The sequence below is a fragment of the Rana temporaria genome, chromosome 2 (assembly GCF_905171775.1).
Source record: "Rana temporaria chromosome 2, aRanTem1.1, whole genome shotgun sequence".
Lineage (NCBI taxonomy): Eukaryota > Metazoa > Chordata > Amphibia > Anura > Ranidae > Rana > Rana temporaria.
The window spans coordinates 317,769,752-317,913,930 of NC_053490.1; the positions used below are offsets into that span (position 1 = coordinate 317,769,752).

At 44.4% G+C, this 144,179-nt stretch overlaps 2 protein-coding genes and 1 non-coding gene across 5 annotated transcripts; 1 reads left to right on the forward strand and 2 right to left on the reverse strand.

The window, feature by feature from the left end:
- Positions 1–14,522: 14,522 nt before the first annotated feature.
- On the reverse strand, positions 14,523–31,285 carry DCLRE1B (DNA cross-link repair 1B). Its single transcript, XM_040337463.1, has 5 exons — positions 31,075–31,285; positions 28,960–29,174; positions 24,307–24,472; positions 20,291–20,470; positions 14,523–16,893 (listed from the first exon to the last, which is right to left on the reverse strand). The coding sequence occupies exons 2-5, from the start codon at positions 29,146–29,148 to the stop codon at positions 15,866–15,868; spliced, it is 1,563 nt and encodes a 520-aa protein (XP_040193397.1). The 5' UTR covers positions 29,149–29,174; positions 31,075–31,285; the 3' UTR covers positions 14,523–15,865.
- Positions 31,045–103,610, forward strand: AP4B1 (adaptor related protein complex 4 subunit beta 1). 3 transcript variants are annotated; one of them, XM_040337460.1, is made up of 12 exons: positions 31,046–31,147; positions 42,009–42,110; positions 50,003–50,154; positions 52,501–52,725; positions 54,620–54,750; positions 78,139–78,286; positions 78,521–79,017; positions 81,030–81,113; positions 82,061–82,164; positions 91,692–91,899; positions 99,820–100,086; positions 102,798–103,610. In XM_040337460.1, exons 3-12 carry the CDS (start codon positions 50,042–50,044, stop codon positions 103,220–103,222), a joined length of 2,202 nt encoding a protein of 733 aa, XP_040193394.1. In that variant the 5' UTR covers positions 31,046–31,147; positions 42,009–42,110; positions 50,003–50,041; the 3' UTR covers positions 103,223–103,610. The 3 variants fall into 3 exon arrangements, with proteins under 3 accessions (XP_040193395.1, XP_040193394.1, XP_040193396.1); XM_040337462.1 differs by having other exon boundaries at positions 102,804–103,610; XM_040337461.1 differs by lacking the exon at positions 42,009–42,110 and having other exon boundaries at positions 31,045–31,147.
- TRNAD-AUC lies at positions 41,539–41,610 on the reverse strand. Its single transcript has one exon. It is a non-coding gene; the product is annotated as a tRNA-Asp (tRNA).
- Positions 103,611–144,179: the final 40,569 nt, after the last annotated feature.

Below are 144,179 nucleotides of genomic sequence, written 5' to 3' on the forward strand. Positions count from 1 at the left end.
CTTTAAAACAGTCCGCTGGAAACCTGTCCCCCCGACATGTACGGTCGTCTGTACAGACCTACCGTACATGTCCGGCCGCCCGCCATCCCTCGCATGCGTCGAATGACTTCGACGCATGCGTGGAAGCATTTTAAAGGCAGGCCGCCCACGTCACCGCATCATTGTTGCGGCGACACCGCGTCATTGACGCGGCGACACCACGGACACGCCCCGCGTATTGTTTACGCGCGGACCTCTGTTCGATGGTGTGTACAGCCATCGAACAGAAGTCCCCGGGCAGACATGTCCGATGAAAACGGTCCGCGGACCGGTTTCATCGGACATGTCTGCTCGTGAGTACTCGGCCTTAAAAGCGTTGTAAAGGAAAAAATTTGTTTTGCTCAAATGATTGTTTACAGGGTATAGAGACATAGGCCCGCATTCTTAAAGCACTTACGCCGACGTATCTACTGATGCGCCGCATAAGTGCACGGATGAGCCGTCGTATCTATGCGCCTGGTTCTTAATACAAGATACGCCTGAAATTTGGCTTCATCCGACCGACGTAAGTTTCCTACGCTGTCGGAGCCTGGACGCATATTTACGCTATTTTACGCCGCTTACGTAAGTCGTACGTGAATGGGGCTGGGCGTAGGTTAAGTTCACGTCATAGGCATTGCGCCGTTGTATCTTAGGGAGTATGTTCGACGTGATTCTGAGCAGGCGCGCTCATGCACCGTTCGTTCGGACCATCATTTGCATGGGGTCACGGTTCATTTAAATGAATCACGCCCACCTACTTTGAATTAGGCGGGCTTACGCCAAAAGATTTACGTCACGCTGGCGCAACATAGGGAGCGAGTGCTTTGTGAATACTCAGCCTGCCTCTCTGGGATACGTCAGCGTAGCGCATATGAGATGTGCTACGCCGGAACAATGATGCGCCGATCTACCTGAATCCGGGCCATAATAGTTAACTGATTCCTTTTAAAAATGATTAAAAACAGATAAAAATCAATCGTATAATGTACCTACAGTTTCAGTTTCGTTTTTGCATGTTTCCTGCTTCTCTGCTGCACAGAGTCAATACAGGGCAGTGATGGTTTGGAAAACGAAACTGATTGGTGTTGAGGGGTTTTAGACACACAGTAATCACACCTCCTTGATTAGTGACCACAGAGAGAAAGCTCCTATGACTTTTTTCATCAGGAAACAGACAACAAGGAAGTGTTCAGAACAAAGAAGGATTACAGCAAAAACGAACAATGAGGACACAAAACCAGGACAACAGTAAGGTAAAGGAAGCTATTTAGCTAAAAAAAAAAAAATTCCTTTAGTGTCCCTTTAAGTCTACTTTATGTCTGGCCTAACAACTATGCATTGTGGTAATGCTTAATACGGCAACACAATATTGTTTTTAGTTGCCAATCATTTTAAATGGCACCCCAATTCAATCCACAATATACAGATGGGAAACATCTGATTTATAGTGCACTGCACTGAAAACAGGTCCCTGTCTGATATTTTTTGGCAGCCCATTTAAAATGAATATAAATGTTAATGCACCACAATGGAAAAGCATGAAAGGGGCCTTAAGGCATTCAAGCCAATTACTGACAAAGAAAGGTTGTTTAAGACCTAAATTGCTGACATTCAAAGGATCTGCACACACTATAGGTCTCCATGGATGAATCGACATTCAGCAAGGATTGGCCAAATTTTGATCCATCTATGGCCATTCATGTTCGTGAAAAATCGATCTAATGAAAAGTTGTGTTTAATTAGCACTGCAACCCCGATCCGTGAATTCTGACAGTGGAGGAGTCCCCTCTTTCAGAATATAATGGGGAGGATTCCCTGCTGGTGTGGATGAGGGAATATGATAATTTTCTTTTTTTTTTGTGATCGGTCGGCCAGCTGATTAGAAAAAAAACACCCACCCGTCTATAGCTTGCTTAATTACAGAAACATTTATATTCCTCCTAAATCAACACATTGGGGGTTATTTATAAAAGGGAAATCCACTTTGCACTACAAGTGCACTGCAAGTGCACTTGTAAGTGCAGTCGCTGTAGATCCGAGGGGGAAATGCAAGGAAAAAAAAACCACAACATTTTAGCATTTGAAAAGCACATGAGCAATTAAAGCGGTGGTTCACCCTAAAAACTACATTTTCTTATTCCACTGCCCCCCCACATTACAATCCGATTAAGGCTCTTATTATTTTTTCCATGCTGTACATACCTTAGTACAGCATATTCACCCGTGCATCCGGGTTGCGAGTCCCGCGGGAGTGGGCGTTCCTCACATGTGTGTGATTGACATTTTGCCCAAAAACGAGCCCCCCCCCGTCGCGTAAGCTGCGCCACGATTAGCGAAAGGAGCCGAACGGCGATGCGCATGCACAGTATAGCGCCGACCCGCCGTTCGGCTCCTTTCGCCAACCGTGATGCGGCTTACGCGACGGGGGGGGGAGCTCGTTTTTGGGCAAAACGTCAATCACCGGCATGTGAGGAACGCCCACTCCCGCGGGACTCGCAACCCGGATGCACGGGTGAATATGCTGTACTAAGGTATGTACAGCATGGAAAAAATAATAAGAGCCTTAATCGAATTGTAATGTGGGGGAGCAGTGGAATAAGAAAATGTAGTTTTTAGGGTGAACCACCCCTTTAATGAGCATTGATCGAATACTGGGGGTTATTTACGAAAGACAAATCCACTTTGAACTACAAGTGCACTTCAATTGCACATGGAACTGCAGTTGCTGTAAATCTGAGGGGTAGATCTGAAATGAGGGGAAGCACTGCAGATTTTATCATCCAATCATGTGCAAGCTAAAATGTTGTTTTTTATTTTCCTTGCATGTCCCCCTCAGATTTACAGCGACTGCACTTCCAAGTGCACTTTCAGTGCAATTTCAAGTACATTTTGCACTTGTAGTGCAAAGTGGATTTAGCTTTAGTAAATAACCCCCACTGTTTTTCCAGCATGACCGTTCGATAGAAGCTGGCCGACCAGCTTCTGCTGAACAGACAATGGTACACACTGACCAAAATTCAGCAGGCCCCTGCTTAACCAGCCAAACTTTGTTATATATGTGTACCGGGCTTTAGATGCACTAGCAAATTTAGCTGGGCAAATAAAAGCCGAACTCCAGCTAACACTTTATAAGCAGTTACGGCAATAGTTTTGTTTTGATTTTGGGATAAAGTTTTCCCATACTGCAAATTAATAAAAGCTGACCATTGGAGGCATCCCATCAGTGGTAAATGGTCTCAACCATCTAACCGCTACTTTTGCTGAACAGCTTGGTCTGTTGAAAAATATCAAGACTTACTGGCAGAATCGCCAGGTGAAAAAAAAGCCTAAAAAAAAAATAACGCAGGGCATACAGTACAATAGTAGATTTTCAAATGTACATTTGTAATAAAATATTAATCAGTATATGTAATAATGTACCGTATTTATTCGAGTATAACGCGCAAAATTTTATACCCAAAAAAAAGATCAAAGTTTGGGTGCGCGTTATACTCGAGGCTTTTTTCCCCCCCCCGCCGCTACCGCCGCCGCACACGCCGCTGCTACCGCCGCCGCACACGCCGCTGCTACCGCCGCCGCCACCGAAGCCACCAACGCCGCTACAACGTTAATCACGCGGCGCGGGGGAACATTAGACAGCTTTCGTTTGAATAGCTGTTTTCCCTGTCGCGCGTAGACACTCCCCCTTGGACGGATCTGTCCAATTGCGAGCAAGGGGGAGTGTCTATGCGTGGCAGGGAAAACAGCTGTTCAAACGAACGCTGTCTGTAATGTTCCCGCGCGCCGCATGATTAAAGGTAAGGGGACATGGCTGGACATACGGGGGCATGGCTGGACATACAGGGGGCATGGCTGGACATACAGGGGGCATGGCTGGACATACAGGGGGCATGGCTGGACATACAGGGGGCATGGCTGGACATAAATGATTTTTAGCAATTACAATGATTTTATACCGATTTTTAATTGAAAATTAGGGGTGCGCGTTATACACGGGTGCGCGTTATACTCAAATAAATACGGTATTTATTTATTACATGGGCAGCACAGTTCCTAGTATCTACACCTGGCACTAGAGTCATCGGTTTGAATTCCAACCACGTCACTACTGGATGGAGTTTGCAAGTTCTCTCTGTGTTTTGTGTGGGTTTCCTCAAACACTCCAAAGACAGGTAAATTGGCCTTAGTATGGGTATGAATGTGAGTTAGGGACCTTAGATTGTAAGCTCCTTGAGGGCAGGGACTGATGTGAATGTACAATATATTTGTAAAGGGCTGCGTAAATTGTTGGCGCCATATAAGTACCTTTAACCACTTGGAGACCGGCCCATGTAGATATAGGTCGGCAGAATAGCATGGACAGGCATAATCACGTATCTGTACGTGGTCCTTTAAATGCCTGCTGTGTGGTCACAAGCTTGCCTTCCCCGTGAGTCGGACCGCGGGTTCTGCGGACTTGATCGCTGCAGGGATCCCCGCGATCGTCTCACGGAGGTATAGAGCTGAGAGAGCTTGTGTAAACAAGCATCTCCCCGCTCTGACTAGTGACAATGACACTGATCTTGGGTCTGTGTACTTGGAGCAGAGATCAGGGTAATGTGACACAGAGCCCATCCCCCTACAGTAAGAAACACTATGCAGGGAACACTTAACCCCTACAGCGCCACCTAGTGGTTAACACCATTCACTGCCAGTGGCATTTTCACAGCATTTTTATAGCACTGATCTCTGTAAAAAAATGACAATGGTCCCAAAAATGTGTCAAAAGTGTCCGCCATAATGTCGCAGTCACAAAAAAAAAAAAAAAAATGCTGATCGCCGCCATTACTAGTAAAACATATTTTTTTATAAAAATGCCATAAAACTATCCCCTATTTTGTAAACGCTATAACTTTTGCGCAAACCAATCAATAAAACACTTATTGCGATTTTTATTACCAAAAATATGTAGAAGAATACGTAGCGGCCTAAACTAAGGAAAACAATATATATATTTTTTGGGGTTATTTATTATAGCAAAAAAAAATGTTTTAAATGTCGCTCTATTTTTGATAAAAGCGCAAAAAATAAAAACCACAGAGGTGATCAAATACCACCAATAGAAAGCTCTCTTTGTGGGAAAAAAAAAAGAACGTCAAATTTTGTTTGGGAGCCACGTCGCACGACCGTGCAAATGTCAGTTAAAGCGACGCAGTGCCGAATCGCACAAAAAGTGGCCTGGTCTTTGACCACCCAAATGGTCCGGGGCTCAAGTGGTTAATAAACAATATGAAGAATTTTGTTTGAAAGTACTTCAAAAAACATTTGCTTTTAACATTTGATTGTGTAGTGATCTTCGCGACTTCCCGAACGAAAACCACATTTATTGTTAGAAATTCATTAGTTTGGGAAATGTTTCATCCTTCTTAATTTTTTTGTCATCACGGTCCAAAACTAACAACAATTTGACTGCGCTATTAGAAATTCAAACAAACGTTCCTAAAACAATTTTTTTTTTTTTTAAAAAGTCTACTAGCGTATGGTCAGCTTATGCCTCGTTTCCACTGAGCGGATCGCTTCGGTACGGTACGCTATTTTGGGTGTTTCCATTATGAAAGTGTGCCATTAAACCGAACCGTACCGGACCATTCTGGGTCCTTCTTCAGATGTGGGGCCATAGAAAATAGAACGGTTCCATTAGGGCGGAGATACTATACATTCCACTGATTGGTGGACGCGCTAGGCATTTTTTCTAAACCCTGAATGGTCCCCGACGGTACGATTTGCAGTGGAAACGCTCACGAGAATAGACCGGTCCCATTCTAACCGCTCCTAATTTACTGACCTGAACCGTTCCGTTCAGTGGAAACAAGGCCTTAGTGGAGTCACCCCATCTAACAATTGCTAAGCTGCAGTATATAATTCATTTCTTGTTTACCGCTTTAACATGGAGCCTAAGTTTGGACAAATATAGGTAGATTCACAAAGAGTTAGGCCGGCTTATCTACAGATAAGCCAACCTAACTCTGACTCTAAGCTGGCCTATGTTTAAGTGTATTCTCAAACAGAGATACACTTAAACATATCTAAGATAGGCTGGCTTGCGCCATTCTATCTTAGGTTGCAATGTTTCTTTTGGCCGCTAGGTGGCGCTTACATTGTGGCCGGCCTGGATTATGGAAATGAGGGGATACGACGATTCACAAGCGTAAGCCGGGCCTACACGTCGCATTACGTCGTTTCCGTACGCGATAGGCCGCCTAAAGTTATTCCACCTATGAGGTGAAATAACAATGTTAAGTATGGCCGCCGTTCCCGCCGCGAGGTTCGAATTTTTTACGTCGTTTGCGCAAGTCGTCCGCGAATCGGGATTTACGTAGTTTACGTACGCATCGAAATCAATAGGCCCGTACGGCCTACTTAGCCGCAATGCGCACTGGGAAATGTAGTCGCCCGGCGCATGCGCAGTGTAAAAAACGTCAAAAAAATTGGTGTCAAGCCTCATTTCCATACTACACGCCCCCCTCCCAGTCATTTGAATTAGGCGCGCTTACGCCCGCTCGTTTTAGGCTACGCTGCCGAAAATTTGAAGGTAAGTGGTTTGAGAATCACTTCTAACCTAAATAATTTAAGGCGGTGTAGCCTAAAAAGAGTAGGCTAGGCCGTCCTAATTTTAGGCGCCCCTACGTGAATCTACCCAGTGGTCTCATCTTTTGATGTATGACCATCATTATAGGAAACAGATTGTGAAATGGGATTATGGGAAAATAGGCTTTAATTGGCATTCTAAACCATACAGGGAACTCATGTGTTATATATAGAGGGTGTTTTATTATTATTAAACTTTTATAGCAAATCTCCAACTGGAATTTCCTACTCTCTGACGCACTCGGTGTTACTAGACTAGACCCTTTTATCTGTAACACAATGGCAATGATTGCTTAGTGATCTTTTGTGGCTTCAGGTGATCCTTTGTTTGCTCTTTGCTTCAGTAGCCGGAAACAACACACAGCTCCTAAACACATCAGGAGGGGAAGGGGGTGATATGGGATCTTCAGAAGAGCATTCCTATATACAAAAGTGTTTGTTAATCTCAGGTATCACACAGAGAAGTGCCCGCAGGGAAATCCAGCACTGTTCATTGCGTTTATTTCATCAGCAACTTAATTCCATCCTGCTTAAGAAATTAAATCAGCCAGTAAGGATAATGATATATTAACTGTATACTTGTTACTTTGCGTTTCTTTTAAGTTTGGGAACATTTTATCTAACAATCTGATGTTAGCATAGACTTCCCTGAATCTGACTGTCTGAATGTTGGCTACAATTTACAGTTCCCAGTAACTGACTACAGAGTAAAAAACTAGGGACAAAACTTTACGAGGCACAAATGATGCCTAACAACAATGGGGTAGATTCAGGTACAGCTGCGCGCTCCTTAAGGAGGCGCAGTGTACCCTTTTTACCCTGTGCCTACGCAAATTTTTGGCGCTACGCTTCATTCATGAAGCAGTAGCCACGTAATTTGCGTGGGCGCTCTTCAAAAATGCCCTGCGTAAGGGCGCCTAATGTAAATGATCCCGTAGGGGGCGGGAATCATTTAAATTAGGCGCATTCCCGCGCGGAGCGTAGAGCGCATGCTCCGTTGGGAAACTTTCCCGACGTGCAATGCGGTAAATGACGTCGCAAGGACGTCATTTGCTTCAAAGTGAACGTGAATTGCGTCCAGCGCCATTCACGATTCACTTACGCAAACTACGTAAATTTCAAACCTCGCGACGCGGGAACGACGGGTATCCTTAGCATTGGCTGCCCCTGCTTTTAGCATGTGCAGCCTTACGCGAAACCCGACGTACGTAAACTGCGTACGCAGGGCTCGCATAACGTTGTGAATCGGCGTTAGTATGCAATTTGCATACTATACGCTGACCACAACGGGAACGCCACCTAGCGGCCGACGTAAGAATGCAGCCTAAGATATGAGGGCATAAGAGCCTTATGCCACACATATCTTAGGCTGCAGTCGGCGTAACAAGCTCTCTGAATCAGGAGAACTCGTTACGCCGGGGCAAGTAAGCAATTGCGCTGCGTAACTATGGTTACGCAGACGCAATTGCTCTCTGAATCTGGGCCACTATTCTTTATCTATTCAATATAGTTTGATCGACTTCTGTCCAACGCACACGCTGCAAAACTTCTGTCTATCCGCGTCTGCAGTCACGGATTGGTGTGTTCTGATGGTGGAAGGTCCCCTATCAAAATAAAATGTCCCAGCAGGGACCATTCCTCCATCTACCTCACGTATGTGAATGAATGAATCTGCTCCATTTTTTTCCCCTTCATTCAGTCGGCTGGCTATGGCCAAAAAGCCAAAGCTAGATTTATGTAACCATTTAATGGGACACTAAGTATTGTGTGATGTAATTAATACATTTGGATATGATTTTTATACATCATCAGTGCCTCACCCAGCCAGGAAGTGGAAAACAGTAGCTGTAAGTAAATGCAACAAAAATGTTTAACAAATGAATGAACAATGATTTTATAGTTTTAGTAATAACCCTAAATAGTTTTGCACAGAGCAGCCCCAATCGTCCTCTTCTTAGGTCTCCCACTGGCACTCCTGGCTCCTCCTCTCTCTTGAGTGCACCCATAGCAAGCCACTTCCTTATGGGGGGCACTCCTACATGCTCAATCCTGAGCCAGCTCTGTGCTCCTATTGACACACAAAGTGCAGCTCTGCCCCCCCCCTCCTGACTGGCTGTGATTGAAAGTAGCAGGAGCCAATAATTTTCACTGCTGTGGAAGCCAGTGAGCAGGGAGAGAGCTGAGAAAGCCACTGTTCTCATGCACATTGCTGGATTGAGATTGGCTCAGGTAAGTACAAGGGGGAGTGGGGGTGGAGGGGGCAAGGGAGCAGACAATTTAAGTTTTTTTTTTACCTCAACTACTTGCCAACCAGCTGCTGTCGTTATACGACCGCATCTTGCCTCCCCTGAGTCAATCTCAGTTTAGCTGTATGGCGGCCGCGCACAAGCACCTCCGGCGGCCACCGTGTCCACCGACGACCCACGCTAGCTCCTCAGAGCCAGAACAATGATCTGTCAATGTAAACAGACAGATCCTAGTTCTGTCATGGAAGTAGAGATAGATCTGCTGTCCCTAGTGATCAGGAACAGTGATCTCTCTCTACTCCCAGTCAGTACACTCCTCGGCCCAGTTAGAATCACTCCATAGGACACATTTAACCCCTTGATCACCACCTAGTGTTAACCCCTTCCCTGCCAGGGACATTTATACAGTAATCAGTGGCTATTTTTAGCTCTAATTGCTGTATAAAAGTCAATGGTCCCAAAAGTGTCCCATCTGTCTGCCACAATGTTGCAATCCCACGAAAAATCGCAGATCACCACTATTACTAGTAAAAAATAAAAAAAAAATGTATAATAAAAATGACACAAATATATATACCCTATTTTGCAGACGCTATAACTTTTGTGCAAACCAATCAATACATGCTTATTGCGATTTTTTTATTTTTTTTTGCCAAAAATATGTAGAATACATATTGGCCTAAACTGATGAAAATGTTTTTGTATTTTTTTTGGCTATTTATTATAGCAAAAAGGGAAAAACATTATTTTTTTCAAAATTGACACTCTCACCAAAAGAAAGCTCCATTTGTGGAAAAGAAAGGACTTCCATTTTGTTTGGTTACAGCGTCACACACGTAAAAAATTGCCAGGTCATTAAGGGGGCAAATCTTCCGATCCTTAAAGGAGTTGTAAAGGAAAAAAATTATTTTGCCTAAAATTAATGTCTGCAAGGTAGACAGACAGAATATTGTAATGATTCTGTTAAAAAACGAGTAAATGCCTATTAAATTCCTTCATCTATATCACCTCCGGCGTTCTAGTTTCTGTTCTCTCATTCACTTCCTGGTTTGCATCGCTCGTTTGTGTAAGCCTTGACAACCACTTTAAAATAATTCTAAACCTAACATTGTTTTCCTAAATTAAAACACATGTTATACTTACCTGCTCTATGCAATGGTTCTTCGTGGGTCCCTTGCTGGCACTCTCCACTCCTTTTTTCCAAACATGCCCATAGCAAGCCGCTTGCTATGATGGCACTCGTGTGGGCACATTCCCAAGCTGGGCTCTGTGCGTCTATAGACACACACGGCGTGACGCAGCCCCAAACTCTGCATCCTCTTCGCAGGATTTGATTGATAGCAGTCAGAGCCAAGGAGCAGGCAGAGGGGAGAATAACTACTGCACCTGGGATAGTGCTGGATTGCGAATGAGCCTAAGTGTGCAGGCAATACATTAAGGTTAAAAAAAATGTTGCTTTTAGAAACACTTTAATATATACAAATGAGTGTATATATTACAGGCTTGATGCTACCCTCCTATTAGGTATAGGCACTACAGCAAATCATTTTTTCCCCCCACAATTACTATGTGCTTTTGCCATTTAAGCAGCCACTTTGTTTACTAATCAGCGGGCAAGTGTGCTTCACATTACTAGAGAGAAGCTGAGCAAGTCTTTTTTTTAAAAAAGCTGTACATTCAAAGTATTTCATATATTTTTTTTTTAGTTTGTATATATAAATTAATTCTGAAAATGTTATACAAAAAAAAAAAAAAAAATTATATATATATTTTTTTATTTTTGTATAACATTTTCAGAATTAATTTATATATACAAACTAAAAAAAAATATATATGAAATACGTTGAATGTACAGCTTTTTTTTATATATATATATATATATATATATATATATATATATATATATATATATATATATATATATATATATATATATACACATATATACACACATATACACACAGAATGGAAATGGGAAGCAGATCTACTTCTGCACGTAAAATGTACAGAGTAATGTTTTTTTTCAATGCTAATGCCATGTTGTCCTAAAAAAAAAAAAAAAAAAGAAGATTGAAATCCATTCTACAGTAAATTTTAAGTTAGAATGAAGAAAAACAATTCTAAATGAGAGGGATTTTAGGCACACCCTGCCAAGCTACTCGGAATATGGATAATCCTGACATCTGTCACTTCTCATGTATCTTTTACAAGCTGTAATAGGACTTTAAATGCTGGCATCTTCTCTCTTTTCTGAGTCATTCCTTGCCCTAAGACTAGCAAACATGTTCCCACAATGCAAGATCACTCCCTTCCCAGGAATATAAACCATACACTGTGACTAGCCTAAAGTAAAATGAGAGAAATACTAAAAGGGTCAGTGCAAATCTGTGAGATGTATTTATTTAGCACCAATATTAGCCATAGGACTTGCAGAAGACATTCCCATCAGTCCCTACCCCTATGTATTTATTCATTGGACTCAAACCCAAAGCAAAATATGTGAATCATATAGGTATGGTAATGTTCACCTATGCTTGTTCAATGTCACCAAACTTTTACTTTTTTTTTTTTAAGTTTAGGTGATACTGTTTATTGGCTAAAGCATTAAAGTTGCAAGCTTGCGGGATGCCTTCAATCCCTTCTTCAGGTTTTATACAATTCCTGTATAAAGCCTTACGAAGGGATCTAAAGCATCCCAAAAAAATATTGAAAACACTAATCTATATACATTATGCTAGCAGGCATTTACAATCCAGGGGTCAATTGAAATGTATGATAAATGGTATAAGCCACTCGAACAGGTAGCACCAGTAAAGTTGTTTCACATTAAACAAAACAAAGTTCAAAACTAACATATTAGCAAATAAATGTGAAGTCACCTCTTTGCTTATGCATTTTTGACAATATTGTATCCCATAATGAAAGGCCTAATCGGGCAGTAAGCACCCAATTTGTTTTAAAGAACAGCTCCACCTTGTGGTACGTTTTAGTTTTTCAGATCAGATTTCCTGTAATAGAAAAGTAAAGGCAGTTTACAAATTACCATAAATGGTCCCTGAAATGACAGCTGTACTGTAAAAAGACAGACTGTCAGACTAAGGGGACCCCCAGGCACTATATTTAAAGAAACATGGGGGATGCCTTGGGATGGGGGGTCTCTGTCCCCTTATCCCACCTCAAAGCACCTTGTCCCCTGGCCTGTGGTCGTGGGGTCAGGTTTGTTTCCGATTGCAGCAATGAAATTCAAACTGTAAATGTGGTTTAGGCTCAGGAAAAATCACGTAATATATTTTTTCAACAGGTAAAGATCATTTAATATATTTTATGATTACATCCAAATAGCAGATCTGGTTGAGATTTCGAACCAAATTATTTTTGACTCAATGCTGGCAAGAAAGAGCAAAGAAGGTTCCGATAAGAATTTTCATACAAACATTTGTTCAAAATTCTACTAGCCAGCTTTAAAATTGCTTTTTACTAGCTCACTTTTAACTTCCCGAGTGAAGAAAGATTTAACAAAAGAGAACTGTAAGGCCGCTACATGTTAGGCTCCATACCATTACAAAGCATTACCATTTGGACCTACTGAACAACAAAAAACTGGTCCTTTAAAGAAAAGTTTTCTCTTCTGTGTCTCTGTATGTCTTGGTGGGCCATGGGGAGGAAATGGAAGTGTCATTACTCATAACTAATAGCATCATTTCTGTTACTCCTTCACAGCAGGCCACAATATTATTCCCAGTAATGTTTCTTTTTTTCATGTCCTCTAAGCAAAATGATTTCCATCTTTTCTTCACTTCAATAAATAACACAAGACGGTTCTTTAAACACAGCCCCGACCTGATTATGTGGCAGCCTACTAATGGAAAAAAAAACTACAAAAGATAAAACAGTGAGAGGAATGCTTAAGCAATTTAACTACAAGAAGATACAGAAATAAGATTTGCATGAGCAAAGTTTAGATGTATGCAAGGGGGGCTTAGCAGCTTTGGAGATCCCAAGACAAGGATACTTTTAAAAGGGGTTGTAAACCCTCATGTTTTAAGGTGAAAAAACTTCTGCCAGTGACCGGCCCCCCAGTTTTACTCACCTGAGCCCTTTGATTCTTCGGCGGAGACGCGCTATACCTCTCTGCCCAGGGGTTCTCGGCTCTTGATTGGATAGATTGATAGCAACACAGCCATTGGCTCCCGCTGCTGTTAATCAGATCCAATGATGCGGCCGACTCGGGAGCGTGCCCGCAAGGTAACCCCCCAGGAGGGCGCTTTTCCTAGGGGGCTATAGGATGCAGGGGAGGAGCTGATAGTGCCAGGGGACCCCAGAAAAGGATGATCGGGCCACTCTGTGCAAAATGAACTGCACAGTATGACATGGTTGTTATTTAAAAAAACAAACAAAAAAAAACGAAGCTTTACAATCACTTTAAAACGTAGAAGCAAAATTATCCTTGAAAATAATAATATTTTTAGCCCAGAAAGTCTGAAAAATAATTGTCACAATTCAGGCAAGTGAGGAATTGGATCCTGCCTTTTGTAAAGTATTTTTTTTTCTTTTAAATATAACAAGCATGTTATACTTACCTGCTATGTGCAATTGCATTGCAAAAGGAGGCCCCAATCCTCCACTTTTTGGGTCCCTCGCCAGCGCTCCTGGATTTTCCTCTTCTCAATGTGCCTCGTTAGGAAGCCGTTTCCTATTGTAGCACACCTATAGACGCAGACAGCAAGGTTTTGCCCCGCCTCCTCATCAACGAGAGCTAATGGCTTCCGGTGCTCTCAGCAAAGTCTGTATGATCAAAGAGAACAGGAAGGAACTGCTGCAGATGGGCACACAACTGGTTCGAGATTGCGCTCAGGGGGCGATACACATACCAAAAAATGTTTTACCTTAAAGCAGTAGTAAACTCTGCTTTATATCTATAAGTAAGTCTATAATTAGGCTTGCCTGTAGGTACAGTGAATATCTTTTAGAAGATATATACATGTGAAGCAGCTGGTGACGTTACCGGTACCGTTATGGTATGCCGGTGCATACCTGCACATTATGACATGAGCCTGCGGGGGGGGGTTCATATACAATGTTTACTACCTCTTTAAAGCAGCGAATGCATTAGGGTAAAAAATATTTAGGCTTTACAACCACTTTGGTTGCCCCAGTTGGGAAATCAGGGTTGTTATAGCCAACATGTGAGCACAGGTAATACAGGCACATTTTTAAACTTGAGACTGACCTATAAAAAAAAAAATCTGAATATTAGTGAAAGTGAGAGAAAAGTCCATGCCTAGCTTCACACCACTGTGCAACTTTACATGTGTTTTTGTGCTGCAGTGCCATTTATTAATAATGGCACTCAATGCACCAGTAGTTGCAAAGCTGTATAACAAGTACAGTGTATGGCACTATTATTTAAGGTGTGTGTTTAACTGTACTAAGCTTTCCCTGTGTTGGCAGCATGCTGGAGAGCTGTCACAGTCTGGCAGGGCAGCACAGTGGTGGGGAAGAGTAGAAAGCTTAGTGTCATCATAAATTCATTGACCTTCCAAAATAATTACAACATTTTGCCCTTAATTTATAAAAAAGAAGACCAAATAAAAACGGCGTAAAAGCAAAGAATAAATAAATAAAATCGGTTTTGAAATTTAAAAGTTTATTTTATAAATATCTTCTCCCATAAGCAGTTAGAGAAATACAAATATGTGCAAAGAGATTACACAAAGTGGCATATTCTTTGTGCAAAGGAAAAAAAAGAATGAAAAGAATGCAATGATCGCAAAAACCCAACTGTTTAAACTAAAGACATGATAAGGCAATTTATCACAAGAACTGTGCTCTGTTGCACTTGCACAATTTGTTACTTTTTACATTTTGTTTATTTGGAAAATAAAAAGTGCACAAACATACAAACTGCTGGCAGAAAGACTTGAAAATTAAAGAAGAGTTCCACAAATGTTTGTGTTTATTAGGAGTCAATAGCTACAAAAAGTGTAGCTGCTGAATTTTAACACACACTCGCCCGTCCCTCAATCCAGTGATGTGGCCGCCTGAACCCTCGGTTCTCTCCCTGGCATTACAACTGTGGGCACCTAGCTTCACAGCTGTGTGCGCACTGTGCCTCCTGAATGACGTGTCCCAGAAGATTGCAGGGAGGGAGGGGGATAGGAGAACTTCCACTCGGATCACCTAGGCAGTCCAAGTGGGAGAGAGTACCTATAAAAACTAGGTACCCGCCCCCCCCCCCCCCCCAAAAATAAAAAAAATAATGACATGCCAAAATGTGGCATATGAGGAGGGAGGAGTGCTTAAAGCGGAACTTCCCATTTGGGCAGAGCCCAGCTTTAAACACACCAAAGATCATTCAAATCAGTAACAGATACTGCAATCAGACATTACCACTGGAAGCACTGAAAACAGCTTTTCAAATAACACATTCTGGGGGATATTTTCTAAGATTGGAGCATGCAAAATTTGGTGCTGCTCTGCATAGAAAATCAATCAGCTTCCAGACTTCAGCCTAGGTTCAAACTGCTGTGGTTTAGATATTGTGAATGTTCAGCTGAACACGCACAATTTCAACCCGGCAATGCAGGGGGCGATTTGACAGACAAATGTGGGGGTTCCTGCACAGATGTCTATACAAATCTCCCCCAAAATCGTCAAAAGTAGTACAGGAACTACTTTTGGGAATTGGTGCGGCGATTCGATTTTAGTATCCGAGCATTTGCACGAATTCAAATGCGCTAAGAAAAAAAAAAGGGGGCCTTTCAAAATTAGGCACCAGCCGCTATAATTTAGATGCATTGTCTACCTTGATCGTTTTGCCTACCCATATATAGCAACTATAGCTGAAGGGGACTTTAAGCAGTGTCAACATTCGATCCAAATGTTATGGCGGTGAACACTTCCAACATTGAACAAATAACAATGAAACACAAGTTTGTACCCTCTCTCACAATGGATTTATCAGCATTCCTTCAGTGGATATAGTTCCTAATACATTTCTCAACTTGATCATGAAAGTGCTTTGAACCAAAAAGTTCTCTTTTACTGCAAGGCAACAAGGAAAGCCTATCTGCCCTTGTAAAGGAAGAAGGCACACATGGAGCAGAGGAAGGAGAAGTAATGATGTTACTTGTTTCTGCATACAACACAGATGTGTCAGACAGAACTGTCCCATTCATGTTTTGAGATGACCAGATTGCAGAAGGCATCTCGGTTTCATTCTCAAGAGTCTGTGAAGTGTTCTTAAACCATGGAGAGGTAACTGTGGAAGAGCTCACGCTTGACACAAGCACGGTAGACTCACTGAGAGGTGTTGGAATTGGGCATTGTTCTGAAATCGGTGAAGACTCATCAGAAGTAGCTAGTTGCTGACCGTTAATATTTTCTTCTGTTGAAACAGTGGTCTTTTTTTCTTCTCTGCCACCATCAAGTTCTGCATCGCTTTGTATTTTTTCAGGAGTTTCAAACTCAACTCCTCGAGGTAAATTTTTATTTACAGGAACCTTGAGCATTTTAGCTTTCAATTTACTTGATAGGCCTTGACTTCTCATATAGGCCTTTACGGAATTTGGAATTACTACATAATTTTTTATAGCCTCAGAATTTAAATATCTATTAAAGTGAAGCCAGCATTCTTTTGTCTTCACCACAGGAACAATGGAACAAGGCCTTATTTGAGATACAAACTCAATGAGCTCATCGAATGAAGAATGATCAGAGTATGGTACAACATAGATATTCTTATGACAGACCTTCACTTTTCGACTGGTGGGGAGAATTGCTATTGTTGGATAAACAGAATTCCATTTAACCATGTTAGCATAAATGACCTCGCTCTGCTCTACAACGCGGATTCTTCCTCCTCCCTCCTGTGCTGTAAAAACATCTTCAATATCAAATAGCTTGAGCAATTCCATTCTCTGAGGGCTTACAACAACCCAAGTCTCAAAGATCTTAGCCAAGTCAACAAGAAGAGACTCTTTTCCAATGCTGTAGAGACCTGCGGAATAAAAAAAACAAAAAAACAATCTGATGAAAGCTTAATATACTGTATATTCACAGTCTATTACACTCTAAAATCATAAAAATCCCCTCACGAATTTACTATAGCTAACTAAGCTGTCAGGGTTACCTAACCAGGGAGGTAAACAACCCATTTACAGACAATATAATGTTTTTACTGTATAAAGAGAGATACAATAATATGACCATACACATTAAAAACAACAAGTATGTTGAATTTCTCCTAATGCAAAAGTTCATTTTGGATAGAGTAGAGGATGGTTAAAATCCCTCTCAGTTCCCAGCAGCCTTTAGACAAAAGACGGATGGCTCGGAGTATTCATTGTTCCGGATGGATGTCATACGAGTTCCTCACGGAACGGGCCATGCTGCAGCGCGATCTGTCACCGGCTGTGTTGCCTGGACACAGCCGATGACAGATTACTGTACCGGGCCGCTGCCAGTACCATTTGATTTTTGTGACCAATCACAGCAGATCACATGACAATTGTAAACAATGGATAGCTTCCATTCATTTTTACTCTGTTAAATGTAGCCAATCACAACAATAAACACAAAATTAATCAATTGAGTAAAAATAGTTGCTTATGTGAAATTCACAAAAAAATAAATACAATTATAATATAGAATTGAAAAGAGTAAATAAAAATACTTTTTTTTTCCAGTGTCTCTGATCACCGCCACAGAAAAAGGTTATATGATGATGCTGTACTGCGCTGGTGAAAGGATCGTGACAAACATAAAACTTCAAAAAAACTTGCCATGCCTCTTACTATATACCTTGGACTGGGTCATTTGGGGGTATTTGTACTGTCCTGGCATTTTTTCCCTCAAAAAATGAGATAGGCCGTCTATACATCAGGATTGATCAATTTTCAGATATATACCATAGTTTGTGGACAATATAAAACTTTCCTATAGTCTAAATAAACACAGATTTGGGTTATTTTCACCAAAGAAATGTAGCAGAATATAGTTTGGCCTAAATTTATGCAGAAAGATTATTTATTTGCAAATTTTATAACAGAAACTAAGAAAAACACTTTTTGTTTATTTAGTAAAAAATTAAAAACCCAGTGGTGATTAAATACCACTGTAGTGGTCTCCCTGACTTCCAAGGGCCTGATGTGACCCCCGGAGCCAGGGAGAACTGACATTCCTCCTCAGGGTGCAGGTTACTAGGCATAGTAGGTGTGGTGCAAAGGGAAAGGAGTGGGCGCTAGTCACTTTTTGTAAAAATGAACAAAAAAATGTTTTAATTTCTCTTAACAGGAATGGTGGGAGAGAGGGTTAGGGCTCAGGACACCCTAAGGCAAATGCAATAGCAATTAGGCAAACTCCATAAACAAAAACAGTATCCTACTGTAGATCTTCCAGTTTAAGATCACAGTATCCTACTGTAGATCTTCCAGTTTAACTCACAGTATCCCACTGTAGATCCTTAAGCTCAGATCGCCGTCTCTCACTAGACTTCTTGGACTCTGATACCTGTTGGATCCCTCTAACTTCACACACAGCTAACCACTGTACTTAGCTTCAAGCTTTACTCAAAGCTACCCGCTGTTATTCCTGGATGAGTTTCCACTGAAGCTTTCCCACTTACTTCACTGTCCCAAGCATCTGCTCTGGTACTCCTTCAAAACTTCATCCCTTCCAAACTTGCTCATGGTAGCAGGAGTAGTCGTCCCTCCGGCAACTGCTTCTATTTTACCTCCGGCAACAAACAGGCTCCCCTTGGGCTGAGCCTCTAACACACGGGATTCCGCCCAAGGCTTCAGGCTTAACCTTTGCTGCTCCTCCTTTGGTAAACCCTGAACTACTGGATAGGCCTCACGTAGACCTAGCAACCAGTAGGACTCCTGGATAGGCCTCAGGTTTCAGGCCTAGCAGTCAGGAGCTGTTTGACACACATTCACCCAGGCCGCAACCCCGGGCAGGAAGAAACCCCCGATCACCTGACTCCTCCTGAATAGCCTATCCCAGCATGCACAACAGACAAAAAAAACTCCTGCTTATTGGCTGAGACAACTTATTTACCCGTCACCTGAAGTCACTGTAATCCATCATCCTAATGCCAAAGGCAACAGTGCCACCTATTGACAGAAGAGAGACTATCAATTAAACTAAGACTTAGGACAGAAACCAGTGGATCAAACTATCAATTAGCCAGGCTAGTTACCACCTAGCACAACTAGATTTATTAGCAGCCCTGTTTAGAACCATGGTGCTACATCAGCAAAAATAAAGCTCTATTTTTGTGGAGAAAAAAACACTGAAAGCTGAAAATTGGCCTGGGCAAGAAGGGGTAAAAAAGTGCAGGTGTGGAAGTGGTTAAATCAACAAGTATGTTAAATTTCACTTAGGACCAAAACTTTTACGCAGGGATATGCAATTAGCGGACCTTCAGCTGTTGCAGAACTACACTTCCCAGGAGGCTTAGCAATACTATGACAGCCACAAGCATGACACCCAGAGGCAGAGGCATGACGGGACTTGTAGTTTTGCAACAGCTGGAGGTCCGCTAATTGCATATCCCTGGAGTAGAGGATGGTTAAAACTGCTTTCATTTTTGTTTTGGGTTTTTTCACCTGTGGTGCCATTGGGGAGATTTCTCTTCACTTCCTGTCAGGTACACACATTGGAAAGTGAGGGAAATGCCTTAGATAGTTATCAGAGGAACAAATGTTCTAATAGGTAGAATTTCTCCTCTTTTGTTCCGGTTAGGACAAAAAAAATAAAAAATTCCAACACTTTTAGCCCCAGTGAAAGTGGTCACCAGGACAAAGAGAGAGTAAATCTCTCCAACAATGATAAAATAAAAACATGACAAGGGTATTTTTTTTTACAAATCAGGAGTGCTTTTTTGAAAAAGCAAAACAATACAGCATAGTCTCATAAACAGAGTACAGTGCCATACACAATTAACATCTAAATGCAAGTCAGCAAGACCCAACCATACAATGCCACGGTACATATACCACATACACAAAGGGGGTAATGGGGGCGAGAGGCAGGGATAGTCAGAAGAATCTCAATTTGAGGTCCAAGGAGACCAAAAACTCTGTCATACTTTTAGGGGCAGCCTCGATTGACATACATAAGACTATACATATGTAGAACAGCATCCACCATTGCTTCCCAGGAGGACACCACAGGGGGGAGTTGAAAAGGTCCACTTAAGGAGGATTTCTTTTTTTGCATAGTATACATGATATGAGATTAGTAATTTAGTGTGAAGATGAGATACATTTAAAACTCCTTGCCAATTGTCAAGTTTCCAGTTTTGACTTCCATAAAAAGGTGGACGGGACAAATGTGTACAAGGATCTAAAATTATAGAACATCATTTAGCCTATTTTTATACACCTACTTACCAATTACTATGTCATGCTCTGGATGTTTTTCAATTATATCTTCTATTTCTTTTGTGGCTTCCTGTCGAGAAGGCAGGTTGCTATCAGGATCACAGTTTGTATTATCCAAGTACAGAACATCAATCTTCTTGTTCTTTAGAGGAGGATATTTTAGCATCAGAGGGCTGTAGCGGAAATCACCTGTGTAAAATAATGCAAACAATTTAGATTAAGAACATCATACAGAAGTTAAAGTTTAGTTAAATAGCTTTTTTTATTAATATTTATTTAGTTTAATTTATTGATTAAAATATAATATTTGATTGCACTTTGCTGAGTGATCGACTTTGCCACGAAAGAACAAATGCTTCTTCCGGAACTGGGATAGGAAGCACAGAAATGTGTAAACTTTACCAAGCTCCACAAACTCCTGTTCCGTGACCAATTACTGCCAAGGTGGGATAGCTGGCATGTCATGGAGGCATTAGTTTTGTTTGAAGAGTTCTCCTAATTTTCCCTCTTCTCCATGAATGCCATTCTGAAATATGAAGATATTTCCTTCAGAATGGGACCACTTTTGATAGTGGCTTGAGATTAAGGAAACAATTTATTGTGTGTTGGTACAGCCAAACTCAATCAGGTAAAAGCTTTACAATTTATTTTTCCCCCAAACTTTTTCACTGTCAAGATAAGAATGCACAATCCCAACGCATGGCTGTGTATGTAAGCAGGTGCTGTAGCGACCATGAGCTCGAACCGAAGATAGTCAAAGCAGAAGAATCCACATTGGAGATCCACGGTGTGCTGGCGATGTTCTACTGTTTTCACTGCCAAGGATGTGTCCCACTAATTACATAGCAGCCATTAGTTTGTTTAAAAGTGGCGTTCCACCCAAAAATGGAACTTCCCCTCCGGTGTCATAATTGGCACCTATCAGGGGGAGGGAGGTGCAGATACCTGTCTAAGACAGGTATTTGCACCCACTTCCGGGCATAGACTCCCGTGGGAGTCACACCCCTCCCCCTGCTGTCTCCTGGGAAATACACTGGTCGCAGAAGTGAGCAAGAACCAGTGAGGGCCGCCGCGCTACTCGCGCATCCGCAGTAGGGATACCTGCCAGTGAAGCCGCAACGCCGGGCACCAGGCAGTGAAGCCGATTCCCTCACCGATAATGGCAGCGAGGGCAGCCAAGAGACGAGCAATTGCTTGGCCTTGGCTGTCGACATCTCAAAGTGCGCTGGACAGGTAAGTGTCCATTTTTTAAAAGTCAGCAGCTGCAGTATTTGTAGCTGCTGGCTTTTAAAATAAAAAAAATTTGGGTGGACCTCCGCTTTAAACAGCCACCTGACAAATTCTATCTATTGCTTCCTTATTTTAAATTCTCTGAAACTTGGAAGCAGATAAGCCCTGCCAAACAAACATTTTGAATTCTCAGGTTTGCCCACCTGCCACAGCCTTTAAAAACCCAGGCAGTAATAGAGGAACACACATTATTGCAGTTAAATCTTGCAACTGTAAATATGGGATATATTACAATGTTATAAATATGCAATGCTGAATTTGGTTCGGTATTTTTACTATTTACGGTATATTGCTATTACAGTCTCAAAAAAAGAAAGTGCCACACAAACCAGCAAATCACAACACAGAGAACAGTTTGGTAACAAAGAAAATAGTAAGACTCTTGCGCTATCGATACTGAACGCTAGGGGGCACTGCTGCGATCACCTGGTAGTCTGTCCTCGCCAGAAAAATGGAATTGTGAATGGGTGAAGTAATACAAAACCCACCGGCTGGGTAAATGAACCCTTGGTGCAATATTACATATAGATAAATAGGGGTGAGGGTAAATAAAAATATAAAGATATATAGCAACAATGTGAACTGGTGCAATGGTGTAAATATACAAACAAGCATATAAATGAGTAGAATGCAATGAGAAATCCACTGAGAACACAGAAACGTGAAAAAGCAACACACGTGTGAATAAAGTACAAAAAAGTCTATTTAAATGATTCCAAGAGAAACCCAAAAATCCAGTGTTAGGGAGGGCAAACTTCAGTGCAGACACCTCTTGTGGTACTAAATGCTCACCTCAGAGCTATAGCACGGATAGCCCAAAGTACCACAGGTGTATCCTCAAAGCTGCATCAAGACTGGTATATAGCTGGGAAGGAACTCCACGTAAAATTGGCATAGAACAAGGAAAAAAATAAAGGAATAATAGCGTGATCCTGTAGGGGTGCTTGGAAGAAAAAATTATAGATCACATATACATGCACTCACATGGAGGCCATGGATAGTGGGCCTATCTCCACGAACACCGAGTTCGTTCACTGGTCCTGTCTGTATTCTTAGGAGTCCCTGGATGTGTATAGGGTGTCACTCTTCTAATTCTTCCACCTCTTATCTTGTCCCGTGGTATCCGGTGTAGTACTCAGAGGGTATGGGTGGAAGAAAGGAGAGGGAGACCCATAGTGCAGTACCGCATATAAAATTTATTACAGGATAGGTATAAAATTAAACTCACATTTAAAACCGAAGGGGCAATACCAAAACCAACGAGCTTGTCTCTCCGCCGTCAGAGCGTGTCGGATCTGGTGCTCCTGTTCCCTACGCGTGTCGTCACACCATGTGACTTCTTCAGTCTTTCCCCGACTTGTTCATTCTCCAACTTAGTTGGGGTAGGCGGTACACTTTGGTGGGGGTGGGTCAGCCACGCCCTGTGACCTTTGACCTCTGGGAACCCGCCTTCTGAACTTTGACCTTTGGGGGAGGTCCCTGTTCCAATTCCTGAGTCCTAGCCATAGTTTTCAATGGGAAACCCTAACCCTGACAAAGTCACGTGGTGTGACGACACGCTCTGACGGCGGAAAGACGAGCTCGCTGCTCGTTGCTTTTGGTATTGCCCCTTCGGTTTTAAGTGCGAGTTTAATTTTATACCTATGCTGTAATAAATTTTATATGCGGTACTGCACTATGGGTCTCCCTCTCTTTTCTTCCACCCATACCCTCTGAGTACTACACTGGATACCACGGGACAAAATAAGAGGTGGAAGAATTAGAAAAGTGACACCCGATACACATCCAGGGACTCCTAAGAATACAGACAGGACTAGTGAACGAACTTGGTGTTTGTGGAGATAGGCCCACCATCCATGGCCTCCATGTGAGTGCATGTATATGTGATCTATAATTTTTTTCTTCCAAGCACCCCTACAGGATCAGGCTATTATTCCTTTATTTTTTTCCTTGTTCTATGCCAATTTGACATGGAGTTCCCTCCCAGCTATATACCAGTCTTGCTGCAGCTTTGAGGATACACCTGTGGTACTTTGGGCTATCCGTGCTATAGGTGAGCATTTAGTACCACAAGAGGTGTCTGCACTGAAGTTTGCCCTCCCTAACACTGGATTTGTTGGTTTCTCTTGGAATCACCATTTAAATAGACTTTATTGTACTTTATTCACAGTGTTGCTTTTTCACATTTCTGTGTTCTCAGTGGATTTCTCATTGCATTCTACTAATTTATATGCTTGTTTGTATATTTACACCATTGCACCAGTTCACATTGTTGCTATATATTTTGCTATATATCTTTATATTTTGATTCACCCTCACCCCTATTTATCTATATGTAATATTGCACCAAGGGTTCATTTACCCAGCCGGTGGGTTTTGTATTACTCCCTTGTTTTACTTTTAGCCACACAGCGCGTCACCATCACCCATTCACAGTTTGGTAACATAATTTGTTGTGAAGGAGACACCCACATTATTAGAGTTTTAAGCAACAGTGCAATTACAACAATTAATTTTATAGCTCAAATGCAACTTAAATATAAAGCTCTGTATCTAGTTTAATTAGCTATTTCAAGTTTGAAAGCACTCATAAAGAGAAAAGATACAGAAACAGAGGAGGTCGTAAAACCACTCAGCTTTTTGGGAGGTTGACTGAAAGGAACCAAAAATAGTCCTTTGTTAATTGTCCTGTCTATAGGGCTGTAGGAGGGGAGATCATGTCACACGAGGTTTACCTGTATATAAGATCGCACCGAAGTATCCTTCAAACAGGAACATAACAGAACCAGGGCAATGGTTGGCATCTATTAAAGTGACAGACACTGTTTCAATTCCGCAGTCATCCAATGGCAGCATATGGCACACATCAACTTCTAATGGATTGATCCACTTACTGTTAACCTGGGAGAGAAAGGTTAGGTAGGATGTTAGATGAAAAAATCTCCCCCTTATTCTTGGATCTGGTACCAATTACTCACAGTAATCTTCTGTTCCCAAAGTAGTAACATTTCATTTGTTTTAGTTTCACTTTCATTATGAACAATAAGGCTGCTTTCACATTGAGGCGCGCAGCCGCGGTGACGGTATAGCCGCGCTATTTGTAGCGCGGCTATACCGTCGTATTTACCGCGATATTCGGGCGCTAGTGGTGAGGTTTTAACCCCCGCTAGCGGCCGAAAAAGGGCGGTATTACCGCAGTATTGCCGCGCTTTCCCATTGATTTCAATGGGAAGGCGCAGTATAGGAGCGGTGAACACACCTCTCCTATACTGCAGTAAAGATGCGGCTAGCCGGACTTTTGGAGCGCTCCTGCTAGCGCACCGCTTCAGTGTGAAAGCCTTCGGGCTTTCACATTGAACACTACAGGGCATGATTTTTCATGCGGTATAGCAGCGCTATTTTTAGTGCTGTACCGCATGAAAAACGCCTCAATGTGAAAGGGGCCTAAAACAAAACTGATAAAAACGCTAAGGCCTCTGTCACATGGGCGGTCCGTTTGTCCGTCTTTTAATCCATCCGTTGAAGGATAAAAAATGGACAGACAAAAGGACGTAATCGTATGATTATCCAGATCCCTTAAAATATTTTATTTCTCAAAAATAGATCATAACTCTATTTTTGATCTATTAAAAAAACATAAAGTGAACATAACGGATGTAAAATGGACAAACGATCAGTTTTTGCATTGGTTGTTAGGAGCCAGCACTCGTCTCTCTGTTGTCAGCAGGGATTCACCAGGTGACCCCTCGCCCCTTTCTCTACTTCAGCAATGGGGCCTAATGATGGCTCCTTCTCCGGCGCTAAAGAAAACAAAAAAGGAGCTGACAATTGTATTCAGAGCCTGTAAACTGCCCGCTCACTGTAAACACTGCTCCACTCCTTGCCATAAAGAGTACCTGTCCCCTACATGCTGTTACATAGGGAGATATTGGTCCCTATGTCATAGCAATAAAGTCATGTTAATTCTTTATTTTTTTTGGAGACACATAAAATAACCCCCCCCCCCCCCCAACAAAAAACAAAACAAATGTATGCCCCCACCCCATGTAGAGACATACAAAAATGGTGCTTGTGCTACATGTGTTATATATCACCATACACTCCAAAGTGAGATCAAACATTTTAGCAACAGAGTTTCTGGGTAGCTCTAAACTGATGACCTGTAGGGGCTTTTAAAGCATTGCCTATGGAAAATATACAATACTGAATGTTTTTTGCGGTTTACAGGCGCACACAATTTTAATGCTTGACATGTTGGCTATTTACTCTGTGCAACTTTATCTTTCATATTTAACCATACAATTGGGTAATTGATTGCCTTTGTGTGCCCCAAAAACTGACTTTAGTGAATTTTTTTACTGAAATTTTGCATTTCATAAACCATTGCACTAATATCATGTGACAAAAAAAATTGAAATTACTACAAATTTATTCTCTAGGGCAGGGGTCTTCAAACTATGGCCCTCCAGTTGTTCAGGAACTACAATTCCCATCATGCCTAGTCATGTCTGTGAATGTCAGTGTGTTACAATGCCTCATGGGACTTGTAGTTCCGCAACAGCTGGAGGGCCGTAGTTTGAGGATCCCTGCTCTAGGGTATCCGCTTCAGAAAATATATAATGCTTGGGGGTTTTAAGTAATCTTCAGACTTAAAATGATTTTTTAATCATGTAAACAGAAAAATGGAAAAAATGGCTCTGGTACTCAAGTGGTTAAAGGGTAATTAAGGTTTGTTTGTTTTTTATTTTAAACAAACATGTTATATTTACCTCCTCTGTGCAGGTGGTTTTGCACAGAGTGGCTCTGATCCTCCTCTTCTGGGGTCCCTCAGCAGTGCTCCTGGCTCCTCCTCTTCGCGAGTGCCCCATTGGAGAGCTGCTCTCCTTCGGGGCACGCTCCCATGCCCTGCTGCTGCGTCTATTGACACAGACAGCAGGACTCGGCCCGCCCCCGCGTAATTGGATTTGATTGACCGCAGCGGAAGCCAATGGCTGCGCTCTTATCAATCTGTCCAAACAGGACCCGAGACACTGGGTGAAGCTGGTGTGCTCGTCCCCGCCTCTGAAAAGACTGGGTTCATGTAAGTAAAAGGGGGGCAGCTGCAGCACAGGAGGTTTTTCACCTTGTATCAAGGTGAAAAACCATGAGGGTTTACAACCCCTTTAAGGACTTCACCTCGTGGATGTAAAAAAAAAAAAAAAAACCCTGATGTAAACTAAATAAATTTTTTCCTAAAAAAAAAAAAAAAAAAAACACAACATGACTAAACTGATGAAGCAGGCAGTCTGCCCGTGTGAAAGAGGCCTTACATTTTTCACATAATTTCCACCTAGCTGGTTAAGGCCCCAACCCCTAAATTCTATCTGCTTGCAGCATGATGGTATTTGTAATATTTTCTGTATTATTGTAACATTTAGGTAGCTAATTTTTATTATTAGGGCCGAAACAACTAATCGATTAATCGACAACTAATCGAATATGAAATGAATCGATTACAATTTTTATAATCGATTAATCGGCCAGTAACATAACGGGGTTAAAAAAACTAAAATGTATCCCTTTATAGTACAAAAAGAGTAAATCGCTCCTGTAAATATTACTTTCACTGTCCCACAGTAAAAAAATGAACCCCTTACAGTAGCGATTATTTGCTCTTTTTGTAATTATTTTAGTTTTTTTAACCCCATTATGTTACTAAACATCTCAGGCCGGGGTCACACCTCTGTTTTTTGCCGCTTTTTGCAGAAACACACTACAGTTCATTTACATGTTTTCCTATGGGACACGTTCACACCCATGATTTTTTTTCAGCTGCTGCGTATTTGGAAAGGGCAAGGACTTTTTAACGCAAAACGGTACCATTTTTTTTTTTTTTGTTCAATATACTTCAATAGAGAAGCTGCAGAAAAGCATGTAATGTGTTTTTGCCACAATTTGTGTTTTGTAATCTGCCCAACAACAACTTGCTATTTTTTTTTTTTTTTAAGGCTATTATCCGATTAATCGAAACAATAATCGGCCAACTAATCGATTATGAAAATAGTCGTTAGTTGAAGCCCTAATTATTATTATTATACAGGATTTATATAGCGCCAAGAGTTTACACAGCGCTTTACAATATACAAGGGAGACAATACAGTTATAATACAATGAAATACAAGAGGATTAAGAGGGCTCTGCTCAGAAGAGCTAACAATCTAATAGGGTGGGGCAGGTGGTACAAAAGGTTGCAACTGTGGGGAATGAGCTGATGGAAGCGAGTTGAGTTTTTTCTACCAAAGTCTCAAATAAAGAGCCTGGCTGCTATTTAACCTCCTGAGGCCCGCGCTATAGCCGAATGACGGCTACAGCGCAGACCTGAAAATCCAAGTGGACGTCAATTGACGTCCGCCCCTTTGCTCGTTCCCCGCGTGCGCTCCCGAGTGCGCAGCGGGGAAACTCTGTGCTGCCCGTGTCCCTTGGACACAGCCAATCACAGATCGCCGTGAACGGCCAATCGGAGTGGCCGTTCGGTAGGCGATCTGTGCGGCCAATGAGAGATGATCTCATATGTAAACATATGAGATAATTTCTCATTGCCGGCTCTCACAGACAGTGTGCTGTCAGGGAGAGAGGAGACCGATCTGTGTCTCTTGTACATAGAGACACAGATCGGTCACCTCCCCCAGTCACCCCCCTTCCCCCACAGTTAGAACACTATGCAGGGCACACATTTAACCCCTTCCTCACCCCCTAGTGTTAACCCCTTCAATGCCAGTCACATTTATATAGTAATTAGTGCATATTTATAGCACTGATCGCATGTGAATGGTGCCAAAAATGTGTCAAAAGTGTCCGATGTACCGCTATAATGTCGGCGTCCCAATAAAAATCGCAGATCACTGCCATTACTAGTAAAAAAATAAATAATAAAAAATAATAATTCTGTCCCCTATTTTGTAGGTGCTACAATTTTTCGCAAACCAGTCGCTTATTGCGTTTTTATTTTTTTTTTTTTACCAAAAATATGTAGAATACGTATCGGCCTAGACTGAAATTTTTTATTTTTTTTAAAATTGGGATATTTATTATAGCAACAAGTAAAAAAATATTGTATTTTTTTTCAAAATTGTCGTCCTTTTTTGTTTATAGCGCAAAAAATAAAAACCGCAGAGGTGATCAAATACCACCAAAAGAAAGCTCTACTTGTGGGGAAAAAAAGGACGTCAATTTTGTTTGGGGGGACACATCGCACGACCGTGCAATTGTCAGTTAAAGCGACGCAGTGCCGGAAGCTGAAATTTCACCTGGGCAGGAGGGGGGTATATGTGCCCAGTAAGCAAGTGGTTAATAATGGGTTTAGTTCTGCTATAACTGTAGATATACACACACAAAATGACATACTGTACCTGTAGCTTATGTTTCAGTATTTTGGCTGTGATGGGTGAACAGTACAATGGGCGATTCCATGTTGAAGATAAGCCTACTGTATGGTCACTGTGCATATGAGAAAGGAAAAAGAGGCGAATGTGGCTGCATCGCCGGATCTGCCAGAAATCCACAGCTATAGGGGTGTCTGGAAGTATAGTCCCATTCATCCTGTGTCCAGGAGGCAAACAAATATCTGAAAAAAAAAGGGGGGGACCTTCAACACAACATTTTTGTGACTTCCAGAACAAATAATACAAAGCACGATGATACAAAATGACTACATTATATAAAACAACCCTATGTTTCTAGATTTACATACTTGCTCTCCAAATAAAATTTCTTTACAACCTTCGGTATGGCACTGAAGACTACTACAGTGGTCAGTGTATGAAGACTGCAAGATGTTGGTACACAAGAGCCCAAATTTGAGAAACACTGTTAACACAAAAAAGTGCAATCATAACACCACCAGCAAGGCTCCGCCTACATGAAAAAAAAAAGTCAGAGACACTTTTATTGCATGTAGGCGGAGCCTTTCTATAATTAGGGGGCGGGGCATTTGTTTGTTGACGTGTCACACCGTAGGAGAAAAATTGGGCGTGCGAAGCGGAGAAAATGGGCGTGGCTTAAATGGGCGTGGCTCAATTAGGGTGTGGTTAGAGTCTGAGATGAATGAGGGATGGAGGGTGAAAAAGAAGGGAAGAAATATAGGGAGAAAGAAAGAGAGAGGGAAGGAAGGAGAGAGAAGGATGGATGGAGGGACAGCAGGCCCAGATCCTACACCACAATAGAAATATGTGTATTCCAGAGTTTAACAATCAGCAGATAAAGATACTCCAAACATCCCGGCACCAAGGTTGTTATGGTGTCAGGATGATTGAAGCGCATTATTTCTATTATTACATTGTAATATAGAATGAAATTATACAACTCACCATAATGCAGAATCAGTGTTAGCCCCGAGTGCGTCACCTGCCACCAGGTGTCCCCAGCGCAGTGCTTCCTTACATCAAGTGCCCCCAGCAGAGTCCGTCCTTACATAAGGTGCCCCCAGCGGAGTCTGTCCTTGCATCGTTATAAAATAGTGGTGTCTCCTGTCTCTAGTGCAATAGAAAATAAAGCTGCTGCAGCGCCGCCCACCCTGCCCCTTTCCATAACAAACGGACCTGCAGCGGGGCGGGGCCGCAGAAGCTTCATTTTCTATTGTATTAGATCGGCCGTGTTTTGGTCTTCTTAAAAATGGCGGCCGGCGGAGACATTGTCTCTGCCGGGCCGTGGACCTCTAGCGGCGGCGGCGGCAAAAAAATGGATTTCCCGGGACAAAATAAATCCGGGAAAAGGGTGTGAATCCCGGGAATTTCCCAGGCAATCCGGAGCAGTTGGCAAGTATGCACTAGCTTAAAGGAACCTACCTAAAAACAAACCTTTATAACCCCTTTAAGCCTCGTACAAACCCTTCGGACTTCCATTGGACAAATCCGTGGAATTTTGTGCGAAGGGCGTTGGCTGTGAACTTGTTCTGCATACAGACGGCAGAACTTTTTCAGCCAACATTCACATAACTATGTGTTTTTTCCTCCTCTTTAGCGCCACCCTTTGGGAAACTTCTGCTAATGTTTAGAATTGATTCCGAGCATGCGTGTTTGTACTTTGGATTTTAGTCCGAAGGAACATATTTGTTGTCGGACAATTTGAGAGCATGACCATCCAACATTTGTTGTTGGAAATTCTGACAACAATTGTCCGATGGAGCATAAAGGAGGTCGGATTATCCAACAAAACACGTCCATCACACAACTGTTGTCGGAATATCTGATTGTGTGTATGGGCCTTTATCCAGAAGGATAGGATTGCCTTTAGCTTTACTTAAAAAAAAAAAAGTGTCTTGTATAGCGCCTGCTGTTTGAAGCAACATTATTCATAACATAAAATGTTCTGAAGAACGAGCCAAGTCCTTTACACCGTCTATTCCTCAAATGATGATCACTTTTATTTCCTAGTCCTACATCACTTCTTTCTTCACCCCACTATGTACAAGAAGAGTATAGGCGCCATACATCAGTGTGTGCAGAGCTCGGCTACTCCTGTCTTACCATCCCGGAAGTGCCCCGTGCGCCGGTGGCTCGGCGATCCCCTCCAGTTCTCCGAGCTTTGGCCGATTTCAAGGTAAACACCGAACTCGTATTTGGTTGGATGGAGGGAGGGGGTGTACGGTAAAAATCTGGAGGAGGCGGCACGTCGGGATAGGGCGGAGCTTGTGTACTGCTTCTCCCGCCAGCAAGCTAACAGTTTCGTTAACCCAGGAAGTGTATGTGATGTGTAATGTGAAGGAGGGGTTCACTGTATGGGAAGGCTGAGGATTGATCTGTGAGATCCAACGCTGAGAACGCTTGCGTTTATTGGAACACACACATTACCCATAACCCAGGAATGTAAACACAGCACTGGAATCTCAGAAAAGCTAGTTAAGTCATTTAACCTGTTGTTGCCCGCGTCACACATATGTATAGGGACAAACACCCACTGTATGAATATGCTTTGATCTATTCCATTCTATCTCTGGCTGTATGTTTAGGGTCCTCCTGCTGGAAGGTAAACCTCCGCCCCAGAACATCTTTGGGATGAATTAGAGTAAGGTGACCAGATTTCTTAAATGAAATCCGGGGACATATTTTTTCTTTACTAGTAATGGCAACAATCAGCGACTCTCTGCCCGTCGCCGCCCGCCTCACAGCCTCTCAAGTCTTACTCTTCGGGCCACGGTGACTTGTCGGTATGGTTCCCCTATCGAGATGGTTCCTGTAAGGACTGCGCAGGCGCAATCCTTTGCCAAAGGAAATCTCCGAACCTCGGCCAGCATCCAGGCTCATTCCTTAACATCCCTGTGGATTGGAGGATGTTAAAAAAAAGAGCCAGGAGGCCGACTGGCCACTTACCTCAAATTCCACATCGCCTTGGAGGTTTGGTGATTTCCGTTGGCAAGGATTGCGCCTGCGCAGTCCTTACAGGAACCATCTCGATAGCCGGAACCATATCATCAGATCACCGGCTACTACTGGATGGGGAGCGGATGAAGATCACTCCGCCAGGGAAGGCAAGGAGATAGGCAGGTGGCTGGCCAGGATTTGAGCCAAGGCAGAAGAACATGCGAGTGGAGCTGAATGGGCATGCGCCCGAAACTGAAGAAATATTCCCTCCGCTCCGACCAGCACATGATCATCAGAAAGGGGCACAGATAATGGGAAAAATACAACCCCCCTATGCTAGTAGGCACGGCGGAGCGGGGGTGTGTAATTCTAATTTTTTTATTTTAATTTGGCACTGACTGTCTTTGAAATTGCCCCTGCCCCCTATTAAATCCAATCTGGGGACAAAACCAGGGACAGACTTGGTCTGGGGACAGTGTCCTCAATCAGGGGACTGTCCCCTGAAACTGGGGATGTCTGGTCACCCTAAATTAGAGTGGAGACTGAGAGCCAGGTCTTCTCGTCCAACATCAGTGCCTGACCTCACAAATGCGCTTCTGGAAGAATGGTCAAACATTCCCATAGACACACTCCTTAACCTTGTGGTCAGCCTTCCCAGAAGAGTTGAAGCTGTTATAGCTGCAAAGGGTGGGCCGACCTAAAGGAGAAGTCATTCAAGGAAAAGAGTTTATTCAGCTGGGCTTTGCACGCCTGTAAACCAATTTTTAGCGGAGATCCGTCTGAAGTAGGCTCTCCGCTGATGTCACTGCAATCAATCGAGGCAGCGCGTCATCGCGACAATAAAGTCTCGATCCGTCAGCTGCCTTGATTGATGGCGCTCTCAGCAAGCCGCTGAGATGGCTGCTCCCCGCCCCTCCACAGCTTGGCACTCTAGTGAGCGTGTAGGAGCAGAGCGGAGAAATGCTGACTGACGGGCAGCAGCTCTTCTCTCGGGAAGCCAAGAGAACCAAGCCATTGGCAGTGTTCGTGGCTCGGTTCTCAGTGCAGAGGCAGCGGGGGACAGATGCAGCACCGGTAAGTATGAGGCCCCGTTCACACCTATGCAAATTGGTTGTGGCTTACACTGCATCCAACTCGCATAACATTTTAAAATACATTGATTTTAATGAGGCTGGTTCACGTATGTGCGATGCAGTCGCACTGCGCATTTCCCCAAAAACGTGTGCACTTTCTAGGCATTGCGGTGCAAATTGTCTGCACATTATCTTCTATGGCAGGAATGGGCAAACTACGGCCCGCGGAGCGACATTCTGTGCCTCCTCCGAATTTTAATTTCCCGTGTCACCGATGTCTGACCGGTCATGTTTAGTGTCCGGCGCCCTGTGATTGGGCATATGGGGGTCATGTGAAGCGTGGGGCTGGAAGTCCCGCCTCCGCACATGACCATCATACGCCCAATCACAGCGCGCCGGGAAACTCTGAACATGGCAGCGGGAGACAGGCACTGGAAGTGTGAGCCGCCGTGGCCGCTGTCTTCCCCTCCGCTCTGGTACGGCGCTGTGTGGAGATGGGACCATGGAAGGAGTTGCAGCGTCGGAGGTCAGTGCCATTACCTGGTGTTTCATATATACACGATCGGCGGCTCTATAGCCTGCCAATTGTGCATATGTGCTGGCTGCGTGCCCCCCTACCCCCCTCCAGTACTGCCGCCGCCCCCCCTCCTGACCCCTCACCTTCAATCCCGGGATCCGCTGCCCCATCTGCGGCCTGGGACCGGCTCGGGAGGGTGTCGGGAGGTAACATGGGAGGGAGACCAGCATCTTCCTCCTTTTTGATCTCCCTCCAGGCTGTGAATGCAGAAGTGATGTGTATTACATCCCCATTCACCTGTCAGTCATCTGGCTGCTATAACCAGAGAGAAGAAGCAGATCTGTGCTTCATCAGCTTCTTTTGGGGTCCCCAGGTGACATTAGGAGTCCTAGAGACCCCTAATGTCTCCATAAAGAGGACATGTTAGTGTACCCTTGCTATTATATAGCAATGACATCAAGTGTAAAAAAACATAAAAAGAGTAAAAAAAAAAAAAAAAAGTAAATAAATATAAACAAAGTTTTAAAAACAAAGTTTTAAAATAAAGCTCCAAAATGTTTAAGTCCCCCACCCCCACGTTTACGCACATATAAATGTACATTTTTATATAAGGAGGGGGGGCGGGAAAAAAAAATCCGCCCCGGACACCCATAACTCTGGTTACGCCACTGCCTCGGGGCGGCAGTGGTACAGGGGCGGCACGGCCGGCGCCGCTCCTGCGGTGACTTCACGGCTTTCGCGGCCGCCCCCCGCATTTACAGAGCTAGGCGCGCGGTCCATTTACTCTTGGTCCGGCCCCCGGGTCCAATATATGAACCCATTGCGGCCCTCGAGTCAAAAAGTAATTTCTCTCCCTACTCACTACACCCCTCCCCTCTCCCAGGTCAGCAAATTTGCAGCTACAGGAACTGCTGAACAGCTCTGTTATGTCTTTTCAGAGATAACGGAGCTAAAATTCGCACTGCACAAGTGTGAATCCAACCTAAATCTTTAAAAACTAAAACTGGGATGCCATTAACTCTTTCATGCCTAAGCCCATTTCTGACATTTGTTGCTTACAAGTTAAAATCTGTATTTTTTGCTAGAAAATTACTTAGAATCCCAAACATATATACACAGTATCTCACAAAAGTGAGTACACCCCTTACATTTATGTAAATATTTTATTATATCTTTTCATGTGACAACACTGAAGAAATGACACTTTGCTACAATGTAGTGTAGTGAGTGTACAGCTTGTATATCAGTGTAAATTTGTTGTCCCCTCAAAATAACTCAACACACAGCTGGCAACAAAAGTAAGTACTCCCCTAAGCGAAAATGTCCAAATTGGGCCCAATTAGCCATTCTTTCCCTCCCCAGTGTCATGTGACTCTTTAGTGTTATAAGGGGAGCAAGGGTGTTAAATTTGGTGTTATCGCTCTCACTCTCTCATACTGGTCACTGGAAGTTCATCATGGCAAAGAATTGTTGCTCTACATAAAGATGGCCTAGGCTATAAGAAGGATGACAAGACCCTGAAACTGAGCTGCAGCATGGTGGCAAAGACCATACAGCGGTTTAACAGGCAAGTTCCACTCAGAACAGGCCTCGTCATGGTCGACCAAAAAAGTTGATCGCAGGTGCTCAGTGTCATATCCAAAGGTTGTCTTTGGGTAAAATAGATGTATGAGTGCTGCCAGCATTGCTGCAGAGGTTGAAGGGGTGGAGGGTCAGCCTGTCAGTGCTCAGACCATACACTGCATCAAATTGGAAGCCTCTTCTAAAGGTGATGCACAAAAAAGTCCACAAACAGTTTGCTAAAGACAAGCAGACTAAGGACATGGATTACTGGAACCATGTCCTTGACCAAGATAAACTTATTTGGTTCAGATAGTGTCAAGCCTGTGTGGCGACAGCCAGGTGAGGAGTACAAAGACAAGTGTGTCTTGCCTACAGTCAAGCATGGTGGTGGGAGTGTCATGGTCTGGGGCTGCATGAGTGCTGCTGGCACTGGGGAGCTACAGTTTATTGAGGGAACCATGAATGCCAATATATACTGTGACATACTGAAGCAGAGCATGATCCCCTCCCTTCGGAGACTGGGCCGCAGGGCAGTATTCCAACATAAGGACCCCAAACACTCCTCCAAGACGACCACTGCCTTGCTAAAGAAGCTGAGGGTAAAGGTGATGAACTGGCCAAGCATGTCTCCAGACCTAAACCCTATTGAGCATCTGCAGGGCATTCTCAAATGGAGGGCGGAGGAGCGCAAGGTCTGTAACATCCATCAGCTCGGTGATGTCATCATGGAAGAGTAGAGGACTCCAATTTGGACATTTTGACTTAGGGGTGTACTCACTTGTGTTGCCCCGCGGTTTAGACATTAATGGCTGTGTGTTGAGTTATTTTGAGGGGACAGCAAATTTACACTGTTATACGAGCTGTACACTCACTACTTTACATTGTAGCAAAGTGTCATTTCTTCAGTGTTTTTCACATGAAAAGATATAATAAAATATTTACACTGTCTCTTTTTTTTAAAAAAAATTCTGATAACTTTTATTGCTGCCACAACGTTCTCTTTATGGAGGGATGTCAATAAAATCCCTCGTTAAAATCCCTCCTTTTCACTTAAAAGTATCCAAACACCAAAATTTATGTTTTGGAATACTAGGAATTTTTTTAAATCAGCGCCATCCTCTCCCGCTCCTTGGGATAACAGCCAAGTGGCTTTTAACCGCACCGGTTGTTATATCCCAAGAAAGCCAACCGCCGGCTCTATGGAAAAGTAACGGGGTGATGCCTGCAGCTACAGTCATCACCCCTTCACTCCACATGGCGCACCCCACCTCACATGATACCACTGCACCCAGGGCAGCTTCCCCTCCTGCCCATCCCTTGTCCCAGCCCTTACTGGGTGTACAGATCTTTTTTGGGCAAGGAAGGGTTACAAAGTTACTATGTACAATCTATCTAATGGATTAGTCTACTTAGGGGCGCAGGTAGATAACAAACTGATGCTGTGAACAACAATAAACAATATATCCTCTATTTCTGTAGGCCAGGGGTCGACAACCTATGACCCGCGGGCCGCACCTGCCCGCCGCTAAATGTCCAGCCCATCACTGCACGTGATGAATTCACGTGCACCCGTCTCACGAACAAGTAAGAGCGGAGCAAGGAGCAGGAAGCTGAATGAGAACACGGGACAGACACACACAACAGTGCTGATAAAACAGCGGGAGCTTCCGAAGGTAACTTTCCAGGTGATTGGTTGCTAGGTGGTCCTAAAAACCAATCACCAGCTTTTTAATCTGAAAAATTAACTCCGGAAGCTCCTGCTGTCTTGTCAGCGCCACTGTGTGTCTCTCCCATGTTCTCATTCAGCTCCCTGCTCCGCTCTGCTCTGTCTCCCTCTCTGCATGGGGCAAGGTAGGAAAGGGCAGAGCAGCAAGAAGGCTGTGTGATGTGCAGGGGGGGCTGTCTAATGTAAAGATGTCCAGAGGTACAGGGGCTGTGTAATGTAAAGGGGTCAAGAAGTGTGGGGCTGTGTAATGTAAAGGGGTCCAGAGGTGCGGGGCTGTGTAATGTAAAGGGGTCCAGAGGGCTGTGTAATGTAAAGGGATCCAGAGATGCGGGGCTGTGTAATGTAAAGGGGTCCAGAGGGCTGTGTAATGTAAAGGGATCCAGAGGTGCGGGGGCTGTGTAATGTAAAGGGGTCCAGAGGTGCGGGGCTGTGTAATGTAAAGGGGTCCAGAGGGCTGTGAAATGTTTTGGGATCCAGAGGTGCGGGGGCTGTGTAATGTAAAGGGGTCCAGGGGTGCGGGGGCTGTGTAATGTAAAGGGGGCCAGGGATGCGAGAGGCAAAAGAACCCAACTGACTGTTGCCAAGTGATGTGTGTCTGCTCAATCCACCCCCCCCCCCCACTCTACCCAGCGGCATCCACTATGCCAGTCCTGAGCCTGCAAATGGGCAAGGGAAGCCTGGAATATATAGCTGGGGGTGCATGCAGGGTGTGGGGGAGAATTCAGGCAGCAGCCTAGGTACCAAGATGAAACTTCTTGTTGCCATGGTGACCTGACGTCTGGGGTTTGTTGAGCTCTGATGTATGTGTCATACCTGTGTGATCCTCCTGGAAGCTGAAATTGACTGTAGTAGTCAAAATACTAAAGTAAACTCCACTAGCTTCTAGGTCCCGTGCTGAGTGGCTGGCCGGCCCTGCTGGTTACTGAACACAGGAGGTTGATCACTTGGAACGGGCTTCATTCAGAAAACCCTGCTTTTTTTTTTAATGCATGCAAAGTGTTCTCTGATTGGATACGGTAGAGATTGTGACATCACCACCCTGCCTCTCCTTTTAGTCCAATGAGAAAATGCTTTGCATTCATTGAGCAAATGCATACTGCATAGTGTTCCTTAAAGTGGATGTAAACCCTCCATACACCCAGTGAATTGAACAGCCTCAGGTGATACACTGAGATGAACCAAATCTCCCTACATAGGTTTTATATTTATATCTGCTGTCTTCACCTTTATATGAAACATTCTTCCCACTGATACCAATGATGGGGCACTATTCCCCCCCACTGATACCAATGATGGGACACTATTCTTCCCACTGACACCAATGATGGAACACTATTACTCCCACTGACACCAATAATGGGGCACTATTCCCCCCCCCCACTGATACCAATTATGGGACACTATTCTTCCCACTGATACTAATGATGGGACACTATTTCCCCCCCCCCCCGATACCAATGATAGGATACTTTTCCTCCCACTGATACCAATGATGGGATACTTTTCCTTCCACTGATACCAATGATGGGACCGTTTTCCTCCCACTGATACCAATGATGGCACACTATTCCTCCCACTGACACCAATGATGGGACACTATTCCTCCCACTGATACCAATGATGGGGACACTATTCCTCCCACTGACACCAATGATGGGACACTATTCCTCCCACTGATCCAAATGACGGGGACACTATTCCTCCCACTGACACCAATGATGGGACACTATTCCTCCCACTGGTACCAATGATGGGGCACCCCCCCCCCCCATTGATACCTATGATGGGACACTATTCTTCCCACTGATACCAATGATGGGACACAATTCCCCCCACTGATACCAATGATGGGATACTTTTCCTCCCACTGATACCAATGATGGGATACATTTCCTCCCACTGATACCAATGATGGGACACTATTCCTCCCACTGACACCAATGATGGGACACTATTCCTCCCACTGATCCCAATGACGGGACACTATTCCTCCCACTGACACCAATGATGGGACACTATTCCTCCCACTGATACCAATGATGGGATACTTTTCCTCCCACTGATACCAATCATGGGATACTTTTCCTCCCACTGATACCAATGATGGGACCGTTTTCCTCCCACTGATACCAATGATGGGACCGTTTTCCTCCCACTGATTCCAATGATGGCACACTATTCCTCTCACTGACACCAATGATGGGACACTATTCCTCCCACTGATCCAAATGACGGGGACACTATTCCTCCCACTGACACCAATGATGGGACACTATTCCTCCCACTGATACCAATGATGGGGCACTCCCCCCCCCATTGATACCTATGATGGGACACTATTCTTCCCACTGATACCAATGATGGGACACAATTCCCCCCACTGATACCAATGATGGGATACTTTTCCTCCCACTGATACCAATGATGGGATACATTTCCTCCCACTGATACCAATGATGGGACACTATTCCTCCCACTGATACCAATGATGGGACGCTATTCCTCCCACTGATCCCAATGATGGAACACTATTCCTCCCACTGATCCCAATGATGGTGCACTATTCCTCCCACTGATTCCAATGATGGGACACTATTCCTCCCACTGATCCCAATGAAAATACCTGGCGCGCATGGACTCCCCTGTGTGTGCACCCCTGGGGGGGTGCGTGAGGATCGTGATTCTGTGGGGACGTCATTGTACGCCCTCCTAGAATTAGCTGACCACGCTGTAGCTGTCATTCGGCTATGGCCCGGTTGGCAAGTGGTTAAAGTTAATGTGTGTGTAAAGGCAGGTGTTCCAATACTTTTGGTAATATAGTGTTTGTGTGATTGGACAGAGGTGGGGAGAGAGGAACACGACTACCTAGGAAGACAGGATAAAGTACATTGTGCATTTTACACCCGGGGAGCTGGAGGCAGAAGAGAACACTGTGGTGGGAATCCTCCATATAGAGATGAGACAGTTTGAGCCACCGAACAGTGCTTTTCCACTTCATGATGTGACCATTGGTGTGTTTTAGGGGCTCCTGAGGCATTATAGATTCCAACATTACAGACCAGATTATTAAAGCTGAACTTTAGGCTCAACCCCCTTACTCACTTACCCCCTTACTCACTGGAGTCCCCCTTCCCCTAACTCTGGGTTCAGTTACATGGAGGGTTATTCTTGGGGATATAGGGAGGAATAGTATTGGGGTTACAGGGAGGGTTATTCTTGGGGATATAGGGAGGGATAGTATTGGGGTTACAGGGGGGTTTATTATTGGGGATATAGGGAGGGATAGTATTGGGGTTACAGGGAGGGTTATTTTTGGGGATATAGGGAGGGATAGTATTGGGGTTACAGGGGGGTTAGTGTTAGGATTACATGAATGGCTAGTGGTAGAGAAAGCTGTTGAGCTATATAGTAAACGGCTGGCTTTTTTTCATCCAAGTTGCTAAGGATAGCCTCGAAAATACCTGAAAAGGAGCTAAGTGGTCCACCTACTAGCTGAAAATAAGAATACAAAACAATATATTATTCAAAAGTGCTTAACAAAACACATACAAACACACAACATATTCTTTTTGATTTAAATTTTATTCCATCTACATTTTATTTGTACAGCAGATTTCTCTGTCCTGGGGAAACAAAGCAGTTAGAAGCCATCTTGGCAATTGCGTTGGCCGGGAATCGAACCCGGGTCAGCTGCAGGATAAGCAGCTATGCTCACCACTAACGCGAGGAATGTCTTTGGAGTGTGGGAGGAAAACCTATATGCAGCTACCCCCCCCCCCCCCCAATACTTATCGGAGCTCAATCTCGATCCAGCGCTGTGCCTGAGAGCAGTAGCTCTCTCGCTCTCTATCCTCACTGGACAGAGAGGCAGCAGTGGGAGCCAATCACAGCCAGTGAGCAGACAGCAGGGGGTGGGGTCGAGCCATGCTCCGTGCTTCAATAGACCACATAACAAGCGGCTTTCTATGGGGTGCATGAGGACAAACACTGCAGTTTTGGTTACGGAACCCCTCCGATTCCCTCGTGAAGACCAAGGAGAAGAATAAATTCAATACCTTCGCCAAGGTTACTCTTGGGGATATAGGGGGGGTTAGTATTGGGTTTACAGCGGGGTTATTCTTGGGGATATAGGAATTGTTGCTATTGGGGTTACGGGAGGGTTATTCTTGGGGATATAGGAAGGTAAAGTATTGATGTTACAGGGAGGGTTACTCTTGAGGATATAATTCCCAAGAATTTCTTGGGATTTTTTTAGATCTCCGCTATGTGTCTTTCATGTTCTATCTTAGCCGCCCTAATGGCACCCTTACATTTCTTTTTGCGTTCTTTAAAAGTCTGAATGCTGATGATGATCTGGGGAGGGTTAATATTGGGGTTACAGGAAGAGTTATTCTTGGGGATATAGAGAGGGTTAGTATTGGGGTTGCAGGGAGGTTTACTCTTGGGGCTATAGGGAGGATTAGTATTGGGGTTACAGAGATGGTTATTCTTGGGGATATAGGGATGGATAGTATTGAGGGTTATTCTTGGGGATATAGGGAAGGTTAGTATTGGGGTTACAGGGAGGGTTACTCTTGGGGATATAGGAAGGATTAATATTGGTGTTTTTCTTTGGGGGATATAGGGAGGGATATGATTGGGGTTACATGGAGGGTTATTCCTTTTGGTTTAAATTTTTTTCCATCAGCATTTAATTTACATAGCAGATTTCTTCCTGTGGACACAAAGCAGTTAGAAGCCAATTTGGCAAATGCGTTGGCCGGGAATCGAACCCGGATCAGCTGCTAGATATGCAGCTATGCTCACCACTGCACCACCAACACGAGGAATGTCTTTGTAGTGTGGGAGGAAAAAACCTGAGGATGGCGAGGTGAGGATGGCGCTGGATCCCACTTCTGCGGCTATGTCTGGTCTTGTCACAGTGGCAACATATAGCAGCTTACTAATTGCTCTGCTATACGTATCATTGTTTGGTAGCAAGTTTTCTCCTTCATTGCTCTTTTGATAGCCTGGTTCCATAGACATTTTCACTTCCTTTGCATATTGCCTATAGAATTGTTGCAAGATTTCAGAGATTTTCTGAGACGATAACTTTCATCTTTTTCTCTCTCTATTTCAATATCTATCCAGATAGTAACTAATGTTCCCAAGTTCTTTGATTTCAACATTTTCTTCCAGCTTGTGAACTATCTGATTGTAATACCTTTCTTGTTCAAAACAGGTAATAATGTCATCAAAATAGATAAGAGCGTATATCTATCTGTCTTCTTGATTCCTGGAGTAGAGACGGGGGTCTGCTTTACTTCTTGAGAATTCCTCTTTAGTAGGTACTTTGGGCCAGATTCACAGAAGAGATACGACGGCGTTTCTCTGAAACACCGTCGTATCTCTCAGAGTATCGATGCGACTGATTCATAGAATCAGTTACGCATAGATAGCCCTTAGATCCGACAGGTGTAATTGTCTTACACCGTCGGATCTTAGGATGCAGTACCTCGGCCGCCTCTGTGTGGAGTTCGCGTCGTATTCCAGCATCGGGTATGCAAATGAGGTTTAACGGCATTCCACAACGGTTTTTCGCGTTCGTTACGTCGTTGCTAGTCTAGTTTCCCGTCGCAAAGTTAGTCGTCGTTTTACCTGCCCTAACTTTACACAGCCCATGTTAAAGTATGGCCGTCGTTCCCGCGTCGAATTTAAAAAAAAAATGTTCTTGCGTAAGACGTCCGGGAATACGAAAGTACGCTACGCACGTCGCCGTTCAAAAAAATTACGTCACTTCGCGCAAAGCACGGCGGGAATTTCAAAACGGAGCATGCGCAGTAGGTCCGGCGTGGGAGCGCACCTAATTTAAATGGCACACGCCCCTTTGAATTACGCGGGCTTACGCCGGAGGCCGCCGGCGTAAGTTTTCATGTAAGTGCTTGGTGAATCAGGCACTTGCGATGAAAACTTGCGGCGGTGTAACGTATATACGATACGTTACGCCGCCGCGATTCTACGTGAATCTGGCCCTTTGTTCACTTTCGCATTCCACATCCTTGCAGATTGTTTAAGACCAAAGATGCTCTTCTGATGATTACACACAAGGTTGTCTCTTTCCTCAAACCCTGGTGGTTGCTCCATGTAGAGATCTTCCTTAATGTCTCCATTTAAGAAAGCAGTTTTTGAGCCCTTTCACATTGGAAACGCCTATAGCGGAGCGTTAAAATAGCGGTAAAACACAGTGATTTTACTGCGTTTTTACAGCGTTTTCAATTCATTTCAATGGTGGGGGCGTTTTATGCGTGTTTTAATAGCGCTATTTTTACCGCGAAAACGCAGCAAAACGCCGCAAAAATGCACCAGTGTGAAAGGGCTTTTAACGTCTAGGTGTTTCACCTGCATGCCCTTCCTGGCTGCGCTTGTAAGACTGCTGCGCAAATACGGTGTGACAAAAAGTATTGCAATGATCAGCATTTTATTCTCTCGGATGTTAGAAAAAAAAAACAATATATAATGTTTGGGGGTTCTAAGTAATTTTTTAGCAAAGAAACATGTTTTTAACGTGTAAACACAGAGTCTGAAAAACAGGCTCGGGGCTTAAGTGGTTAATGTCTCCATTTAAGAAAGCATTTTAACGTCTAGGTGTTTCACGTGCTTCACAATGCTAAGAAACGCTCTGATGGTGGAGTGAAATGTTCATCAAATCTTATCTTCACCAAATTTTGGAGAATAACCCTTGGCTACTAGTCTGGCTTTGTATTTGTGGATATTCCCTTCTTCGTCTGACTTTACTTTGAAAGTCCACTTTCTTCCTCTCGTTTTGCGGTTAGAAGGGAACTCTGTGAGTGTCCAGGTTTTATTTTCTTGAAGTGACTTTAATTCTTCTGCTTTTTTCCATTTATTGGCTTCATGTTTTGGCAGTTTTTCTCTGTCTTCCTAGGATGTTGGTCCAAGTAAGCTGTGTGATTTGACAGTGTATAACAGCTTGCAGGGTGGTATCCCCTTTGTAGTCCGAGTGGATCTTCTGACTTCAGGCAGTTCAGCAGTATCTGGTGGGGAACTTGATTTAGGCGATGTGAGTTCCACCTCTTCTTCTGACTCCTGCACAGGTTTGCTTTGGTCGACCTTTTCTTCTGGTGTGCTTGGCACATTCACTTTACAGCTTTCAGGGATCCGTGTTTCTGGTGATGGACTCTCATCAAAATAAACACTATTGCCTAGATTCACATACCTGGCCGCAACTTTAAGGCGGCGTAGCTTAAGGCATTTAAGCTACACCGCCGTAAGTTAACGAGGCAAGTACACGATTCACAATGTACTTGCCTGCTAAGTTACGGCGGCGTAGCCTAAAGCGGGCGAGCGTAAGGGCGCCTAATTCAAATTTGTCTAAGGGGGCGTGTTTTGTTAATGGAGCTTGACCTGACGTTTTTGACGTTTTTATTCAACTGCGCATGCGCCGGGCGCCTACATTTCCCAGTGTGCATTGCGGCTAAGTACGCCGCACGGGCCTATTGATTTTGACGTGGACGTAAATCCCTATTCACGGACGACTTACGCAAACGACGTAAAAATTTCAAATTTCGACCCGGGAACGGCAGCCATACTTTAACATTGGCTACACCACCTAGGGCCCAGCTTTAACTTTAGGCGGCCTATCTCTTACGGAAATGTCGTAAATGTACTGCGGCGGCCGGGCGTACGTTCGTAAATAGGCGTATCTACTGATTTGCATATTCTACGCCGACCGCAATGGAAGCGCCACCTAGCGGCCAGCAGAAATATTGCAACCTAAGATAGGACGGCGCAAGCCGTCGTATCTTAGATATGTTTAAGCGTATCTCTGTTTGAGAATACACTTAAACATAGGTCGGCGCAGATTCTGAGTTAGGTCGGCGTATCTACTGATACGCCGACCTAACTCTACCTGAATCTGGCTATGTGGATTATTATCACTTTGTCAGCCTTTGGGTGTAGGGTTCTGTAACCCATAAAGAGAAGAGAAAGGGTACCTAGGGACCCTGGGACTATGAAGCGGTGCTAATAAAGTGTAACGAGACACCAATTATAAAAAATAGAAAAACTTAAATTTATTGATACAAACAAATATAAATAAAGAACCATCCGTAATCTTTGAATGTGTCAAGCTTCAACAATGTGAAATGACTTGTTGTAGTTGCAGTTCACTTGACATGTTTCGCTCACATTTGAGCTTCTTCAAGAGCTTAGAACTAACTACAATGTATCAAAAGAAATAGGTATAAGGATGATGGTCAATAGAAACAGATATATAACATGTATATAATGAAAAATATAGATGTAACAAAACATATTGAATAAATACAGTATACAATGATTGACAGTTAATGAACTTCACAAAATAACAATTCCAAATGTAATTATGCTTAAGCAGGAGAATAGGCGCAAAGGACTTACCACAACATGCAAAATTCAGTTTAAAATCAAAACAGGAGGTACTCCAGAACCAAACAAATTTCCTGTAGATATAGAGCCAAACAAATTAATTCCCAGATGATGTGACACTCAGTCCGAGAACCACACTCTAAAGAAAGCAATCATATTATTCATATTGGGATATAATAATAGAGGATCTGCTTAGAAATAAACTTTATTAACTTTAACTTTATTTATTCTGTTGGCCAGATGTAATCAGGTAGTTTGACAACCAAATGAAGTCCAAATTAGTTGTAAAGGACTTTACTTGAGAAAAAGCAGCCCCAGTGGCCACATACAATGCCTTGAAGGCGTCCTGAGATAGGGAAAATTTCAAATTTCTACAAAAGAAAAAAAGAAGAAAGTTTGTCCAATAGGAAAGCGAGTCTAAATAGTCCACAAAAGTGGAATCAAATGCAAAGAGAAGTATTGCGTCAGTAGTGAGTTAATAAAATACCTTAGAAGATGGGAGAGACTGAGAGTATCTTGGGAATGTCGCAGCATGCTGCTCGCTTGATCCAAAATAGAGCTTGACATAGCGGCTGGAGATGCCGTGCTTTAAATAGAGCACCACGGCTGACGTTAGCAACGACGTCGCCGCAGCGGGGACATGTGACTCCCCGCGTCATCCCGCGACCCTCCCACTATCCCGGATGCCTACCAATTGAATGAATGACAGACGGCGCTTACGCTGATAGCGATGCACCGTCTGTCTATTCGTTCAAATCCGCACGTCGGGAGGCGCGCGCCGCCATGTTGGATATGGGATCGGATCCCAAATAAGCAGCAAGGTGCATTACAAAGGCTGTTAAACTATGATGGTCTGTTAACAGCTGCACGAGGGAAAGAAATTGGAAGGGACAGATGAAACGGGGACTAATTGGGAAAACGATGAATGACATGGGGAGTGTAAAAGGCGGGGACCGCTCGCATAGAAAAAGACCCGATTATTTCCCCAGTGTCCCAATGATTCAAAACAGACCGAGTGAAAAACAGACACATCTGTAGGAAAGAAGTGGCTCTTACCTGGCAACTACACGTAGTAAAAAAAAGGGAGAGAAGAAATATTTTTTTGTTTATAACGATCACTTCCTATATAAAGGAAAAATATTTAATTATATACTTAATAATTCATTTTTGGTGTGTATATGGAAACCATGAATATAAACAATAAAAGGGGAAGAGAATTGCGCCATCTGCTGCCACATAACGAAATTGTTAACTAATTTATCTATGATGCATAATGTTCATGTTAGAAAGAAAAACAATTTAGTAAATCAAAAAGTGCATAAAACCAGCATTCATTTTAGAATAAAGAAAACAAAAAAGGGAAAACAAAAAGGGAGGGGAGAAAAATAAAAGGCAGAGACCATTCAAGAAGAAGACATTGATATTGAAATCGAATAATAAATAATTAAATCATAAGAAAGGTTTGAAACTGAAGGCTTCGTTTAAACCTGGAGGTTGTAAGGCAGATAGGGAATGAATCCACTTTGCCTCACGTTGAAGAAGTATTTTATCAAAGTCCCCACCTCTTTCACCAGGGGGGACGTGTTCCAAAGCGAAAAATTTCATTTTGTGACTATCAAAGTTATGATAGATACCTATGTGGAAACTGATTGGACTCTCCATCTTCTTTTTAGTAATTAAGCCTACATGGTCCCTTATTCTGTGGAAAAAGGGGCGTTTAGTTTTGCCAATATAAAAAGATCCGCAATCACATTGCATGATGTAAACGATTCCTATAGATTGGCAGGTTACTGAGAATGATGGTTTGTGGACACGTCCACTCGGAAGCCTCATAGAGGTCGCCGAGTGGATGTATCCACAAAAGGGATAATTAAGCATAATTCAATTTGGAATTGTTATTTTGTGAAGTTCATTAAAGCGGTTCTCCACCCTAAAGTGGAGTCCCGCTGATCGGAACCCTCCCTCCCTCCGGTGTCACATTTGACACCTTTCAGGGGGGTGCAAATACCTGTCTAAAGACAGGTATTTGCACCCACTTCCGGCCCGGCATTCACGGGCAAAAGACGGGCATTCCGTCACATCCCGTCGCCCCCCCCGTTGTGTGCTGGGAACACTCGTCTCCCAGCACACAGCGGGAGCCAATCTGCGGGCGCGACTCGCGCATGCGCCGTAGGGAACCGGGCAGTGAAGCCGCAGCGCTTCACTTCCTGGTTCCCTCAGCGTGGATGGCGGGGGGAGCAGCAGAGAGACGAGCGATCGCTCGTCCTCTGCTGCGATCGGTGCTGGACTCCAGGACAGGTAAGTGTCCTAATATTAAAAGTCAGCAGCTGCAGTATTCGTAGCTGCTGGCTTTTAATATTTTTTTCCCATGGCACATCCGCTTTAAGAGCCGGTTCACACTGGGGCGACTTGCGATCCAAATTCATGTCGCCTCAAGTCGTCCCAAGTCGCGCTGTAGAGAAAAACAATGGAAGTGAATGGGAGCGGTGTTAATAGACTCGACTCAAGGTGATCCGACTTCAGAAAAGGTTCCTGTACTACTTCAATCCGACTTGTAGGCGATTTGTACCCATTGATTTCAATGGAAGTCGCCTCAGAAGTCGGATCACTGTCTTAACTGAAGCGACTTTCCAGGAAGATAACATACATTTCTCAGGCAAACCCCTCCCTCCCCCTCCCTCTCCCAGAGCTGATGGTTGTTTTATTGGCCACTGGAAAGTCTCCTGTCCTGGAGACGACTTCAAGTTGTGTTGTAAATCGCCCCAGATCGCCCTTTCAGAGGCGACTCCGACACGACTTGAACATGAACCACAGGGCGATCTGGGGCGATTTACAACACAACTTGAAGTCGTCTCCAGGACAGGAGACTTTCCAGTGGCCAATCAAACAACAATCAGCTCTAGGGGAGGGAGGGAGAGGTTTGCCTGAGAAATGTATGTTATCTTCCTGGAAAGTCGCTTCAGTTAAGACAGTGATCCGACTTCTGAGGCGATTTCCATTGAAATCAATGGGTACAAATCTCCTACAAGTCGGATTGAAGTAGTACAGGAACCTTTTCTGAAGTCGGATCGCCTTGAGTTGTGTGTATTAACACCGCTCCCATTCACTTCCATTGTTTTTCTCTACATCGCGACTTGGGACGACTTGAGGCGACATGAAGTCGGATCGCAAGTCGCCCCAGTGTGAACCGGCTCTAACTGTCAATCATTGTATACTGTATTTATTCAATATGTTTTGTTACATCTATATTTTTCATGATATACATGTTATATATCTGTTTCTATTGACCATCATCCTTATACCCATTTCTTTTGATACATTGTAGTTAGTTCTAAGCTCTTGAAGAAGCTCAAATGTGAGCGAAACATGTCGAGTGAACTGCAACTACGAGTCGTTTCACATTGTTGAAGCTTGACACATTCAAAGATTACGCATGGTTCTTTATTTATATTTGTTTGTATCAATAAATTTAATTTTTTCTATTTTTTATAATTGGTGTCTCGTTACACTTTATTAGCACCGCTTCATAGTCCCAGGGTCCCTAGGTACCCTTTCCCTTTCTCTTCTCTTCATGTATATATGGGATGAGGTGCTTTAATATTTGAGAATCTGTATATCCACACAATACCATATTCTGTAACCCATAGTTTGCTCGCTGTAGCATACTAGAATGCCCTCTATGGCTCTGTTCTCCAGCTTGGATCATTTTTCACTTGGAATATAGGCATATGCTTTACATCCAAACACTCTGATATGCCCTATGCTAGGCTTTGATCTGTGCCCAATTTCGGAAATAACTATGGTGTTCCTAAAGGTTTGGTGAGTGCATCAGCAGTCATCTTCTCTGATGGGCAGTATTGAATGTCAATAACACCTTGCTCTTGATTGTCCCTCAGTAGGGGATTGTCATGGCACCAGTGCTGTGAGCCCGTAGGTGAGCAGGTGACACGAGATCCCTCAGGGCGTGGAATCTAAGGGCCAGCCAGTATTCTGCCATGGACCCCCTCACAGGAGTTTGGACTTAGCTGCATGCTGGGCCCAGGTCACGACAACCCGGTTCACTCTGCTCGCGAGGAGTACAGATTTAGATATAGATGGGACATCCTGCCACAGTGAGTTCAGATCGTGTTAGGAGATTTTCTCTTCCTGATTAACACAGAGTGTGATCTCTGGGCATACTGCCAAGATTGCTAACATTGCGGATTGGAGGAAAGGCACACACCCCCTCTCATCATAGGCAGAAACTCTGAGAGGTGTTTTGTAACAGGGCCATCTCCCTGCTAATCTATTTATAGCAGCCTCCCCTGACAGAAGTTTCAGGCTGCTTTTATCTGATGTGTCAGAGAATTTGGCAGGAGTTATCAGGCTGATAACAAAGGAACAGTTCAGGAGACAGCTATGTGACTTAGCTCTTTGAAGAGAGATAACAAAATACTGCAGATTTATGTGCCCAGCTCAAATTTCATGAATTGTGTTTACATCCACTTTAAATGGTGCCTGTGCCAAGCAAGCGGCCTCCTGTGTTCATCATACAACAGGGCGGTTGCTCAGCATGGGACCTGAAAACTAGTGGAGATCACTGTAGTAGTTGTACCTACTACAGTGATATCAAGCTTCTAGGGGCATCCCACAGGTAGAGCATACAGTATACAAGCCGGACTTATGTAACTATTTAAAAATTGCCATACCTAAACTTCAGCTTTAAGAACCAATATCTGAGTTTCTCTTTCAGTTTTAGTTTAATCATTTAAACATGCTTGAATGTTTAAAAAAAAAAAAAACACACGCTTGACTGCACTTTATATTTGGCAGAAGGACAACTCCAGGCGGTGAATCTCTGAAGCTCTCACAATGCCATACCTGGGGTCAGAAGATGCAGTGAAAGACCTGAAAAGGGCGCTGTCTAATCCTCACATCCAGGCAGACAGACTGCGGTACAGGAATGTCATCCACAAGGTGATTCGGTAAGGAAATGCTCACTGACTGTGACTATTAAGTACTGTCACACAGCAAATTTTACTAACATTGCTAACTTTCTAGAACTAAAAATTAATAAAATGAAAGTAAACCCATTTCTGCTTCCCAGATCTTCTAAACTTCTAGCAAGTACTAGTGAAAAACAACAACTTGTTGCTTTTTATGCAGAATATGGCCCAGATTCACAAAGCACTTACGCCGACATATAACAAGATACGCCGACGTAAGTGCAAATGTGCGCCGGACCCACAAACTAAGATGCGCCTAAAAACAGGCTTCATCCCGCCGACGTAACTTGCCTACGCCGGCATAGGGTGGGCGCACATTTAGGCTGGACACATGGTGGCGCTTCCATTGATTAGCTATTCAAATATGCAAATGAGTGAAATCAGGCGATTCACAAACATACGTGCGCCCGACGCAGTGCGCGTAAGTTGTACGTCCGGCGTAAAGTTATTCCACATAAAGGAGGTGTAACTCAGCAGCAGACATGCAAAGGTCTGCACCAGGGAACACAAGCCGGCGTATTTTACGTTGGATGTGTCTGTCTTGGCGTAGGTTACGTTCACGCCATACGCAGTGATCCAGCGTAGTTTAGGCAGTTGTTCCGACGTGGTTGTGAGCATGCGCATGGGGATGCGTCCATGTCTCGGCGCATGCGCAGTTCGTAATACGTATCTGTCTGGCGCTCGGCCCATCATTTGCATGGGGTCATGCCTCATTTGCATGGCTCACGCCCACTTCCACCTACGCCGGCATACGCCTTCGAAACCCAGCGCAGCTTTGGCAGCACTGGCTTGGTGAATTCCAAGCTTGCCTCTCTGCGCTGTGTTGGCGTAGCGTACATTGTTTGCGCTACGGCGGCGTAATGTGCGCCCGCTCTCTGTGAATCTGGGCCTATGTCTTTATATTTTTTGGTTGAATTTTCAGATAACTAGTTTTTCTTAAACAGAAAGTAAACCTCACCAAAGTTTCTTATTTTTTTTAAAAAAACCTGCAAAGTAAAGATTGCATACTAGCACAGTATGAAATACTTACCTTAGAACCAAGCTCTGACAGATGCTTCCATCTTTACCCAGTCTTCCTTCCTGGTTCGTGTCCTCCGGCCATCTGATTGGCCACGCCACAATGACATCACTCCCGCTCATGCGCACAGGAGTCACGGAGCGCGGCATGGAGCAGGATGACACGGTATACCGTTCCTTCAGAGCATATGCGCCGGTAATAACACCGGCTGCATGAAGTGTGAATATCTCCTAATGTGAAGGTTTAGGAGATATTCATAGTACCTACAGATAAGCCATATTATAGGTTTACCTGTAGGTACAAGGGTAAATAATGGGTGTACATCCACTTTAATCATACAGTACAGGACATCGGCTCCTTTAAGTGGTTCTAAACCCTTACATATACCCAGTGAAGTCACTAACATCAGGTGATACATAGAGATTAAACAAATCCTCCTACATAAGTTGTATCTGTTTTTCTGCAGTGTCTTCTCTACAGCCATTCAAAGTGCAGAATTTATACGGCAACTGAGTTGTCAGAAAGCAGGGGGCGGGGAGCTGAAGTTACACTCTGCAGAGCTCAGTGAGGAAAGCTGATTAGAGGGAAAAGATATACTCCCTTCACACAGCACGAAACAAAGCTAGGGCTGTCATTCGGTGCCCCCTCCTCTGTCACCTTTTTATCTCTGGGATGTAAGGAAAACTTGTCATGCAGATAGCAGAGGAATTAGGCAGCAGAGAATAAAATGGCATTTAAGCCCCATACAGACAGGCCGAATGTCAGGCTGCATCAGCGTTTTCAATAGAAACCATCTGACATTCGGCCCATGTGTATTGCAGCTGGTCCGACAGAAAAAAGTCTGCCTACTGGCTCCCCATCAGACAATGGCTAAGAGCGCTGGCCGGAGTGTTCTGGCGGGGGGTGCAGGCAGGGGAGATCGCTGTACTAACATCAGATTGTTAGTACATCTGCTGTGACCTGAGCTGTCAGGGTTTTTTTTGTTCGGCCCACTGGGTTGAACGATAAAAGACTAGCAGTGTGTATGGTACCCCATTGTTGATGTCAGTTGGCAGAATAGTGTCTCATATCAGTGGGAGAATAGTGCCCCAATAGATGGACAAAAACAAGCAAAGTCCACAGTTTGGAGACCACTGCTATATAGCTTTGTTCATATTTCATGTCTGAGGTTTACAACCACTTTAATTATTCTTTCTTATACATTTTCACTTGTAATTTGCTCATTATATATAGATTTGTGTGCAACTTGAATGCATATGTGCTCTTTATTTTTGCAAGACATTGTTCCGTGTTTTTTTCTATTGCAGACATATGACTCAGGGAGTGGATGTATCCAGTGTTTTCATGGAGATGGTTAAGGCCAGTGCCACTGTAGATATTGTACAGAAGAAGCTAGTTTACTTGTACATGTGCACATATGCTCCTCAACAACCTGACCTTGCCCTCCTTGCTATCAATACTCTGTGTAAAGACTGTTCAGACCCGAACCCCATGGTGAGAGGACTAGCACTACGAAGCATGTGTAACCTCAGGTCAGTGATACATGATCTGCACATCACTCACATTCTAGCATACTCCTGGGAACTCTGTCATCAGTACTGGAGAAGGATAATGATGCAGAGCCAATAAAAGTATTCACCTTGTTCTTTGATGTTTTAGCTATAATGTGGGTACTTGTAGGTACCATATATCATATTACCTGCACTTTAGCAGTATTGATTGCTAGACATTTATTTAATTCTGGGTCTGTAAGGAGGAAAGAACTAAATGCAGAACATATAGGGCCGGATTCAGAAAGAACTTACGACGGCGTATCCCCAGATACGCCATCGTACGTCCAAATGTGCGCCGTGGTATCTATACGCGTATTCTGGAAATCAGATACGCCTGAATTTTGCCAAGATACGACCGACGTAAGTCTCCTACGCCGTCGTATCTTGGGTGCATATTTACGCTGGCCGCAAGGGGCGCTTCCGTAGATTTACGCGTCTAATATGCAAATGACCTAGATACGCTGATTCACAAACGTGCTTGCGCCCGTTGCATTAAGCTACGCCGTTTACGTAAGGCGTACGTCCGGTGTAAAGTTACCCCTGCTATATGAGGCGCAGGTAATGCAAAGGTATGGACGTCGGAACAAGCGTAGAATTTTACGTAGTTTACGTAAGTCGTACGTGAATGGGGCTGGGCGTAGGTTACGTTCACGTTGTTAAAATTGAGCCGTCGTATCCTACGGCGTAAATTCGACGTGATTCTGAGCATGCATGCGCCGTTCGTTCGGCGCTTCATTTACATGGGGTCACGATTAATTTCAATACAACACGCCCACTACCAGCCTACTTTGAAACTTAGGGAGCAAGTGCTTTGTGAATACTGGTCTTGCCTCTCTATGTTACGTCGGCATAGCGCATATGAGATGCGCTATGCCCGCACAGAGATACGCCGATCTCTGTGAATCTGGCCCAATAAGTCTATATTTATTTGTATGTAGACTCTTGTATCATAAAAAGCCAATTTGCTTTTGAGTTCAAGTAGTTACTTTTCATCTGTGCTTAATACTGTTAAACAAAGCCTGTACTGGGCTGATAAAATTGAAGGAATACTAATGGCTAAATAGTACGACTGCTCCACATACCAGGTAAAGTGGATGTAAACCCATTTTTTATTTAAATTAAGGCTTGCACCTTGTACAGTATAGGATTTCTTGTCTTCTGTGCCCAGTCTTGCTACGAAGAGTTAATCCAGCTCTGAGCAATCCTCTTATCTTTTTTCAGTGAGATAAAAACTGACACACAGAGAAATAGGAGTCAGTTCTCCCCCCTTGCTGTGAGTGACAGGTGATTTACATATCTCATGCAGCAGCCTGAGAGTGACATTCTGTGTACTTCAGATCCCCTCCTCCTTTCTTATCCAGTTCTCCCTGGATTGGCTGCCCCACACCTCAGCATGATTGGGCATGCTGAAATCACGTGGTGACTTTCTGGGTTTTCACTGGATGTTAGTGATCATAGCTGAAGTTCAGTGTAAGGAATACACAGGAGAAAATTCATGTTGGCAAGGGGAGTGTAGAGGAGGGTGGGGAGTCTACTGACATCACGACTCCACCCACCGAGTTTTGGACAACAGACCCACCCACAGAATCTGCAGTTTTTCAGGTCTCATAACAGACAGCGGGGAGACATTTGACAGTTAAGGATACATGCAGGAGGCATCTATATCCTTATAGATAACCACTATGGCAGTAGTTGAGAAATGATAAGAGTGGGTTTACATCCACTTTAAGCCAAGACAGAAAATATCAGTAATGTTAGGAATTATTAGTAACATTGTGAATGTGTGAATATGTGAATGTTGTCAGTATACACACAACACTAGGTAAAATAAGCTAATTGTGTCAACATGTTCAATTTCATTTTTTTCCTCTAGAATGCCAGGCATTCAAGAATACATACAGCAGCCTGTTCAGAATGGTCTAAGAGATAAAGCCTCCTATGTGAGACGGGTAGCTGTGCTGGGATGTGCTAAACTGCATACTCAGCAAGGAGACATGGAAGTTGGTAAGTTTAGATAAAAATTTAATAAAAAAATTGTTTAGTTTGTTGCTATCCTAACAACCACTTCCATACAGGGCACTTAAACACCTTCCTGCCCAGACCAATTTTCAGCTTTCATCGCTGTTGCACTTTGAATGACAATTGCGCGGTCATGCTACACTGTACCCAAACTAAATTGTTATCATCTTGTTCTCACAAATATAGCTTTCTTTTGGTGGTATTTGATAACCTCTGTGATTTTTATTTTCTGCAAAATAAATAAATAAAAAAGCCCGAAAATTTTTGAAAAACAAATGCTTTTTTTTTTGTTTCCGTTGAAAACCTTTGTAAATAAGTACGTTTTATCCTTCACGGTTGGGCACAGATGGGGCGGCACGTATGGGCACAGATGAGGTGGCACGTATGGGCACAGATGGGGGCGGCACGGATGGGTGGCACGGATGGGTGGCAAGGATGGGTGGCACGGATGGGCACAGATGGGCGGCACTGCTCTCTGCTTCCTCCTAGAGTGCAGTACCCGGCTGAATGAGAAAACTGGAAAGGTACTTTGTTAGAAGCTAGATTCGTTTTAAAAGGGCTTTATACATGTGTCTGTGCATGTGAGTGTCTGTGTGTGTTTGTGTGCATGTGTGTGTATGCATGTGTGTGTGTGTGTGTGTGTGTGTGTTGTGTGTGTCTGAATGTGTGTGTGTGTGTGTCTGTGTATGTTACTTTTAATCCGGACCCCCCTCCATTCCTGTACCATCAGAACTGCTTTTGTAGGGCTTGTTTGTGATAGCAGCCAGGACTGCTGCTCCTCTGAAAAGCAATCCATGCACAGATTGCTTTTCAGGGGCATTTGACAGGCAGTAAAGAGGCATTATGTTGCCTCCTCACCACCTGTTTTAAGCCAGTAAATGCAGCATCACTATATCGCAACAGTGCAATGCACACAGTTGTGGGGTAGTTGCAGTGCAGCCCCATTCAGCCTGGGTATACCTCCAGCTGCAGCCACAGCATGTGTACACCCCCAGCTCCTGCCTCTGCAGCTAAAGGGGGAGAAGTTAGGGCTAGTGAAAACAGCTCAACCATGTGGTTTTACTGCCCCTCCAACCTGACATGTGAACAAGCCCTTGGTTCACATCTGTGTGGCTGCGCGTTGCGTTTAGGGCAGCCCATTCATTTCAATGGGCTTCCCTACCCACAAAATTGCAGGGAAAGAAGTCTCCGACCTTTTTTTCTTTTTAAATTACACTGCACCAAAAGCACCCCATGTTTTCCAATGTGTGGGGTACCATTAAGAATTAACGGTACCCCTAAAAAGCAGAGCATTTGTCTGTGTATCGGGAACGAGCGCGACAAAGGCAAGAGAATTCTTGTTGGGTATTGTGTATTAGTGCTCGAACGAACGTACTTAGACCGAATTTTAATGGTTCAAAGAATGTCAGGCAAAATGGTCGGCCCTCACGCATGTTCACTTCATCAAATCTGGCCCTCTTTGAAAAAAGTTTGGACACCCCTGGTTTACATGAACGATATAGCATCTACATGGGATATTTTTATGGAATTTTAAATTTTTTGTATACTAGTAATGGCAGCGACCAGGGACTTATAGCGGGACTGCGATAATGCAGCGTACTGTCACTAATTGACACTTTTTGGGAACCATTGACACTAACTAATACATTGATCAGTGCTAAAAAAATATGCTGGGAAGAGGATAAACATCTAGGGCAGGGGTCTCAAACTCAAATTACCTGAGGGCCACAAGACAAGTTTTCATATGCCATGGGGGGCCGCATGCAAACTTTCAAACTTCAAAAACAACAGTACTGGTGTCAGCAAACACATTATTAACCCCCAGCACTGGTGTCAGCGAGCGCATTATTACCACCAGCACTGGTGTAAGTCAGGATTTGACAAATTTGCTTGGAATCTAGGAGCCAGCTAAAAAAGTTAGGAGCCAGAAAACGCACCCCGTCCCGACGAGCTTGCGCGCAGAAGCGAACACATACGCGAGCAGCGCCCGCATATGTAAACGGTGTTCAAACCACACATGTGAGGTATCCCCGCGATTGGTAGAGCAAGAGCAATAATTCTAGCACTAGACCTCCTCTGTAACTTAAAACGTGCAACCTGTAGATTTTTTTAATCGTCGCCTATGAAGATTTTAAAGGGTAAAAAAGTTTTTTTGGCATTCCACAAGCGGACGCAATTTTGAAGCGTGACATGTTGGGTATGAATTTACTCGGCGTAACATTATCTTTCATAATATTAAAAAAAATGGGGATAACTTTACTGATGTCTTATTTTTTAATTAAAAAAAGTGTAATTTTTTCCCAAAAAAGTGCGCTTGTAAGACCGCTGCGCAAATACGGCGTAACAGAAAGTATTGCAACGATCGCCATTTTATTCTCTAGGGTGTTAGGATAAAAAATATATATAATGTTTGGGGGTTCTAATTAGAGGGAAGAAGATGGCAGTGAAAATAGTGTAAAATGACATTAGAATTGCTGTTTAACTTGTAATGCTTAACTTGTAATACCAACGGCCACCACCAGATGGCGCCAGCTCACATCTGGTGGTAATAACTTGTAATACCAACGGCTCACCACCAGATGGCGCCAGCTCACAAAAAAAAATATATATATTTTTTCCTCTTTGCTCCCCCCACTTCCACCCTGCCTGCGGGCCATTTATAACTGGTCCGCGGGCCGCAAATGGCCGGTACTTTGAGACCACTGATCTAGGGTGATTAAGGGTTAGCTGTGTGTTTAGGCAGTGTTTATATTTACTGTTTGCTGCTTTAACCACTTAAAGCGGGGGTTCACCCGAAAAACTAATTTTTAACATTAGATTGAAGCTAATTGTGGGAAGCACAATCGGGTGTTTTTTTTTAAATCAATGCAGTACTTACCATTTTAGAGATAGATGTTCTCCGCAGGTTCCGGGTATTGTCTGCGGGACTGGGCGTTCGTATTTGATTGACAGGCTTCCGACCGTCGCATACAGCGCGTCACGAGTTGCCGAAAGTAGCCGAACGACGGTGCGCAGGCGCCGTATAGAGCCGCACCGACGTTCGGTTTCTTTCGGCAACTCGTGACGCGCTGTATGCGATGGTCGGAAGGCTGTCAATCAAATAGGTACGCCCAGTCCCGCAGACCATACCCGGAAGCCGCGGAAAACATCTATCTCTAAAACGGTATGTACTGCATTGATTTAAAAAAAAACACCCGATTGTGCTTCCCACAATTAGCCTCAATCTAATGTTAAAACATTTTTTTCGGGTGAACCCCCGCTTTAAGCCCCGGACCAAAATGCAGCTAAAGGACCAGGCCCCTTTTTGCAAATCGGGACTGCGTCGCTTTAACTGACAATTGCGCGGTCGTGCGACGTGGCTCCCAAACAAAATTGGCGTGCTTTTTTTCCCACAAATAGAGCTTTCTTTTGGTGGTATTTGATCACCTCTGCGGTTTTTATTTTTTGCTCTATAAACAAAAATAGAGCGTCAATTTTGAAAAAAATTCAATATTTTTTACTTTTTGCTATAATAAATATCCCCCAAAAATATGTAAAAAAAACATTTGTTTTCCTCAGTTTAGGCCGTTACGTATTCTTCTACCTATTTCTGGTAAAAAAAATATCGCAATAAGCGTTTATCGATTGGTTTGCGCAAAATTTTTAGCGTTTACAAAATAGGGGATAGTTTTATTGCATTTTTATAATTTTTTTTTTTTTATTACTAATGGCGGCGATCAGCGATTTTTTTCGTGACTGCGACATTATGGTGGACACTTCGGACAATTTTGACACATTTTTGGGACCATTGACATTTTCACAGCAAAAAATGCATTTAAAATGCATTGTTTAATGTGAAAATTACAATTGCAGTTTTGGAGTTAACCACAGGGGGCGCTGATGGGGTTATGTGTTCCCTGAAGTGTTTTTACAACTGTAGGGGGGTGTGGCTGTAGGTGTGATGTCATCGATTGTGTCCCCCTATAAAAGGGATGACACGATTGATGCTGCTGCCACAGTAAAGAACGGGGAAGCCGTGTTTACACACGGCTCTCCCCGTTCTTCAGCTCCGGGGACTGATCGCTGGACTCCAGTGGCGATCGGGTCCGCGAGTCCCGCGGTCCCGGAGCTTCGGACCCACGGCTAGGTACTAGTACAGGACGCACCAGTACGTGGATGTGCCCAGCCGTGCCATTCTGCCGACGTATATGTGCAGGAGGCGGTCCTTAAGTGGTTAACTAGAGGAATAGAGCATCAGAGAAATAGGATCGCCCTTTCCCCCCTGTCACAACTGAGATATGCCTTGTTTACATTGCATATCTCAGTTGTTTGTGTTTGACTGATGATCGGAGGTTGACTCCTTGGAAATTTGCAGATTAGCTTCTGCTGTGCGCCTGCACCCCCTTTAGGTGGAAATTCAGAATCATGTATATATATGTGACTCTGCCCACAGCTGCTGCCCTGTAGCAGTAAAAGTACTATAGGGCGGTTAGCAAGTGGTTAAATTAACAAACAAGGTATACTTACCTGCTCTGTGCAGCCCCAAACCTCCTCTTCTCAGGTCCCCTGTTGTTGCTGTCCACTTCTCCTCTTTAGTGAGTGTCCTAAAGCAAGCACTTGCCTACAGGCTCGCTCCCAAGCAGGGCCCTGTATGTCTACACCCCAACCGCACTCCAACCCCCACACCCTCCTCACTCGTTTTGATTGACAGGAGCACCCTAGGAGGAAGAGGGGGCAGGAAGTAGGAGGAAGGGGAACCTGGAAAGGGGCAGCGGCATTTAGTGGAACAGTTGGGGAGTATATTCCGTCTAAAGCAGCTGAATTCCAGCAATTGGTAGAGGAGGAGAAGCAGGCTTTCAGCTGCAACAGTTGGAAAATACAGTCCATCGGTTTCACTAAATGCCGCTTTTGGTGCCCTTCCTCTCTAGGTTTCTGATGAGTTGCTGACCCTCAGCCTGTTCTGTAGCTGTGGCCGTGCTGTCTCAGCTCTCTCTGCCTACTGACCCTCTCCTGGATGCTGACACCCGCTGGCAGTGCCCCTCCCCTGCCCCTAGTTTCCGCCCTGATGCCCACCTACCACACCTGCAAGCCTCACACCCTGTGTACACAGAGCCCGTACTCTGGCAGGATTATTTCCCCAGCAGCCTCACCTCTTTCCAGGATCAGACCCCCATCCCCTGCACATACAATGGAGCAGGTGGGGCTGGATATGGAAAGTGTTGGCACCTTGGGATTTTCTGTAGCCGCACTGATTGTGCTGGGAGGCCATGGTGTCAAGACCTCCTTGGGCACTTAGTGGTAAATTGCTGGCACTGACAGGTGTATGTTAAGGCTTTCACCATGATCACCCTTCCTACGAATGGAGACCATAGGAAGGGAGAATTTAAAGGGAGGTTGACACCCTAAAAGGACAGAACCCCATTAGGAACCCCCAAGTGTAGGGATGATGGTGATAATGGCATTTAAACAGGCACAGGAATAAAAAGCAAAGATGACTTGGGGATGGGCAGCACAGGTGATCCAGGAGGGGGGTAGTTACTTGATGACTCCATATCCTAGCCCTCTGCAGTGATCGCCTGTGTTATCTCCAGATGCAGTGACAGCCCAGGCGATCACTGCTACCACTTGTAAACAAAAAGCTGGGCAGCCAAAGAGGACTTAGGCCCCGTACACACGACCGGATCGATCCGCTGGGATTGATCCGCGGATCAGTTCCAGCAGATAGATCCGGTCGTGTGTACAGCCTAGCGGACATTTTCAGGCGGATAAAAATATAGCCGACGGATTTTCAGCGGATAAAAATTTCTTAGCACGCTAAGAAATCTATCCGCTGGAATCCTGTCCGCCGGACTTATCCGGTCGTCTGTACAGACTCACGGGATAAGTCCGTCCGATCCCATCCCTCACATGCGTCGTAATGATTCGACGCATGCGTGGAAGTATTTACCTTCCAGGGTCGGCGCGGCCACGACACCGCAGATGTATTCCGCGGGGATTTTGATCTGATGGTGTGTACAGCCATCAGATCAAAATCCGCCAGAGGATTTATCCGCTGGAAACGGTCCGGCGGACTGTTTCCAGCGGAAATCCTCTCGTGTGTACAAGGCCTAACTCTACTTGCTTATCTGCTGGGCCCTGACTGATGACATCATCTAATGCAGAGCCCACCAGAGAAAGCCAGTCGTGGAAAGCTTCCTTTGCTGCTGGCTCTTTGTTTACTTGGGTGAGCTGTCACTGCACTGGCATCCTGGCATTCTTACAGACATGCCCAGACCTGGCTTGTTCGTGCTGGTCACAGGAGTAGTGATACTGCTGTCACTACTCCTGTCAGCGGTGGTGCCCCTCTCAGTGCGGCACCCTGAGCATACAGTATCTCACAAAAGTGAGTACACCCCTCACATTTTTGTAAATATTTTATTATATCTTTTCATGTAACAACACTGAAGAAATTACACTTTGCTACAATGTAAAGTAGTGAGTGTACAGCTTGTATAACAGTGTACATTTGCTAAATAACAACACACAGCCATTAATGTCTAAACCATTTGCAACAAAAGTGAGTACGCCCCTAAGTGAAAATGTCCAAATTGGGCCCAATTAGCCATTTTCCCTCTCCGGTGTCATGTGACTCATCAGTGTTACAAGGTCTCAGGTGTGAATGGGGAGCAGGTGTGTTAAATTTGGTATTATCGCTCTCACTCTCCCATACTGGTCACTGGAAGTTCAACATGGCACCTCATGGCAAAGAATTGTTGCTCTACAAAAAGATGGCCTAGGCCGGTGATGGCGAACCTTGGCACCCCAGATGTTTTGGAACTACATTTCCCATGATGCTCATGCACTCTGCAGTGTGGGAGAGCATCATGGGAAATGTAGTTCCAAAACATCTGGGGTGCCAAGGTTCGCCATCACTGGCCTAGGCTATAAGAAGATTGCTCAGACCATATGCTGCACACTGCATCAAATTGGTCTGCATGGCTGTCTTCCCAGAAGGAAGCCTCTTCTAAAGATAATGCACAAGAAAGCTTGCAAACAGTTTGCTGAAGACAAGCGGACTAATGCCACGTACACACAATCATTTTTCGGCATTAAAAAAACAACGTTTTTCGGCATGTAGAAAAAACATCGTTCTTTCCAACTTCATCATTAAAACGACGTTGCCCACACACCATTGTTTCAAAAAAATGCACTAGCAAAGCGTGGTGACGTACAACAAGTACGACGGCACTATAAAATGGAAGTTCCATGCGGATGACGCCACCCTTGGGGCTGCTTTAGCTGATTTCCTGTTAGTAAAAGACGATTTGCGCTTTTCTGTCTGTTACAGCGTGATGAATGTGCTTACTCCATTACGAATGGTAGTTTTACCATAACGAGCGCTCCCGTCTCATAACTTGCTTCTGAGCATGCGTGGGTTTTTAACGTCGTTTTAGCCCACACACGGCCATTTTTTAGAACCCGAAAAACGACCTAATTTAAAACGTTGTTAAAAAATTCAGCATGTTCGGAAAAAAAAATTGTCGTTTTTCAGAACCCGAAAAATGATGTGAAGCCCACACACCATCATTTTAAATGACATTTTTTAAAAACGTTGTTTTTTTCATGCCGAAAAATTATCGTGTCTACGCGGCATAAGGACATGGATTACTGGAACCATGTCCTGTGGTCTGATGAGACCAAGATAAATGTATTTGGTTCAGATGGTGTCAAGCGTGTGTGGCAGCAACCAGGTGAGGAGTGCAAAGACAAGTGTGTCTTCCATACAGTCAAGCATGGTGGTGAGGGTGTCAAGGTCTGGGGCTGCATGAGTGCTACCGGCACTGGGGAACTACAGTTCATTGAGGGAACCATGAATGCCAACATGTACTGTGACATACTGAAGCAGAGCATGAACCCCTCCCTTCGGAGACTGGGCAGTAGAGCAGTATTCCAACATGATAATGACAATTTATCCTAACTGACCCTGATTTCGAGGTACTGTCCCTGATTTGGAGCAATGTCCCTCTGTCCCTCTTTCCTCCTCATTTGTCCCTCATTTTGGTCTGATCTATATAGATGTATATAAAATGCACTTTTTATCTTTTAAAAAGTGTTTCCCAGTGCTAAACCTTTCATCCAATTTCTAAATTGCTGAATTTGTATTCCAAAAGCCAATATAAAGGAATAGTAGTGGTAAAAAAAAGCACTTGTGGGTTTAACCAATCTTGTTTTTTTTGTACAATTCTCCTTTAACCACTTAAGCCCCGGACCATTTTGCAGCTAAATGCCCAGACCAAGTTTTGCGATTCGGGACTGTGTCGCTTTAACAGACAATTGCGCGGTCGTGCGACATGGCTCCCAAACAAAATTGGCGTCCTTTTTTCCCCACAAATAGAGCTTTCTTTTGGTGGTATTTGATCACCTGTGCGGTTTTTATTTTTTGCGCTATAAACAAAAATAGAGCGACAATTTTGAAAAAAATTCAATATTTTTTACTTTTTGCTATAATAAATATCCCCCAAAAACATATATAACATTTTTTTTTTCCTCAGTTTAGGCCGATACGTATTCTTCTACCTATTTTTGGTAAAAAAAAATCGCAATAAGCGTTTATCGATTGGTTTGCGCAAAATTTATAGCGTTTACAAAATAGGGGATAGTTTTATTGCATTTTTATTAATTTTTTTTTTTTTTTTACTACTAATGGTGGCGATCAGCGATTTTTTTCGTGACTGCGACATAATGGCGGACACTTCGGACAATTTTGACACATTTTTGGGACCATTGTAATTTTCACAGCAAAAAATGCATTTAAATTGCATTGTTTATTGTGAAAATGACAGTTGCAGTTTGGGAGTTAACCACAGGGGGCGCTGTAGGAGTTAGTGTTCACTTTGTGTGTGTTTACAACTGTAGGGGGGTGTGGCTCTAGGACTGACGTCATCGATCGAGTCTCCCTTATATAAGGGATCACTCGATCGATACGCCGCCACAGTGAAGCACGGGGAAGCCGTGTTTACATACGGCTCTCCCCGTTCTTCAGCTCCGGGGAGCGATCGCGACGGAGTGGCTATAGACGAATAGCCGCGCCGTCGTCCCGGATCGCTCCCCGAGGGAATCCGCCCGCCACACGCGGGGGGGGGGGGGGGGGGTCCAGATCGGACCCCCCACCCGCTAGAAGGCAGGGACGTATATATACGCCCATCTGCCTGTCCGTGCCATTTTGCGGACGTATATAGTCGTGTGGCGGGCGTTAAGGGGTTAAAGGGGCGTAGCAAGGGGTGTGTCCTATGCCTGCATACTTTTACTGATAGGTGTCCCTTATTCCCATCTCAAAAAGTTGGGAGGTATGTACAGGTGAAACTCGAAAAATTAGAATATCGTGCAAAGTTTATTTATTTCACTAATGCAACTTAAAAGGTGAAACTAATATATGAGGTAGACTCATTACATGCAAAGCAAGATAGTTCAAGCCGTGATTTTCCATAATTGTGATGATTATGGCTTACAGCACAATCTTAGAAAATTAGAATATTACATGCAATCAATAAAACAAGGATTGTACATAGAATAATATCGGACCTCTGAAAAGTATAAGCATGCTTATGTACTCAGTAGTTGGATTGGGCCCCTTTTGCAGCAATTACTGCCTCAATGCAGCGTGGCATGGAAGCTATCAGCCTGTGGCACTTCTGAGGTGTTATGGAAGACCAAGATGCTTCAATAGCGGCCTTCAGCTCTTCTGCATTGTTCGGTCTCATGTCTCTCTTATCTTTCTCTTGGCAATGCCCTGTAGATTCTCTATGGGGTTCAGGTCAGACGAGTTTGCTTTCCAATCAAGCACAATAATCCCACGGTCATTGAACCAGGTTTTGGTGCTCTTGGCAGTGTGGACAGGTGCCAAGTCCTGCTGGAAAATAAAGTCAGCATCCCCATAGAGCTCATAGAGTCTGCAGAAGGAGGGAGGCATGAAGTGCTCCAAAATCTCCTGGTAGACGGCTGCGGTGACCCTGGACTTCATGAATCACAGTGGACCAACACCAGCAGATGACATGGCTCCCCAAATGAACACAGACTGTGGAAACGTCACACTGGACTTTAAGCATCTTGCAGTGTGTGCCTCTCCATTCTTCCTCCATACTCTGGGTCCTTGGTTTCCAAATGAGATGCAAAATTTGCTCTCATCAGAAAAGAGGACTTTGGACCACTGAGCACCAGACCAGGTCTGTTTTTCTTTAGCCCAGGTAAGACGCTCCTGACATTGTTTGTTGTTTAGGAGTGGCTTGACAAGGAGAATACGAAATTTTGAAGCCCATGTCCAGGATCCGTGTGTGGTGGCTCTTGATGCACTGACTCCAGCCTCAGTCCACTCCTTGTGAAAGTCCCCAACACTTTTGAATGGCCTTTCCCTGACAATCCTCTCCAGGCTGCGATCATCCCTGCTGCTTGTGCACCTTTTTCTTCCACGCGTTTCCCTTCCACATAACTTTCTATAAATGTGCTTTGATACAGAACTTTGGGAACATCCAACTTCTTTTGCAATTATCCTCATGGAGGGTGTCAATGATGTTTTTCTGCACAACTGTCAGGTCAGCAGTCTTTCCCATGATTGTGATTCCTACTGAACCAGACTGAGAGACCATTTAAAGGCTCATGAACCCTTTGCAGGTGTTATGGCTTAATTAGCCGATTAGAGTGGGACACTTTGAGCCTAGAATATTGCACTTTTTCACAATATTCGAATATTCTGAGATTGTGGATTTGGGGTTTTCATGAGCTGTAAGCCATAATCATCACAATTATGACAAATCACGGCTTGAACTATCTTGCTTTGCATGTAATAAATTAGTGAAATAAATTAACTTTTGCACGATATTCAAATTTTTCGAGTTTCACCTGTAATGACCCCAGGACGACCACTGCCTTGCTAAAGAAGTGGAGGTTAAAGGTAATGGACTGGCCAAGCATGTCTCCAGACCTAAGACCTAAACCCTATTGAGCATCTGTGGGGCATCCTCATATGGAAGGTGGAGGAGCGCAAGGTCTCTAACATCCACCAGCTCTGTGATGTTGTCATGGAGGAGTGGAAAAGGACTCCAGTGGCCACCTGTGAAGTTCTAGTGAAAGAGGGCTAAGGCAGTGCTGGAAAATAATGGTGGCCACACACAATTTTTACACGTTAGGCCCAATTTGGACATTTTCACTTAGGCCCCTTTCACACTGAGGTGTATTTCAGGCGTTTTAGCGCTAAAAATAGCGTATAAATAACGCTTGAAATAATCCTGCCCCAGCATTTTCAATGTGAAAGCCAGAGGACTTTTACACTGAGGCGATGCGCAGGCAGGAGGAAAAAAAATCTTCTGCAAGCAGCATCTTTGGAGCGGTATAGGAGCAGGGTGTTTACCGCTCCTATACCGTTCCTTCCCATTAAAATCAATGGGAAACTGCGGTAATACCGCTGGCAATGCGCCTCTGCAGAGGCGCATTGCGGGCGGTACTAACCCTTTTTCGGCCGCTAGCGGGGGTTAAAACCGCACCCCTAGCGGTCGAATATCGCGGTAAATACGACAGGGTAGTGGCGCTAAAAATCACGCCGCTATACTGCCAGTGCCCCGTGTGAAAGGTGCCTTAGCGGTGTACTCACTTTTGTTGCCAGTGGTTTGGACATTAATGACTGTGTGTTATTTTAAGGGGAGAGCAAATTTACACTTGTTATACAAGCTGTGCACTCACGACTTTACATTATAGCAAAGTGCCATTTCCTCAGTGTTGTCACATGAAGAGATATAACCCCACCCTGACAATGAAAGCTCCGATGGAACAGTAACTCTAAAATCTAAAATCACATATAATACCACAGAGTGTGAGAAATGTAGCAAAACTAGCCATGCAAGCAACTATGATATCTTGAACAAAGGAAGTGTGGATACAAATGTGAAAACTGTCAAAAATGATGTAAAATGTTTCATTTCCCTTTTTTTCATGCACACACTTAATCATGTAAGAATTTGTAAAAAGACAACTTTATTTTATCGTCTGTACTCCCAATAGTGTGTGTGTGTAATTGCTAGCATAGATATTAGGCAACAAACAGAGAAAATGAACAGGTATGATGCTCGGCTATAAATTGATATGGGTCATTCACTGCAGGGATAGCTGCCCTGGGGCAGATTAAGCCTAAGTAGATATGTAACCCTGTAGCAATACTTACTTTCCCTCCCATTTATTCTGTTGCTGAAATCTTTCGCAATACTCTGTGCCTGCTGGTTTGCACCCTGACATCAACTCTGGTTTAAGATAGGACTGGACTTTTTTGTTTAGATAGCACTCAGCAATTGGCAGGAAATCAATTCCGTTACAGTAAAATGGAGTTCAAGGAAGATTCTGCTTATACCCCTATATGTACAGCGTTATTGCTGAGCATCACTGGAACAAGGTAGACCGTGATTGTCCCAGTGAAAGTGCTGGAGAAAATAGCGTTCAAAAACTTGCTTTATATCCCTAAGTGTTAACATTTATCAATTATAGTTTTCTTTATCGTACATCACGGGACACAGAGCAGCATAGCCATTACATATGGGTTATATAGTGTACCTTCAGGTGATGGACACTGGCACTCTCCGACAGGAAGTTCCCTCCCTATATAACCCCCACCCATAGTGGGAGTACCTCAGTTTTTTCGCCAGTGTCTTAGGTGTTGGTGCACGTTGAAGGTTGTGCCTGCAGTTTGTCCTTGGGACCAGGGCCAGCCGACCGGATCTGTCCAAGGTGCTTCATAGCCAAAGTGGACGGTACCCGGGCCCCAATTCGTGGATGGGGTTTTGCCTATAATGCCTCTCCTTGGAGGGCTGGACTCTGGGTTCCAGGACTGGGTTTTTTAACCTATGAATACCTGCTGCCAGTAGTGCTGTATAGGTCCAGGTGTGTGGTGTTCCTGACTTGGACCCCGGTCCCTGAAGGTCTATGACCATACCCACGGTGAAGGGGGAAGATTGGGCCTCTTGCATGAGCAATACCCTGCGGCGTGGAAAGGTAAGCGGGGGGCCTACGGAACTTGGTTTGTCAGTGGGCTCCCCACAGGGGACTCTGGGGAAAAGCCTTTTTTATGCCTCTGTGCATGGGCTAAAAGAGAAACCACAAAGTCTGCATGACTGGATGGCTCAAACACCCAGGTATACTGTTCCTCTGGCTGGGCTAATAGACTGCTGCTGCTGCTACAAGGTGTTTTGCTCCATGAAATGTAAAAGGGAGCATGTCAGGTTTAAATTACTTACTTCCTGATGTCTGTGTATCTCCAGCAGCTCCCGGGCTCCTCTCCCCACATGGATTCTGCTTCCTGCTTCCTGAAAGCGGCGTCGGGAGCGCGCGCGCGTGCGCGCGCACTGTTATAGGCGCCGACGCTGCGTGGAGGGGCGGGGGACGCCCAGGGAGTTCCCTCCCCTCTGTACATCAGAGGGAAAAACTCTATTTAGCCTGCCAGTTTGCTGAAGGCTGTGAAGGGACACGGAGCAGCGATGCTGAGCTGAGCAGGATAGGTTTGCCTATGTTATGCTGACACAGTGACACCTAGTGGCCGTTTTTTTGTACACACCTTGCTAAAGAGCTGTTTAAGCTCATATTTTCTCTAAAAAGCCGGTGTACTAAGTAGCAGTCAGAGTACTTAGTATTTGGTACTCTCTTAGCCCAGCATTAAGGGAAGCAATATTAGGATATGATTAAGCCCTTGGGGCTCAATATTGCTATCTCTTGTTAGGTTTTGGGAAGTTTAGTTTCTGTCTAACATTACCCTAGCCTAAATTTTTTTCCTCATTTATTTAAATGTGTGTTTTTCTCCAGCTATTACAGTTAGTTGTATATTAGCGGAGTATCTCAGATTTGTTATTATGGCTCCTAAGGGTGCAGGGAACGCTAAAAATGCTAAAGGTGTTAAAAAGCCGAAGGGTTCCCCATCGGGCTCGGAGGATATTTCCCAGAATCCACCTGCCCCTACCTCCCCGGAGGATCCGGAGGTTGCTGCCCTGGGTGAGCCATCGGGGTTGCTAGGTGCTATGGCGGGCCCTATTCAACCAACTCCTTCCTATGTCACGGAAGAGATGTTAGCCTCCACCTTGGGTGGATTTGAAAAGAGGATGGCCGCTCTTATTACGGCCTCTTTATCCGGGAAGAAGCGGGCTAGGTCCCCGTCTCCCAGGTTTGAATCTCCTGAGGAAGATGTCCTTTCCACTGAGGAATTGGAAGATACAGGAGACCAGGCTGAGGATCATCTGGACCATTTGGGTTCTGAAGATTCTACTATAGAAGAACCTTTTTCAGCTTCTCACGCAGAAAAATTGTGGGTTCAGTCCTTAACGGATATGGTGCGGTCAGCTTTTAAAATGCCTTTGCCTCAGCCTCTGGCCTCCGCTGTGTCCTCATTGGGCTCCCTAAAAGCGCCCCAAGCCAACCTGGTGTTCCCGGTCCATCCTTTGTTAAAGGACCTGATATTTCAGGCTGGGTTAAGCCAGACAGGATTTTTCTGCCTCCTAAAAGGTTCGCAGTTATGTACCCTTTAGAGGAGGAGTTTTCAAAAAAATGGGCTGTCCCCACTGTTGACGCAGCCATATCATGTGTCAATAAAGCTTTAACATGTCCAGTGGACAATATTCACATGTTCAAAGATCCTGTGGATAAAAGGCTTGAGACCTTACTAAAGGCATCCTTTTCCACAGCGGGGGCAGTGGTCCAGCCAGCTGTAGCTGCCATTGGCGTCTGCCAGGCTTTAAAAGACCAGGCCAAGCAGGCCCTAAAGGACCTCCCGGCTCAACAGGCTCAGGACTTAGCCGATCTACCTAGAGCCTTATGTTTCGCGGTAGACGCTATCAAGGATTCAATCCAACAGGCGTCCCGCCTATCCCTGTATTTGGTCCACATGAGAAGATTACTTTGGTTAAAGAACTGGTCTGCAGAAACCCCCTGCAAAAAACTCCTTACAGGATTCTCCTTTCAAGGAGAGAGATTGTTTGGAGAAGATCTTGACAAATATATTCAAAAGATCTCTAGTGGTAAGAGCACCCTTTTACCGGTTAAGAAAAGGTTCCGAGGTCCCTCTTTTAAGCGCCCAACCTCTCCAGTTCCAGGGCCCTCATTCTCTAGGCAGTATCGATGGCCTCCTGGACGCGCAGCTGCAAACAGGCCCCAGGGGCAAGCTGCAGGGAACAAGAGACCGTGGAACCGTAAGCCGGTTAAGGCTGCCCCTAAGGCAGCCTTGTGAAGGGGCGCCCCCACTCTCTCGAGTGGGGGGAAGACTCCGGTTGTTCTCGGAGTTGTGGGGGGCCCAAGTTACCGACCAATGGGTTCTGTCCTCAGTAACTCAGGGGTACAAGCTGGAGTTTCGGGAGTTCCCCCCTCCTCACTTTCAAATGTCAAGACTTCCAGGCGACCCTCAGAGACAGGCATCGCTTCTGTCCGCCCTAGAGCGACTCCTATCTCAAGGAGTGATTATGGAAGTACCAGCAGGGGAGCAAGGACAAGGGTTTTACTCAAACCTCTTCGTTGTCCCGAAGCCAAACGGCGACGTCAGGCCTATTCTGGACCTAAAGTTATTAAACCGCTTTTTAAGAGTCCGGTCTTTTCGAATGGAGTCCATTCGTTCGGTGGTGGCCGCCCTCCAAGGAAAGGAGTTCTTGGCCTCCATCGATATAAAGGACGCATACCTGCACGTTCCGATTTTCCCAGGCCATTACAGGTATCTGCGTTTTGCCCTAAACTATCGGCATTATCAGTTCGTGGCTCTTCCGTTCGGACTAGCCACGGCCCCTCGGGTTTTTACGAAGATCCTGGCCCCCGTATTAGCCATCCTAAGGGAACAGGGCATTCTGATCATGGCCTACCTAGACGATCTTCTGGTAGTCGACCACTCAGCGGCCGGTCTAAATCGGGCAGTGTTGCTAGCAGTAAACTGCCTAGAGTCCCTGGGTTGGGTTCTAAACCGGGACAAATCGGCTTTACAGCCCACAAGAAGGTTGGAGTATCTAGGTCTGATTTTAGATACAAGACAACAACGGATCTTCCTGCCCCAGTCCAGAGTGGACTCGATAAGGGAGTTAATCCACATAGTCCTAAGCAGCACAAGGCCATCTATACGCCTCTGCATGCGCCTGTTGGGAAAGCTAGTGGCCACCTTCGAGGCAGTGCCCTATGCCCAGATCCATTCTCGGAGACTACAGAGAGCAATTCTCGCGGCCTGGGACAAAAGACTCCAGGCCTTGGATCTTCCCATTTCCCTTCCCTATGCGGTAAGGCAGAGCCTGTGTTGGTGGCTAGTCACAAAAAATCTTCTGAAAGGAAGATCGTTCAATCCCCCCTCATGGAGGATAGTAACCACGGACGCCAGCCTATCAGGTTGGGGTGCAGTCCTAGACGATTTAACCCTACAGGGGAAATGGTCAAGGGCAGAATCAGCCCTACCCATAAATGTCTTAGAGATCCGAGCAGCTCGGTTGGCTCTTTTGGGCTGGACGGAGGTTCTGCAGGGCTCCCCAGTAAGGGTACAATCCGACAATGCCACTGCCGTAGCATATATAAACCACCAGGGTGGCACCAGGAGTCAGGCAGCCCAAAGGGAGGTAGATCGGATCTTTTCATGGGCAGAAGCCCATGTCCCCTGCATCTCAGCTATCTTTATCCCCGGGGTGGACAATTGGCAAGCGGACTTCCTCAGCCGCCAACAGATGTCCCCAGGGGAGTGGTCCCTCCATCCCGAAGTGTTCCAGGTCATTTGCCGGAAGTGGGGTACTCCGGAGGTGGACATTATGGCGTCCAGATTCAATGCCAAAGTAGCAAACTTTGTCTCTCGAACGAGGGATCCATTGGCCTGCGGGACAGATGCCTTGGTGTGTCCTTGGCATCAGTTTGCGCTAATCTATGCCTTCCCTCCAATACGGATGCTACCCCGTCTTCTTCACAGAATTCAAAGGGAACGCAAGCCAGCGATTCTAGTGGCCCCAGCGTGGCCCCGAAGACCTTGGTACTCCTTGATAAAAAGGATGACCGTAGAGGAGCCTTGGGTCCTCCCTCTACGTCCGGACCTCCTCTCACAAGGGCCATTCTACCACCCTGCCTTACAGGCCCTAAATTTAACGGCCTGGCGGCTGAGTCCCTGATTCTCAGAAACAGAGGCCTTTCAGGGCAGGTCGTTTCTACCCTTATAAACGCAAGAAAACCAGTTTCCAGGTTAATATACTATAGGGTGTGGAAGGCCTATATTACCTGGTGTGAAACCAGGAAATGGGATCCCCGCAAATATACTATTGGGAGAATCCTGGAGTTTTTACAGTTGGGAGTGGAAAAAGGTTTGGCGGTCGGCACAATCAAGGGGCAGGTGTCTGCCTTGTCGGTCTTCTTCCAGAGATCGTTGGCTGCCCATTCCTTAATGAAATCCTTTTTACAAGGTGTTATTCGGGTGAATCCCCCGATTAAAGCTCCCCTGTATCCTTGGGATCTAAATTTGGTTCTATCGGCCTTGCAAAGGCAGCCCTTTGAGCCCTTGTCCGTGATTCCTTTGGTCCTTTTGACTAGGAAACTAGTGTTTCTGGTGGCCATGGCATCCGCCAGAAGGGTGTCGGAGTTGGCAGCCTTGTCATGTAAGGCACCTTATTTATTATTGCATAAGGACAGGGTCGTTTTGCGGCCGCTTCCGTCCTTCCTGCCTAAGGTGGTATCAAATTTTCACCTTAATCAAGATGTGATTCTTCCATCATTTTTTCCAAAGCCTTCTTCTAAGGAAGAGAGGTTACTACATTCCTTGGATGTAGTTAGAGCTGTAAAGATTTACTTGGAAGCTACAGCCCAGATTCGTAAGACGGACGTCTTATTCATTCTGCCGGAAGGGCCCAAGAAGGGCCAGGCAGCGTCTAAGGCCACTATTGCTAAGTGGATTAGACAGACGATTATTCAGGCCTATGGCCTGAAGGGGAAGAGTCCACCCTTATCGGTTAAGGCTCATTCCACTAGAGCTATAAGTGCCTCTTGGGCAGCGTATCACCAGGTCCCTATGGCTCAGGTCTGCAGGGCAGCAACCTGGTCATCTGTCCACACATTTGCAAAATTTTATCAAATGGACGTTAGGAGGAACGCTGATTCAGCCTTTGGGCAGGCGGTACTGCGGGCCGCAGTTTAATCTCCTCTTGTCCGGTGGCACCTCTTGTTTGGTTTTTTTCTGGTTGTCTCCCTCCCCTCATGGAGCATTGCTTGGGGACATCCCATATGTAATGGCTATGCTGCTCTGTGTCCCGTGATGTACGATAAAGAAAAAGGGATTTTTAATAACAGCTTACCTGTAAAATCCTTTTCTTGTAGTACATCACGGGACACAGAGCTCCCACCCCTCTTATGGGGAATTTTGGGATGCATATTGCTTGCTACAAAACTGAGGTACTCCCACTATGGGTGGGGGTTATATAGGGAGGGAACTTCCTGTCGGAGAGTGCCAGTGTCCATCACCTGAAGGTACACTATATAACCCATATGTAATGGCTATGCTGCTCTGTGTCCCGTGATGTACTACAAGAAAAGGATTTTACAGGTAAGCTGTTATTAAAAATCCCTTTTTTTACAATGTATCCAAAAATATATGCAGTATGACATCTGACATGGGATATTTGTCATAAATATAAATAAAGAAGTGCTGGTGTGCCTATCCAATCTAATATGCAAATACAAAGGAAATAAACCAAAGAGATAAAATAAGCTAATAACTACCGTATTCATTGGCGTATAACACGCACAGGCGTATAAAAGACACTCTAACTTTAAGGCCTCGTACACACGACCGGATCTCCAGCGTGTACACACCATCGGATCAAAATCCATGTGGAATTCCTCCGCGGTGACGTGTCACGCCGTCGCCGCGACGATGACGCGGCGATGCTGGAAGGTAAGTACTTCCACGCATGCGTCGAATCATTACGACGCATGCGAGGGAGGGGAGCGGACGGATTGATCCGGTGAGTCTGTACAGACCACCGGATCAATCCGCTGGTCCCAATTCAAGCATGCTAAGAAATTTCTATCCGCTTGAAATGGACCGGCCGGACGAATCTCCGCGGATAAATATCCGCTAGGCCGTACAGACGACCGGATTTGTCCGCTGGAACTGATCCGCTGATCAACCCCAGCGGATAGATCCGGTCGCGTGTACGGGGCCTAAGAGAGAAGTTTCAGGAAAAAAACTTTCCAAAGCCCCCTGCGTATAACTCGCAGGCACAGTTTACCCTCTATTTTCAGGGTAAAAAAGTGAGTGTTATACGCCAATACATTTTAAAATGTGGTTCTCATCTGTGATCTCCAGGTTTTTTGGTTTAATGGCATTATTTATTCTAACCAGGAAGCTCTTATTTTGCTAAATCTCTTCACAAAACAAAAAGGCAGTTAACTCTTGAGTAGAGGTAGACCGATATATCGGTCGGCCGATATATCGGCCGATATTTGGCCGTTTTTGTGAAATCGGCATCGGCCGATTTTTGTGAAAGAATCGGCCAATTAGCGGATAAAGTGTTCGGCCCGCATGGCCGCCTGCCCTGCAGTACTGACCCCACTCCCATGTATCCGATTCCTCCATCTGCACGGCATCCACAGAAGGGACATAGATTTCACTGGCATCGCGCCACCAGCCGTGCCCCGCCCCCTCCCTCGGCTTGCTGTATTAGGGACAGGGAAAAAACAAACAATCATTGGCTTACAACTGCTGCCTGACTAATGTAACTCCCCCCAGCAGGAATGTCTTCCTTCCCTGCTGGCATTACACCAAGTTCTAAACAATGATTGGCTGATCAGCTCATCAGCATGCACCTAGCCTATAAGGTGCATGCATATAGATTTGGATTATGATACCAGCATGTATGGAGGGTAAGTTGCCCAAATTATGTGCTACTGTGCCCCCCTGCAGAATTTATTAAAACTCCTTTTAAAAAAGGGAAACCTGGCTGAGGCTGGCATTGAGAAAATGGATGAGGATGACTTTGGGTGGAAATTAGTTACATTGTGGAGATCCTTCTCACAATGTAACTCTCATCCCCACACAGAGTCATCCTCATCCATCTTCACAATGCAACACAATCATCTTCATCCCCACCCAGCACCATCCACCCCACTCCAACGCATCCCCTGCACCATCCATCCCTTTCCACAACACATCCCCACCCACGTCCAGCACCATCCATCCCTATCCACAACGCATTCCCATCCACCCCTCTCCACAATGCATCACCACAACACATCCCCACCCACGCCCAGCACCATCCATCCCACTCCACAATGCATCCCCACCCCTCTCCACAATGCATCCCCATCCATGCCCAGCACCACCCACCCCTCTCCACAATGCATCCCCACCCACGCCCAGTACCACCCACCCCTCTCCACAATGCATCCCCACCCATGCCCAGCACCACCCACCCCTCTCCACAACGCATCCCCACCCATGCCCAGCACCATTCATCCCTCTCCACAACACATCCCCACTCACGCCCAGCACCATCCATCCCTCTCCACAAAGCATTCCCACCCACCCCTCTCCACAACGCATGACCGCAACGCATCCCCACCCACACCCAGCACCATCCATCCCACTCCACAATGCATCCCCACCCACCCCTTTCCACAATGCATCCCCACCAATGCCCAGCACCACCCACCCCTCTCCACAACACATGGCTGTGAAGGAGGCGGGTACAGAGAGGTGGCTGTAGAGGAGTGGGGTACAGAGAGGTGGCTGTAGAGGAGGGGGTACAGAGAGGTGGCTGTAGAGGAGGGGGTACAGAGAGGTAGCTTTACAACCACCTCTCTGTACCCCCCTCCTCCACAACCACCTCTCTGTACCCCCCTCCTCCACAACCACCTCACTGTACCCCCCTCCTTAAAATGACTAAGATTGTATTTTTTTTCTTTAATAATTATGAGGTGGCACTGATGGGCTGCACTGGTGGGCACTAATGAGGTGGCACTGATGGACACTGATAGGCTACACTGGTGAGCTGCATTGGTGGGCACTGATGGACACTGATAGGCTGCACTCCACCTCTCCACCCTAAACAATAACCTCCTCCCCAACCTAGATTTTCTGAGATAATAAAAAAAAAAGAAAATCGGCTTAAAATATCGGCCGCAAATATCGGCCTAAAATATCGGCCATCGGCCGCCCCAATTTTGAAATATCGGCATCGGTATCGGCCAGAGAAAAACCCATATCGGTCGACCTCTACTCTTGAGTACGGTTAAAGCGGTTGTAAACCCGCATGAAAAAAAAAAAATTTCCCTCCTGTAAGGGAAAAGTAATGAGCTAATATGCACCGCATATTAGCTCATTATGAAATACTTACCTCGGAACGAGGTGCGTAGCACTTACCTGGTTCACGCCGAGCGAGATTTCATCTTGCCTCGGCGTGTCTTCCGGGTATCGCCGCTCCAGCGCTGTGATTGGCTGGAGCGGCAATGACGTCACTCCCGCGCGTGCGCGCGGGAGATTTAAAACTCGGCAAGGTCCGGCGGCTGCCGGTCCTTTCGCCGTAGATCCCCCCTGCGCATGCGCGGCGCATTGCGAGGGGAATATCTCCTAAACCGTGCAGGTTTAGGAGATATTCTCCTTACCTACAGGTAAGCCTTGTTATAGGCTTACCTGTAGGTAAAAGTACAAAAAGTGGGTTTACAACCACTTTAACACTTTTCATAGATTATTCTTTTAATGGATTGCAATGAGTTTTATTTTTGTAATTTTTATTTCAGATGTTTTACGCATTGGAGACTAGATTAAAGTCTTTCTCATAACAATAGATGAAAGAGAGAATGAATAAAGAGGTTTTCTTTAGGACTATCAAAGATATATACCAGCATGCCAGATTAGTTAGCATTGTATCTTTTGTTCCGCAGTGGACACATATAGAGCAGAGCGTTACTAATGTTACTGTATCGAACACCTAGGGGTTGATTTACTAAAACCGGAGAGTGCAAAATCTGGTGCAGCTTTGCATGATAGCCAATCCGCTTCGAACTTCAGCTTGTTCAATTAGGCTTTGACAAAAAAAAACTGGAAGCTGGTTGGTTTCTATGCAGAGCTGCACTAGATTTTGCACTTTCCAGTTTTAGTAAATCGACTCCCTTGTTTTTATGTATAGTGTGTTATATATTTAAATTGCCACGCAAGCTTTTGACCGTGAAAACCGGCTGTGTGTATGCTTCCTCATAGTTTTCCTGACAGAAAAACTGCCGGGAATCTCGGTGGGAAAATAGAGAACCTGCTCTCTATTTTCCCGCTGGGATTCCTGGCGGTTTTAAACCCGGCAGTTTTCCTATGGGGAAGCATACACGCGGCCGGGATTCCCGGCCAAAGCTCTCCCTGCAGTTTCCCGACGGGAAAACCTCTCGTGTGTACGCGGGGAAAGTTACCGAGCAGGTTCTCGGTTTTCCCGTCGGGATTCCCGGCAGACTTTATACCACCGGGAATCCCGGTGGTGTGTACAGGGCTTAAGGGAGGGAGATCAATTTAAGTAGCCAATAAGTAGAGAGCACTGATGGTTCAAGGCAAAAAAGTGCTAAGAGTGAAAGTAAATTGAAGAAACTCATTTCAAAGCATAAAAATATTTGTTAAAGAATGAATGGTGAGTGTTGGTTAAACCGACACATCATGCTCAGGAGCCAGGCTCCTGATTTACAATACAAAAATTGAGATCCGGTGTGACTGTCCAATAAACACACACTGGTAGGCCAGCAATAGACAGTGTAGGGAGATAGGAGACAAGAGAGAAGGGGAAATAGGAAGGAATAGGGCATGAGGGTAACAGGAAGATGTTCCTGCTTCATCTCCTTCAGACAGTGGAAGCCCAGGGTTGAACATGAGCATGATAGGTGTGGTTCAAGGTGGTTTAAGCCTGTGCGTTGTGCTGCCATGCAGTGACATGTGGTGTCATCCAATGCACTGCAGAAAAATGCACCATATCATACCACCATTATGATGTCATTGGGACACATCTAAAATAATTGTTTTCTGTGTGCCCTAGTGGTGACCTGGGTTTCTCCAATCTGAATTTTTTTTATTCACCTCAGATAGTGTGAACTTGCCCCAACAATGCTCTGTTACATAGGCAGTTTTGTCTGTTTGGAAGGAAAGCACTTTTCCCCTCAAACTAGTGTAAATGTTTAATGCTGACATGCTCTGAATTGGGAAAGGGATGATGCACTGGGTAGAATCCAGAATAAACATGGTTCCATGGCATGTGATTTTGTACATTTGTAGTGTTAGATACAATTAAAAATTTCTCTTTAAATCTTAAAATTATAGTCATAGAGATAAGTGTACACTTGTATAAAATAATGTTTTATATTCATATTTCTGCTTTATGTCTTAGTGTATAAAAGAGCTCTTCTAATATGACAATCTTTCAGATGGAGCCATTGTGAATGAGCTGTACAGTTTGCTTCGAGATCCAGATCCAATTGTTTTGGTGAACTGCCTGCGAGCTTTAGAAGAAATTCTAAAAACAGAAGATGGAATAGTCATTAACAAACCTATAGCTCATCATCTTCTTAACAGGTTAAGTCTCCTAAACTTTGGCATATATGCTCGCTTTTGCTTAGAATGGTAATAATTGCAAATACAGAACATCACATGAACAGCTTATTTTTATCATTTCGATCATTTCAGTTCTAGCTCACCTGTTCTAATAATAAAATTATCTTATTTTATGGAATTTGTTACATTTTTGAAAGACCTAAATTCTTCTGTTCAAATAATAATAATTGAAACCTCTGCTTTGATATTTTTTAGGATGGCTGATCTGGATCATTGGGGACAGGGTGAAGTTCTGACATTTCTCCTTCGCTACAAACCACGCAGTGAAGAAGAGATTTTTGATATTCTTAACAAACTGGACTGTTATCTGAAGAGCACACATATCAGTGTAGTCATGGGAGCAACCAAACTCTTCTTAATTTTAGTAAAGGAGTTTCCTCACGTGCAGACAGACATTCTTGTCCGACTGAAAGGTCCACTGCTTGCCTCCTGTACCTCTGAAAGCAGAGAGATGTGTTTTGCTGCCTTGTGCCATGTCCGAGAGATTCTCCGCAGTTTGCCAGGGCATTTTAGCAGCCATTACAAGAAATTTTTCTGCTCATACAATGACCCTCACTATATTAAGAACCAGAAGATCGACATCCTTTGTGAACTGGTTAATGATGAAAATGTACATAATATACTTGAAGAACTCCGAATATGTTGTACAGATGTATCAATACAGCTCGCCCACACTGCAATCTTTGCAATAGGTAATGATGAATTATTATTATTAAGAGTGAAAAACATTGGTAAGAGTAATATGTATTTGTTTGATGGTGAATTCTTTTAAAATACGTTTTTGTGCATGTTCTAGCATTAAGAGACCTTTGTGGTCACTAAAACACATCATATTGTGGTCTGCTTGAACTGTTCCTTCTGGCAGTGACTTTTTTTTATAGAATACCTGCCATCAGCTTTTTATTAGGATTAGATCTGGAATTCTCTTCTTTTGCCAAAGCCTCTGATTTACCTGATCTTCCTAAGAATGTTATTTTTTCCTGTAAGAAACATCAAATCTTGCAAAATATATGTGTTTTGGAAGAATAAGGGCTTCTATACATGATCAGAATTGTTTGCGTCAGAATTGCAAGATTGTTTAAAGTGATACTAAAGTCTATTTTTTTTCCTTTAAAAATATCAAACATGTTATACTTACCTGCTCTATGCAGTGGTTTTGCACAGAGCAGCCCAGATCCCCTATGTCGAGTGCCCCCAGAGCAAGCAGCTTGCTATGGGGTCACCCAAACCGCAGTTCTGTGTGTCCATTCAGACACGTAGCTGCAGTTCGTCCCCGTCCCCTATCTCTCCTCATTGGCTAACTGACTTTAACAGCAGCGGAATCCAATGGCGCTGCTGCTGTGTCTCCGCCAATCAGACAGCTGAGGATTGCTGGATTGAGGTAAGTATGAGGGGGGCCGCTGTGCACTGAAGGTTTTTTAATCTTAATGCATGGAATGCATCCCTATTCAAAGATTTCCACTGTACAGTATTTATGCTTTGGTGACACAAAATGTTGGCATACTTCAATTATAGTAGTCACCAGGACAAATAGAGAAATTGCATCTCCCTAACAGTGGCACATACAACAATTAAAACATTAAAGAGGTTCTAACTTTTCAGCACTCTTTCCAAAACTAAAGGAAATTTTGTTACACTTTAGTGACATCCCAGTCAGACAACATACCAATAGATTGCTGATGTCTGTGAATGTTTGGCTTCTTATGGACAAGCAATATTCTTATAGTAACTTATTAAGCTGCCTGGTCCTAACAGGTATAATGATTCAGAATCAAACAGGTCTAATTTCTTAGCACAAAGTGTTAATTTACTGGTTGTTTTTGAACTTCATTTTTTTTTTACTGTATATTATAATGTAGTGTATACATGAGAAATAGAGATGGACCAACAGCTTGATCTTTAGGTACCTTGTTGGAACACAATAATGTCTCAAGTTCGGGTCCACTGGTAAATTTGAGCTTATAAAAACTGACGGTTCATGAGCATAAACCTGATACCTGTATCTTATTAGCATGTTTGAATTTTCAATAGTTGCATAAAACTCTAAACATAATGTGCATGGATCCCAACTCCAGGCACAACAAAAAATATCCTAGCATTGGGCCCCATCCCTACACTGCAATGGCTTGTTATGTCTAGAGGTGCAAAAATAAGAGAAAGTACCGTATTTATCGGCATATAACACGCACAGCCGTATAACACGCACTTTCATTTTAAGAGGGAAGTTTCAGGAAAAAAAATTAAATTTTAAATAAAGAACTTTGAAGCAAAATAAGGGTCAGTGACCATCAATGCAGCCTGATCAATGCCCATCTGCAGCCTCAAAATTGCCCATCAATGCAGCTTGATCAATGCCCATTCGCAGTCTCACAATGGCCCATCAATTCAGCTTAATCAATGCCCATCTGCAGCCTCAAAATTGCCCATCAATGCAGCTTGATCAATGCCCATTCGCAGCCTCACAATGGCCCATCAATTCAGCTTAATCAATGCCCATTAATGCAGCATGATGAATGCCCAACTGCAGCTTCACAATTTCCAATCAATGCAGCTTGATCAATTCCCATCCGAGTTAAGGTAAGTAATGCTGCTTCCCATTATTCCCATTAGACATGATGAGTATTTAATCCTATAAATAGATTTTGTAAAGATGAAAAAGTGAAATATTTTTTCTGATGTTACATTTCTGTATATTTATTTGTAGGTCGTATTGCAAGAACATACAGTGAGATGTGTGTGAAAATCTTGGCAGGCTTACTGGAGTTCAAACAAGAGCACATTACATCAGGTATCTTAACTATTGTAACTATTGTAGCAATAATAAATTGCTGTGTCTGTTTGACATTAAAGTAATCTTAAAAATGCTCCCTTTGCGCTCCTAACGCCTATGCTGACTAACCTGTGTAAGAAAGATCTGTATACTTACTTATTCTTGGGCTGCTCCAGTCTGGCCACGTCATCTAGCTCCAGGGGAGAGGAGGGTGCGCTGGTAACGGATGGACTATAGTAAGCTTGTGGTGATGTCACCTCTTCTAGGCATTGCCAGCCGTTGTCAAGCACTCTCTCATCTCCCCGATAGCATTTCTTGCTTATCTTTTTAAATGGCACTTTTTACTGTCGCATATCCAAGTTTATGCTTTATGATTTTGGACAAATTTTTGGGTTGGATAAGCTTTGGTGTGAGAAATATGGAAGCTGCTATTGCTGACCATCTATAGATGCTTTCACTTGACTGTAATGCTCAACTCTTACATCAATGCTTCCTGGTGCACTGTCCTAGAACACGTATGTAGATGAGTAAAGTAGGGGAAAAGTCCTTATCTGCATACCTGTTTTAGGTCATTTGCACAATGTATTGTAGAAAAAGTGGGTCAGTAAAAAAATCAGCAGTGACAACCCTATGTTATTCCCTGTCGAATTTGATTTTAAGATACCTTATCTAGAAAAATAATATATGTTGTTTATCAAAAGAGAAACCAAAAAGGTTCACTCATAAAAATGCTGATTCTTTATACATGCTATTATAAACCAATAAAAACCCTTCCTAATCTTAAAAAAAGAAACCAATATTATTTGCTTTCAGTAAACAGCAGATTTTGGCAGCCAAAGTAAAGATATAGAAGCATTTTTTTTTAGCAGAACATTAATTATCTGACATGTGGTAGCCATTTATATTGTCCTGTTGCAGTTTGTGTAGTGTATCTTATATTGTGAGCTTTTTGTGTTACTTCCCAGCTGTCATACAGACATTTCGGGACCTTGTTTGGCTGTGCCCTCAGTGTGTAAGTTCAGTGTGCCAAGCCCTTCCTGGCTGTGAAGGAAACATTCAGGATAATGAGGTAATTTGTAAAGTGATTTTCCATTTACTACTTTTTCCTTAAAAAAAAAAAGAATCTTTTAATAGGTAAGGTTACCAAAAATATATGCATGATGATGATGAAAATGATTGTACTGTATGTGTTTAAATGCCTTCTTCATAGTTATTGCAACACATCATCATAATTTTTTTTTAAGAATGTATTTGCCCTACAAGTACATTCTTTGCCATGCCACAAGTGAATAGATACATTCCATGTGATACAAAGCTTATAGGGACACATAACACAATCAAATCATTGGCACGTGTTAGCAAAAGATCAGAGTATAGCATCACACAGCCGGATTGATTAAAGCTGTTTAAATTTACCTGAGAGTTCTGCAGCATTCTTTGTTGTATGGCATCCATATACAGTATCTCACAAAAGTGAGTACATCCCTCACATTATTGTAAATATTATATTATATCTTTTCATGTGACAATACTGAAGAAATTACACTTTGTTACAATGTAAAGTAGTGAGTGTACAGTTTGTATAACAGTGTAAGTTTGCTGTCCCCTCAAAATAACTCAACACACAGCCATTAATGTCTAAATCGCTGACAACAAAAGTGAGTACACCCCTAAGAGAACATTTCCAAATTGGGCCCAATTAGCCATTTTCCCTCCCTGGTGTCATGTGACTTGTTAGTGTTACAAAGTCTCTGGTTTAAATGGGGAGCAGGTAAGTTAAATTTGGTGTTATCGCTCTCATGCTCTCATACTGGTCACTGGAAGTTCAACATGGCACCTCATGGCAAAGAACTCTCTGAAGATCTTAAAAAAATTATTGTTGCTCTACATAGAGATGGCCTAGGCTATAAGAAGATTGCCAAGACCCTGAAACTGAGCTGCAGCAAAGTGCCCAAGACCATATAGCGGTTAATTAGGACAGGATTCACTCAGAACAGGCCATGGTTGCCCAAAGAAGTTGAGTGCACGTGCTTAGCATCATATCCAAAGGCTATTTTTGTGAAATAGGCGTATGAATGCTGCCAGCATTGCTGCAGAGGTTGAAGGGGTGGGGGTTAGCTTGTCAGTGCTCAAACCATACGCCACACGCTGCATCGAATTGGTCTGCATGGCTGTCGTCCCAGAGGGAAGCCTCTTCTAAAGATGATGCACAAGAAACCCACAAACAGTTTGCTGAAGACAAGCAGACTAAGGACATGGATTACTGGAACCATGTTCTGTGGTCTAATGAGACCAAGATAAACTTCTTTGGTTCAGATGGTGACAAGCGTGTGGGGCAGCAATCAGGTGAGGAGTACAAAGTGTGTCATGCCTACAGTCAAGCATGGTGGTGGGAGTGTCATGGTCTGGGCTGCTGGCACTGGGGAGCTACAGTTCATTGAGGGAACCATGAATGCCAACATGTTCTGTGACATACTGAAGCGGAGCATGATCCCCTCCCTTCGGACACTGGGCCACAGGGCAGTATTCCAACATGATAACGAATCCAAGACGACCACTGCCTTGCTAAAGAAGCTGAGGGTAAAGGTGATGAACTCGCCAAGCATGTTTCCAGACCTAAACCCTATTGAGCATTTGTGGGGGCATCCTCAAATGGAAGGTGGAGGAGAGCAAGATCTCTAACATCCACCAGTTCTGTCATGTCATTATGGAAGAGTAGAAGAGGACTCCAGTGGCAACATGTGAAGCTCTGGTGAACTGCATGCCCAAGAGGGTTAAGGCAGTGCTGGAAAATAATGATAGGCACACAAAATATTGACACTTAGGGCCCAATTTGGACATTTTCACTTAAGGGTGTACTCACTTTTGTTGCCAGCGGTTTAGAGATAAATGGCTGTGTGTTGAGTTATTTTGAGGGGACAGCAAATTTACACTGTAATACAAGCTGTACACTCACTACTTTACATTGTAGCAACGTGTCATTTCTTCAGTGTTGTCACATGAAAAGATATAATAAAATATTTACAAAAATGTGAGGGGTGTACTTACACTTTTGTGAGATACTGTATGTATAAAATACAATACAAGGAAACCATTACTATACAGTAGCATATACCAAAAATAATAAAATAAAACGAATTGTGGAGTTAGATTTCTCGCATAAAGCGGAGGGATAGAGATCCCTCGCAACACGTTACTGTATATCAAAGTATTAGTAAAATCAAGAACCATCTTCTGCCCAACTGCCTAAGGGTCAACTGCCGGACATGTGACTCCATCCACTACTCATAAGTTGGTGTCCAGGGTCTCTCGTGAATCCGCCCATCTAAACCATATTTTTGGGACAACCACCAGCTTTATAGGTCATTATTCTGTATATAAAGGCAGGTCTGAATCAATCAGTTTTTTTCCAGACCTCAATACCAACCCAGGCAGAGCGGATACAGAGCAGATCCACTGGATCGCTATCACCTTCCTTGCGTAGAAGTATATTATACATAAAAATAATCATCTATCAAACCCAGCAAGCATCTCTCTGGGTTGCCTATATTGAGCAGGATCATCATATTTTTAATCAATACATTTAAAACGAAAAGTGGGTATAAAAATGTGAGACCAGCTGCTAGCACAGCTAATAAAGACAAATCAGCTAAGCAAAGATAGAAAACAAAAATGTGTAGCGCTACGGTCAAGGCATATATAATAATATGAAATGGTGATTTTTCTTGTAAAAAATAATAAATCACGTGGAAATTCCTGTGTGAAATTTCATAAATAAAATAGGTGGAAAGAAAAGTCCAATATGTGCAATAAAGTCCATAAAAAACAAATCACTTCATGCAAAGTGGAGCAAATCTCGATGATACTCCAAGTGTATATATTCAAGTGTGAGTGATCACCGCCACCAATAGGGATAAATGGAGGCTTACCAGAGCTGATGGACTTGAGCTGACATACGTCACTACAAGTCTAATTAGGCTTATAGTACTAGGTTGAGTACACGGAATCAGACGATATAAACATCAAGGGCCTTGGTTAGAAGTCAGATGCTGTCAATTCATGTATACCAATGTAACGAGAAAACCTTTGATCCATAGAGCTCCGCAGTGAGCCGGGTAGTTTAGAGAAGGCAAGGAAAGAAAGATAGCCACATAGTGGAAACCAATAAAAAACTATGTAATTTATTTAAAATAGTCAAGTACACTCACATGTATCCTGATTTAAAATCGCATGATAAAATAGTTTGAGGCGGCAGTGGAGACGACTCAACGCGTTTCGTGTTAGTAACACATCATCCCAGTGGTATACATGAATTGACAGCATCTGACTTCTAACCAAGGCCCTGGATGTTTATATCGTCTAATTCCGTGTACTCTACCTAGTACTATAAGCCTAATTAGACTTGTAGTGACGTATGTCAGCTCAAGTCCATCAGCTCTGGTAAGCCTCCATTTATCCCTATTGGTGGCGGTGATCACTCACACTTGAATATATACACTTGGAGTATCATCAAGATTTGCTCCACTTTGCATGTGGTGATTTGTTTTTTATGGACTTTATTGCACATATTGGACTTTTCTTTCCACCTATTTTATTTATGAAATTTCACACAGGAATTTCCACGTGATTTATTATTTTTTACAAGAAAAATCACCATTTCATATTATTATACAGGGAGTGCAGAATTATTAGGCAAGTTGTATTTTTGAGGATTCATTTTATTATTGAACAACAACCATGTTCTCAATGAACCCAAAAAACTCATTAATATCAAAGCTGAATATTTTTGGAAGTAGTTTTTAGTTTGTTTTTAGTTTTAGCTATTTTAGGGGGATATCTGTGTGTGCAGGTGACTATTAGAAAAATTGGTACTACAGCGCTACTACAATAAATTCACAAAAGGAAAAAAAAAAAAAAAAGGAAAAAAAAACACATCCAGCAAATATACCCAAATGGTAAAGCTGCAAACACGGAACGGTGCACAAACCAAAAGAAAATTTTAAAACATAAGTGCTGCGCTAATACCAACACTTGCTGCTGTAAATACAAATATTAAATGACGATACCTCATAAACACCCTTTCTCAGGAGGTATCAATAATAAATTGATCAAAATGTGCAAATTAAAATATAAATAGAATACAATTATAATTCAATTAGATACCAAAAGCCACAGAGAAAAAGACTAAACGTCCTTAAACGCTCACACCTTGTGCGAGTGCATAAAAACTAAAATTAGTGACACACTAAGTATGGGAATCTAAATGGCAGCTTATGGACAATGCACACACAGGCTGATGGATTAGCCTGAAGGGGTCAGTCCCAGGTGAACTTGAAGACGCTTCAAACAATGATGTCAAGCAGCCAGTGAATATCCATTCATCTAGAGATGGCAGCTCATGTAAAAAAGGAGACAAGACATAGTGCAAGACTGTATGATATATGTGGCAAAAAAAGGTATTCAGTGCGGTGTATCACTCACGAAACCCCCGATCAATCACAGCATTCAGCGAGGCAGAAATGGGATAAGCCGCTCAGCGTTGCGATCTCCTCATTCAGACGGATCTCCAGTCGATCGCGTCACTAGGCTCCTCCCCCACGCGTTACGTCACTAGGCACGTGACTTAGTCATGGGTTAACCAAGTGACCCTATCAGCCGAGCTTTTATCTGAGCTGGCTGTGGAGGAAAGACTTGCGACGGAGGGATCAATCACATCATTGCTGACATATACCATAATCCATATAGCAAAGCATATTCATTTACAATGATAACCGACTTTAATTACATAATCCAAATATTTTAAAAAACAATCCGATTTACAAAGTAAAAAATTAAAATTGAATTGTTTGACAAGGACAAGGTCTATATGCCCCCCAGTGGTCAATGGAGCGCTATTACAAGGATTCCTCAATGAACATGGCTGAGCCCATATCAGAGAACCACACTCCCTCCAGTGGGTGTTAATAGAATTGCATCTAGACAAAGTCATCAGATACAAACAATACCATAAAAAATATAGGGATGGCTACTGGGCCAATCTATATAGGTAAGTAACGATCCCATTCTTGCTTAATACTCATTAATGGGATGCATCCATTTCCACACATGTAATGTTAAAAGTTAATAGATTACTACCTTTTAAAATTGTATAATTACAAAAAATAAAAATGTTTTTAAAATTGTGATACCCATGATTAATAGTCCGCGATAAAGCAATTGAGGTCAAACTCAATATTTAAGCCATTTGGGGCTAGGGTGACCATCTCGTGAATCAATCTGGATTCAGTTTTGCTTAATTCTCGCACCTTGTGGCTACCCCTCCAATGGGGTGTATATTTATCTATTGCCCAGAATTGTAGGCCTTTGGGGTCTTTCTGATGGCACTGTTCAAAATGCCTAGAGACGTTGTGTTTCGGGAACCCATTTTCTATGTTTTGCACATGTTCCCGAATGCGTTTCCACAGCGGCCTTTTCGTGCGTCCTACGTACTGCAATGAACATGGGCACTGCAGAACATAGACCACCCCCTCTGTTCTGCATGTAATCAGATGTTTTATTTCGTACTCTCTTTTGGTTACATTGGATATGAATTTTGTGCATTTTTGACCATTTTGGTTTGTGTTCCTGCACGCATAGCAACGTTTACATGGGAAGAACCCTTTCCCTTGCCAAAAGGTCAAAAGACTGGATTTAGTTGGTGGGTCAGGAACATTTTTTGCCACTAAATCCCTCAAGGTGGGCGCTCTTCTATATACCACCCTAGGTACAACTGGTAAGATACTTTGCAACTGCCTATCAGCTTTCAGGATGGGCCAATGTCTCTTAAAGATGGATTCAATTTGTTTATGCTGAACGTTGTAGTTTAAAATAATAGGGAGTTCATGTTCTGACTTCTGAGGCTTTTCTTTATCTTTTATTAGGTCAGGTCTTGGGATGTCTTGGACTTTCTTTATTTGATCTTGTACGAAGCCCTGATTATATCCTTTCTTGATGAACTTGGTACCAATCATTTCGGCTTGTTCCAAAAATATTTGCGGGTCTGAACAATTTCTTTTGATTCGTATCATTTGGCCTTTCGGGATGTTTATCAACCAGGGCTCAAAATGGCAACTGTCCACTGGTATATAACTGTTGCGGTCCACCGGTTTAAAATAGGTTTTTGTGGTGATTTTTTGCGACTGTAATGAAATTTCAAGGTCTAAAAACTGAATATTAGTTTCACTTATTGTGTACGTCAGTTTGATGTTTTTCACATTCTCATTGAGTTTATCAAAAAACTGTTTTAATGAGGTATTATCACCTTTCCATATTATTATACAATCATCTATATATCTCCGATACAATATTAACTGTTCTGGTATGCTGTTATAGATCACAGTTTCCTCCCACTCAGACATAAAGATGTTGGCTACGCTCGGAGCATATTTAGCTCCCATCCCAATTCCATTTAGTTGTCTGAAATAATCCGTTTTATGCCAAAAATAATTATGTTGGAGGCCATAAGCTAAGGATCTTAAAATAAATCGTTTCTGCTTTGAAACAAGATTACTAAAATTGTTCAAAGCCCATTTAGAGGCCCCAATGGCCTCTTCATGGTTAATGATTGTATATAACGATGCCACATCTGCTGTGGCCAGCAGATATGTGGAATCAGCATCAATAACAATCATATCCAAAATTTGGATCAGGTGTTTAGTATCCCTTAGGTATGCTCTTGTTTGGGGCACCAATGGTTGCATGAAGTGATCAACATACTCGCCCAATCTGGAATTGATGGATTGGATTCCATTTATTATGGGCCTCCCTGGTGGTCTCAAAGGATTTTTATGTATCTTGGGGACTGTATAAATAATTGGAACCCTACAAACATCTGGGGCCAAATATTTTTCCTCTCTTTTGTTCAGGACTCCTTTTATCCTCCCTCTATGTACCAACTCGAGGAGTTCTTCTTTATACTCTTTAGTTGGGTTTCCTCTGAGTTTGATATATGTATCAGTGTCACTCAGTTGGTTGCCAAGTTCTTCATAATAGTATTCCTTCGATAGGACCACTATTGCCCCGCCTTTGTCGGCTGGCCTAATAATAATTTCTTTGTTTTCTTCCAATTCCTTTATACCTTTGTGGATAGCCTTAGAATCCGGTATTCTTTTAACTTTTAATTTTTCAAGGTCCCTCAGGACCATTTTATTGAACACCTCTACATGATGGTTATTAGAAACCTGTGGATTGAAGAGGGATTTATTCCTTAGGGTGCTATATTGCACCCTACCATCTTCCATGTTTCTAAAAGCTTGGTTCCTAATTGGTTGATTCAGCATATATTTTTTGATGTTTAATCTTCTAGTATATTTTTGGACATCAACAAATACATCAAATTTATTTAGGTTTCTTTTTGGAGCAAATTTTAGACCTTTATCCAAAGTAATCATTTCTGTTGGGGTGAGTTCAATTCCGCTTATGTTGTATATACCTTCACCTATTATACTTTGCGCTTTTTTGATCTTGTATCCCCCTCGGCAGCCCCTCGTTCGTTTGGGCTTCGGGGCTGATTCATTTGGTCGTATCGGGGGGGTGTTTTGTCGCTGTGGCGGTATTCTAAAAAAGATGGTCGTGAGTCTGCTTCATCTCTAAAATTACTTAGTGGTTCATACTTATTTTGAGTATGAATTGGACTTCTCCTATTGTCTTGTTGATAATAACTACCATACGGTGGGGCATTCTGCTGATAGTACTGGGATGGCCCTCCTTGGTATTGATAATAGGTGACTATTACTGTGCATAATTATTAGGCAACTTAACAAAAAAAAAATATATACCCATTTCAATTATTTATTTTTACCAGTGAAACCAATATAACATCTCAACATTCACAAATATACATTTCTGACATTCAAAAACAAAACAAAAACAAATCAGTGACCAATATAGCCACCTTTCTTTGCAAGGACACTCAAAAGCCTGCCATCCATGGATTCTATCAGTGTTTTGATCTGTTCGCCATCAACATTGCGTGAAGCAGCAACCACAGCCTCCCAGACACTGTTCAGAGAGGTGTACTGTTTTCCCTCCTTGTAAATCTCACATTTGATGATGGACCACAGGTTCTCAATGGGGTTCAGATCAGGTGAACAAGGAGGCCATGTCATTAGTTTTTCTTCTTTTATACCCTTTCTTGCCAGCCACGCTGTGGAGTACTTGGACGCGTGTGATGGAGCATTATCCTGCATGAAAATCATGTTTTTCTTGAAGGATGCAGACTTCTTCCTGTACCACTGCTTGAAGAAGGTGTCTTCCAGAAACTGGCAGTAGGACTGGGAGTTGAGCTTGACTCCATCCTCAACCCGAAAAGGCCCCACAAGCTCATCTTTGATGATACCAGCCCAAACCAGTACTCCACCTCCACCTTGCTGGCGTCTGAGTCGGACTGGAGCTCTCTGCCCTTTACCAATCCAGCCACGGGCCCATCCATCTGGCCCATCAAGACTCACTCTCATTTCAGCAGTCCATAAAACCTTAGAAAAATCAGTCTTGAGATATTTCTTGGCCCAGTCTTGATGTTTCAGCTTGTGTCTTGTTCAGTGGTGGTCGTCTTTCAGCCTTTCTTACCTTGGCCATGTCTCTGAGTATTGCACACCTTGTGCTTTTGGGCACTCCAGTGATGTTGCAGCTCTGAAATATGGCCAAACTGGTGGCAAGTGGCATCTTGGCAGCTGCACGCTTGACTTTTCTCAGTTCATGGGCAGTTATTTTGCGCCTTGGTTTTTCCACACGCTTCTTGCAACCCTGTTGACTATTTTGAATGAAACGCTTGATTGTTCGATGATCACGCTTCAGAAGCTTTGCAATTTTAAGAGTGCTGCATCCCTCTGCAAGATATCTCACTATTTTTGACTTTTCTGAGCCTGTCAAGTCCTTCTTTTGACCCATTTTGCCAAAGGAAAGGAAGTTGACTAATAATTATGCACACCTGATATAGGGTGTTGATGTCATTAGACCACACACCTTCTCATTACAGAGATGCACATCACCTAATATGCTTAATTGGTAGTAGGCTTTCGAGCCTATACAGCTTGGAGTAAGACAACATGCATAAAGAGGATGATGTGGTCAAAATACTCATTTGCCTAATAATTCTGCACTCCCTGTATATGCTTCGACCGTAGCGCTACACATTTTTGTTTTTTAATCAATACATTTGACTGTTTAGGTTCCTTTTAACTATTCTCCGGGATACCAAGATGCACTTAGGCCAGCTGGGAATACAGTTACTTTTGTGTGTTCTGAATGTGACCTCAAGGCCCCTGACAATTAAAGGCTCTTACAACATTATCTTCACCTAGCTACAGGAGTTCCAAGCTTCCCACTTTATCATGGAGACTTGCCTTGGGGAGTATATAGACTCACGGAATTTCCAAATCATATAGAGATGTGACTTCTTCTTTAGCTTTTATCTTTAGTCATTGCAGCACAATCAATTATAATGCACTACATTTAATACAAATAACAGACTTGATGTTCCACACAACCTATATTTTCCATGTTTAGCATATCTTTGTTGGCTTATGATTTTATACTTTAAGTATATTTTATCCACAGGGCAAGCAAGCCTTAATATGGCTTCTGGGAATGCATGGAGAGTTCATAACCAATGCACCGTATGTGTTGGAGGAATATGTTGATAATATTAAGACAGAGACCTTGCCAACCGTAAAAATGGAGCTCCTGACATCTCTGGTTCGATTGTTCCTCTGTCGGCCAGCTGAGTGCCAGGATATTTTGGGTCGTCTTATTTATTATTGTATAGGTAAGTGCTATTTTTTTAAATCCTAATTAACAGGGCTTTTGATGCTGTTGCAGGTCTCATCATCTATAATAGTTACAGATCATCATTGTGATCCATTGGATGGAAATTATTTGGTGGTTTCCAAAGTATGGCAAACAGTTGCATAAAAAAATAATATGTACTCTCACCAGAACTTCCCTATCTATGACTGCTGATGAGGCAGCACTGATGGGCACTGATTGGCGGCACTGGTTGGCAGCACTGGTGGGCACTGTTAGGATTGCACTGATCACCAGGACACTGATGATCAGTGCCCTGATTATCAGTGTAGATGTTGCCTGTGCGGATTGCCTGTCAGCCACGTGGGTTGCAGGAAAGAAATTCACACAATTCCCCCATCAACACAGTCAGTGCTGACAGGGGAATCCCTCCTGGTGAGACATTGTATTCCACTAGTGATAATCGCAAGTGAATCCGGCAGCCTAGTTGTACCCAAGTTGATCGATTGATCAACTTCGTACATTCAGCCTGCCCACACACGGTTTGAATCTCATTCAGTTGCTGCTGAACCGGCCAAGATTTAAACCGTCAATGGCCGGCCTTACTGTGGCATATGTTTTGGGTTAGATAAACTTTGATGTTACCCAGCAGAATAGCCGTTCCTGCTTCTCAGGGGTAAATTGAATTCTGTGTATGAGAATATTTGCACTGAGAATATTCCAGCCATTACAGTTGGAGTGAATTTGTACACATATTTATTAGGTTTGGAGTCATGCAGCCTTTGATCCTATTTAGGTCTTGTAACGGAATGGCCCGTGATACCCAGAGACTTTTGAAGGATGCGGGGTACTCCTGTGCCAGCTTCACCAATGACTCTTGTGTCTAGGGTCATCCTATGTCCAATAGGGGCATAGGATGACTGAGAAATTATATCATGAATTACATGAGATGGGACAATAATGATAATTCATGTATTGCAGGATATCTTGAAATATTACCGGTGGTTAATTCTGACCCCAACAGGTCAATAGCAGAGTGACTCATTCACGTGGGGACACAGACTGTTGAGGTGCTAATTAAGTCTACATGGCTGTAGTGATAAAAGCCTGCTGTGTTTGCATTCTATTGTCTATTGTGTTAATTAAGTCTGGCTCCTAAGATATTTCATTGTGCTATACTAACTAACCCTGTATTATGTGAAAGTTCTATTGATGATAGATATGTGTTGGCAGTCTGAAAGGTCAGATGTCTGACCTTTCAGGTGTAGTGGATTAGCATGTCAATTATGTTTACTAAAGGAATGTGTTTTGTGTAGCAGGTGAGGATAACTTATCGCAGAGCCAGACCGTCTGGGTAATGATTAGTAATTAGCTCATCTGAATATCATTATCTAACGGAATGTGTATTGAAGCACCCATTGTGTCATGTTGTGGGTGGAATTGAGTCATTGTCCAGATTTGGTTTCTAACTGTATATAACCAGCTGAGTTTACCATTAAAGTGTTCATTTGTTTTGGAACCAGAGACAGAGCTGTGTGTATCTCGTTTCTGGGGGAAATCCAATGGATCGTTTCTGCTGGATTGTTGGAGTGTCGGATAAGCTGTCTTGGGTTGGTGGAATGGAATATCGTAAACGGTGTTAACCCCTGACCGTTACAGGTCTTAATTGCTGTTTTTGACCTTTGCAGGGAGGCCTCCCCTAGCCAGCAGTTCTACTGTGACAATGTAAAAATCTCTGGGTTATTTTGGAGTGCAATCTCCACATTTTGCTTTAAATACTTCACTTGGTGAGCTGATGACATTTATAATGCTTTCAAAGTTCTAGGTTTGGGGGATATTGGGGAATGTTTCCCCATAATGGTCAAGAACAAGAGAATATTGGGGCATGAGACAGCTCAGCAATTTGTGCAAAACTGAAACTAAAAAGAAAGAAGTGTTTGTTCTGTTTTATTATAGAGTAGTGGTAGTCTGACTAGACTGGTGTGAAATTTCCTTCCTTTTGTTGAAAGCTTGAACACGGATCCTATAAATAAAAGTTCAACTGCTTATGAAATTGATATAGCATTTTACATCTATAGTTGGGTACTTCCATTACCCCAGAAACTGCCTATTTAAATATTACTAATCAAATGATTGGTTTATGGCGGTAAACCTGGAAGACTTGTAAAGTCACTGGCTACCAGCTTAAACTACCTTGTAGTGCTGATATACAAAAATGTGAGCAATACCTAAAAAGTGTATTTCCACTTTAAGCCCAAAGACACACAGTGGTGGTAAGCCACACCCCCCACCCCTTCCCTTTACTGAAGTTTGAGTGACAGCTGCAGGAGCCTATGATTCTCACTGCTTTCAGTGTCTCCTGTGAGACCAGGAGCAGCTGTACTACAGCTGGAGTAGTGAGAGAAGCCAGGTAAGTTTTTAGGGGTGGGTAGTATAGGGGGTGGGGATTGTGCATATACATATAAAATGGACCATTAAGGAAGGACAAAAATGACAAATCTTGCATATAACAGACAGGAGTACTGCACCCAAGGGGAGCAAGGACATTACAATTCCTCAGGACTACACACAGCCCTACAACAAAAGTAGTTGATAGTACTATGTGTCCAGAAAAATAAATACGTAAACCCAGAACGCACACGCACACACACACACCAGTGCCACTGTCCCCCATAGATATGCACAGTAAATAATCAACTTATGCCGCGTACACACGATCGGAAATTCCGACAAGAAAACCATGGATTTTTTTCTGACAGAATTTTGGCTCAAACTTGTGTTGCATACACACGGTCACACAAAATTCCGACCATCAAGAACGCGGTGATGTACAGCACTACAACAAGCCGAGAAAAATGACATTCAATGATGCATGTTTTTATGCACGTCGGAATTGCATAAAGACTATCGGAATTTCCGACAAGAACTTTTCCCGTCGCAAAATTTGAGAACCAGCTCTCAAGTTTTTTTTATCGGAAATTCTGACAGAAAAAGTCAGATGGGGCCTACACACGGTCGGAATTTCCGACCAAAAGCTCACATCGAACTTTTGTTGTCGGAAATTCCGACTGTGTGTAAGTGGCATTAGACAGAGTTGCAGACCATAGAAATAATTACCAACATAAGTATTACAGGCGTACAAGAGCAATCAGGACTGTTGGGATAGAGAAATCTCCCCCCAAAAAGACTCAGATGTCCAACCACTTTATCGCCGCTCATCAACGCCGCCTGAACTTTCCACCATCATTTATTACCATTGCACGTCACCACAAACCATTTTTTCACCACCGCCAGCACATCTGCTGTCATGGTTATTTTGCAATATTCTGCAAAAACCATTTGGAGTCTAAGAAGATCCTCCTCAACATTACCAGTCGTCATCAAAAAAGTACTATGGAAAGAGCAACTGTTAAGAACCAATCGACAATCAACTATCAAAAACAGTACGCCAACATTTCAACTAAAACATATATCATGCACCTTGATCAACGCAAGATCAGCAGTAAAACACTGACAGGAAATCTACGATTTCATCATTCAACACAACATTGACTGCCTCTTCATCACAGAAAGCTGGCTAACAGCCGACTGTAACACCATTCTAGGAGAACTGGTGCCAGAGAATTATGGCATTCTGACAGAAAACAGAGTGGGGCAAAGAGGAGGAGGCCTAGCGGTGATCTACAAGGCCCACCTCTCACTCACCAAACCAGATCCACAGAGCTCACTACCATTCATGGAAACCCTCACTCTGCAACTACAAACAACACCCCAGGACACCGTTCACATACTTCTCTGCTATAGACTGCCTGGACCAAAAACGCAGCTCGCAGAATTCATCTCCACCTATACCTTAAACATCAAACATCTCCTGCTACTCGGGGACCTCAACCTGTGGGCCAACTCCTCACAGGACCCCTTCGCTGACGCCTGCATTGACCACTTGGAAGGATTAGGTCTGCAGCAACTGGTATGCGGGCCCACTCATTTTTCAGGTTACACGCTCGATCTTATCTTCAAACAAGATTTGGATATTAACATACTGGGAAGTGAGCCCCTACCATGGACAGATCACCATGGAATCAAAATCTGTATGTAGCGCAATCCTGTCCCCGGCACTGTATATGTAGCGCAATCTTGACCCATGCACTGTGTACTTAGCGCACACCTGACCCATGCACTGTGTACGTAGCGCAATCCTGACCCCTCCACTCTGTACGTAGCGCAATCCTGACCCATGCACTGTGTACATAGCGCAATCCTGACCCCTGCACTGTATATGTAGCGCAATCCTGACCCCTGCACTCTGTTATTATTAAAACCAGTAGCAATTGAATGCAGAGGCAATTATTTATGATAATAAAGAGTAGATGCATAGTCCTATACAACCGGGCCTTTGAGGGCAACCATACTGCTGATGCAGCCCCCAATGAATTTGAGTTTGCCACCCCTGTACTAAGACATGGCTGTCCACCTAAACTGACCGGCCGGGCAAGGAGAGCATTCATCAGAAGCAGCCAAGAGGCCCATGGTACCTCTGGAGAAGCTGCAGAGATCCACAGCTCAGGTGGGAGAATCTGACCAAAGGACAATTATTAGTTGTGCACTCTACAAATCTACACTTTATGGAAGAGTAGCAAGAAGAAAGCCATTGTTGAAAGAAAGCAATAAGAAGTCCCATTTGCAGTTTGCGAGAAGCCATGTGGGGGACACAACAAACATGTGGAAGAACGGTGCTTTGGACAGATGAGACCAAAATTAAACTTTTTGGCCTAAAAGCAAAACATTGTGGTGGAAGAATCATGTTGTGGGGATGCTTTTATTCAGCAGAGACAGGGAAGCTGGTCAGAGTTGATGGGAATATGGATGGAGCCAAATACAGGACAATCTTAAAAAAAACTGTCTGCAAAAAACTTGAGACTGGGGCGGAGGTTCACCTTCCAGCAGGACAACGACCCTAGACATACAACCAGAGCTACAATGGAACAGTTTAAATCAAAGCGTATTCATCTGTTAGAATGGCCCAGTCAAAGTCCAGGCCTAAATCTGATTGAGAATCTGTGGAAAGACTTAAAAATTGCTGTTCACAGACGCTCTCCATCCAATCTGACAGAGCTTGAGCTATTTTGCAAAGAAGAATGGGCAAACATGTCACTCTCTAGATGTGCAAAGCTGGTGGAGACATCCCCAAAAAGACTTGCAGCTGTAATTACAGCAAAAGTTGGTTGAAACATGACAAAATGTTAAGGGGTATGAATACTTTTTCAAGGCAATGTATGCTGTGTCATTGGGAACACATAGCAAGCATACTGTATAGTGGGGTATGACGGAGATGTAGATGGAACAGACACACAAGGAGAGTAGGAGCACCCACAAAGCCTTTTATTTAACAGTAGAGGGGGTTAACACACAGCCAGGTAGCAGGTATCGCAGCCGGGCAAAACAAGAGTCCGTAACACAGTATAAATGGACAGCAGGGTAGCGGAGTCCGTGCTGGTAAAAAGTAATCCGCGCCAGGCTGGCCAAACAAGAGAAATAACAGAGTTCTGGCAAGTAGGGGAAATCAGTGGCCAGTCCTGGACACACAGGGACAGAGTTCGCTCTACTCACAACACTGGCGATCACAGGGTTAATCCACTCACAGGATGGAGGCTGCAGGACTCGCAGACTTGGTCACTCAGATGGAGAAGGACAAAGGGGCTTGGTCTGTAGTTGCTGGCCATAGCCATGTAGAAAGCAGGAGTCGGGATGGCAAACAAAAAACTGCTTTCTTTCAGCATATGTTACAAGAGATCAATGCTTCAGAGACACTCCCCCCACCCTTGGATTCAGGTCAAGTTAATCAATGACAATAGACAAACAGGTCAGGTGTATTCAACGTATCAGTAAACAGTCTTATCAGCAGGGGGGCTGCTGGAGGATTCCCCCTCCCTCCACATGGACATCCATCCCATAATATATGTTTCTTCCAAGGCAGACAGACACAAACAATTGAATACAACCACACCCCAAATGATCACAGCAAAGAGTACATAACACAGCAGGGGACAGCTCTTTGGGGTGTAAGGGACAGAGACATTTTTGGTTGTAACATGACAAAATGTGGAAAATGTTAAGGGGTTTGAATACTTTTTCAAGGCACTGTATGCTGTGCCATTTGGAACACATAGCAAGCATACTGTATAGTGTTTTTCTTTTTTCAGATTTTATTGCAATAGTGGAAATACCCGTTAAGTAGTTTTTTTCAAAGCAGCCACAGATTCCTGGCTACGTTTTATAGACAAAACCTGAGTGGTTACTAGAAAAAAAACTGCTATGGGTTTACAATTTGGGGAGAAAATGATTTTCTGCACACACAAGAAGTGGAGTAGGGAAGGGGAGTCTAGTGAGAGTTGCTTCCCAGGACACAGCTAATTCCCAAGTGTCCTTACCACCAGTGAGTTTTTTTCAACGTGATTCTTGTCAAGCCTGCCTTGCATACACACGATCGTGAAAAAAAATGCTTGAGCAAAGCGCGGTGATGCACGACGGCACTATAAAGGGGAAGTTCCATTCGTTTGGCGCCACCCTTTGGGTTGATTATGCAAATTTCCCTTCTCAAAACCTGCTTCTGAGCATGCACGTTTTTTTCCTCGTCGTTAAAGCCTACACACGACCATTTTTCATGACGTGAAAAACGTCGAGAAAAAATAGAGCATGTTCTAAATTTTTAATGCCCATTTTTCACGTCGGGAAAAATGCTCTGGAGCCTACACAGTCTACAGTCATTTTTAATGAAAAATGGTCGTGTGTACGCAGCATTACACTTCTGCATTTACAACATCAGTTAGATCCACCACAGAGTACACAGTATTTTGGAAATTCTCTTTTCACTGAATACAAACCTTTTCTCTGAACAGACAAGGGGAGGGGTAAATGAGTGTTGGGATCTCACCTTGCCTATTCAGAAAAATTATTGTATTCATGGAAAATAATAAAAGGCATTTCTGAAGTGAGGACTTGAAGAGGGTGCTCTGATTGCCTTATCAGCTTATCTGGATGATCAAAGCCAATTGTAGAAGGTAGCATAATACAATGAAGACTTTTAGCATTCTCAGCAACCTTCTGGTTGTAGTATACCAAGAATTGTAGGTAACTAGGCTGGAGCCAGCACACAGCCAAACATATTTTGGCTTTAAACCTAATTTATACATTATTTACCATACCTTTTCACTCTGTGCTGTAGGTAATACATGCCATACCACTAACCAGCATACCAGTAGCATTATTTATTTATTTATTTTTGACTTTTAAAATGTATTTTTTTCAAGGAATGTATATACTTTTGTTAGTATTCACTAAAATGAGGATTTACAAAAGGACATCTGTTTAGTATGTTTCTTGAGCCGTATGTTGATTTGAAAATGCCTCAGCCAAATTTATTTAGGGCTGGTTTACATCAGGAATGTGTAGGTAACTAAGCTGGAGCCAGCTATGCGTTCCTCTGTGATTTACATGCAGTTCTGTGGGTGATATTTCAGCCTATTAATTTTGAATGGGCTGAAATCGTACCGCACCGCATCAAATGTAGTGCATGCACTACTTTTACAAATTCTCTGCAAATAATTCTGTACCATGCAATCCAGTGTGGGCAAATGCATTGCAACGTGCGTTTGGAGAGTCATTAACAATATTTTGACACCCGATGCATATGACAACTGTAATGTAATTTAAATGAAATGTGGAAACTAGCAATCTGTGGGTGTTTCTTGCACTGCATTCAAAACGCGCCACAGTTGTAACCTGCTGTACATTTTGAACACGGTGCGAATGGGCTCTTATTGCATTATTTTTCTTACCAAAAATATATTCTTGTTGTTTATATATGTCTAAAAACTATATTTTTGTAGATATGTACAGTTGTAATAAACTTCATGAGACAATTAATTTATGTATTTTGTAGAGGAGGAAACAAACATGGCTGTTCGAGATCGGGGTCTTTTTTATTACCGACTTTTGTCATCTGGAGTGATTGACGTGCTGAAAGTTCTCAGTGGTCCAAAATCAGACCCATCATTGGGAGTTTTGGTTGATAGAACAGAGCAACCAATTAACAGCTGGGTAACAGATTTCAACACACTGACTCCTTTATATGACAAGAAGCCTTATGGATCACTTTCTGCCAGTCTCACTAAATGTGAACTGCCCTTTGTTGCAAAACAGCTTGAAGGTAGGTTTATTATAATAAACACATTTTGCATTGCGGTTTAGTTTATTAGTGGTGCTGTTAATGCTTAGGAAAATCTATTTTCAAGTCTCACAGTTGTGAAAAACCTATGGTAAAAGACAAATCTTGTGGTCACAAATCACAGATACTACTAAAAGGTGAATAAGGTTGATTGTCATTGGTTTATTATAGTCCTCAAGGGACAGAAGATGTGAACAAAGCATATCCCTCTATAGGGTGTACGTCTCTGAATCCAGAGCACTAAGTGTCATTTCTGTCTGCTGTCTTGTTCCTCTGCCATCTGCATTAGTCACTTCTGACAAGTATTCCTGATAGCAAGGCATAGAAAGGGGAGATTACTCCACTGCCCCATCATGCCCCGGGCGGTGACGCCGCAAGGGTTGTGGCCTCCCAATGACGTCACTAGATGGTCACGCCCCATGGCTATAGAAATAATGGCACCAGCCGGGTAACAACAGCGGAAGCTATCATCGGGAGAAGATCAACATGGGGACAAGGTGCTTTGGGGTGGGGGTGGGGGGTGCAGAGCCCCTCTGCCCAAAAGCACCCACCTGTGGCCTGGTATGGTCTGGGGGGGGGGTCGCTCTCTTGTTTCTTTTTTTATTTTATTGTGGCGGTTCCCCTTAAAATCCATACTAGACCAAAGGGTCTGGTATGGTGTTGGGGGTGGGGACCCCACACAGTTTTTTATTTTTATTTTGACGTGACGTCCCCTTTCTCAAGATTTGTACCAGACTCAAAGGGCCTGGTATTGTCATATCCCATTCATTGAAGTCGCATGGAAGTCAGACATGAAGTCTTAGGGCAAAGTCGGAGCGGAAGTCGTCTGACTTCCATGTCTTACCAGTGTGAACCTGGCCTTATTTTCACAGCTTAATTGGAGAAGCTGAAGGTAGAAGCTGATTGGTTACTATACACATCTGAACCAGATTCTGTGTGCACCAGTTTCAGTAAATCTCCCTGTATTCTGGAAAAATAGGCAAGAAGAGAGAAGGGATCGGAGATGCGATTGGAGCACCTCACTGTTATAGCTGCACCTCTCATCCCCACATTCAACTTTAAGTAGAATAAAATGTATATGGCTTGATCAGTCTTCTTTTTTATTTCTTTATAGTAGTATGTTGTTAAGATCTTCATCACCTTTAACATTTTAAACTGATGTGTTGGAACATACAGTATACTCCTAGCTGTTGTCAGTAGCCCCCTTTTTATCCTTATTTTCCTGCTATACCTTGACAGCTCAGATCACCTAGATTACTGGCTATACACACCATAATCATTCTACACACACAAAAAAATCTAACAATCTTCCATCCACCCTAAACAGTGCAAATGGACAAATCTCCCACTGCAGCTATAGTATTTTAACAGCCGGCCCCACCAGCTGTCAAAATACCCTAATAGTGCTTGCATCTGACTGGATACAGGCACTGTTCGGCTGAAAAACTTCTGATAGGCTCCTTCAATGTTTCAATCGAGAGATTTGAAGAGGGAGGCAGCCAACAGGGCCACTTTCTGTGTGAATTGCAGCCAGTTCATCACTAGCCAAAATGAATTCTGTTTATGACCAGCTTTAGCAATAGAATTAAAGTGGTTGTAAACCTTCACATATACCCAGTGAAGTGACTGGTCCCAGGTGATACACAGAGATTAAACCAATCCTCCTACATCAATTGTACCTGCAGCCGTCTTTTTCCAACATCCATTCAAAAGTGCTAAATTTATACAGGATCTCTCAGCTCTGAAAAAGCAAGGGATGGGGAGCTGAAGTTACATTAGTGAGGTGAGCTCTGACAGCCGATTGGAGAGAGGGGAAACACTCCCCTTTGCACAGCACACAAGAATAGAGTTGAAGCTGTCAATCAATTGATGGTCCCTCCTCTGTCACCATTCTTCTCTTGGTGTCAGAAAAACTAGTCAGAAGTAACTCATTCTGATAGCAAAGGAATGAGGCAGTGGACAGAAATTACACTTACTGTACTCTGGATAGAGACAAGTACACAAGAGGGATATGCTCTGTTCATATTACAATTCTGAGGTTTACAACCACTTTAAGGTTAGCTTTAGAGTAGCGTTTGTACCAAGTTTAGAGCTAAGGTTAAGGCTGGAGATTCAGTCTCTAGGGGAATTATTTTGGGAAAAAAAATAAGAAATGTTTCACATTTGCATTTTTCTTAAAATGTAATTTTATTAAAACAATAAAAAACAATACATGCAATACAATGCTTATCTTGTAAAAATTCTAGTTGCCTGATTTTCACATTGATTGAAAACTGCTTTTTGAGACTTTGCAGTTTGCTGATTAAGAATTCACTTTCTGCAAACTTGCTACTGTTCTACTGCTTTGACCTTGAAGAAGGGGGTACACCCCAAAAGCTTGTCCTGAAAATTTGGATGTGCAAATATAACACAGACAGTACTCAATTGTTTTAATTGATAAGTGACTTAAAATGTATTGAGCTTTGAAATAGCCAGGCAACTTGGGTTTTTAGAAATTAGCTGGAAAAGACAGCTTCGGCATAGGTTTCCTAAGCATATTGTAGAATTAAATCGAGTAGCAGGTGAAAGCCCTATCTGTACTAGAAAAAAAGTGTCAAATTAACTTCTAGAAGAGGAAGCCATGTAAAACCATGGAAAATTCTGTAAGGTGTGAATTTATTTTACTGCAGATTGTAATAATCTGTTTTGTTTAGCCGTAGATTTGCAGTCACCCGAGAATCCTGAAGTATCCAAAGAACCTATCGACCTATTCAGTTTAATTCATGACATTGCAATAACCCCAGAGCTGTTTGAGAAAAAATGGACTTCTATAGCTACAGAGCTATGTTTGAATATTAAATGGAAGCAGGACGCAGAGCCAGACCTCCTACTGACATCTCTTCATGTACTGAATATTTACACCATCGCTAAGAGCAAAGCTGGCACCCAGCCGTGGAAGTCTTATGTCTATGCACAGGATGGTAATGGAAATATGTTTCTTGTGGAATTAATACTGTGCATCAATCCACCCTTCCTTAAAGCCAAAATTAAACAGGATATAGAGAATAAAGATACATTAACTAACTTTGTATCACTTCTGAAAAATGCAGTATCAACAGTTCTGAAACTGACCAGGTAATGCTATTAAAAGACTTATGATGATGGAAGGCCAACATAGGAAATGTAACCACCAATGTAATTGAAGTCAAATTACAGCCGCGTCATCACGATTTGTTGTAAGCATCATGCTTTTGCCGTTATGTCACCTGTAGCTTCAGGCATGCATTGGCACTAAGTGGTTTAGAATCAAATTTCCCCTGGAGCACTTATGGATTTGTTGGAAACCAACATTTTACTAAAATAAACTATTCTAACAGCCAAGAGAAAACACACAGATGCATGCCATTGCAAAAAAATGAGAAATGTAGCCAAATACACGTGCGTTTATGTAAATACTGTATACATGCATATATAATTGTATTTTTATCAATTAACTGCTATATTAAGTAAAAAAAATCTACACCAAATGTTGTGTTGTTCTTTGTCACACTGTTAATATCACCTGATGTTTGTCACTAGTGGCTGACGTGTTAAAATTTTAAGTATGCTAACAGGAAAATTTCTTGTTGGCCATAGTGATCAGTCAGCTTCCAAGCTATCATTTCAGCAGTCCACATCTGTAAATGAAATACAGATTTTAATTAGTTGAATTTGTATCAAATACCTTTCCTGTTAGCAAAACTTTCCTACACCAGTAGCCATTGGTACAGCTTACTGAACGAACTACAAGAAGACTTGAATAAAAAAAAAAAAAAATTGTCAGTCTTACCCAGTGAAGCCCTGTATAAAGTCCGCCGGGAATCCCGAACGGAAAACCGATTTTTTTTTTTGCATATTTGTCACACTTATAGGATTCAGATCAAACCAATTTTAATATTACACAAAGATAACTTGCGTAAATACAAATGACGTTTTTTAAATGATTTATTCATTTATTAAGGGCAACAAAAAAAAGCTGTCCCTGGCCTTATAAAAAAAAGTAATTTGCCCCCTAAACCTAATAATTGGTTGTGCCACCCTTGGTCTTACACATCTCTGTGCAGGAATTTTGGCCGACTCTTTTTTGCAGAATTGTTTTAATTCAGCCACATTGGAGGATTTTCGAGTATGAAAAATGCTTGTTTAACCACCCTGGTGGTATGATTATGTCAGATTTTTGGGTCTCAAAGTGGTACAATTGTTTTGCATAGAAATTTGGCGTTTTATATTTTAGGCCTGTAATTCTTAGTAATAACACACTTAACCACTTGCCGACCTCCTCATGTACATATACGTCAGCAGAATGGCACGGACAGGCACAATCACGTACCTGTACGTGCTCTGCTTGACGTGGGTCTGGGGTCCGATCGGGACCCCCCCCCGGTACATGCGGCGGTCGGGTTCCCTCGGGGAGCGATCCGGGACGACGGCGCGGCTATTCGTTTATAGCCGCCCCGTCGCGATCGCTCCCCGGAGCTGAAGAACGGGGAGAGCCGTATGTAAACACGGCTTCCCCGTGCTTCACTGTGGCGGCGCATCAATCGAGTGATCCCTTTTATTAGGGAGACTCGATCGATGATGTCAGTCCTACAGCCACACCCCCCTACAGTTGTAAACACACACTAGGTGAACCCTAAATGTTACAGCGCCCCCTGTGTTTAACTCCCAAACTGCAACTGTCATTTTCACAATAAAGAATGCAATTTAAATGCATTTTTTGCTGTGAAAATGACAATGGTCCCAAAAATGTGTCAAAATTGTCCGAAGTGTCCGCCATAATGTCGCAGTCACGAAAAAAATCGCTGATCGCCGCCATTAGTAGTAAAAAAAATAAAAATAAATAAAAATGCAATAAAACTATCCCCTATTTTGTAAACGTTATAAATTTTGCGCAAACCAACCGATAAACGATTATTGTGATTTTTTTTACCAAAAATGGGTAGAAGAATACGTATCGGCCTAAACTGAGGAAAAAAAATGTATATATGTTTTTGGGGGATATTTATTATAGCAAAAAGTAAAAAATATTGCATTTTTTTCAAAATTGTCGCTCTATTTTTGTTTATAGCGCAAAAACTAAAAACCGCAGATGTGATCAAATACCACCAAAAGAAAGCTCTATTTGTGGGGAAAAAAGGACGCCAATTTTGTTTGGGAGCCACGTCGCACGACCGCGCAATTGTCTGTTAAAGCGACGCAGTCCCGAACTGTAAAAACACCTTGGGTCTTTAGGCAGCATATTGGTCCGGTCCTAAAGTGGTTAACCTCCTTAGCAGTAATCCCGAGTCTGGCTCGGGGTAAATTTTTTATACCAAAAGCAGTATCCCCAAGCCAGACTCGGGATTGCATTGCAGGATACAGGGGGAAGTTACTTACCTTGTTCCTGCATCCTGCGATGTGTCCCCGCTGTGTCTCCTCGCTCGATTCACAGTGCCGCCAAGCTCCGTTCCCTGCGACGTTACGACGCACGGGGACGGAGTTCGGCACCAAATTCAAAAAGTGAAAAACACAATACACATACAGTATACTGTAATCTTACAGATTACAGTACTGTATAAAATAAATACACACCCCCTTTGTCCCTAGTGGTCTGCCCATTGTTCTGCATGCAGTTTTATATAATAAAAACTGTTCTTTCTGCCTGGAAACTGGAGATTGTCCATAGCAACCAAAAAGTGTCCCTTTATGTCAAAAGTGCTTTTAGACCAGCTAGAAAACAACGATAATAAATTAGAATCACTTGCAGAATTGAGCGATAGCAATTTGTGGGGAAATTCGTCATCAAACAATAAAAATAATGACAGCGACAATTCTGCAACTGAGCAAATTTCAGTGTTTTTGATTTGATTACATTATTGAATAATTTTTATTATAATTACATTATTTTTTATTTTTTTTTATCCACAAAGATTTTATTAAGAAAAAAAAGAAGGAACAATGTCACAAATATAACAGCAATATCAACAAATAAAACAAGCAAGCACAAGAGGATCTACAACACAATGTTTACAGTAGGGATATAGGTATGAACAAAACATGCAAGGCACACATCAGATAACAGTCACATAAGAGCATCATTTCTCAAAAACATATATTTGAGGAGGTAAGTGGCAAGGCCCACTACCCCCGCCGTCTACACAACATTAAAAGAAATACAGACTAGCGATGTCACAAACCAGTCGTCAGTCGGGTGTAACTGCACAGGTTCTCAATCAGCCCGTATTCTGTACAAGAGTTTGGTACTCAGCTGTGTTTCGGAACTCGAACCACTCATTCCATACATAAGTGAAGTTGGGGATTCTATCCTGTGCAGTGCATATCAGTTCCTCTATCGCTGCAATATGGTTAATGCGTGTCACCCATTCAGTTGGTGGCTTCCAGTGAACAGGAACACAAAGTCTGGCTGCATCGATCATATGTATCGCCACCGAGTTGCAAAACCTCTTTTTAGAAATTTTTGAGAGATGAAGAAGGTACTGTGCTGGTGAAAACTCCAGATGGAGCGTAGAGACTGCCGTCGTCACGTCATGCACCTTTTGCCAATATGGTTGAATCAGTGGACATTCCCACCAAATATGGAGGAAAGTGCCCAAAGCACGTCCACATCTCCAGCACCGATCCGTACTAGAGCATAGCGATTCAAGTACTGTGGGCGATTTTGTAAAACAATTCCTGACCCTTGGGTTATCCAGGAAGTGTCTCACTTGAAGATAAGCAAATATGGGAAATGTGTTGGTTAGGGACATCTTCTCAAGCTCTTTCAAAGTTAGGAATCTATCCCCAGAAAAGAAATGTTTGGCCAGCATATCTGTATGTGGCCATTCATCTGTCAAGTAGCTTTCATCTCGTCCTGGGATGAAATCCGGGTTACCCCTAAGAGGAGTTGATCTACATTTCGTTGTTGATACTGCAAGTGTATCACAAGCCTTTGTGAATGCCTATAGAGTTGCCCCTACCAGCGGATGAGATAGGACGTTAGACGTCCAATGCCTCTTGGAGATCCAAGGTATGTTTCCGAGGTCAGCTCCCGTAATCTGACTTTCTAACCGTACCCAGCCTTTACAGCGTGTGTGTACTCGCCAGTCCACTACATGTGTTAGGTGTGTAGCCCAATAGTACCTCTGCAAATCCGGGAGACCAATACCTCCCTCTACTTTAGGCAAAATTACATTATTATTTGTTATAATTATTTATAGTTATTTATTATATTATAATTTATGATTTTGTGTTTCAAACTTTATCATACCGGAGATGTCTACTAGACTCTTGTTTGGACAGATTTAAGTGAGTTATTCCTAAGAATTGCAGGCCTACAATATAAAACGCCAAATTTCCATGCAAAAAATTGTACTGCTTTTGGTACAAAATTCCAGACATAATTATACCGCCAGGGAGGTTAAATCTGTCCAAACAAGAGTCTAGTAGACATCCCGGGTATGATAAAGTTTGAAACACAAAATCATAAATTATAATATAATAACTATAAATAATTATAAAAAAATTATAATATAATAATTATAATAAAATAAATTTCCCCAGGAATCACTATTCTGCAAGTGTTCTTATTTACTATCGCTGTTTTCTAGCTGGTCTCAAACCACTTTTCACATAAAGGGACACTTTTTGGTTGCTATGGACAATCTACAGTTTCCAGGCAGAAAGAACCGTATATATAAAATAAAACTGCATGCAGGGCACTGGAGAAAACACTAGGGACAAATGTGATATTAAATAATTTCATACAGTATGTAATCTGTAAGATTACAGTGTACTGTATGTATTGTTTATTTTGTCATTTTTGAATTGGCCGACAGGCTCCGCCCCCTGTGCGTTGCAACGCTCACAGGGAACGGAGCCTGGCACGCAGGCATCGGGCGGAGGACACAGCCCGCGGACATAGTGAGGGGACATCGCAGGATCCTGGGGACAAGGTGAGTATACTGCACCAGGATCCTGCAATGCAATCCCGAGTGTGGCACAGGGTTTTTGCTAATGGTACTGAAATTTAACCCCGAGCCACACTCGGGAATACCGCCAGGGAGGCTATGGTCATACCACAGCATCTCAATCAGATTTAGGTCTGGACTTTGACTAGGCCACTCCAAAACCCTTATTTTGCAGCACCGAAGGTTTCTCACCTTAAAGGGTTTTATAAAGGTAAAACATTTTTTCCCTAAATAGCTTTTAAATGTCCTTGTTTCTTCTGAGAAATCCTCACTTTCTGTTCTTCTGTCTGTAACTCCACACAGTAATGCGAGGCTTTCTCCTTGGTGTGGAGTGTCGTGGTCGCCCCCTCCCTTGGACTACAGGGGAGTCAGGACACCCACTAACACACAGCTCCTTTCTCTATCTGCAACGTAGAGAGCGTCCTGACTCTCCTGCTCGCCCCATCAAGGGAGGGGGCGAACACGACCCTCCACACCAGGGAGAAAGCCTCACATTACTGTGTGGCGTTACAGGCAGAAGAACAGGAAGTGAGGATTTCTCAGAAGAAATAAGGACATTTAATAGCAAAATCGAAGGATGAGGTAAGTGAAAGAGGACTGCACTAAGGTAAAGGAAGCTATTTAGGAAAACAATGTTTTTCCTTTACAACCCCTTTAATGCATAGAATGCATTAAGGTGAAAAACTTAGAGACTTTACAGACACAGATGGCCAGACATTCTCCTTCAGGATTTTCTGGTAGAGCGCAGAATTCATGATTCCATCTATTATGGCAAGTTGTCAAGGTCCTGAAGCTGCAAAGCAGCCCCAGACCATCACACTACCACCACCATGTTTGACTATTGGTATAATGTTCTTCTTATGAAATGCTGTGTTAGTTTTATGCCAGATGTAACGGGATGCACACCTTCCAAAAAGTTAAACTTTCGTCTCATCAGTCCACAGAATATTTGCCCACAAGTCTTGGGGATAGTCAAGGTGTTTTTTGGCAAATGTGAGACAAGCCTTTGTGTTCTTTTTGGTCAACAGTGGCTTTCATCTTGGAAATCTCCCATGGATGCCATTTTTAACCAGTCTCTTTTTTATTGTTGAATTGTGAACACTGACCTTACCTGAGGCAAGAGAGGCCTGCAGTTCTTTGGATCTTGTTCTGGGTGCTTTTATGACCTTGTGGATGAATCGTCGTTTTGCTCTTGAAGTAATTTTGGTAGGCCAGGTAGGTCTTGTCTATATTCCTATCACACACATTACTGGAAATAAGGCTCATCAGTAATGGGTGCTGCAGAAATTACCAGCTGGATACCGGAAACACCAAGTCAATCTACATATTCACCAGCACACCAGGAATCTTCAGTTATCGTCCAAAGGTTTTTTTTTATTGCAGAAAGATTACATCACAAAGACAAGTGCAATGTTTTGGAGCCATGCAGGATCCCTTCGTCAGGCTTGTGATTCCTGGGAAGGTTTGCCACTGTTTCAAGTTTTCTCCATTTGTGGATAATGGCTCTCACTGTGGTTCTCTGGAGTCCCAAAGCCTTAGTATTGGCTTTGTAACCCTTTTTAGACTGATACATGTACATTGCTTTGTTTCTCATCTGTTCTTGAATTTCTTTAGATCGCTGCATGATGTGTTGCCTTTTGAGATCTTTTAGCATGCTTCACTTTGTCAGACATCTTCTATGTAATTGATTTCTTGATTCAACGGGTCTGGCAGTAATCAGGCCTGGGTGTGGCAAGTGAAATTTTACTTTGCTTTCAAAAAATGTGGTTAATCACAGTTCATTCATGATTTAGCGAAGGAGGCAGGTTTGAACAGCTTTTTTTCCTCAATAAAGGAAATCATAAATCATTATTTAATCACTTGGCGCCCAGAGTACGTCATGTGACGTCCTGGGCTTTGTGGTGGTATATCTGAACGATGCCTGCAGCTACAGGCATCATTCAGATATTGCCGGTTTCAGCCGGAAATTCTCTGCACCATAAGAACGATCATATCAGCTGTTCCGCTGCTTGATCGTTCTTACGAGCAGCGGAAGGGGACATCCCCCCCTCCCACCGCCCTCCGGTGCTTCTCCCGACTCACCGATGCGATCGGTGAGTCGGAGAACGGATCCACCGGCCCCGGAGGATGATCACAGAAATTTCCGGCTGGGCGTGATGTTATGATGCCCGACCTCTGCATTAAAAAAAACAGCGCCGCTTCGGCTGTGAAGCGGTGATCTTTTTTTTTCCAGGCTTCCCAGCCTAGTGGTGAGATGTGGGGACTTATTTACCCCAAATCTCACTGTAAAGAGGTCCTGTCATGTCATATTCCTATTACAAGGGATGTTTACGTTCCTTGTAATAGGAATAAAAGTGATCCAAATTTTTTTTTTTAAGGTGTCAAAATCAAAAAGAATAAGTACAATTAGCAATAACAAAAAAAATATATATTTTTTTAAAGTGCCCCTGTCCCCAGGTGCTCGCACGCAGAAGCGAATGCATACGTATGTACCGCCCACATATGAAAACGGTGTTCAAACCACACGTGAGGTGTCGCCACGAACGTTAGAGCAATAATTCTAGCCCTAGACCTCCTCTGTAACTCAAAAAATGTAGCCAGTAAATAAATTTCAAGCGTCGCCTATGGGGATTTTTAAGTACCGAAGTTTGGCGCAATTCCACGAGCGTGTGCAATTTTGAACCCTGATATGTTAGGTATCTATTTACTCGGCGTAACTTCATCTTTCACATTATGCCAAAAAAATGGGCTAACTTTACTGTTAAAGATTTTCCCCAAAAAACGCGTTTGAAAAATTGCTGCGCAAATACCGTGTGAAATAAAAAGTTGCAATGACCGCCATTGTATTCTCTAGGGTCTTTGCAAAAAAAAACACACATATATATATATATATATATATATATATATATATATATATATATATATATATAGTGTTTGGGGGTTCTATGTAATTTTCGAGCAAAAAATTATGATTTTAACATGTAGGAGCTAAGTGTCAGAATTGATTAAAAACAGTGGTTAAGGGGCGTGGCTACGGCATGCAGGAGTGAGGACGTTCTCTCCTAGAGCTCCGTAAGACCCGCGCTTTACTTTGCTTCCACGGCGGCTTCCCGGGGGGGATTTTCGCTGCAAAAGATGCCGCTGAAGCGCAGAACATCCCCGCAGCCACAGCGGACACCTCGGGGACGGTCTGGGTCGCTGGATGCCTTCTTCCCAGGGACCCGCAAGACCACAGCAGGTACAGCCAAGATGGCGCCCGACACACACGCGGCCAGGGCTGCCTCCCCGATCAGCTCCCCACACATGGCGCAGCTTTCTCCACCTCACCCCTTCTCCCCTGCACGCTCGGACGCCCTGGAGGGACCCTCAGATACCGGTGACCCCTGGGAAGATAGGGACATCCGTGCTCATATCCTGTCTCTCCCCACTAAGGCAGATCTGGAGCTGTTTGCCCACAGAGTGGAGAAAGCCCTGAGACAGGATATTGAGGCCTTGCAGGCTGACACTGCACACTTGGGGGATAGAGTTGAGACTCTGGAGTCACAATGGGAAGAGACTGCCCCTACCCTGCAAGCCCTCTCTAACCACTCCAAGCAGCAAGACTGCAGGCTTGAGGCCCTGCTAGACCAGATGGATGATTTTGAAAATAGAAGTCGCAGGGTGAATATCCGTATCAGAGGCCTACCCGAAGCCACTGGCCCCAGGGATATCATACCCACCCTGCAAGGGGTCTTTAGACAAATACTAGGCCGACAGGCGCCTGAGCATTTTGAAATAGACCGGGCCCACAGAGCTTTGTGGCCCCCCTCTGATGACCCTGACAAGCCCAGAGACATTATCTGTAAGCTGCACAAATACTCGCTCAAAGAACGCATCATGAACCAGGTCAGGGGTGTTCGATACGTGGATTTTGATGGAGCTAAACTGACTTTCTTCCCAGATCTTTCTAACCGCACTTTGATGCAACGCCGGGCCCTTAAGCCTTTGCTGGCGGTTTTACAAAAAGGTCAAATACCCTACCGGTGGGGTTTCCCATTTAGCCTATCCGCAACTAACGATGGCAGGCAGGTTAACCTGTGCAACAGAGATGACTTGCTCCGCTTTCTAGAGTCCCTCGGCTTGCCTCAAGTGGATATCCCAGACTGGAGGGCCTCACCGGATATCCCTCTCCCTGCACGCCCGGACTCGTGGCAGACAGCTCGCCGCAGCCGCCGCCGCGGACCCAGGAGAGGGCCCCCTGGCCCTGCACCTTCTTCTCGCTCCCCGCAGGGTGAAGCCTGAACTGTGACACAGTCTACCGTTGATGTCTGATGTGTTTGGTTGACATTTTCTGAACCCCCCATGGAAGCCGTATCTACTTTCTGCCCCAGCTCAGGGGCGGATTATGCACTTCCGAATATCCACGGGTCCTTGTGGGGACTCGCCTCTGGTGCCTTTCCGCTTTCCCCCAATAGGCCAACTCTATAGAGTTATGTTCCCCTCTTGGGGATTGCCTCTGCTCGCTGGCCTCCACTGTCTCCTCGCCTTGAGGGGGGAGTGGAGGCTCCCGACCGGTGGCGAGAATGCACTTCGGTGCATCTTTTGCTTTTGTTTCTGTTTTTGTTTTTTTTATGTTCTTGTTTACGATGTTTTCTGTGTTCTGCGTTTCTTAAACCTGCCTTAACCTTGGTTTGTTTCCTAGGATCCTGCTCATACTCATTGTGCTTCTTGTACCCTTCTCTGGAGGCTCAGATGTGTTGTGGGTCTCCTCGTCTTCCAGTTGCCAGGCAGGGGGCCCTACTCTATCAGCTACCAATATGGCGGCCTTGAAAATCGTATCCTATAACGTCCGTGGCTTGGGATCCCCTTCGAAACGCAGTAAGTTGTGGCTTGAGATGAAACGTTTGGGGGCACATATCATTTTTTTACAGGAAACGCACTTCCACACTGACTCGGTCCCCCGCCTTCCCACTCACCTATACAACTCCTGGTTCCTCAGTAATTCTCCTTGCCCTAAGTCGGGAGGGGTTGCCATAGCGGTCCATAAAAATTGCCCCTTTGTTATGATGGATCAACTGCTAGACCCAGAGGGTCGATTTGTGTTCATGAAGGGCTCCATCTATAACCGTAAGTTTACTCTTGCAGCTGTGTATGCCCCAAACAGCAGGCAGATTCCTAGACTCTGTCCTGGAATCTCTGTCAGATTTCCGGGAGGGTCAGCTCGTCCTAGGAGGAGATTTTAATATTAGCCCTGATCCACTAATGGACACATCCTCGGGCCGCTCAGCCCACTCGTTTGCTTTTCTGAAACATTTTAAGAAGTCCCTGCAGGAGCACCATTTGGTTGACTGCTGGAGGCTTCTTCACCCAACGGATAGGGATTATAGTTATTTTTCGGCCACGCATAATGTCTATACCCGTATTGACCTTTTGGTGATGGACCAGTACTCTCTGGACTCCCTGGCGGGCGCTTCCATCGGTTCCATCACTATCTCGGATCATGCTGCAAGCTGCTTTCTCATTTACTTGGTGCTCGACCTCTCTGAAGTACTTGGGGGTGCACCTGCCCTCCAGTTGTGCTCTATTGTATGAGCTTAGTGCACCGCTTCTCTCCTCAATCAGGATGGATTTGAAACAATGGGATAGGGCTGCTTTTTCCTGGATGGGCCGAGTCAGTGTGCTTAAGATGAATGTGCTGCCACGTGTTCTATTTTTCCTGCAGATGGTGCCAATCACTTTGCCTAGAACTTTCTTCTCAACCCTCAACAGTCTGTTTATAAAATATATTTGGAGTGGGAAATGCCCCCGGTTGGCTCTTCGTACAATACAACGCCCTAAAAAGAAGGGAGGTATGGGGGTCCCGGTTGTGCACAGATATTATGAGGCTGTGGCTCTGCAACGTATCCTGGATTGGTACCATAATGTCCCGTACAAGCTCTGGGTTCCCCTAGATAAGGTCTTGGCGGGCCGTAACTTATCACACGCCCCATGGGTCCCTCGGGAAAATAGGGGTCTCTCCGCACTGGTCTCTCCGTTGGCCGTTCATGCTTTGGTGATATGGGATAAACTGAATAAGCAGGGGCGGCTGGCCCCACCGACTTCCCCTCTGGCGCCTCTGGGAGGCTTCCCCTGGTTCACTCCTGGGGAACACTCCTCTTTCTTTCGGACGTGGACGGCAGACAGGGAGTCCAGATGTGGCAGATTCGTTCAAGACCAGGGCCTTCTGCCACTAGCCACTCTTTGGACACAATTTGGCCCCTTCCCAATGGATGAGTGGCGTTACAGACAGCTCCACGACTTTATTACTAGTTTGCCCCAAGGAGTCCGGTCTCCCACCTTGGCTTCCCCCTTTGAGCGCCTGTGCATGTCTACCTCTGCCGTTCCCCATGCCATTTCAGTCCTGTATGACTTACTGCAATCCCTACATACCGAGGGAAAACCGGGATTCATTAGGGAGTGGGAGAGGGATCTTCAGCACGTATTCACTGAGCCTCAATTGGATCACCTGTATAGCCTCACACATTCAAGCACAGTAGATACCAAAATGCAGGAGAATAGCTATAAGATCATGTCCAGGTGGTACAGGGTGCCTTCCAAGCTTGCCAAGATCTATCCTTCCCTCTCTGATACATGCTGGAGGGGATGTGGCCTCAGAGGCTCGTTCCTTCACATCTGGTGGGAATGTCCCAAGCTGAGACCCTTTTGGCTGGATGTCCATGCGCAGATCAAACTAATTTTAGATCTGGAGCTGCCAGATTCCCCGTTGGAATCTTTATTGCACTTCCCTACCATCCCTCTTAGCCATTATCGCAAATCCTCATTGCCCCATCTGCTTAATGCGGCCCGGCGGCTAATTCCGATTTATTGGAAGAAACCGCAGGTCCCTACACGCTCTGACTGGATAGCAATGGTAAATAATATTATGGCAGCAGAGGAGTGGATGGCACAATATAAAGACAAACATGAGAAGTTTTACCTTATCTGGGCTACCTGGATGCACTATGCAGACCCGGCTGAGCCAGGAGCCTCGGGCCCTCCACTGGTGACTGCCCCATCAGTCTGATGGGGGGGGGGGGGCAGAGGGAGGACTTCGATCAGGCAATGAGGAGCCGAATGAGCGTTAACAAAACTTTTTACAGCTCACGTTATTATATTATGCCAGCAGGTGTACCCCCTTCCCCCTTGATGTTCTGTTTTGTTTACATTTTTATTCTCCCTATTTTATTTTTCTATTTTTGTCCTTTGTTCGGCTGCCCTCTGGTCTCTGGGCACGGTACCTACCTGATGCTCATCTCGAATAGAGGGTTAACACCCTCGCCGGGGATGCACTGTCCGGAGCTGGTAGGGGTGATCCATAGATGTGTGAATCTATATCGTGGTTGTTATATGTTGATAAATACTCCCCCCCGATATGACCTACGAATTGTGTGCACCCCGCGATATGCCTAGGCCTTTCCTACTTTGCTGGTTACGTGTACCTGGCGATAGATTTCCTATGCATTGTGGCCTTACATTTGTGGTTTTTGTCCTGTCATGTTATTCTGTTTGATATCTGCAAATAACTTTAAAAATAAAGATTACATAAACAAAAACAGTGGTTAAAACCTGCATTTTGTATTTACTGTTATCTTTGCAAAATATTACATTTTTTGGGGGGCTGAATCAAGTGTGACAAATATGCAAAAAATAAGAAAATCAGGATGTAGTCAAATACTTTTTCATAGCACTGTAGATGCACGGCATGTTTTCAATTCCAGGTGCATTCCAGCTTGTGAGCCACAATCGGATACAGGGAGGTTGATTTACTAAAGTTAAATATACTGTGCAGTGCTGCAAGTGCAGTTGCCCTAGATGGATTTCTAGAGGAAACTCTGCTGATATAATCTAATCGCGTGCAAGCAAAAATGCTGGGTTTTTCTTTTCTTGCATGTGAATAAGTATTCTATGCAAAGTGATGCTTTTCCTCATTTACTAAGCTCTGGAGCAAATGCACTTGCAGTGCACAGTATATTTGCCTTTAGTAAATCAGCCCAACCGGGTGCTGGGGAGGGTTGTGTAAAATGCATTTGAAGTGTTGTATGGCATCCAGGGCCGGCCTTAGGTGTTCAGGCGCCCTGTGCGAGCTAATCCTGTGGCGCCCCCCCCATCTTCACACCTTGTCCCCTGGTCACCTCAACATACACAAAGAGGACAAAAATATTTGTAAGGCTGGGTTCACACTACGGTTTTCCCGTCCGTCAGCCGCATACGATTTCAGTATTGAAAACGTACGGGCCCGGACGGGAAAACGTATAGATAGAGAATGCATTGCAAATCGTATGCACTCAGATGCATCCGGGTGCGTACGATTTGCTGGCAAAACGTTTTTTAAACGTCCGCAAAACCGTGTTCAACCACGGTTTTGCGGTCGTTTTTAAAACAGTATGGCAAACGCATACGTTTTCCTTTAACATTAATGTTAATGGAAAACGCACATGTGTGCGGTTCCATACGTTCCCGTCCGTTTCAGCCGCATACGGTTTTCCATATAAATCGTATGCGGCTGACGGACGGGAAAACCGTAGTGTGAACCCAGCCTTACAAATAATTTGTTTTAATTTAACTTTACTTTACACAGCACCCTGCACCTCTTGACCCCTTTACATTACACAGCACCCTGCACCTCTGGGCCCCCTTACATTACACAGCACCCTGCACCTCTGGACCCCTTTACATTACACAGCGCCCTGGACCCCTTTACATTACACAGCACCCTGCACCTCTTGACCCCTTTACATTACACAGCACCCTGCACCTCTGGACCCCTTTACATTACACAAAACCCTGTGCCTCTGGACCCCTTTACATTACACAGCGCCCTGGACCCCTTTACATTACACAGAACCCTGCAGCTCTGGCCCCCCTGCATGTTACACAGACCCCTCTTCAGTGTATCAACCCCTTCAATGCAGACCCCCCCCCCCCGTTCAGTGCAGAACCCCCTTCAGTGTAGCGGTGTAACAAATTATTTGTTTTAATAAAAGACAAATTTAAATGCATGTGCAAACAATTACAATAATAAATAACTGGATAGACTGGTAACAATGATGTATATTAAATACATTAAACACAGAAAAAAACATGGCACCAACCAACAATGGGGCACAGTTCCTCCCAATGACACCAACAAAGGGGCACAATTCCTCCTAATGACACCAACAATGAGGAACAATTTCCTTCTAATGACACAAACAAAGGGGCACAGTTCCTCCCAATTACACCAACAAATGGGCACAATTCCTCCCAATTACACCAACAAAGGGGCACAATTCCTCCTAATGACACCAACAATGAGGAACAATTTCCTTCTAATGACACAAACAAAGGGGCACAGTTCCTCCCAATGACACCAACAAAGGGGCACAGTTCCTCCCAATGACACCAACAAAGGGGCACAATTCCTCCCAATGACACCAACAAAGGGGCACCATTCCTTCTAATGACACCAACAATGAGGAACAATTTCCTTCTAATGACACAAACAAAGGGGCACAGTTCCTCCCAATTACACCAACGATGGGTCATTACTCCTCTCACTGACACCAAAAAATGGGGCATTGTTTACTCCTGCTGATACCGGAACAATTTGCTATTTCCAGTGGCCACAGTCTGGCCCCCCTAAAATCTGAAGGACAGTAAACTGGCCCTTCGTTTAGAAAGTTTGGACACCCTGTCCTAGATGATTAATCCCTTGCCAGCCAGTGTCATTATTGTACCAAACACATTGGCGTTTATTGGGATATTTTGTACCAAAAACATTGGCCTAAATTTATAAAAAAAAAACTTAAAAATAAATAAAATTGGATATGTTATATAGCAGAAAGTAAAATTTGTTATTTATTTTTTATCTTAAAAAAAAAAAAAAAAGAAAAGAAAAATAAAATAATGCAGAGGTGATCAAATACCACAGAGAAATTTTTTTTTTTTTGTGTACAGCATTGCATGACCGCACAGTTGTCAGCTTAAAGAGGAGTTCCACCCAAATTTGGAACTTCCTCTTAACCCACTCCTCTCCCCCTTACATGCCACATTTGGCATGTAATTTTTTTTGGGGGGGGGAGTGGGGGCTTCAGGAGAAGGGGACTTCCTGTCCCACTTCCTCCTTCCTGTAGGCGATTAAGCTTAATCGCCTTCAGAAAGGGGCTGCTGTAGGCGATCGCCTAGGACACGTCACAGGTCCTAGGCGATCTCCTGGCCAATTACACGGCGCAGCGCCGCGCCGCTCGCGCATGCACAGTGCCGCTCACGCATGCGCAGTGGGTGCCCGGCCGTGAAGCCGAAAGCTGTCACGGCCGGGTGCCCACACTGAGAATGAAGACGCCGGCCGGGGAGGGGGGGGAGAGGAGCGGACCCCCGGCCGGCGCGTCGCTGGAGCGCTGGAGCAGGTAAGTGTCTGTTTATTAAAAGCCAGCAGCTACACTTTTTGTAGCTGCTGACTTTTAATAAACATACAAATTGGCTGGAAATCCCCTTTAAGTTACGGCAGTGCACATCGCAAAAAATGGCCTGTCATGAAGGGGGGGGTGGGTAAATCTTCCAGAGGTCACGTGGTTAATCAGTGAAATTTTTTTGCCCGCAGTTTATTTTCACTTCAGGCAATAAACCTGGGGTGTCACAAACATGAAAGGGACATACAAACTCCATGCAGACAAGTGTAGGGAGGAATCAGATGGGAGATCATCAGCAGGCTATGATACAGAGTGATCCTCTGTAGGAGTTTTCCATATGGCAGAGGTGCAGGCATAGCCGGGGGTACATGGTACCAATCACAGACTGCCCGAAGTATAAATAAACTCTGGGCAAAATGTTTTCACTTATTAACCACGTGACCTCTGGAAGATTTACCCCCCCTTCATGACAGGCCATTTTTTAATATGTGCACTGCTCAACTGACAACTGCGCAGTGGTATTTGATCACCTCTGCGTTAGTTTATTTTTTTTTTCTTTTTTTAACAAAACACCAATTTTGAAAAAATAAATACAAATTTACGTTCTGCTATACATATCCAATTTTTTTTTTTTTTTTTTTTTACGTTTTTTGATCAATTCCAAGTGCCAGGCTCTCATATGTTATGGTACCTGCCTGCCTGCCCGCGCCCCCCTCCCCCTCATTGCAGTACAGGCGAGGGGGGAGGAGGGAATGACAGGTGTGTGAAGACACTCACAGCCTGAGCCTGCTAGATAGGGGGGAGGGGACGGTCACGGGCGGTCTTACCGTAACTTTTCTTCAGAGCACGGCAATCTGTCAGTCCCATCTTCAGTGCGAGTCTGCTCCTGGCGCCGTTAATTTTAAGCTGCATTACGCACGCTTTACGCAGCGGCGTTGGCGCTATCCAGTACCACCAGGCAACAAGGAGAGGGAGAGGAGGAGGGAGGGGACCAGTGTCAGACACTTCGGCGCGACGGCGCCCCCCTGCAGCGCCAGGGTGTTGTGCTGCTGAGAAGTGACCCGGCCGACCCTGCCTGTGATGAATGTTAAACTGACTGCGAACTGTGACGGCCGCACGGCGCTCGTTGCCCATGGCGCTCTGTGCGGTCGCACAGCCCGCACAACGCAAAGGCCGGCCCTGATGGCATCAGTATGTCTGCACTTTGGCAAAGGGACGCTGCAGGGTTTATTTACTAAAGGCAAAAAGACTCTGCAAGTGCAGTTGCTCCAGAGCTTGGTAAATGAGCAGAAGCTCTGATGACTTCCATCATCCAACTCAGTTTTTTTTTTCCTTGCACGTGATTGGGTATTCTTTAACCACTTCCATACCAGGCACTTACGCACCTTCCTGCCCAAACCAATTTTCAGCTTTCAGCGCTGTCACACTTTGAATGACAATTGCGCGGTCATGCTACACTGTACCCAAATGAAATTGGTATCATTTTGTTCCCACAAATAGAGCTTTCTTTTGGTGGTATTTCATCAACCCTGCAATTTTTATTTTTTGCGCAACAACTAATAAAAATACCGACATTTTTGAAAGTTACTTTTTTATCAAAAAAATTCTTCTTCAATTATGGGCACTGATGGGCACCGATGAGGTGGCACTGATGGGCACCGATAGGCGGCACTGATGGGCACTGATAGGCGGCGCTGGTATGCTGCACTGATGGGCACTCATAGGCGGCACTGATGGGCACTCATAGGCGGCACTTATGGGTGGCACTGATGGGTACTTATGGGTGGCACAGATGGGCACTGATAGGTGGGCACTGGGCATAGATGGGCACTAAGAGGTGGCACTGATAGACACTGGGTGGCACTGATGGACACTGAGGGGTGGCACTGATGGCATTGCTGGGCATCATTTCAGTCAGTGCCCATGTTGCCAGTCAGTGCCCATTTGTGGGCACTGATTGGCATCGATTGTGTTCAATATTTTTTTTTATTGTTTTTTTTTTTGTGCCCATTTTTACTCTATTGAGCACCAGGGGGCACTCCCTGATGGTCCAGTGTTGGCATCCGAGGGGGGCTGCGCTGATAAACAATCAGCGCCAACACCCCCTGTCAGGAGAGCCGCCGATCGGCTCTCCTCTACTCGCGTCTGTCAGACACGAGTGAGGAAGAGCCGATCAACGGCTCTTCCTGTTTACATCGTGATCAGTCGTAATTGGACACGGCTGATCACGTGGTAAAGAGCCTCCGCCGAAGGCTCTTTTCCCGAGATCGGAGATGCAAGGTGTCAGACTGACACCCCGCATCACAGATCGCCGCGCTGAGCGCCCCCATGTGCGCGCGCCGGCATGTAATCCTGCAGGACAACAATAGACGTCCAGTCAGGATTTCACAACCACTTCCCGGACGTCAATTGACTATTGACCGGGCAGGAAGTGGTTAAAAAGTGAGGCGTTAGCTCATTTACTAAGCTCTGGAGCAAATGCACTTGCTGAGTGCAATATCACTTTGCAAAGTGCACAGTTATTTTGCCTTTAGTAAATCAACACCCGCGTGTCACCAAAACATTGGAGGATTGCTAAGGATAACTAGATAGCATTCCCTGTTAAGGACATGATGCATTATGCACTCTGCCAGGGACATACCAAGCATATTAGGCACACTAATAGCAAAATAATAAACATAAAAGGGCACTCAAACTCAGATGTGCTCCACACAGGAACATGCTGACAGGGGAATTTGGAGAACACTGAGCAGTCTGTGAACAGCTGAACACCCACATTAATCTTTCAGGGAATTCCTGGGCACCCTGCACATGAAATGTTGATTGAAAGGAGTGCAAGGGATAATTTGACCACATTGGAAATTGTAGTAGGGGCCTGCAAAGCACATTATGCAGTCTGCCAAGGACTTTTTGAAGAATGGCAAAAGATCTGAAGGTCCTAGTAGATCCTAGGATTAGCGATAACATGCAATGTCAGGCCGTAGCAAGCAAGACTAGCAGACAACTAGCATGCATTATGAGCCCCCCCCCCCCGCACCACTCTGCACTAACAAATCCTGCAATAAGTTACAAACAGAAGTAGATTGTGACTTACCAGGCCGCCTTGGACTAGGTCCACGCGCCGCCGGAATGGAATCCACCGCTGCTCGTTGTCCCGGACCATCATCGCTCTCTGACCCGGACAGCTCCCCTTCGGACCGGTCCTCACTCCGTGCTGGCGAAACGTCTCTCTGCCGGACCTCGGACTGTCGTGACGCTGCTGTAGACGGCCTGCGTTGCGCTGAACTTCGACCCCTCTGTCCCGGAACACCAGACCTGCTTGCGACCTCCGCAGATGGACTCCGTGAGCGCCCACTGGCCCGGGCCTCCGCTCCCCGTCCACGTCCCTCACTCCTCGTCGCCCCCATACTCCGCTCCGAACTCCCTCCTCTCGCTGCCGGGCCCCTGGCCGCCATAGGAGAGTGGCCCCGGGCCCGCTGGCTGGACTCCACTCGCTGGGTCGCACGACTGCCACGCCCGTCTCCTGCAGTCCCGACCGCGCTGTTCGGGCATCTCCTTCGAGCTGGTGGTGAGGGCCCAGGCGGGCTGTCTGACCCCCCCACTGCGGCGCAACGTCCGCGACGCGGATTCCTCCCGGCCCCCCCCCCGAGGGCCCGGCTGTTGACCGCTGCGGGGATGGAGCCGGAGGGCCCCTGGCGGGTCTCCGTGTGTGCCGGTCTGTGCCTGGGGAAGGCCCCGGACTGTACCGCTCCGGCGGTTTTGACCGCCTAGCGCGTGGTGCGTTCCCCCCCTCGGCGGGTGCCGCGGTCGGAGCCTCCAATGCTGCTGCCACCTGTTCTCTCACCCAATCCGCCCCCTCGGCGGCCGCCGCAGCGCGCAACTGCGCAATTAACTCCGCCACCGCCGCCATCTTTAACAAGCTGCAAGCTTCTTCTCGGCTGTAAAATGGAGGAGTGACCCACGTCACTTCCTCCACGCCAGACCCTTCTGCCGACCCCGCCCCTCTGCCAGGCCAGCCCATCCCCTACTTCCCCCTGACCAATCGTCACTCCGGTCCCTCCCTGTCATGCGGCCCCTCCCCCAACTGCGTTGCTCCGTGCCTTTCTTTATGAGGGATAATTACTCAAGAGATAAAAAAACTTTAAATATGCCACTTTACAAGACTCTTGCATGGGATTGGCTTGATATGGTCGCCAATATGCATAAGTGTACCCGCTCGCTTGCCGTTAACCGACTGTGGTCAAACTTCATACCAGATGGTACTACACCCCTGTTAGGATACACAGAATTTTTACAACTATTCCAGATACATGTTTCAGGGGATGTGGCGAAAGAGGTACACTCCTCCATACCTTCTGAAACTGTAAGGCTCTACGATCCCTATGGCAACAGATCTCTATGAAGGTACTTCAGATAACTGACACACCTATTACTTTGATAGGGAAGGGAATTTCACCACTCTAGGTAGGTCAAACAAAGGTGAAAACCTCTTCTCCAGTTTAGAAGCCCTGGTGCTGGCAATGCATATAGCAATAAAACAGGAAGAAGTTCTGGACAGCCACACTCCAAAAAAGTTTTTGCCTTTTATTAAAAAAAATGAAATAAAAAATACATGCCACAGCAGAACAGACAGAAGAGCTGACGTGTTTCACGCTAACAAAGAGTGCTTACCGTATTTATCGGCGTATATCGCGCACTTTTTTGCCCTGAAAGGGCAAAATCGTGGGTGCGCGATATACGCCGATACCCGCTTTCCCGCGCCGAGGTTTGAATACTGCGCTGACATATACCGAGCACAGTACACTCGGGTATAGTCGGGCCAGTCTCGGCTTCTTCCGCGGTGACGTCCTGGACGTACAGGACGTGAGCGCGACAGTTGCCGAGCCTGCCCGAGTGTACTGCGCTCGGTATATGCTGGCGCAGTATTCAAAACTCGGCGTGGGAAACGAGCGGGGAGGACGCGAGGACGCCGCAGAAGGACGGCGGACCCGCCGAAGAAGACACCGGACCCGCCGAAGAGGACACCGGACCCGCCAAAGAGGACACCGGACCCGCCGCAGAAGGACACCCGAAGCCGCAAAAGGACGCCGGACCCGACAAGGCCTCTGATGGACGCTGTGCAAGACACCAAAACTGTAAGTACAAAAATAACTTTTTTTCCACAGGATTGGGGGTCACTTTAGGGGTGCGCGGTATACGCGGGAGCGCGTTATACCGCGATAAATACGGTAGTCATGACTTTTTAACCTATTACTTTGACCTACCAGATGTGTACTCTGCAGAGATCAAAAACTGTCTCACACGCTATTTAGAGCTATTCACTGGGCTATAGCTCTAAACTGGTAATCCCCAACAGTTCCTTGGTTCCAGGTGCTTCTTTGAATGGAGCCTATCAAACGAATGAAAAGAATACACCATATTCTTATGGACTCCATGCAAATTTTCAACAGCAAATGGGACTCATGGACAGCTTATTGGGTGACCAATGTTGGCAAGGTCCCTTCTGTTGTTCTCGGCCAAACCTTACTTGACCGCCCGAGGGAACTAGGGCCTCGGGTTCGTACTTTTACCCACTAGATAAGCTCTGACAAACACAGCTTATGATGGCACACCAAACTATCATGTATATGCAGATGTATTCTTGTACTGCTCTATACACGCATTATTATTGTGTTATGATTTTATCGTTTATACTGTTTTTTGGAGTAACACCTCTTGGCTACCATGGTTTCTTTTTTTCTTACCTTATGTATGATATAAGAAATTGTTATTTTCTGTATATACAGCACTCTCAATTCACTTTATATTTTTTTGTAACTGCCTTAATTACCTTAAAAAAAATGTTTGTAAACTAAAAAAAAATTCCCATCATTTTTTTACAGGTTACCAGTTTAGAGTTACAAGAGTAGACCTAGAGGAGGCCTAGTGCTAGAATTGTTGCTCACTCTCTAACGCACATGGCAATACCTTACATGTGTGATTTCAACTGCGTTTACATATGCCAGTGCAACATTCTTTTTTTTTTTATTGTTTATTTTACTTACATTTTTTATTTTTACATTTTCTTTAAAAAAAAAAAAAATTGGTTACGAATGTCATATGGTGAGAAAATTCTGGAAAACAGTTCATGAGATATATCAAAAAATGTTGGGAATAGAGAGGAATCTAAATATAGATATCTCATTATTATCTCTGATGCCAGAATTAATAAAGGGTATTAGGAAGGATATTTTTCATCATATGACATCAGCAGCTAGAACAATAATAGCTCACAAATGGAGGGAAAATACAAGCCCAAACATAGCAGAATGGATATGTGAAATTAATTAAATACAATATATGGAAAGACAGATAAGAGAAGAAGGACACATAAATAGTCAAATGCCAGAAATGAGGCAAAAATGGGATGAATTTCGGCTCTCAAAAAGAATGAAAGAATATTTATAAATGGAAAGTTAGGCCTCGTACACACGATAGGTTAACCAGAGGACAACGGCCTGATGGACCGTTTTCATCGGTCAAAACCGATCGTGTGTGGGCCCCATAGGTTATTTAACCATCGGTTAAAAAAAAGAAAAATTTAACTGATTGATTCCTAACCGATGGGAAAAAAACGATTGTTAGTAGGCACAACCATCGGTTAAAAATCCACTCATGCTCAGAATCAAGTCGACGCATGCTTGGGAGCATTGAACTTCGTTTTTTTTCAGCACGTCGTTGTGTTTTTACGTCACTGCGTTCTGACACGATCGTTTTTTTAACCAATGGTGTGTAGGCGCGACGGACCATCAGTCAGCTTCATCGATTAACAGACGACAACGGTCCATCAGACCATTCTCATCGGATGGACTGATCGTGTATACGAGGCTTAAGACGTATGGAAAGGGAGAGACCAGGGGGGTTATGTTTTTTGTTGTTGTTGTTGTTGTTGTTAGATGAATGGGTGTGAAGATGAAAGGGAATGGAAGATAGTAGAATATATGTAGGTACATGTTGTAGGAAATTTTGTTTTAAAGGTAAAGTGATTTATGGATATTGATCAAGATTCTGCATATTGAATAATGAGTAGGAACAGATATGTAATGTGATAGAATCTTGTTTAAATGTAAACTTTTTGTATTTAAGAAAAAGACCAATAAAAAAAATAGAAAAAAAAAAAAAATATTTTTTGATCACTTGTATTCCTATTACAAGGAATGTGAACATCCTCTGTAATAGGAATGGTGCATGACAGGTCCTGTTTATGGAAAGAGGTGAGATCTATAAGACCCCGCATCTCTTCTCCAGGCTGGAAAGATTGAGATAAAAAAAGACAAATCTCTTTCTTTCCAGGTGAGATCTGTTCTTTGTTTACTTCTGCAGCCTTGACGTGACATCATAACGTTGCCTCCGCCGACAGTCATAGAGAAGACTGGGGACCTTCTGGTCACCGAAAATCTGTATGATCCTCGTGAGGCGGCAGCAGATTCTTTCTCCTTGGGTTGCCAATGGCATGGGCGAGCCCAGAGAAGCACCGAAGGGTGGCGGGATGTCCCCTCCTGCTGCCTGTAAAAATGATCAAGCGGCTAAAACTACCGCCATGAATGCTCTTACAGTGCACAGATTTGCTGGCTAAAAAGGTGATATCTGAATGATGCCCGTAGCTGCAGGCATCATGCAGATATACCCACTCAAAGTTAATGACGTCATATGACGTGATTGGCCTGGAAGTGGTTAAGGAGTGGCAGGCCACCACATCCTTAGGCCCCTTTCACACTGGGCAGTGGAGGTGCAGTGGCGGTATAGCGGCGTGAATTTTAGAGCCGCTATACTGTCGTATTTACCGTGATATTCGGCCTCTGCAGAGGTGCATTGCCGGCGGTATTACCACGGTTTCCTATTGATTTCAATGGGAAGGAGCAGTATAGGAGCGGTAAACACCCCGCTCCTATACATCTCCAAAGATACGGCTAGCAGGACTTTTGGAGCGGTTCTGCTAGCGCACCGCTTCAGTGTGAAAGATTTCGGGCTTTCACACTGAAGACTACAGGGCCCGATTTTTTCAGGCAGAAAAACGTGTCAATGTGAAAGGGGCCTTAACAACCAATAACTCATCAGCAGTCAGCAGTGTTCCCCACTGACAGCTGAATGTAAAACAAGATTTGCCAGAAAAGATAAGAAAAAAAAAGGCATGGCTCCCCCCCCCCAATCCAAATCAGGCCCTTAACGTCTAATATGGATTTAGAGGGGGACCTCACGCCAAAATTAACCCCCCCTCATTTCACCCCCGCAAATTTCTCAAAAAATCTGGGGGCTTTTAATTTTTCCCTGTGTCAGAAAAGGTTCCATCCGCTGGTGATATTTATTATTATTGTTTTGATCATAGTACTGTGTTTCACCAGCAGGTGTCTCCTGACAGTTTGGAACTGTCAGGAGAACTTCTCCCTGCTGGTGTTATATCACCTTTGGGACACAGTACTGGTCTCCACCAGCGGATGGATCCTGGCAGTGTGGAGCGTGCGGGTCTTGCTGCTCTCAGGTGTGACTTGAACCTAATCACGGACACCTCTACTTATACCCGGCGAGTACAAGATCACCTCGCCTTGGTATCTATCTATCTTCCTGACCCTGAGCCTGCAATCCTGACCCTGAGCCTGCTTCTGACCCAACTTGATCCGATCTGATCCTTATTCCAAGCCTTCCTGGACCTGTCCCGTCTGTATCCTGGTTTCCTTTGAATCCCTGCCCGCAGCCTATCCATCCTTGCTCTCCCTGTCCGTCTGGCTCCTTGTCCCCCATCCTGCTGGTATCCCCTGGTGTATGACCTCGGCCTGGCTTGTTACGTTTACGGTATCTCCCCTGCATTTGTATATATATATTATTTGTTGTGGGTTGTGCACTGGTTGTTTTCACTTGTTTGTCACCTTTTTAATAAATACCTTTTTCTTTCACTTATATGCGTTTCTGGTCTCCTCTATGCAGTCACACAGTCTGGTCTACTAGCTTCCCTGACAGTATACCAAGGCCACTCCTTGACCAGACGTGCCTGCATTGAGGAGCCGTCCTGGTGTGGGGCGTTTTTTTTCTAAATATGGATTTCAATGAAATTGTTTACTTTTCTCTGCTGGCAGAAGAGGATGAGGAATATTGTCGCCAGGTTTTAGAAGAGTGGACTAGTGACCAGCTGATGCAAACCATCCGATCAGCTCATTCCTTGGTGGATCAGGGCTATATGTCTTTTAATGATGTTCAGCCGTTAATCCGGTTATGTGTAAATCCGGCCCTGCCGTTTATTCCCGATGGTAGTGATGATTTCTCTCCCCCCTTCAGTCGTGACCAAGTTGAATCCCTGGTATGGTTAATAGAGGATGATCCGGCTTCTTTCAATGAACAATATTTCTCTTGTCCCCAGCTGAAGTTATCTGATTGTATTGGTTCAGTACAGTCTCTTATTAGACAGGGTGTGTGTGAACCAGCTTTTGTTCAACCTGTGCTGCAGGCATGGTCAGATCTCTTGAATTCAGCCAAGCCACTACATTCCAGTCCTGACATTAATCACCTGCATTCCCAAGAATCTATCCGTCTATCGTCTATGGCAACCCCAGCTACAGCCCAGTTTACCCAGCTTCATGCCAAATATTATTACCCAGTATCTACTGGTTGCACCTCGCCCCACCTTCAATTCACCTGCTTCTTTCCTTCCACCTGTAACAACTCCACAAAAACCTCCTCCAGCCACTGTTCCTGTGTCTCTGCCACATTCCAGCCCTTCCTCTTACTCAATTCCATCCTTTTCATACATGCCTCCTGTTAACAAATCTGCAGTGACTAAACCTAAAAAGAAGCGGAAGTACTTCCCGATCCACACCATCATGCCAGCTACCCAGCCTGATGTTCCAGTGCCAGCCACCCAGCCTGACGTCCAAGTGCCAGCCACCCAGCCTGACGTCCCAGTGCCAGCCACCCAGCCTGACGTCCCAGTGTGCATTTTGAGATTGAAGATATTTTTAGACTTTTTGGCGATCTTGTGCTTTTTTGAGGTTTTGTTTCAAAACTTGCAATCCGGATGATAGGGTAGACCAATAATCATTCGTTAAAGGAACATTTGTAAGTAATGAAGATTCTGGTAGTATATTGTGATGGAACCCATAGTTTGCATAAAACGGGGAATAATTCGTAGAGGAACTAGCTAAATTATTATAAGAGAATTCAGCAAGAGGAAGAAGAGTAGACCAGTTATCTTGAAGATGGGAACAATAACATCTGAGATATTGTTCGAGACACTAGTTTATTCTTTCTGTCTGTCCATTTGTTTGAGGATGATATCCACTGGAGTATCTATGGTCTATTTGAAGAATATGACACAAGAATTTGGAGACAAACTGAGAACCTCTGTCTGAAACTCCCCGTCCCCGGAGGAGGAGGTGATCGCCAGGTGTCTGGAGAGGGAGCAGGTAGAGGGCCTGGAGGGCCTTGACTCCATTGACCAGCCCTTGAGGACAGGTAAGTGTTTTTTATCCCCCCATCTGGTGTGTAGCATGTGAGGGGGTGCAAGGGAACATGTGACAAGTGAGTGGTCCACCAACATGTGAATGCTTTGTGTCATCCACAGATGTGCTGGAGGGAGCTGGACCATCTGCTGCCGGTGGCCGTCCCACGCCATCATCCCCGGAACATCTGGCTCAGCCTGACCCCCTGGGAAGCCAAGAGACAGCAGTGGAGGGGAGTGGCCACACCTCTCCTCTAGAGGTGGTTGAGGAGGAGATGGTGGATATGGAGCAGGAGGTTTGCCTCTACTTTGAGGAGTCTTCCCTTTTCCCCGGGCCCTCACAGACCTCCCCGCCCATCAGGGGAACCCCCTCCCGGGCTACCCCATCCAGGGGAACCCCCTCCTGGGCTACCCCATCCAGGGGAACCCCCTCCTGGGCTACCCCATCCAGGGGAACCCCCTCCCGGGCTACCCCACCCAGGGGAACCCCCTCACGGGATACCCCATCCAGGCCTGGTACGTCCAGACGGACACAACTGGCTACTTCCTCTAGAAAGGCTCTGGCCAAGACTAGGGGTGTAGCCGGTTCCCTCCAAGAGGGGCTTCAGAGGGAGCAGGCACGGCAGTTGCGCCACATGGCCGATATTGCCGGCGACCTGCATTGACTGGCTGACAGCCTGGACTCTCTTGCTGGGTCCTCGGACATGCGGCAGTATGTCAGCCAGAAGGCTGCCCATACCGAGGCCATTACGGACTGCCTGCATGATATTAATGCAAATTGTGCAGCCATGGCCACAAGCCTGTGTGACCAGAGCTAGACCCTGGATGCCATGCATCAGAAGATGTCAGCAGGGGCTCCGTCGTCATCTGGGGATGTGCAGGCCACCCTGGACTGGCCCACTGCGGCAATTGTGGAGCTACAGGCAGAGGTGAAGAGCCTGGGGGAGGTGATCCAGGCAAATACTGCTGCCATCCAGGCAGAGGGTTGGATGAACAGGCGGCACCAGTGGCACACCACCACCCGCCAGCTGCGGATGCAGGCTCAAACAAATGCGGTCCTCACCCGCATCACCCTTGCATTGGAGGGCAGGCAGGCAGCCAGCCAGGTAAAGACCAGGGGATTATCCTCCTCCTGATGCCCCACCCCCCCACCCGAGGCTCCCTCCAGACAACTGAGGCCCCGGAGCCGTGGCACCAGGCGTAGCCCACGACAGGGCAATTGAGTGTTTTTTACTTATTTTTATGCTCAGAGTATGAGCTTATTTTAATGCTCAGAGTATGAGCTTATTTTATTTATTTTTATGCTCAGAGTATGAGCTTTTTTTTTTTGTAGTGAATGCACAGGGTGAGGAGTGCAGGCTACAGTGTGACTGGTGTGTGAATGTGTGCCACCAAGGCGTGTCACCCTGGGTCGTCGGGGAGAGGTTATCCCCACGACCGTGTGAATGTGGTATGAATGGACAGCAACACCATTGGGGCCTTGGCGTGGCGTTGCTACTCCCAAGTCCTGCATGGTGGACTTGGGCTAATCCAATGTGAGGTGGATGTGGTGTGTGTGAGCTAGGGACCACAGTGGTGTGCATGCGTGCATTGTCCATGTGCCATGATGAATGTGTGTGTTTGACGTGCAAAGATGCGTTCCACGAGGCAACTCCTGACTGCTGTTCCTTCAGCAGATGGGGTAGCCTCGGGCAGAGGGGGACTGTCTGGTTCCAGGGTCAGGTCATCACATATGTCAATCTCCAGGCCCTTTCTCATGGCGTAGTTGTGCAGCATGCAACATGCACCAATGATCTGGCACACGAAGTTTGGGGAATACAACAGGGTCCCCCCGGACTTATCCAGGCATCGGAAACGGGACTTCAGGATGCCAAATGTGCGCTCCACCACTGCACGGATGCGTATGTGTGCAGCATTGTATCTTCTCTCTCCTCTGGTTTGGGGATTCCGGTATGGAGTCAGGAGATGGGGCCCAAGTGCATATGCAGAGTCATCTGGAAGGGAAAAGACAGGAGGATGTTAGTCGTGCATGTGCCCCTCGTGATGTCTACATCATGGGGGCGCACAGTCATGCCTGACACCCATGTCACTCACCAACCAGCCAGCTGTCCCTGTACACGTTCTGTTTGAATTCCGTTGGGATGTTGCTTTGACAGTATATGTAGCTGTCGTGGCTGGCCCCTGGGTGTTTGGCACGGACGTGCCATATGAGGCATTGGGCATCGGCTATCACCTGTACGTTGATGGAATGCCACTGCTTCCAATTGCGGTATATGTGCTCTATGGCACAGGGGGACCGTAGTGCCACATGTGTGCAATCAATGGCCCCCACGATGCATGGGAATCCGGCAATTCTGTAGAAATCCTGCATTGCCTTCTGCTGCAGGTGCTCATGGGTGGGTTTGATGATGTGGTGGGACATGCGTGTAAGGATTGCGGGGAAAACCTAGTGTACGCATCTGCTCATGGTGGATTGTGACATCCCAGACACGACTCCACTTGTTCTTTGGAACGAACCACTGGCGAGGAAATGCAGTGTTGCCAGTACCTTGACTAGTGGCTGCACTGCATGTAAGCGTTCTGTCTGGCTGGTGATGTCATCATGCAGGGCTGTGGCTAATTCCAGGATGGCATCAGGGTTGAATCTGAAGATGCGATACACCTCCGATTCCCCCATGCCAAAGATGTTCATGCGTGTTCGGTATATCCTCTCCCGTACCCTCCTACGTGCCTGTGGACACAGTAGTAGTGCTATGACCATGGCTGCCCCTGGCATGTTGGCATACAGATGTGTCGTCCTGCAAGTGTGGTTGCTCTGCTCGTCCGTAACGATGCTGCTGCTCTCCAGCTGACCTGTGCACGTCTGTTGCTGAGTTACACCTGCTTTATGAGGGATAACTTAAGGCCGGACGTACAACTTACGCGCACATCGCGTAGCCTGCGCCGGGCGCATGTACGTTCGTGAATCGCCGTATCTCCCTCATTTGCATATTTGAATAGGAAATCAATGGGAGCGCCAGATGCGTCCAGCGTAAATATGCGCCCATGATACGCCGGAGTAGGAAAGTTACGTTGGTCGGAAGAAGCCGATTTTCAGGCGTATCTAGTTCTGTGGGCACGGCGCACAGATACGACGGCGCATAGTTGCACTTACGCGGCGTATATCGAGATACATCGGCGTAAGTGCTTTGTAAATCCGGGCCATAATCTTTTATGGTGTTAGTCATATTAGGCCACCAGAAATAACGTTGGATTAGATCTGTAGTTTTCTCTATTCCAGGATGACCAGCTAGGGGAGCATCATGTAATACTTTCAATATATGCACAATCATAGAAGGAGGAACAAAGAGTTGAGTATGTTTATAGAAGAAACCTTCTTCATCTTGTGTTAATCCTTGAGGGATCGTAGTTTCTTGCATCTCTAAACTTTGTTTAAGTTACTGTTTTAGATTCAGATTCGCAAGTATAACCTTATGAGAAGGAATAAGAAGAGATGGAACAGAAGGTTCTTCAACAGGTTTTGAAAGTCTAGAAAGAGAATCTGCTTTTCCATTTTTTGCACCAGGCCTATAAGTAATCAAAAAGTCAAATCTATCGAAGAAAAGACACCATCATAGTTGTCTAGAGGAGAGAGTTTTATTAGATTTGAGGTATTGAAGATTACGATGATCAGTATAAATCATTATGGGATGTAATGATCCTTCTAGTAAGTGTCGCCAGTTCTCCAAGGCGCATTCTATTGCGAGCAATTCTTTTTCTCCAATAGGATAGTTGCATTCAGCTGTATTCAAGGTTTTTCTTAAAGGGTCACTAAAGGAATTTATTTTTTTTAGCTAAATAGCTTCCTTTACCTTACTGCAGTCCTGGTTTCATGTCCTCATTGTTCGTTTTTTGCTTTGATGTTGCTGTAAATCCTCTCTGTTCTGGACACTTCCTGGTTGTCTGTTTCCTGATCACCACAGTACTGGGAGATTTTTCACTGTGGTGACTAATCAAGGAGGTGTGATTACTGTGTGTAAAACGAAACTGGATTGGTGCTGAGGAGTTTTAGACAAAGTATCACTGCCCTCTATTGGCTCACTGCCCTCTATTGGCTCTTTGTACATCAGAGAACCAGGAAACAACAGCAAAAACGAAACTAAACTGCAGGCACATTATATGATTGATTTTTATCTATTTTTAATCATTTTTAAAAGGAATCAGTTAACTATTATGTCTCTATACCCTGTAAACAGTCATTTCAGCTAAAAAAAAAAATTCCTTTAGTGACCCTTTAAGCTTGGCGTATAAGGCATGAGCTCTAATGCCGCGTACACATGATCATTTTTCGGCAAGAAAAAAACTAAGTTTTTCGGCATGCAGAAAAAACTTTGTTTTTTCCAATTTCATCATTAAAACGACGTTGCCCACACACTATCGTTTTTAAAAAATGGTCTAGCAAAGCGCGGTGACGTACAACACGTACAACGGCACTATAAAGGGGAAGTTCCATGCGGATGACGCCACCCTTGGGGCTGCTTTAGCTGATTTCCTGTTAGTAAAAGACGATTCGCGCTTTTCTGTCTGTTACAGCGTGATGAATGTGCTTACTCCATTACAAATGGTAGTTTTACTAGAATGAGCGCTCCCGTCTCATAACTTGCTTCTGAGCATGCGCAGGTTTTTAACGTCGTTTTAGCCCACACACGATCATTTTTTACAACCCGAAAAACAACATAGTTTAAAACGTCGTTAAAAAATGCAGCATGTTCGGAAAAAAAAATTGTCGTTTTTCAGAACCCGAAAAATTATGTGAAGCCCACACAAGATCATTTTAAATTACATTTTTTAAAAACTTTGTTTTTCTCATGCCGAAAAATGATCGTGTAAGTACCCATCTGACATGTTTTCTATGTTGCATCAAGTCATCTGAGTAAATGAGTATGTCATCCAAGTATATGACTATGCATACGCCGAGAAGGTCTCTGAAAATATCATTCACAAAGTTTTGAAAAGTTTCTGGAGCATAAGGCTCCTTTCACATTGAGGAGTTTTTAAGGCGGTACAGCGCTAAAAATAGCGCTGCTATCCCGCCTGAAAAACTCCTTCACTGCAGACTCAATGTGAAAGCCCGAGGGCTTTCACACTGAGGCGATGCGCTGGCGGGAGACAAAAAAATCTCCTGTCAGCAGCATCTTTGTGCTCATGTATACCGCTCCTTCACTGCTCCTTCCCATTGAAAACAATGGGAAACCGCGGCATTACCGCCCGCAATGCGCCTCTCTGGGGCAGGGGGGCGCACTGCGGCCCCCCCACCCCAGAGCACCCTGTCCCCATGTTAATGAGGACAGGGCCCCTTCCCGACAACCCTGGCCGTTGGTTGTCGGGGTATGCGGGCGGGAGGCTTATCGGAATCTGGGAGCCCCCTTTAATAAGGGGGCCCCCAGATACCGGCCCCCCACCCTAAGTGAATGGATATGGGGTACATCGTACCGCTAGCGGGGGTTAATACCGCACCGCTAGCGGCTGATTCCCGCGGCAATCCCGGCGGTATAGCGCCGCTATTTTTAGCAGCGGTATACCGCCACCGCGGCTCCCGCCCCAGTCTGAAAGGGGCCTTACACAACCCAAAAGGCATGACAGTGTATTTGAAGTGTCCATAACGTGTGCGAAAGGCGGTCTTCCATTCATCACCTGATCTAATACGAATCAAGTTATAAGCATAAGATTTTTTTTCCCCCCTCAACTTGGCCGATTCACCTGGCCAAGACGCACAGGTTCAAGCCTCTCCTGTGACGAAGCTCCCCACCGTACAGGTTGAAATTAACTCCTACAGTAGGTGTTTGCGATATTGTGTTTTTAGCATGACAGCATCGCGCTGATTCTCGGCGACATGGTGCCGAGATCTCGCCGACATCTCGCACTCACTGGAATAGTGACAGCACATTCCAACGTGCGCGTCATAGAAGCGACGGGAGATCCGACTTGGATTCCCGCCAATTCTACACGTGTGCGGCGTTTGTTATGAATCCTGAGGGGGAAGTCCCCGCCGGATTTTAAATAAAAATCCGGCATGGGTTCCCCCCTCAGGAGCATACCGGGCCCTTAGGTCTGTTATGGGTTGTAAGGAGAGCCCCCCTACGCCGAAAAAACGGCGTAGGGGGTCCCCCTACAATCCATACCAGACCCGTATCCAAAGCACGCTACCCGGCCGGTCAGGAAAGGAGTGGGGACGAGCGAGCTGCCCCCCCCTCCTGAGCCGTACCAGGCTGCATGCCCTCAACATGGGGGGGTTGGGTGCTCTGGGGCAGGGGGGCGCACTGCGGCCCCCCCACCCCAGAGCACCCTGTCCCCATGTTAATGAGGACAGGGCCCCTTCCCGACAACCCTGGCCGTTGGTTGTCGGGGTATGCGGGCGGGAGGCTTATCGGAATCTGGGAGCCCCCTTTAATAAGGGGGCCCCCAGATACCGGCCCCCCACCCTAAGTGAATGGATATGGGGTACATCGTACCCCTACCCATTCACCTGGAGGAAAAGTGGTAAAAACACAAATAAAAAACACAGGGTATTAAAATATTTTATTAGTCTGCTCCGGAGGCTCCCCCTGTCTTCTTTAGCTCTTTTACCAGGGGGAGCTTCTTCTTCCGATTTCCGGGGGTCTTCTCCTGCTCTCCGGGGTCTTCACCGCTCTTCTGTGACGTCTTCTCCGCTCCAGGGGGTCTTCTTCTATGTTCGCCGCTCTCCGCTCTTGACTCGGCGCACCCCGGTTCTTCCTCCCGCTGTCCGGTGCCTTCTCCTTCTTCCGCTGTTCTGTGACGTCTTCTCCTCTTCTTCCGCTGTTCTGTGACGACTTCTACTTCTCCCTTCAGGCCGCTGTGCTGTGACGTCTTCTCTTCTTCTCTTCTCCCGATGTTGACACGCCGGCTCTTCTCGCTGAAATGGCAGGTGCGCTGCTTTCATCGGACCTATATAGGCCTCACAGTCCCATCATGCTCTGTACCTACCCATGTGATACCTACCCACGTGGGTAGGTATCACATGGGTAGGTACAGAGCATGATGGGACTGTGAGGCCTATATAGGTCCGATGCAAGCCGCGCACACGTCATTTCAGCGAGAAGAGCCGGCGTGTCAACATCTGGAGAAGAGAAGAAGATGACGTCACAGCCCGGAAGAAGAAGAATACCTCACAGCACGGAAGAAGAAGATAGACGTTCAGCGATGAAGGAGAAGGCACCGGACAGCTGGAGGAAGAACCGGGGTGCGCCGAGTCAACAGCGGAGAGCGGCGAACATAGCAGAAGACCCCCGGAGAGTGAAGAAGACCCCCGGATAGCCGAAGAAGACCCCCCCGGATAGCGGAAGAAGAAGCACACCACCCCCCACCGAAGACGTCGGAGGAAACCCGCCGAGGAGTGGGCGCTTTTATAAAAGCGACCCCCCCCCGGCGGTGGAAGAGAACCGGACGGCGCCGAAGAGCGGCCCCCACCCGAAGACGTCAAAGAAGAAGCCCTCCCTGGTGAACAGAGCTAAAGAAGACAGGGGGAGCCTCCGGAGCAGACTAATAAAATATTTTAATACCCTGTGTTTTTTATTTGTGTTTTTACCACTTTTCCTCCAGGTGAATGGGTAGGGGTACGATGTACCCCATATCCATTCACTTAGGGTGGGGGGCCGGTATCTGGGGGCCCCCTTATTAAAGGGGGCTTCCAGATTCCGATAAGCCTCCCGCCCGCATACCCCGACAACCAACGGCCAGGGTTGTCGGGAAGGGGCCCTGTCCTCATCAACATGGGGACAGGGTGCTCTGGGGTGGGGGGGCCGCAGTGCGCCCCCCTGCCCCAGAGCACCCAACCCCCCCATGTTGAGGGCATGCAGCCTGGTACGGCTCAGGAGGGGGGGGGGGGCTCGCTCGTCCCCACTCCCTTCCTGGCCGGCCGGGTAGCGTGCTTTGGATACGGGTCTGATATGGATTGTAGGGGGACCCCTACGCCGTTTTTTCGGCGTAGGGGGGCTCTCCTTACAACCCATAACAGACCTAAGGGCCCGGTATGCTCCTGAGGGGGGAACCCATGCCGGATTTTTATTTAAAATCCGGCGGGGACTTCCCCCTCAGGATTCATAACAAACGCCGCACACGTGTAGAATTGGCGGGAATCCAAGTCGGATCTCCCGTCGCTTCTATGACGGCTTTGTCTCTATCGCGGCAAGCCAGCTCGGCGCTGGCTCCCGCGATGGGGCTCGTAGGTGCTCAATCTCGCCGAGAAAGGGAGCGAGATTGACACAATATCGCGTGCACCTTCTGTATATGGGGGAGACCTCAGAATCCAGGATGAGGGGGTGATGGCATCTGGTCTCTAGTGATTGCTCCTTCATCTATCACATGCCTGACGAAGGGGCCCTGCGTGGCTCCGAAAATGTTGCACTCTCTTTGTGTTGTGATCATGCAATAAATCATCCGTTTGGACGCTATTTACGTCATTCCATGGTGTGCTGGCAAATATTTCTACTGTAACGTGCACCAGTTGTTGCTACGACCACCTAAACCCAAGAGCGTATCCAGGAATGTGTACGATGGGAATATGAAGTATGCTCCTTCATCTAGACTCCATGGATGGACATTCATTGTACTTCCTGTTTGGCCATGAAGTATGCAGGTGGTAAGGCACCACCTGGTGCAAAAATCCATAGTATTCAGTAAGGCACCTTTCATACTAAGGCGTATTTCAGGCACTTTAGCGCTAAAAATAATGCATAAATATCGCCTGAAATACTGCCCCAGCATTCTCAATGTGAAAGCCAGAGGGCTTTCACACTGAGGCAATGCGCTGGCGGGAGAAAAAAAAGCTCCTGCAAGCAGCATCTTAAGAGTGGTGAGAGGAGCGGTGCGTATACCGCTCCTTCATCGCTCCTTCCCATTGAAAACAATGGGACACCGCGGTAATACCGCCGGCAATGCGCCTCTGCAGAGGCACATTGCCAGCGGTATTAACCCTTATTCGGCCGCTAGCGGGGGTTAATACCTCACAGCTAGTGGCCGAATACCGCCGCAATTCCGCGGCAATTCTGACGGTATAGCGCTGCTAAAATAGCGCCGCTATACCACCACCGAACCTCCTGCCCCAGTGTGAAAGGGGCCTTACTGCTGCAAGTATGTTGTTAGTTTGCATCTCTGAAAGCATAGGTTACACATGTGAATTTTTTTGGCTTGTCCATAGTTTCAGTCTGTTTACTATTGCCTCACAGGTTGTGGTTTGTGTCTGCAATACTGCTAATGCTGATAGCAGGTGTGCTGTGCTGGGCTAAAGCCTTCCTATTAACTCAGCAAGGCCTGGCCCTACAGGCTTGTCTTATTGTCTGCAGGTATGCTGGTAGCTTGCACTGCTGAAAGCATACTGGTGAAACTCGAAAAATTTGAATATTGTGCAAAAGTTCATTTATTTCACTAATGCAACTTAAAGCGGAGCTCCACCATTAAATAAAACTATACAGCACCAGCTTCCTATAAATACGATAAATTACTGTTGCTAGGCATAAATCCTAATCTGCCTTCTTCCTGGACCACGGTCCTATTCCTCTTCAAACTAAGCCGCAAAGACTCCTGGGAAAGGAGTGTCATAATTTCCCAGGAGACTGTGCGCCCTTCTGTGCCGAAAATGACGCGATTAAGGCTGTTTACGGCGCCATGTTCATTTGTGTGCATTGTTTTATCTCTGTTGTCATAACAACGGGGCGGGACGTTCCTCCGCCGCCGCCCGTTGTCATGACAATGGCACAAACAACCTGCGCTACGTGCGCCGATCTAGTGCGCACGTGCGAGATTGAGGCCCACCTCTCCACGGAGAATAGTAAAAAAAAAATACTGGGCTTCAGATGCCCACACCGAGGATGGAAACGGCCACATCTTACAATGCAGCAAACGAGGCAAGGTTTTTATTTATTTAGCGATCGATTGGGGATGTATTATTAACATTAATTTGATCTTTAGTATTATACTATTTAAATGGCAAAAAAAAAAATATTGTGACCGGAAACCCGCTTTAAAAGGTGAAACTAATATATGAGATAGACTCATTACATGCAAAGCAAGATAGTTCAAGCCGTGATTTGTCATAATTGTGTTGCTAAAATGAAAGTCAGGATCTGCTTAGTTACGTTTCCTCAGTCCTTTAAGTCCTTTACCTGTTAGCAATGTGTAATTGCTTCTGTTATTTGTGGTACACCACAGAGGGATATGTGGTTTACTGCTTGTAGTGGTTACTACTGATTTTTCTTAACAAATACTCCCAGGCATGACTCCAGTCTTTCCAGTAGCAATCAGCCTTCCTAGAGACCAGCAACGTTCATTAAGGTGAGGGCAGGTAGGTATATTCAATATCCGAAAAGAGTGCACATTATGGGCATAGGATATGGATTGTAAATCTCTCCAGCCCTCAACACCAACATCACCTCTCAAGAAGAGGAGAGTCTACCTGCTTCTGTAACAGGGACAGGTCCTCTTAAGCCCTGAAGGAACCGCTATGTATTTAACTGCCAGAAGAGGCACATCAAGGAAATCTCTACAATAATCATAGTGGATTGGTGGTAACTGGTGTGTCGGCCAAAATGCAAGCCAGAGGCAGTGGCAAATGGGCAGAGACTGAGAAGGCCTATAGTCACTAAGGGTTCCATACCAAGCCTAATCAAACAGCTGTGTTTATTTAAAGGCAACCTCTAACTCAGAAGCAGTTGGGCAGGGAGTCTTTATCAGACTGGCCAGATGGGTCAGCCTTATCTTGCTTCTAGGAAGTTGCTATGGCAAGTTGGCATATTAGAAGCAAAAAGTGGATGTTTTAACTCTGTCCAAACTGACTGTTTGAATCTCTATTCAATAATGCTAAGGTACGAAGCTAATCAAACATTTAAGTTGTTTAAAGAATACCTCTGCCTCAAAAGCAGCCAGCCAAACAGGCTTCATCAAATTTGAAAGACAAGATGAAAGCAGAGCTCTGGCCAGTGATAAACTCTCTGATGGCTGATCCTAGAGTAAAATTAAGTCGCCAGTGATGTAGTCTAGCCACTGTGGATACAAGAATGTATGCTGTTTCTCTAGTAGTCTGTTGTGGTCAGTTAACCCTTATGGCTTATCCCACATGTAACATGTACCCCTTTAAAGTCAGAGTGGTGACTGTTCAAGTTGGATCTGGTGATATCTAGAAGGGGGATTAATCCCTTATGTTAAACACCAATGACCAGAGGATAGCCAAAAGGCAAAGTAACAAAGAAAACTATAGAGGAGAATAAGAATCAATAATCAGCTTTATTTGTCTGCCTAAACCCAAGTAGGGTCAGCTGACAGAATTATATGTAAAATTTGAGCTTTAGGATACGTGGGTCCTGTGCATTAAGGAAGCTCATTGGAATTTTAATTTCTCTCCTCCAACGCACATATATATTTTAAGTGTCACTAGTGCTGTCTTTAAGCACAGCTACATATCATTGATTTTTATAGATATACAGTGCCTTGAAATTTTCCACATTTTGTCATGTTACAACCAAAAACGTAAATGTATTTTTATTGGGATTTTATGTGATAGACCAACACAAAGTGGCACATAATTGTAAAGTGGAAAGAAAATAATAAGTGGACTTCAACATTTTTTACAAATAAATACGTGAAAAGTGTGGCGTGCATTTGTATTCAGCCCCCCTAAGTCAATAATTTGTAGAACCACCTTTCGATGCAATTACAGTTGCAAGTCTTTTTGGGGTTCTCTCTACCCACTTTGCACGTCTAGAGGGTAACATTTTTGTTCATTCTTCTTTGCAAAACAGCTCAAGCTGGATAGAGAGTATCTATAAACAGCAATTTTAAATTTTAGCTACAGATTCTCAATTTAAAGTCATAGTAAAGCTGGAATTCTACTTTAAAGAATTAAATGCCCTTCCTAGATCTAGTGATCAGACCACAAATATAGAAAAATATTAACATAGAAGTGAGACGAGGTGCAAATTTAGAATATTTTGCGCTTTTAAATGATAGTTTAATGTGCATTAAGAGGATGTACAGACCAATTCATTTCGATGTGTCAGAAAAGGGAAGTAAGATTTACTGAGAAAGACATTGAGTGTTGTTTTTATGGTCTGGTTAATGCTGAAATAGGCACTTATTTTGATCTACTGCTTGCAAAGAGAAGAGAAACTCCTATATCTCGGGTATGTACTACGAATCTTTACTTAGAAAGTATATCTTCTTAAAATCTACTTTTCCCCAAAGTTGTGTGACAACTGAAGGATTTAATGAGCTTGCAGGAGATTCTATCAGGAAAAATTGCATAGACGTAGGTATTGTTAATGTAATACGATTCGAAGGAGACAGAGTGCCGGAGAGATAATGCAGTAACATACTGTATTTTATTGTTTTTCTGCATCACACAACAGCCAATAAGCTTTGTGAATATAGTTTGCACAATTCACAGTTGTAACATGACAGAAATTCATTTGCCACTAGAGTTTACCAAGACCTGGGCATGCAAATGTTTACAAAAAAAAAATGTTTTTAGTTTTGTTTGATATATGTTTGCCGACTTTGGTGCTCATGTGAGAATCTGAAATGTTTAAACAAGAATTAGGGTTTTCTTAACATTTAATAAAACTTTCCAGTGACTCATTTGTCAAAATGTCTGGAGTAGTTGACTACAGCAACCAATCTTTTATCCTTAAATATGCAATTAGGAGGTAACAAGTTACTATTGTACTGCTAATACTATCCAGTAGTACTGTAACTGTGTGTAAATAATAATGTTTATTTATTTTCTCATAATCTGAATGCTCTGTTATCTACTTCTGTCATATTGCAGGGTGCTCCTTACACGTGGGGTAGGGAGGGTCAGGCTTATCCAGCCCAAGACATATAGTCTCCATTCACGTTCTGCATTGCAAGAATAATTTTCAGTCTTAAACTGAATATTATCTGGATAATATTTGTATCGTAGGGCGTTGCTCCATCAGACACTTTAATAAATATATTGTATACCTGTGTATGTAAAGAAGAATTATCACCACAGTTTACAAATTATTTCTGAATGCCCCAGGGACCAATAGCACATGGCACTTGGTTTTGTTATGATCGGTGCTGCGGTTTTTGCTGGCTTTAGCTCTACCCAAAGCTGATTTTTATAAAAAGCAGGCAGGCAGATTTTTGTTACAAACACGCAGACATGGACTGGTCATAGGACACACCAGTCCTTTCATGTAAATAAAGTCGGCAACCAGGTGAGCATAAATAAAATGTCTCTTTAATTCGTCCAAGGAGTACACATGTTCTAAACAGAGCCAACCTATCAAGCGTTTCATCCTATCAAGGCCTTACTTGGTTTTAGATTTTATTTCACGACAGAGCTGGTTTCCTAGCCGTAGGGCCCCCACTTTGGGGTCACTCCTTTCTCCAAGCATGTTCACCTCAAAAGACAAATCTCCAACTTGACTCATTTGTATGGGTTCCTTTGCTTGTAGTTTGAACATATGCAGGTATTTTTTTTAAACTTGTGTGCGTTTTGAACCTTTAGTCACGGTTGAGCAACTAAAAATCAAACATTAGATAAACCGCAGAACTTCTTACATGTGTACCTCATTTTCATAAAACGTAGCACTAACCAACGAGACCAGTTTTGTGTCTTTTGGCAGTTGTAGGGGGGCTAACCTTTGGTGACCTTTAATAAATCATTAATAATGTAAAAACGATAAAAGATAGAACGGAATTTTAAACGGCACAAACCTAGCACTAAAGAAACACACTTGAGTTTTTATTTGTGCTGATTGTAGGGGGACAAATTGGCTGGGATTTGATAAAAAAAAAAACTGTTATAACCTTAAAACCATAACATCACAAATCATTTTTTTAAGGGGCACAAAAGTAGCACTAACCAACGAAACCAGTTTTGTGTCTTTTGGCTGTTGTAGGGGGGCTAAGTGATGTCATAGTCTGGAAAAAACAAATGCTAATATCCTAAAAACAAAAGCAGCACCAATGTAAATTTTTACGGCACAAAACAGCACAAACGTAGCACTTGTAGCCCTTTCACACTGAGGCCCTGGTAGCATTAGCGGTAAAGCGCCGCTAGTTTTAGTGGCACTTTACCAGCAGTTTGTGGGCAGGAGCAGGCCGCTTTTAACCCCAAAGAAGGGGTTAAAAGCGCCCGCAAAGCGCCGCTGCCCATTCATTTCAGTGGCGCTTTAGGAGTGGTGTATACACCGCTTCCGCACCGCCCCAAAGACGCTGCTTGCAGGACTTTTTTTTCACCCCTGCAAGCGCACTGCATTAATGTGAAAGCACTTGGGCTCTCACACTAGGGAGGCTTAAGAGGTGCTTTTAAGGTGATTTACAGGCACTATTTTTAGCGCTAAGATGCGTGAAAACTAGACTTCAGTGTAAAAGAGGGTAATTTGTGTTGATTGTAGGAGGGCCAGCTTTACTGAACTCCGAAAATTGCAAAAAAAGAAAAGAGTAGACTCAATGGACTACTCAGTCTTTTTCTACCATCACTTCTATGTTTCTACCCTTTACTGTACCTTTGAATGCCACTATAATAAAAAGGAATTGCTGACTGAAGCCTCTTGAGAAACAGATCCTTGAAGGAGCATCAATCTTCTGGGCTCCCATTGCACTTAGTAGTTCTTCCTGCTATTCCCTATAATGCTGTGAGGCATATTAGTGCTGTAGGGGTTCGGTGTGAGGAACCACTAAGCACAACGGAGAAGTAGAAATCCCAAACTTCTTAAGAGTGCTTCCTCTTTATTACAGTGGAACTCTGGGGTGTATTTACTGGCTTCTTTTAAAATGTATTGGCACTTTCATTTTAGCATTAGCATTTCATTATCCTTTGACAATTTGAGTCGAATTGGTTTAGTTTGGTTTGTTTATTTAAAGATTTCAGCACCGTTTTGCGGGCCTTTTCTAATCGTGTTTTTGTGGCTAAAGAGGAGTTATCTTGGAAGGTACTGCGACATTATGGCGGACACTTCGGACACTTTTGACACATTTTTGGGACCATTGGCATTTTTATAGCGATCAGTTATATAAAAATGCATTGGATTACTATAAAAATGCCACTGGCAGGGAAGGGGTTAACACTAGGGGGCGGGGAAGGGGTTAAGTATGTTCCCTGGGTGTGTTCTAACTGTAGGGGGGTGGACTCACTAGGGGAAATGACTGATCGCTGTTCATACATTGTTCATACATTTCTCACCCTGACAGGACCGGGAGCTGTTGTGTTTACAC

Coding starts and splice junctions, on each gene's coding strand:
- DCLRE1B (XM_040337463.1), bottom strand. CDS start 29,148: ATGAATGGGACTATACTTCCAGACACCCCTATAGCTGTGGATTTCTGG. Junction 20,471..24,306: donor CGGTGCGATCTTATATACAG/GTAAACCTCGTG, acceptor TATTTTACACAG/GTGATTTCCGCTACAGCCCT. Junction 16,894..20,290: donor AGAGCATGACATAGTAATTG/GTAAGTAGGTGT, acceptor TTTATTCCGCAG/GTCTCTACAGCATTGGAAAA.
- AP4B1 (XM_040337461.1), top strand. CDS start 50,042: ATGCCATACCTGGGGTCAGAAGATGCAGTGAAAGACCTGAAAAGGGCG. Junction 79,018..81,029: donor CACTGCAATCTTTGCAATAG/GTAATGATGAAT, acceptor ATTTATTTGTAG/GTCGTATTGCAAGAACATAC. Junction 82,165..91,691: donor GAAACATTCAGGATAATGAG/GTAATTTGTAAA, acceptor TTTTATCCACAG/GGCAAGCAAGCCTTAATATG.